The 139,427-nt window shown below is 35.1% G+C and overlaps 19 protein-coding genes, 1 long non-coding RNA gene and 1 other non-coding gene across 24 annotated transcripts in view; 4 read left to right on the top strand and 17 right to left on the bottom strand.

The window, feature by feature from the left end:
- LOC113734310 (long-chain-alcohol oxidase FAO1-like) overlaps positions 1–422 on the bottom strand; it is a 4,434-nt gene extending 4,012 nt beyond the window's left edge. Inside the window, exon 1 of the mRNA XM_027260801.2 lies at positions 51–422. Coding sequence (XP_027116602.1) covers positions 51–281 — 231 coding nt within the window. The 5' untranslated portion in view covers positions 282–422. The remainder of the gene's footprint in view (positions 1–50) is intronic.
- A 7,237-nt stretch (positions 423–7,659) lies between these two features.
- Positions 7,660–12,162, bottom strand: LOC113734309 (KIN14B-interacting protein At4g14310-like). The gene is made up of 3 exons (XM_027260799.2): positions 10,064–12,162; positions 8,770–9,383; positions 7,660–8,413 (listed from the first exon to the last, which is right to left on the bottom strand). The coding sequence occupies exons 1-3, from the start codon at positions 11,915–11,917 to the stop codon at positions 7,879–7,881; spliced, it is 3,003 nt and encodes a 1,000-aa protein (XP_027116600.1). The 5' UTR covers positions 11,918–12,162; the 3' UTR covers positions 7,660–7,878.
- A 9,925-nt stretch (positions 12,163–22,087) lies between these two features.
- LOC113735395 (cytochrome P450 81Q32-like) lies at positions 22,088–22,835 on the bottom strand. The gene is made up of 2 exons (XM_027262406.2): positions 22,676–22,835; positions 22,088–22,407 (listed from the first exon to the last, which is right to left on the bottom strand). Exons 1-2 carry the CDS (start codon positions 22,833–22,835, stop codon positions 22,088–22,090), a joined length of 480 nt encoding a protein of 159 aa, XP_027118207.2.
- Positions 22,836–23,660: 825 nt separating this feature from the next.
- Positions 23,661–27,570, top strand: LOC113734308 (plastid-lipid-associated protein 6, chloroplastic). The gene is made up of 4 exons (XM_027260798.2): positions 23,661–24,129; positions 26,324–26,560; positions 26,881–27,007; positions 27,111–27,570. Exons 1-4 carry the CDS (start codon positions 23,836–23,838, stop codon positions 27,323–27,325), a joined length of 873 nt encoding a protein of 290 aa, XP_027116599.1. The 5' UTR covers positions 23,661–23,835; the 3' UTR covers positions 27,326–27,570.
- A 220-nt stretch (positions 27,571–27,790) lies between these two features.
- Positions 27,791–33,528, top strand: LOC113734307 (kinesin-like protein KIN-10A). Its single transcript, XM_027260797.2, has 6 exons — positions 27,791–29,604; positions 30,232–30,387; positions 30,474–30,581; positions 30,676–30,786; positions 30,885–32,468; positions 33,063–33,528. The coding sequence occupies exons 1-6, from the start codon at positions 28,912–28,914 to the stop codon at positions 33,333–33,335; spliced, it is 2,925 nt and encodes a 974-aa protein (XP_027116598.1). The 5' UTR covers positions 27,791–28,911; the 3' UTR covers positions 33,336–33,528.
- A 683-nt stretch (positions 33,529–34,211) lies between these two features.
- On the top strand, positions 34,212–37,417 carry LOC113734525 (polyubiquitin). 2 transcript variants are annotated; one of them, XM_027261110.2, is made up of 3 exons: positions 34,212–34,543; positions 35,669–36,340; positions 37,123–37,417. In XM_027261110.2, exons 1-3 carry the CDS (start codon positions 34,493–34,495, stop codon positions 37,171–37,173), a joined length of 774 nt encoding a protein of 257 aa, XP_027116911.1. In that variant the 5' UTR covers positions 34,212–34,492; the 3' UTR covers positions 37,174–37,417. The 2 variants fall into 2 exon arrangements, with proteins under 2 accessions (XP_027116911.1, XP_027116910.1); XM_027261109.2 differs by having other exon boundaries at positions 34,216–34,543; positions 35,669–37,417.
- An 8,378-nt stretch (positions 37,418–45,795) lies between these two features.
- Positions 45,796–48,650, bottom strand: LOC113735394 (putative disease resistance protein At1g50180). Its single transcript, XM_027262404.2, has 5 exons — positions 48,374–48,650; positions 47,364–47,540; positions 46,773–47,280; positions 46,516–46,664; positions 45,796–46,367 (listed from the first exon to the last, which is right to left on the bottom strand). Exons 1-5 carry the CDS (start codon positions 48,648–48,650, stop codon positions 45,796–45,798), a joined length of 1,683 nt encoding a protein of 560 aa, XP_027118205.2.
- Positions 48,651–48,657: 7 nt separating this feature from the next.
- LOC140038177 (putative disease resistance protein At1g50180) lies at positions 48,658–49,149 on the bottom strand. Its single transcript, XM_072083276.1, has one exon. The coding sequence runs from the start codon at positions 49,147–49,149 to the stop codon at positions 48,658–48,660; it is 492 nt and encodes a 163-aa protein (XP_071939377.1).
- An 8,570-nt stretch (positions 49,150–57,719) lies between these two features.
- On the bottom strand, positions 57,720–58,954 carry LOC113735393 (putative disease resistance protein At1g58400). The gene is made up of 3 exons (XM_027262403.1): positions 58,584–58,954; positions 58,190–58,437; positions 57,720–58,078 (listed from the first exon to the last, which is right to left on the bottom strand). Exons 1-3 carry the CDS (start codon positions 58,952–58,954, stop codon positions 57,720–57,722), a joined length of 978 nt encoding a protein of 325 aa, XP_027118204.1.
- Positions 58,955–61,526: 2,572 nt separating this feature from the next.
- On the bottom strand, positions 61,527–62,531 carry LOC113735392 (putative disease resistance protein At1g50180). The gene is made up of 2 exons (XM_027262402.1): positions 62,150–62,531; positions 61,527–62,026 (listed from the first exon to the last, which is right to left on the bottom strand). Exons 1-2 carry the CDS (start codon positions 62,529–62,531, stop codon positions 61,527–61,529), a joined length of 882 nt encoding a protein of 293 aa, XP_027118203.1.
- A 2,167-nt stretch (positions 62,532–64,698) lies between these two features.
- Positions 64,699–67,917, bottom strand: LOC113735390 (glycolipid transfer protein 1-like). The gene is made up of 5 exons (XM_027262401.1): positions 67,800–67,917; positions 67,361–67,416; positions 66,550–66,680; positions 65,847–66,114; positions 64,699–64,734 (listed from the first exon to the last, which is right to left on the bottom strand). Exons 1-5 carry the CDS (start codon positions 67,915–67,917, stop codon positions 64,699–64,701), a joined length of 609 nt encoding a protein of 202 aa, XP_027118202.1.
- Positions 67,918–69,051: 1,134 nt separating this feature from the next.
- LOC113734918 (uncharacterized) lies at positions 69,052–70,457 on the bottom strand. Its single transcript, XM_027261687.2, has 2 exons — positions 70,158–70,457; positions 69,052–69,442 (listed from the first exon to the last, which is right to left on the bottom strand). Exons 1-2 carry the CDS (start codon positions 70,296–70,298, stop codon positions 69,218–69,220), a joined length of 366 nt encoding a protein of 121 aa, XP_027117488.1. The 5' UTR covers positions 70,299–70,457; the 3' UTR covers positions 69,052–69,217.
- An 845-nt stretch (positions 70,458–71,302) lies between these two features.
- Positions 71,303–71,374, bottom strand: TRNAQ-UUG (transfer RNA glutamine (anticodon UUG)). Its single transcript has one exon. It is a non-coding gene; the product is annotated as a tRNA-Gln (tRNA).
- Positions 71,375–72,392: 1,018 nt separating this feature from the next.
- LOC140037590 (uncharacterized) lies at positions 72,393–78,135 on the bottom strand. 2 transcript variants are annotated; one of them, XM_072081998.1, is made up of 5 exons: positions 78,008–78,135; positions 77,733–77,862; positions 74,238–76,173; positions 72,995–73,950; positions 72,393–72,908 (listed from the first exon to the last, which is right to left on the bottom strand). In XM_072081998.1, exons 1-4 carry the CDS (start codon positions 78,060–78,062, stop codon positions 73,624–73,626), a joined length of 2,448 nt encoding a protein of 815 aa, XP_071938099.1. In that variant the 5' UTR covers positions 78,063–78,135; the 3' UTR covers positions 72,393–72,908; positions 72,995–73,623. The 2 variants fall into 2 exon arrangements, with proteins under 2 accessions (XP_071938099.1, XP_071938100.1); XM_072081999.1 differs by lacking the exon at positions 78,008–78,135 and having other exon boundaries at positions 74,238–76,189; positions 77,733–77,863.
- A 3,397-nt stretch (positions 78,136–81,532) lies between these two features.
- On the top strand, positions 81,533–83,895 carry LOC140038023 (putative protein phosphatase 2C-like protein 44). The gene is made up of 5 exons (XM_072083212.1): positions 81,533–81,613; positions 82,009–82,311; positions 82,656–82,948; positions 83,286–83,385; positions 83,526–83,895. Exons 1-5 carry the CDS (start codon positions 81,581–81,583, stop codon positions 83,661–83,663), a joined length of 867 nt encoding a protein of 288 aa, XP_071939313.1. The 5' UTR covers positions 81,533–81,580; the 3' UTR covers positions 83,664–83,895.
- Positions 83,896–87,706: 3,811 nt separating this feature from the next.
- LOC113734305 (COP1-interacting protein 7) lies at positions 87,707–96,851 on the bottom strand. Of its 2 annotated transcripts, XM_027260794.2 has the most exons (15): positions 96,759–96,812; positions 96,525–96,627; positions 96,284–96,416; positions 95,105–95,284; positions 93,974–94,094; positions 93,860–93,899; positions 93,570–93,622; positions 93,442–93,497; positions 92,871–93,023; positions 92,467–92,684; positions 90,564–92,182; positions 89,222–90,151; positions 88,377–88,767; positions 88,050–88,115; positions 87,707–87,958 (listed from the first exon to the last, which is right to left on the bottom strand). In XM_027260794.2, exons 3-15 carry the CDS (start codon positions 96,340–96,342, stop codon positions 87,891–87,893), a joined length of 3,954 nt encoding a protein of 1,317 aa, XP_027116595.2. In that variant the 5' UTR covers positions 96,343–96,416; positions 96,525–96,627; positions 96,759–96,812; the 3' UTR covers positions 87,707–87,890. The 2 variants fall into 2 exon arrangements, with proteins under 2 accessions (XP_027116595.2, XP_027116594.2); XM_027260793.2 differs by having other exon boundaries at positions 96,525–96,851.
- An 8,619-nt stretch (positions 96,852–105,470) lies between these two features.
- On the bottom strand, positions 105,471–112,850 carry LOC113734304 (casein kinase 1-like protein 11). The gene is made up of 13 exons (XM_027260792.2): positions 112,277–112,850; positions 112,139–112,179; positions 111,617–111,686; positions 111,368–111,516; positions 111,198–111,293; positions 108,936–109,006; positions 108,662–108,723; positions 108,494–108,557; positions 108,318–108,402; positions 107,908–108,034; positions 107,703–107,786; positions 106,150–106,271; positions 105,471–106,063 (listed from the first exon to the last, which is right to left on the bottom strand). The coding sequence occupies exons 1-13, from the start codon at positions 112,350–112,352 to the stop codon at positions 105,782–105,784; spliced, it is 1,329 nt and encodes a 442-aa protein (XP_027116593.2). The 5' UTR covers positions 112,353–112,850; the 3' UTR covers positions 105,471–105,781.
- A 2,304-nt stretch (positions 112,851–115,154) lies between these two features.
- LOC140037589 (putative pentatricopeptide repeat-containing protein At3g23330) lies at positions 115,155–120,278 on the bottom strand. The gene is made up of 3 exons (XM_072081997.1): positions 117,197–120,278; positions 115,942–116,188; positions 115,155–115,787 (listed from the first exon to the last, which is right to left on the bottom strand). The coding sequence occupies exon 1, from the start codon at positions 119,989–119,991 to the stop codon at positions 117,775–117,777; it is 2,217 nt and encodes a 738-aa protein (XP_071938098.1). The 5' UTR covers positions 119,992–120,278; the 3' UTR covers positions 115,155–115,787; positions 115,942–116,188; positions 117,197–117,774.
- Positions 120,279–120,901: 623 nt separating this feature from the next.
- LOC140037587 (uncharacterized protein At4g14342) lies at positions 120,902–122,579 on the bottom strand. Its single transcript, XM_072081996.1, has 4 exons — positions 122,450–122,579; positions 122,132–122,217; positions 121,924–122,047; positions 120,902–121,159 (listed from the first exon to the last, which is right to left on the bottom strand). The coding sequence occupies exons 1-4, from the start codon at positions 122,453–122,455 to the stop codon at positions 121,112–121,114; spliced, it is 264 nt and encodes an 87-aa protein (XP_071938097.1). The 5' UTR covers positions 122,456–122,579; the 3' UTR covers positions 120,902–121,111.
- Positions 122,580–123,437: 858 nt separating this feature from the next.
- Positions 123,438–131,670, bottom strand: LOC140037586 (uncharacterized). Its single transcript, XM_072081995.1, has 13 exons — positions 131,292–131,670; positions 129,136–129,310; positions 128,195–128,278; positions 127,863–128,104; positions 127,537–127,756; positions 126,811–126,890; positions 126,634–126,718; positions 126,398–126,529; positions 126,195–126,308; positions 126,039–126,086; positions 125,216–125,300; positions 124,959–125,015; positions 123,438–123,780 (listed from the first exon to the last, which is right to left on the bottom strand). Exons 1-13 carry the CDS (start codon positions 131,507–131,509, stop codon positions 123,683–123,685), a joined length of 1,638 nt encoding a protein of 545 aa, XP_071938096.1. The 5' UTR covers positions 131,510–131,670; the 3' UTR covers positions 123,438–123,682.
- A 613-nt stretch (positions 131,671–132,283) lies between these two features.
- Positions 132,284–132,746, bottom strand: LOC140037588 (uncharacterized). Its single transcript, XR_011841481.1, has 3 exons — positions 132,608–132,746; positions 132,434–132,522; positions 132,284–132,345 (listed from the first exon to the last, which is right to left on the bottom strand). It is a non-coding gene; the product is annotated as an uncharacterized lncRNA (long non-coding RNA).
- Between the last annotated feature and the right edge of the window lie 6,681 nt (positions 132,747–139,427).

Genomic DNA, 139,427 nt, shown 5'->3' with positions numbered 1-139,427 from the left:
TGTTGTCACTGTGTTTTTCTGCGTAATATGCTCTGGCAATTCTTTATTACCTCATCAGGGATTGGGTACTGAGCGCCTGAAGATTTGTAAAAAGACTGAATAGCTTCTTTAGTTTTGCCATCTTTCCCAACGATATCTGGAGAATTATTCAACGGCAAAGGTGGTATAAAGGCCTCACAGATACCAGTTAAAGCCTCCAATTCTGATGAAGAAAAACCATGGCTGTATTTTGTTTCTCTTCTCCCTCCCCTCAGCGAAGGATGGCACTGATCGTTTTCCATCTCTTCCTTTTCCCTCTTTTCCCTGCTTTCCGGGACAAAGAAACAGAAGAGCAAAAGCGATGCAAGGAGCTAAAAAAAAAAAACAGCTTGTTCAATATGTAAAACGGGCTTAACGTTAGACAAGATATTGATGAAATTTTTACTATTGCTTTGGGGGCTGAAGATACGGACCAATGAATTGCAGCTCTCCCTATTTATAGCCTCCCTAAGGACTCTGAACCATGAACCCAAGTCGGTGACTATAACTATACCCCGGCTGTCACAGGAGCAGTTTTCTATTTGGTAAAATATACTTTTTTCCTTGGAAAAAAAATGTATCAGGTTTGCTGATATATCAAAATTACACCCTTTTAGGCTATCTATTGCATTTAATACTTGTTTCTTTGAGCTATTCTATCCAGTCAATTAACTTTCCCTCGAAAGGCAAAACAAAACTGAATAGGAAAAGGAGTTTTGTAACGGATTCTAGTTGAGTACTTATTAAAATTAGTACTTTATAAACACGACTAAATTATATCTAACTTATCATATAAATGTATATATTAATAAATATTTTCCTCTCTTACCTTCACAAAATTTTTTGATTTAATTCTAGTTTTCTAAAAAAACAAATTAACAATTGAATACAATCTTAGCTAGTATCAAGCCGGCCATTGTTTGATAGACCCCAGAAAAAGTCTCAAATTGGTTAACATATCAAAATTATCCCGTTATGCTATATCCATTGTAGTTCGTATTTATTTCTCAGAACAACTCTATCCAATCAATTTACACTAGACTTGTATGCATGTCACTATGAAATCAGATGCATCACAATATTTTTTATCCTTTTTTAGAGAAAAAAAAAAAGCAATTTTAAATGCGATGAGTGATGACTGGACCAAATAGTAGCTACCATATAAATGCAATGATCCCATTTGGTTTACAAAATGAGTCTCTCAAGTCTCAAATTGTGTGGTCTATGGACACATACGTGTCCATACGTATGCATTGTTTGTTTCATGCATGCTTTGCCCCCACTTATCTTCCTAGAGATCCCCACTTGATTTATTAGTGGATGTACATTCATTCTAAAAAATCTAAAATCTGAAATTGGAATCTATTAAGTTATTGAATTTTTAAGTATTAAATCTGGCATATTTGACCATATATCATATTAAGTGATAAGTGAATATATAGCTTATCATCTATTTTTTTTAGAGTAAGTTTTGCCTAGAAAATTCAGTGTCATTTAATTAATTCAAATGTTCAATTTTTAATCATCAAACACGTATGAATATGTTAAAATCTGAATTTATTAAATTTAAATACTGGATTAAATTATTAAACAGGGCGTTGTATATCAAAAGTCTCAAATTTGCTATATATCAAAAGAGTTTTTCTGATAGGCATGTGATAATATACCCAAATCATGATCAACCTAATAATATATGAGTGCACGCACCAATTATATTACACCATTTTGTATACTTTTTCTAATTAATCTTACGTTTTTTCAAAATAACCACACCTGAACATTATATTGATGAATGTTAAGTCTGTCGACCGAGTACTCGTTAGACAGACCCATAACAAAATTATCCGTTATCCTATACATTGGATTTAGTATTTGTTTGTTTGTAAGTGTTCTCTTAAATCAATTTACTCGAGAGTCTAGACTTGTACGTTCACCATTGTAAATCAATGGAATTAGACACCAATAATGGTTCTACCCAGTGTATTTTGGATAAACTAGTAGGACTAATCAACAAGACTATCTATCGTGGGATGTTTAATCAATAAGACTGTCATGGGATGTTTAATCACTTTTTTGTGGTCGAGGGCCATGTTTCGTCTAGCTGGTGGGACTAAGCTTTCGGGTGCTAAATGTAACTTTATTATATGATTAACGCGCACTAATTTTGATGTGATTTTCTTGATCATCTTTTTCTAAGCACATGGGTTTCTACTTTCTTCTTTAATCTTCTATTCGTCTCTTGAAAACCATCAAACAAGAAACGTGGTTTGGAATTAATTTTATGTGGTCATGTTTAGTTGAGACTTCCATTGCAAATCAGGGTTTGCCCGCTTGCTCAAGTAATTAATTAAACTGATGCCAAAGGAAAGAAAATCGTGTCATGTATTTATTTCTTGAGACACTGGTTATGTGTTGTTTTCATGATAACAATTAATGACTAACCTTCCAAACCGTTACACTAATTCTGATTACTTAAAATCTGGGCTCCGGATTATCCGAATGTGTCCAGGTGTGATTCTGGGAAAACCATAAATGTTGTGTTGAAATGCCAAATTTTAAGGGTTTGGTTGAGTTTGTTGATTGGAACTGTTTGTTGACGTCCAATTCAGGGAAGTGGCTGATTTACCTTTTTATTCTAAAGATTCATATCCACCAATAATTAATGACCTCGCTTTGCATTAATTTTACTTTTTTTTTGATAAAAAGCAAATTTCATTAACCAATTGTTGAAAATCATCCATTTTAATAGTTGTTCTAATGGGACGTATTGAATCCGAGATCTCTTAATTACAGTCCCCCCTTCATTATCACCCAACCCAATATTCTCCCTCCTAATGGCAGGTTAAACATGTGTTAGAAAGAACGTACAAATCTACAATTTAACAGATACAATAGATCTGAAAATTTTTCGAACAGAAATACAAGAAATTTTCGAATGTGGACTGATTTAATCACCGTCTTAGTAGATGGATCTGGTTCCATGTATGTTACAAGCGTGGAGCTAGATTCATTTATTCGTGTCCTACTGAAGAACTGAATTTAATTTCTTGATTTTCTTCGTTTTTGGTTTACTAATTAAATTAGTCTAACTATTCAATGGATCTAAGGTGGGAAAGCACGGGCAAATATCTTCCTACGGCCTACCAACAATAATTTCTCATCAATATCGTAAAGAGACACTGAGGTAGCACCACCAACTAACACGACTACTAATGTTAAACAAACAAAAAAAAAAAAAAATCATTGCTCAACTTGAAATAATTAATGGCCTTTTAACGAATGACATCTAACTAGATTGTTATCTTTTATTCTTTCAAGTCGCAACCAATAATAGTAGCAATTCAATTTGAATAGGACAAATTTGACATTGAACCATCAATCAGAAACAAAACCGTTTCTTGAATTAATTTTTCATTCTAAAATGTTTGTTTGAAAACCTCATTCTTTGCAAATATATTATTTTTTTGTCGCATCATAAATACGTTCTTCAATCGCCGTTACCGACCACCTTCTTTTATCGCACCTATACTAAACCATAACAAGTGCTGCAGTGTGATTCTAAAAAAGAATTTTCAAATGCTCTTGTGTTCCAATACTCTCTTATGGAGACAATTTGCTTTAGACTAATTTTGATCTTTCCTCATAAACCCTCATTTGAAAGCCACAAGGAACGATAACAAGAAAAACTCGATCTAATTTCCTCAATATTCAACTGTGATTTAGGAAGGATTGAATTGGGAGGAATATTGAATCCAAGACCTCCCACTTTAAAAATAAAAAAATAAAAAACAAAAACTGTGATTCCTGATCATGGATTTAAATGCCAACTAATTGCATCAAATTGTCATGCAGCAAAATCATTTTTCTTTTGGGCAAAGGGGGAGAAATTGTGGAGGTCAAACCAGTTGGCTTACATAAGAGTTCCAACGATTTTCTACTCAGATTTCGGCATCAAATGAATCCCATGAGTCAACTGGGAAAAGAACAAAAAGTCACAATCTCCTTACCGTTTTACATTTTTTTCGTGTTAGGGAAGGTTAAGTCAAACATGTACCAACATTTTTAATGTTTGCAAGTTGCCAAATGATGATGTCTTACAACATACCATTAAAAAAAAATAAAAAATAAAAAAATTGCACCATTTGATGAATTGAAAAACCCAATAGGCTAGAGAGTGCGTCATCCAATTTTTTTATTTTTTGAATAACTTACCAAGAATGAGTTTATCATAGGTAAAAAGTCTTCTTTTTTTTTTTTTTTGGCTGATTTAGACTAGGGACTAATTTGTGATTGGATTTTGGAGAATATCCCACCGACAGGCTTTAATTTGGGGAGTTTATAGTTTGTAAATGTTACTTTCTTGTGACCTGGAAACATCACCATAACCAGCCTCTAAATCAGAGAGAAATTAATATGAAGTATGAAGTGATGCCATTCTCAAGGTTGAGATTGCAGTTCCTAAAAATGTTGATGGACTTTTATGCAATGCTCAACACAATCAAAAAATCCAGTCAAGTCCTTGAATTTTGTTAAATTAATCAATACGGACATATATAAGGTTTTACTTCTTTTTTTTTTTTTTTGCAGGCAATGATAATAATTTACCCTGCTCCTGCTCCTACACTAAGGGTGCGTTTGATAAAACTGAAATCTGAAATTTAAAATTTAAAAACTAAAGTTGAATTTTGTTAAATTAATCAAGCGGTCCGGTGAGGTTAACTAAAAAAACTATTATTTATAAAGTTTTACTCTTTTCCGCAATAATGTATAATACTCCTACGCTAACTTAAACTATTGGAGAGGAGGAGCGTAAAGGAACTCTACTTTTAATCCCAACCAACATAGAAGGTTTTAATTAATTTCGAACCCAGCTCTTTTTATCATACTTCAAAACATACCAGAGAAGTTTCAGAGAACGCCTCTGTGTCAAAGGGACGAACCAACAGCGTGCCATGATTTCTTTTTGAATTCAGCACACACATATATATATATGGGTTTTATTGTGTTACATTACAGTCCATTTGGGATTGCGATACTTTTATTAAAAAAAACAAAATGTACTTTTAAGCACTAAAAATACTACTAAAGTGTTTGATAACTAATTTTCTGTAACTTCAGAAATCCAATTTTTGATAACTTAAAATCACTCGTATCAGAAGTAATTTGATACACTTCAACTCCAATCAGAGGCCTACATCCTAGCACAGCTGTTGATATTTTCCAGATGGGAGTTTGGATAAGGATGGCGATTGATTGATAAGGCACATAGGTTTAAGCCCACAAGGTCACATGCATCAAGGACAATTATGGATTGTAATCACAGAGCTCTAACTCAGTGGTCATCACCGTTCTTGGTGGGGCGCGAGTTCAGGGTTCAACCCGTGTCTTCTATTAAATTGTCACTTTAGATGGTAGTTTTAATTGATTTTCTTCGATGGAGTATCTATTCACATCGAGTCCTCTCTTCTTTTTCTTAAATTATGATAGATTAGGTTATAGAAATTCTATCGTTGCGACAGAAACAAACAAAAAAAGGGCAATTATGTCATGTGAAAGGACTACTTTCCTACAAACAAACAAAGCGAGCATCATTAAGTCTAATTATCTCAGCCAATAGATTTTGGAAATGAAAACCACTGTAGGATCTAAGTTTGTTCATTACATAAATTTTTCGCTATCTAAATTCATGCACTTTTTACAGTTGGGAGTGTTGAGACTTTAAATCATAGTATAAATTAGACGGCTACACTGATTACTGCCGAAGACAAATTACACGTATAAATTAATGCTTTTTACATTATGGATCTGAAATTTTTCTTACATGTACAGGTATGGTTTGTGACACATTATTATGTCTGTTCATATTTGACCTTTAATCTTTAAAGGATTATTGAAAACCGACACATAATGGAAGATTAGGGTGGGGAAAGACAAGCAGTTTGATTGAGTCACGAAACCCATAGCAAAAGGCAGAAAGAAGTGTTATCATACATGATCTTCTTGTGAGCGTTGTGACACCCAACTAATTCGTGTGGTTCTCAGTCTTTCTTTTTTCACTTTATGGTTTCTTGGTCCACTTTAAAGCCTTTATATATATATATATTTGTCATAATACCTTTGTGTTTTTTTGGGTAAAAAACAAAAAAACTCCGTGATAAACCTAATATACAGAAAAGTCCCTTATGATTTCAAAACGTATAATATGACATCTCATATTTTTAACTAAATTATAAAGGTGATGGAATCCGTTAAACTTAACGAAAATGACTTATTAGAATCTAAAAAAAATTATACTTAATTTTTTACAAATATACATATTCTACCCCTTAACAAATAAAGAATAAAACAAATGATTTTGTTGAGTTGTCTTTTATTTAATTATATCAGGGCATGTTTGTCATTTCATTCATTTCCGTTAAATTTAACAGATTCCGTCACCTTTATAATTTAATTCAAAATATGAGATGTCGTGTTGTACGTTTTTAAATCACGGGAGATTTTTCTGTGTATTAGGTTTATCACAGAATTTTTTTTGCTTTTTACCTTTCTTTCTATTGATATAAATGTGCCTTCACATAGCATTTACAAAAAGAAGCAACTGCTCCATTAAGCCTGTGCCTCTCTTTTACAAATCAAATCACGGGGGAATCTAATTCCCATTTCCCACTTCACATCTGAAATCAGTTCCCACTTCACATCTGAAATTAATTTAGTAGCAAATCTTGCTGAACAGTAGTGACTCTCTTTTGGAGCTTCTACTAACAAAAGTAAAAGTAAGGTACGGCTCCGAAAAGATTCTTTTAGTTGTCCAATTACAAGCCATTCAACCCGTCTCTTAGTACTTTACAGTTAGGTAGAATGTTGATAGATGCCCAATTTTTCTCTAAAGCAAAAAATTAAAGTGCAAAGCTATCAAAAGCAATTGGTGCAGCCCATGTTGCTGTCCATTCTCCACCTGTATGGCTGTATCCCAAAACTCCTGCTTTGTTCCTGAGCTTACACGAATGGCAACAAATCGTTTGTCCTTATGGGTGCACAGCACAGTAAAGCTATACAACATCTCAAAGCAAAACCTAACGGAGAGTCAGTTGGCATGCTGGAGCTAGCAATTATCGATGGTTCACTGCTGGAGGCTGTGAAAAGAAGACTGATTTTATGAAAGGAAAATAACTTCACAACGATGGATAAGGAAGTTATTTTCCTCCGCTCGGTATAACTTATTTTCTGTCAGAAATTATTTTTCCAAATTAATTGACAGCTAACAACGAAAAATGTGAAAAATGTTTTCCGGAAAACATTTTCCGCCCAAGCAAACAGACCCTAAGTGCAATTGCTTCGCAATAGTGATCAAGCAATTGCCTTGTAACATCTCAAGGAAGTCTGAATTAATGAGAGACTTCATCTCTGATCTATGAAAAACAAGTGCATTTGGTTTGTGATCACCAGATCACTCAAAGCTAACGAAGAGCAGTACTATTAGAGCTCCAAAACAACTCGAGCAAAGCGTGCCTACTTGGAGCTTCATGCTAGAGCTAGTTCTATATTTCACAAACAAGAGAAACATCTGCTGTCAATTGAGTGTGCTCATGGCTCGTGTCAAAGGGCACAGCTTCAGATAAAGAAGGCCGAGAGGAGACCTCATGCTTTGCAACAATTTGAACAAGCCTCTATAAATTTTCAGAATAATTTATATGCTACCGAGTTGCAGTAACATTATAGTACAACATTATCTCACAGAAACTAACACAAAACTTAAACAGCAAGATTCTAGTAGTAGATTACAAAGCAGACATATATAACCTGTAAGGGGTACCATCAGGTATTGAGTTAAGGGATAAGTCTTTGGAGGAACTATGATGGCTATGATAAATACCTCCAAAGAGCCGGGCGATCTCTAGATACAAGGAGAACACGAGAAGCTAGGTAGTCAAAAGAAGGCGAATACAAGTCATCTGGTCCAATCACCTCTCTGACATTCCACATGTCTTTACCAGAATCAGGATCAAGCGACTGCAATACATCATCTTTCAGGGCATCAAATACAAAGAGGCCTTGTCCGTTAACTCCTATGACGAGTTCAGAATTTCCCCAAACTTGAGTAATAGCTGTGAAATGGGAGTGAGCATTTGATTCTGGTACAACATAGGTGCTATAAAGCCTCTGCTTGCGCAAGGAAAATTGTTGGATTTGAGAGCAATACTGCTTTCTTCCTGCTGACCTTAAATTAGTGCAGCCCATAAATACAGAATCACCACGTGAGAAAGTTGACTGCACATCAACACCAACTTTAGGAATCTTAAGGCCTATTCCAGATGGTTGGCGAAAATCTAATACATTGATGAAATCTGAGGTGCAGAACACACCATCATTGCCTTCAGCCTCAGAGGAGCTCACTCTGCACATGAAGAATACATACATTAGCAAATATACATAAAGAATGTTTTCTTGACCATCGCCAAGTGTCTTAAAATACTAAGTTGCTAAAATATCTGCCTCTTTAAAATGCCGTGACACCAAAAACTAGGATGCTTGCTGGAAAGGAAAATATGAATTGCCAAGGAACTGTAAGAAGTACTGATTCAAACAATACTATGAGATAAACTAACTGAAGACACCATGAGCTTCAACTTGCAGCTGACAAGCTTTTGCAAGAATGTATCAACAAGTGACTCCATGGGCGGGAATCAAATGTTTAAAAGAACATAAAGTACTCAAAATGCATTGAACTGGATGAAGTAAGTTAAACTGTACCTCTGTCGAACTCCTCCGCCCAATTCAGCATCCGTATTGTTCACGTGAAGAGCATCAATTTTCCGGTTGGAAGACGAAATAGATGACAATGCTTGAGGATGAAGGGAGCTGACATCCCAAAGGGAAATAGCTTCTGATTCAGCAATGACTACCTTTCCTCTATTTCTCCACTGCAAAGGGCTAGAGTAATCCATTCCCAGCACAGGTTTCTGCAGCTCCCATTTCATTATGTGCTCTCCATCACGAACGTCATAAACTCGTACCATCCTCTGAGAACTAGCTGCAGAAACAATAAGCGGTCCACAGGGTCTATACCACCACTGTTGGTTCTCTGGAGCAATACTTGTTGACAACACATTTCTTCTGAAAATTGTGTTATTAGGAAGGGGAGCAAGGGCTGTTCTAGCAGTAGAAAGTCCAGTTTCAGCATGAAAAGCTCGTACTTCTTTGGTATAAAAATCCCACGAGCAAAAACCTGAGACCACAGAATTCCCAGCAGATGCAGCAACAACATATCGTCCAGAACAACCATCTGCACTAGGAGCACGGATTAACCAACAATCTCTCCACATATTTGGAGAAACTCCATGAGGGGGCTTGTAAGTAGCCTTTCCCTGCAAAAAGAGAAAGCATAATCTCAAAGTATACCCCTAGGTGTCGCAGTATTACCACTTACACGGTCCCCTAGGTATTGCAATATTAACGCTTACACAGTTGCTGTGTCTTAGCTGCATAAACATGAAAAACACAAAAAAACCATTGAACATAACATTTCAGAAGCCACATGAAATGTATTTCCAGCAAAATAAATGAGGAAAGCCGGAGTATTCTCAGGCCGGATTGATGCCTATGTGACCTAAAATATAATAAGATGATTACAGAAAACTATAATCCTAAAGCACAATGGTAAGATAGATGGATGGCTACAATTACTCAGAGTTAATCGATGTAAGCCTTCATTCACTCTAGCCCTTCCAATCCCCCAAAATGTTGAATACCTTGCATGCCTAATTGGCTCTTTACATTTAATCAAAATTTTCATAAAAATCTAATCTTCAGTGCAGTAAAAACATAGCCATATACACAAACACAAGCAACATTTATCCTTCTTCCTCCTATTTCAGATTGTAAATTATGACTTTCAAGGTAGACGTGTCAGGTAGTCAACAATGAGTTCCACTAAATAGCAAACATTGACGTGTAAACATATTTATGCAGGAAAAGAAATATGCAAAAGAAAGGGAATAAATTAGGCATTTATAATGAAGTTCCAAATTGAAATTGACATCCATACCTCACTATTAATTATGTCATAGAAGGAACACGAACCATCATCATGAGCAAGAAGAACTGATTCTCCCTCTGACACAAACCAACCTCCTGTTGTCATCTTCTGTCCAATTTGATTCAACTCATACAAAGAACTATCTTCTGCCTCTTCTTCAATAATCATTCTCGACATGTTTTCTTGGTCGTCAAACTCTTCAAGCTTTTCATCTGCTAGCAGTGTAAGATCAAATGAACCTTTTCCATTCAGAGAGTCTGAGAGACGATTATTCTCTCTGGAAGTTACAGCTCCATCCGTCTCTTGGACTTCACTAATCTCCGGACCAAAAGTCCCAACTCTTATTGTATCCTCACACCTCCCCTGACTGAGAGAAGCCAAGAACTCCATAGCAATAGGATTCTCATCAACAGGACTTATTGACTTCTCTACTTTCAATTCACCATCTGTCACTACAACTTCAATCTTGTGACTTTCAGCACTTTCAGAGGCTGATTTCTGCGATGTCCTATCTCTAAGTAACTTATGATGTGGAAACAATCTTGCTTCTAATTCATTTGCATTCAACGCCTTAACCAAACTCTTTCCTTCATCCACTTTGTTCACTTGCATCTTCTCCGATGCTTTAACTTTCTCAACATCAATCTCAGAACTTGCTACCACATTAGCCTTCAGATCATCATCGTTGTTGCCAACACTACCCATTGCCTTCTCAATCCCTGTAATCTTTTCCTGGATATCAGACAAAATCATCTTTGAATTATCGGGATTGTTCAAATCCAGCATCTCCTTTGTCCTCTTGATATCTGAGGCAATCCTCCTCACCTTCCCTTCCAAAAAAGCAAGCTTTTCATGAAGTTTACTTGGATACTTAACATTGGCACTTGAACCACTGACCCCATTTCCATTTCCATCTTTAATCTTCAAAACACCACCCGATCTGTTCATCATTTTTGACTCCTTAGTTTTTGATTCCTTGGAATTAATTTCACTAACGTCTTTTTCCTTCAATGTCCCAGACAATCCAGCTGCTTTATTCCCCATTATGGAGCCCCTCAATTCACCGCCATCTCTTTCTTTAGGAATCATCAAACTCAATTCACCACCATCTCTTTCTTCATGCTTCATCAAACTTGAAGATTTTGATTCTTTTTTACTAAATTCAACACCATTTCCCAAACAAGATTCCACCTTTTCATCCTTAATATTCTCAATTTTCACGTTCCTACTCAAATTCAGCTTTTCATCAGAATCATCCAACTTGAATTTTACCGAGTTTGAGCTCAAATTAACCTCTTTTTCATCATAAACTTCACCACTTTTTATTAAATTCTCTGCACCCCCCTTCAGAAGCTCACTTTTTTCACCCACTTTCTCATTCAAACACTTAAAGCTCCCTCTTTTTTTCTCCACAGACGAATTCCTAGATTTCCCAGAACTCAATAAACCTCTATTAAACTCGGAAGGGCTAGAACTCCTACCTCTCTGCACCGACACCTGCACCGGCGCCGATGAAGTCGACCATCGAGGACGTCCTTCAACCTCGTTATTGGCAAACCCATGAAAGCCATTACCCACTCCATTTGCGGCAGATATTTTATCCATCCTAGGCATGGCTTTCATGATTGGTTTCTGGGATTGCACCATCGCCGCCCGGCCCCTAGATGTAGGCCTTGAGTTCTCCTTTCCGGCGGGCCTCTTGAGACTCTCTTTACTGCCGCAGCCACGGCTGAAAAGAGGTTTTTCGGATTGTGGGGTGAGGGATTTTGGGTGTTTCAATGTGGTGGTGGCGGCGTTGGCAGTGATCTTCGCTCCGCCGCCGCCGCGTTCCTTAAGCCGGCGAACTGATGACATGGTAGACATAAATATGATTTTGTCTGCCAAAAGTTGTTGGAATGTTGGATTTGAGGTGTGATTTTAGGGTGAGGAAAATGAGGTTTTTGTGAGCTTTTCTTTGGTGTTTTTAAGGTACGAATTAAGGTTAAGGATAGCGAGTAGACGATGAAATGTTGGTGACGAGGGAAAAGCCCAGATTTTTGTGATTTTGAATTTTGAAACTTGCCGGGTCCATATGGCAGCTTTGCCGTCTCCATTTTAGGGTTAATTTCAGAAACCTCCCCTGAGGTTTCCCCTAATCACACTTAGCACCCCTTAACTTTGAGAAATCACACTTACCACCCTTGGCAGAATGAAGTGACATGCTGTACCAATCAGTAGAGGAGAAATTACAATGCTACCCCCTATTATTAAGTAATTCTTGTGCAGGAAAATGCTGCAAAAATTTAAAAAATTGAGGCTATATTAATTGAAAATTGAAAGAACAACATTGCTCTCATTTTTGGCGCACAATTTGAGCGCCATTTTTGTTATCTTGTAAAGTCAATATAATGGAGTAATAGGTGTACATTAGCTTCTTCGCACTATCATTAATTCCAGGACCATGTACAGGGCAATGTGCCTGTGATAGTTTCAGGTCAGGGGAGTAATATAAGTCGTGCACAACAAAATGCTACTTTGAATGCCCAAGTTAATTTGCAAGCTAGCACAAATGCTGCTTAAAAAAAAAAAAGTAAGCATTATCATGCCAAAGATTCATGATCAAATTGATCCCAAACAAGTGCTTTTTTTGCTGAACAATAAACCAACATAATATTGATTAAGTTGTAATTTTTTGATGTAGAAAGGGAGGCCTTCAAAGAGAACCAGAGATGTTGTGAACAATAATGTCACCCATGATGAAGTTGTAACTCCAACATAGGGATAGCAAAACCCCTTTGGACCACCTATACAAGCTACTCAAAATGATGGTTCTCAACCTAGAACTTCTATTAGCATCAATACTTCTGCAACAAAGACTTCTCACAGTGTATCAGGGCATTTCCAAGTGGTTTTAACGATGCTAAAGGCTCCCTGCAATCCTTACTCTTGGTTTTTGAAGTAGTACAAGTACTCTTTATTATCAAAATGCATGGTAGAAGACTTATTGTATTTTTGGTGTATTTCATCTGGTGGAATATGCATTGCCATATACTAATCTTATAATATATAGCAACGCATTGATGTACTAGTTGCTTAGAAAGACATGTTGATGCATTAGTTGTACGAACAGATATGAATAGTGGCATATTTTTTGGAATCTTAGTTTGGCTTAGACTTAGCTAAACATGTGACCGTGGGAAGTACATATCTGATTGGATTGTCACAAGTACCATACAAAACAGGCTCAATTTCCTCAACTTTCTACTTTGAATTGCCTATGATTATGAAGGCTAAAACAATTGGTAATCAATTACAGCATTGCATGTTGTACTTGGACTTCATCAAATTGATTTTGTAATCTGAATAAAAATGTAGATAGCAATCAGTGTTAGATTGATGCACCAGTTGCTGCAATTTGCCCAAAGAAAATCGATGGCGAATGATGTTATCTTGTTTCCAATCTGCTTAATACAGCTTAAGCACCAAATAGGTGGGAATGGTTTTGCCCAATGGTCCTCTATAGTATCAATGTTAAGAAGCTTCTTGTGCTCATTACACTTACACCCCTTTAGCTTCTAAAATAATATCACAACATAGTTTTGTTTTTATTTTCATCTTGTAAATTCAAAACTCATCTTCCAATAGGACAAAAATGGAATAGAAAAATAGTCTCTCTCCTATTAACAATTTTTAAATACAATTCTTACACAAAAGGGCTGACAATGTGATAAAAGTTGTCATTTTAAGGGTGGTAAGTGTGATTTCTGAAAGTTGGGGGGTGTTAGATGTGATTAGGAAAAACCTCAGGGGAGGTTTCTGAAATTAAACCCCGATTTTAAGGCAATTGTTGTTTGTTTAGATTTTACCAAAAGATCATGGAAAGTGATTATAGAGAATAATTAGAATCTATACAACTTACCTGTTGATCGATTATAAATTTTAATTTTTTTATTAAAAAAATCTATAATCTGAATATAAAAATAAATGTGAATATTATAAAATTTAATTGTCTAAAATTAAAATCTACAATCAGTTAAAACACTAAATTAAAAATAAGTGCTGAGTTGTATTGAATATTGGTAATTTCTATTACATGATTACGTGTGTTTGGACAATAAATTGTAATAAAAAAATTTTAGAATATTATTGTATTCCTTTTTTAGTAGTGTAATGTATATGAGATAAAGAGATAATTAAAAAAATAAAAAATATATTTATAATGATCCAAGATAGAAATTTTCTCCAAATAATCACTTATCCAAATGAGTGTATTTAGATAAAGTGTTTGTTTGCAAAGAAAGAATAAATAAATTTGATTACATCATAAGAAAAAAGAAATTTGATTACATCATAAACACATTTTATTAATATTTTTTATTTTCACAATCACCATATTATCTTATATATATCGCATCACAAAAAGGCACTAATAGTACAATGGTGTTCCAAAAAAAATTTCAAAATTATCTCCTACAAAACACTAAAAATACATGAACTCTTAGAATATAAAAGTGAAAAAACAAATGGTTAAATGATTGAAACGTGTTCTTGATAAATTAAATTGTATGCATATTTGTTTATGAGAATGTTAAATGAATTTTTCTATAAAAAGGATAATTTTATTCCAATATCTAAGCTCATGGCAAAAAGTATATCAAACATGACAAAGATACATAAATTTGATAATAATCTAATACAACAAATCGAAAAAATAATAAACTTGATCATAACATTGAAATTTTAAAAAAATCTTCTATCAGATGAATATCACTATTGCCCCATAAATATATATGCATATGTTCTAATAAATCAAGATTTTGCTTCTAAGATCTATCAAATCTCAAATCTAGAAAATGAAACAGATCGACAACAAAATATTCTTACAAGGATATCTTAGAAGAGTAAAATTCCCACTAAAAAAATTAGGTGACTACCCTTTGGGTATTCAAAAAAATTTTCCTAGGTCCATTGTGGCATGTGGGCATGACGAGTATAGATTAAGGCTCCATTTGATAACACTGAATCTGAATTCTGAATACTGAAATAATTAATTTGCTGAATTTTAAGCACTGAAAAATAGATATATAAATGTCTGAATCTTAATTCTGAATCTATTTATACTGTTTGATAAATATTCATAACTTAATGCTTAATAAGCTAAATTGTACAATTTTGCCCTTCTATCTTTTAATCCAAAAAGGAAATAGAACCTATGATTTAATTAACTTAAAATTGTTAGGTATGAAATGACAATGATTGTGAAGAGCAATGCATACAATGACAATGTTTCTTTGTGTGGGAAAAGGGTATGGTTTCATCATTTTGAGAATGGGAAAACGAGCTTTTAATATTCCAAAAGCACGTTCAATTACATTTCTCAATCATGCATGTGATTGGTTAAAGCGTTCTCCTTTTGATCTTGGACGAGAAACATTTCAAAAATCAGACAACCAATATCTAATATTTCGATATGGTGTCATAAAGCCACGTGTGTGTGGATAAGCTGCATCACATAAATAATATTTATCTGCACAAAAAATATATATATCAAAATATAAATGTTTGTGGATGAAAGTTACTGCAAAAAAATACTATTGTTAAAAAAATTTTTGAATAGAGAATATCAGGTTATTTGTTTAATTAAATAAAGATTTTGAATAGGGAATATTAGGTTGTTTAATTAGATAAGGATTTTGAATGTAATTAATAAATAGGGATATATTTGGTAGATAAGATAAAGTAGTTGAAGTAAATCTTTTGATTCTTATCAAATTACGCATTCAGCTACGATTCTTGTGCTGAAAAAAATACATACAAATTCAGCACCACTTAATAAGTTCAGCAGGTGAATTTTTATTTATCAAACACTTACAACATCTGAATATCTGAATGAATTCAGTTTCAGCACTTTTTTATGTTATCAAACAGGCACTAAGTCACCAACTCCAAACCATAGTTATTAAAATCAACCCGGTCATCAACCCAGCATGAGGATCGAGTTGGCAGGTTAGTAGTTCAATCGCAATTCACTGGTTAAACCGTTGGGTCACACTATATAATAAAAAATATATTTTATAATTAAATAAACATATAAATTATAGTAAAAGTAGTTCAAAACGTCCCTCACATTTTATGAAATGATTTTTTTGTTTCTTACTTTTAAAAGTGTAATCTTACGTTTCTTAGAAATTCACATTAATCAAATTTAGTCCATACCTAGATTTCTGACTAGTTTTTGGCAGGAATTCACTGTGTGTATTGCACGTAATCATTTTTAAGGCAAAATTATCAAATTAGATTTAACATAATTCGATCCATAGTTCCTCATATTTTATAAAATGAATCTTTTCATCCCTTACATTTCAAAAATGAATTTTTTCATCATTCGTTGATCATGTCTACGAATAGTTTTTTTAAACTCACACACACACATACACATATATATATATATATATTTGATTTCACTTGAATAGTACCAATAGCATTTAATATATCTTTATTTGATTTCGTCCGAATGTATATACACGGGTTAAAAAAATTATTAGTTTTTTCACTCATGTTCATTTCTTTTTACTCAAAAATTGAAAACAAAGAAAATATTTAATTCTAAACATTATCGAGTGTTTATATCAAATTAAATTTGGACAGAAAAATAAACAAAGGAAAAGTATGAAAAAAAGAAGTAAGTGATTGGCACTTTAAATTTTAATTAATCACAAGGCAAGTAGTTCAACTGTTGGTCTTAAAATTGGTAAATAGAAATTTCAAATTTAAACTACAATTTGTTAGTATGACTATAGAATACAATGCCTTGTTTGGCAGACAAATTTTTTATCAAGTTTGTCTACTACAAGTTTTTTAAAAACTTTAACTACAGTAACATTAAAAAACTTCTCAAAGTTTTTAAACTATACACTTCAAAATATTCAAAAAAAACATACTTCAAAATTTTTTTTTAAAAACTTCTACAGTAAAGTTTTAGACAAACACCCAAAAAATCACTTGTCAAATGCTGCCCAAGTAAGTGCCCATTAATTAGATGGTCTTATTATACAACTTAATAAATGAATTATTATCAAAAGAACAAAGACCACAAATATTGAATAGGTTCACATAGTAAAATCAAATAGATATATACGTATGGTTTAAAACAAAATTATTGGTTTTAAACCCATGTATATATATATTGAATAACATGTGTACAATTGTAATTAATTTATTTAAAAAAATCAAATAAAGATATATTATATGCTATTCATACTGTTCAAGTGAGCTCAAATAGATATGTATATAGATTTAAAAAATATATATTCAAACATATGGTTAATCTAAGATGAAAATTTTCATTTTGTGAAATGTGAAAAATGAAAAAATTTATTTTGTGAAATGTAATGGACAAAACAATTCATTTTGTGAAATGTGATGGACTATGGATCTAATTATGTAAAAATTGATTTGACAATTTTGCTCCTCAAAAAATGATTACATGCAAGGCAAGTGGTAAATTTCGACTAAAAATTAGTCAAAAACCTAGATAGGGATAAAATTTGATCAATGTGAATTTGTAAAGGATGTAAAATTACACTTTTAAAAGTGAGGGATGAAAAAAGTCATTTTACAAAATATGAGAAATGTTTTGAACGATTTTTCCTAAATTATAATATAAGTATAAAAATTTTTAAACCTTAACAGGTCGTAACTTGTTCATAGTTCATACACACAAGCCATATCTAAACATGGTTCTCAATTCATAAATTCATGTTGATATTACACATAAATATAAATGATAAATTTAAGTGTCAAACCACCAAACATAAGTCACAAACAGCCAAAAGAGGAAAATTGGAAGAATAAAGCAAATAGAGGAAGAGAATTCTATTCTTGAATTTTGATTTTGTGCTGCGAAAGTGAGAAAGAAGAATTAAGTTAAATCCCTAATTGTTAGCATGATGCAAAGAAAGACGAAAATGCACGAATTAGTATTCCTGATCAAATGAAAATTTGGGTAACAAAGTCATTCCATAATAATTTCCAAAACCCATCGAGTTTATCAATAATCGTCCGAGTGTCTCGGTTCTTTAGTCAAACTATCTGAGTTGAACGATCATCAGTGAATTCCATACAACTTCGATTTAATTAGTAACCCAACCCTATTTCAAGGCCGGTTCATCAAGTTGATCGATTGAACCGTCGGACTGTATTAGGTTTAATAACAATATTCTGAACATCAATATTTGACCGATTTTTTCCCTTTTCTTATTTTATACAAATGATGATATTCTAAGGAATTCGCCATGTATACTTTTAGAAAGTAATAGTGCTAACAAAGTTTCAAAACTTTTGGATCATCAGTGCCATTTGGGATTAGATTACACAATAATCAAATGAAACTGCCCAATTCATACAAGTGCTTAATTACCTCATCCAAACCAAATAATTACATGTTAGCCGACCAAAAGTTCCTCAACAATATCAACCAAATTCTCCAATTATCACAATGGCCACCGCTTATGATTCTTGTTTGAATTGCTATTTTTTGAAGTTTTTGTAGATAAACATACGATAACAATTTAATGTATATAAGGTAAAAAGATAATTAAAAAAATATGCATGTTAAAAATTTGGGCAAATTGTAATTTTGGTCCCCAATCTATAGTGTATGCGCGGAATTATCCCCAATCTATTTCGAAAATAATTTGAAAAAATGGCCAATTTAGTCCCTATACTTTTTTTTACTGTCAATTTAGTCCTTACATAATTTTTTTGGCCAATTTAATCCCTATACTTATTTATCGGTTCCAATTGAGGAACTCCGCGGCGGCGCCACCTTGTAATTCCAATCAAACGTCTAATTGAACACTTAAGCAAGGGTATTTCGGGTACTTCACTATTGGGGCTCCTTTTCAAAAGTAAAAATCAAAACCAAAAGTGACCGGCACGCTTTTATCACCGCTGAGAAAATTCACCTGAAACCTCAACTTTTTCTTGCAAAAATCGACTGAAATCGACTGAAATCTTGTAAGAAATTTAGTCCTTTACAGGCACCTTATTAAAACAAATTCAGACAGCTTTCTTATCCCCAAATTTTATCCATCCTAAATAGCCTTGAAAAAGTTCTTGGGTTTCCTTAGCAAATCATTGGAAACCTGATAAAATACAATTCCATTGACCCAGATGTAAGTAAACAAGAATGCCAAGATCACGTACCATATGTAGCTGATAAAATCCAAACAAAGTACATCAATGCCATGGTGTCGCGTCAGCCTAATTCAAGACCCCTTAGCAAGAAGTGTAAATCAACAACAGCATTTGAATCCTTGGTGGAATCATTAGCATCAGGATGTAACGAGGTGCTTTCTTGAGGGATTTCTAATGGCTCTGAAGGGGTTATAAAGGCAACCACACCAGACTGTACTGCGAAAGAGGCACCATTGTCCACAATGGGGTCGGGCGAAAAACCCCAGACTGGGGTTGAAATTGGAGAGAATCACAAAGGTTCCATTGGGTTGGAATTTAGTGGTGGGGTTGAAGAGGGAGCGGGCTTAATTGAAATCACCCAAGAAGAAATTTTTATCAAAGGTTTCGATGCTAGAGAGATGAAGAAAGGCGTGACGGCAGCGGCGGTAGATATGGTAAGAGTGGCGATGGTGGTGGTATTGTTGGTTGCCAAATAGGTTGAGACGGGAGATGAGGGACTTGAGAGAAGGGTTGCCGTCGACGGAAGAGATGAGGTAGTGGGCCCTCTTCTCGACGTTGAAACAGAAGGCAAAAACAAGAGAGATGAGGAAGATAAAGGTGAAGGGATGTGAAATGAAGAATCGGCTGGTTTTCTTGAAGATTTGGACTACTAATTGATTGCTGATCGGGGAAGGAAGCCACCATTTAGGACCACATCTGTCGAAGAAGCGCTTCCTGAAGGATCTGAAAAGAGGATAAGAAGCAGGGGCATTGTTTATGGAGGTTGGGTGCAATTGCTGGCTATCTTGAGCCATCCATTAGTGGGACCAAAATTGATTTGGAGAAATGGTCAATTTAGTCCCTATACTTTTTTTTACCGTCAATTTAGTTCTTACATAATTTTTTTGGCCAATTTAATCCCTATACTTATTTATCGGTTCCAATTGAGAAACTCCGCGGCGGCGCCACCACATAATTTTCATTATGCTCCTAATCGAGAAACCCAAAATGGGTATTTTAGGAACTTCAATGCAGGGCCGTAACCAGTCAACGCTGGGACCGTTGAAAGAGGAGTAATTTTTTTTTCCAATCCAAATTCACACTAATTATTGCCGGATATTCCTTGTTTTGCCGAATATTCCTATCGGCTGAGCTTGATTTCGGAGTCATTGGAAAGCCAATCAGTGAAGCTTTACTTTTCTGATTCACTGAGCAAGGGTATTTCGGGTACTTCACTACTGGGGCTCCTTTTCAAAAGTAAAAATCAAAACCAAAAGTGACCGGCACGCTTTTATCACCGCTGAGAAAATCCACCTGAAACCTCAACTTTTTCTTGCAAAAATCGACTGAAATCTTGTAAGAAATTTAGTCCTTTACAGGCACCTTATTAAAACAAATCCAGACAGCCTTCTTATCCCCAAATTTTATCCATCCCAAATAGCCTTGAAAAAGTTCTTGGATTTCCTTAGCAAATCATTGGAAACCTGATAAAATACAATTCCATTGACCCAGATGTAAGTAAACAAGAATGCCAAGATCACGTACCATATGCAGCTGATAAAATCCAAACAAAGTACATCAATGCCATGGTGTCGCGTCAGCCTAATTCAAGACCCCTTAGCAAGAACTGTAAATCAACAACAACATTTGAATCCTTGGTGGAATCATTAGCATCAGGATGTAACGAGGTGCTTTCTTGAGGGATTTCTAATGGCTCTGAAGGGGTTATAAAGGCAACCACACCAGACCGTACTGCGAAAGAGGCACCATTGTCCACAATGGGGTCGGGCGAAAAACCCCAGACTGGGGTTGAAATTGGAGAGAATCACAAAGGTTCCATTGGGTTGGAATTTAGTGGTGGGGTTGAAGAGGGAGCGGGCTTAATTGAAATCACCCAAGAAGAAGTTTTTATCAAAGGTTTCGATGCTAGAGAGATGAAGAAAGGCGTGACGGCGGCGGCGGTAGATATGGTAAGAGTGGCGGTGGTGGTGGTATTGTTGGTTGCCAAATAGGTTTAGACGGGAGATGAGGGACTTGAGAGAAGGGTCGCCGTCGACGGAAGAGATGAGGTAGTGGGCCCCCTTCTCGATGTTGAAACAGAAGGCAAAAACAAGAGAGATGAGGAAGATAAAGGTGAAGGGATGTGAAATGAAGAATCGGCTGATTTTCTTGAAGATTTGGACTACTAATTGATTGCTGATCGGGAAGGAAGCCACCATTTAGGACCACATCTGTCGAAGAGGCGCTTCCTGAAGGATTTGAAAAGAGGATAAGAAGCAGGGGCATTGTTTATGGAGGTTGGGTGCAACTGCTGGCTATCTTGAGCCATCCATCAGTGGGATGCTTTGTGAATCAGAAAAGTAAAGCTTCACTGATTGGCTTTCCAATGACTCTGAAATCAGGCTCAGCCGATAGGAATATCCGGCAAAATAAGGAATATCCGGCAATAATTAGTGTGAATTTGGATTGGAAAAAAAAATTACTCCTCTTTCAACGGTCCCAGCGTTGACTGGTTACGGCCCTGCATTGAAGCTCCTAAAATACCCATTTTGGGTTTCTCGATTAGGAGCATAATGAAAATTATGTGGTGGCGCCGCCGCGGAGTTCCTCAATTGGAACCGATAAATAAGTATATGGATTAAATTGGCCAAAAAAGTATAGGGACTAAATTGGCCATTTTTCCAATCTATTCAATTTTGCGCTAAAGTGGACAATTGATGGAATCTCTTCAATTTCAATCGGAACTAAATCACGTGAGATCCCGTGCCGGCACCTAAAACCCCTTTTTCAATCTTTTAATTTCTAAAACACATTTTTTTCTAGTGGCTTGACTTTTGGCATGGATACTCCTGTCCCTTCAGCTAGATCAATCTCCTCCTAACCGATTCTTTTCCAATCAAAACTCTGAATTAGAGATTTCAAGGCCAAACCCACCACCCGCTGTGCTAGGCCAGAACCAGGGCAAGATCTCCTTCCCATCCCAAATGGAATCAGCTTTGATAGCTGAACCTGCAAGCCTTCGAATCTCTCTGGCTTGAAGTGTATTGGATCATCCCAAACGTTTGGGTCCCTATGAACTGCCCATGCATTAACTAGCAAAATTGTGCCTCGCGGAATATTGTATCCCCCAATTTCACAATCATCGGATGACTCATGTGGCACTAGCATTGATGCTGCTGGGTACAACCGAAATGTTTCTGAAATAATGTTATGAAGATAAGAAAGATTTGATAGATCATGTTCGTTGAGCAATCGATCAGTCCCTTCTTAAGCATCCAATTCAGCTCGAGCTTTCTCTAGCACCTCGGGATGGTTGAGCAAAAGAGACGAGGCCCATTCTATAGTCATCGATGAAGTGTCTGTTTCAGCCGTAAGCATGACCTACCAATAATACACTAGTGGTTCAATTGAATGCTTATTCCAGTTCAACGGTGAAGAATGGCTTATAGGGAAGAATATACTTACCAGTATAATCCCTTTGATGATTTGGTCTGTATAATCCCTTTGATTTCCAATTGTTATCATCCGCTCTTCTCTCTCGGCTGCTTGCTTGCTTGCTTATGAAGTAGTACTGCTGCTGCTGCTCCTGTTGTTTGTGCAGGAGAGTTGAACTGGGTCCAAGCATGACCTACCAATAATATACTAGTGGTTCAATTGAATGTTTATTCCAGTTCAACGGTGAAAAATGACTAATAGGGAAAGAATATACTTACCAATATAATCCCTTTGATGATTTGGTCTGTGTAATCCCTTTGATTTCCAATTGTTATCATTCACTCTTCTCTCTCGACTGCTTGCTTGCTTGCTTATGAAGTAGTACTGCTGCTGCTACTGCTACTCCTGTTGTTTGTGCAGGAAAATTGAACTGGATTCGTCTCTGGCGTTGATTGCAGATTATCTCCATTACTAATGAAGGCAAGAATGAGACTTGGACTTAGAGGCCAAGCTGAGCTTCTTACTCGTGGCCAATAAGAGGCGTAATTTGGATTGTGAGATTACCTCTTTCATCTCTTTGTTTAATAAGCCAAAAGACAAGAGAAAGCTGAAAATATTAAAAAACGTGTTTTAGAAATTAAAAAATTGAAAAAGAGGTTTTAGGTGCCGGCACGTAATCTCATGTGACTTAGTTCCAATTGAAATTGAAGAGATTTCGTCAATTTTCCACTTTAGCGCAAAATTGAATAAATTGGGGATCAAAATTGATTTTCGAAATAGATTGGGAATAATTCCGCACATACACTATAGATTGGGGACCAAAATTACAATTCTCCCTAAAAATTTTCCTTAAAAACTAGCGATCCAAACGTGCAGAGCTATGAACCTCCCCTAGGGAAAAATGATAAAAAAGAAAAAGAAAAGAACAAAAACAATATGACAAAGCATCTTGGATTTCTTGATTATTGTTGTTTGCTCCTCAGGCCCCAACGTTAATTTAGAACCACAGGCCGCCACAGTAGACCATCACCTGGAACAGAGGGACTTGACATGGGGACCAAGAATTTTCAAGTACAATCTACACGTATGCCTCCAGCCAATCAAAACATACCAGACTCATTTCTTGCACTGGCTAGATAATCCAGCCACCTTCTCAGTTCGAACAATCAAAAGTGCCACAAGAAACTGCCATGGCATCTCTATTTCACCCTCCAATTAAGCCATTATTGTACCATCATCATTCTACATCATCATCATCATCACTACCATCCATAACCCCTTCACCAAAATCATCTTCTAACACAAATAGTTACCTGCCAAGAGCCCGGAATTTGTTCTGCTCTGCTGAGTTCAGAAAAAGAAAATCTTGCATCAAAAGAGGCTGCATTTGCAGGTCAGCCCTTGATGAAGCCTCAGTGAAATACTCTTCAGAAGCTGAGCAATCAAAAGCTGAGCTTGTTAGCTCTTTAAAGCTTAAGTTATTGGTATCCGTTCGTCTCTTTATTCTTTCTGTCTTTTTATTTCGTTTGCTTTTTTGGAAGACTTGTATAGCTGATTTTTTATATGTTTTTTCTTTATTTTTCCTGTTTGGTTTGATGGTGTCTGGAGTGATAATTGTATAATTTCTCTAGTGGGATGCTGAATTATTGCTCCTTAATTGGGAAGTATCAGTCATCGCTGAAGAACGTGTTTGCTTCAATGACAAAAACAGCGTATGGCCCAATTAGATGCAACGGGGAAATTGTTGGTTAATCAACTCAATTGGATGCATCTTTTAATCTACTTTTTGAGGTCTCTGAAGAATTTAGTGATTCTATACTTCAATTAGTTACATTTAACCTGATTTTGAATTGTGAAGCTGGCTAAACTGCCTTGTTGCTTTTGAATCAATACCATAGAATCTTGCGATGTATCAATTTTTGTATGAACTTTTTTTGTAGCTTCATCCCCAGTATGCCTAAGTAGTTAAGTAGTTCCAGAAATTTCTGAGAAGTTAGTATGTCAATGCATTTTTATCTGAATTGGCCAATGTCAATAGTCACTTCTTTAGAACAGAAACATGGATTTGAATGCTTTGAATAGGCTCAACAATAGGTTAGGTTCTCCAAGTTTCTGGCATTAGCCTATTTTTAGTGTACAGATGCTTTTTCAATTAGGATAGCAAAATCAGGAAAATAGTGAAAACTTTGGTACATAAGATATGGACATGGACATCTGTTTGGTAATCCAAAAGATAGCAGAGAAGCACAAAAGCTTGATTTGCTGTAAAGAAAGTATTGGACTCTAGGGTGAGGCTTAAGTTGCCAACCACAGAATCTGGGAATGCTTTAGAGGCTCCTAGTATAGAGAAGTAACACAAAAGATTAAAGGTTATATGTGATTATTGCAGTTGCAGTTAAATAGGACAGTGTTATTCATCCAGAGATTGTAGAATCAAGAAGCTTGCAGTTACTACCACAAATCAGGACACTGTTTTAGACTCTTCTAGTGGAAGATTGGAGGATGTATTTGTTGCAATGCAATCACTTTGGACTTGAATCAGTGTCTACATTGCCATGGTTTTCAACTTGGCCCATGCCTGTCAGCTGCATGCCTTGAGTAACAACTAAAATTGCATGAAGATCAGTCAGAGAAGACATTGTAAATGAGTGCATTAACAATCACAAGAATTACTAGATAATGGATTGGACAAATCAAAAAGTTCCTCAGCTATGTCTTTTTGGCCGGGAAAAGGATTCTATCATTGTTTAATTTGGAATCTGATGTTTAGTGTTGCATATTAGTTGAAAGCACAAGGACATCGAGGCTCCTGCTATGACAATCCTGGAGATTAAGCCTAGGACACAAACCTTATTGCCTATCTGTCAAACCCTCAAGTCATCTGTAAAAGTGAAATCACTTTCATTTCTTTTCATGTTGTGTTGAATTCATTTCATTACGTGTTATTTATTTCTGTTGAAGTAAGCAAGGATGGTCACCTCCAATTCTGAACTGCTAATTTGATCTTAGTGTGTTGTCATAGCTTCTTCCACTCAAAGACCCTGTTCTGATTCCATGGATCTTGCATGCCTCTGGTTATGAACAAAATGTGCTCTCCTCCTTCATTTGATTACTAGTGAGAAGACAAGAGAACATACTACGTTCTTGTTCCTAGTGCCTTTAATCTTTTTCCTTTTCATTTCCTTGCTACTTTCCTTCATTGTTTGTTTTGATTTTTTCCTTGGATTTTTGTTTCTAATTTTTAGTTGCTCTGAGTATGTTAGTAAGGATGAATACTGTTGTATAACATCTAAATCAATAAAGTGGTCTGGAATACATGCCCAAAGGTTTAGAGGTTGAGTCTCTGGTTGGTTGGCTCCCATCTCAAGTTAGGCATGCTTAACAGCCCACTTCCTCAGGAAGAGTTTTTGGGGGGGGGGGGGAGGAGAAAGAGTTCCATTTATATCATAATGGATTTCAATTATCATTAATCTGTACAAGACAGTACCAGCTTTCCTTTTTGACTCTTTAAGTTAAAAGTACGTGGTCCTGGTACAAGGTGCTTGTTGACAGCAGAGCTATATTTGCAACTGTGAATTCCAATCTGTTATGACAACAATCAAATTTCTTCCTTTGCAATCTGATGTGTGAAATATGATGTTTTGGTATTTATGAGGCTTCAACAAACCTAAATTGCAGAGTGCAGTTTCTGGGCTAAATAGAGGGCTTGCTGCTACTGAAGATGATCGACAGAAAGCAGATGCTGCTGCCAAGGATCTTGAATCTGTTGCTGGCCCTGTCGATCTCTTGGTTGACATTGATAAACTGCAGGGAAGGTGGAAATTGATCTATAGCAGTGCTTTTTCTTCTCGCACTCTTGGTGGAAGCCGTCCTGGACCCCCTACTGGAAGGCTTCTTCCTATAACTCTTGGCCAGGTGAGACGTACTTGCTTAAGAAATCTCCTCAAGTGCTGTCGTTTGACTACAGCATGAGATCATACACAAGAATGGATACTTTGACAATGTTTTTTAGATTTTAATGGCAAAAACAGCGGAATTCTGCTTAATGCTGAAGTGAACGAAAGCCTTAAAAGAGGGTTGCTCCCAGGATATCATGGTGTCCATATCTTCCCTCTCCAGATTGTTGAAACTGTGATTTAGTTTATGGATTGCCCACTTGTTTGTTAGACAAAAACTGCATAATGTAATATCGTGCTTTATTATCTCATCACTGATGGCATAAAGTTTTCTGTTAGGTATTTCAACGGATTGATGTCTTCAGCAAAGACTTTGATAACATAGTTGACCTTGAATTAGGTGCTCCATGGCCTCTTCCACCTGTCGAACTGACTGCTACTTTAGCCCACAAATTCGAAATTATAGGTTGGTGCTTACAATTAAACTTTCTACGTCAGTCTGATTTCAGTGTTTCACCATCTGCATCAGTTTACCACTATCATCATAACCTGCTTGTTGGCACATGTAGGTACTTGCAACATCAAGATAACATTTGAAAAAACTACCGTCAAGACTGCTGGAAACTTATCTCAGTTACCGTCGCTGGAGGTACCACGGATACCAGATTTTTTAAGGCCACCTTCTAACCGTGGAACTGGTGAATTTGAAGTTACCTATCTCGACTCTGATACACGAATCACAAGGGGAGACAGGGAAGAGCTAAGGGTTTTTGTCATCTCATAATTTTCAATGATGAGCTCTATCATACCTGCAGTGACTGATGCATCTCTATCATACTTTCAGAGGCAAGTAGATCTACTGTAACTGCAGAAACACGTAAAAACAGGCCCTTCTGCATATGTATGCGCCCACAGACTTGCACTGGAAAACCTCAATGACTAATTTGTCACAATTAATTGTATAGAGATTCATAGATTTGTTTTTGAAGTGCATCAAGAAAGCCATGAAACTATATGTTCCGAGTGGTATCTATAGCCCCTTAAATGGAACTAACTTTGGCTCAAACCTGGAGTTCTGATGCCAGAAATATATTCAATGAACCTCTTATTTATCTGGGCTGGTGCTCATTGGTCATACAAAAGGTTGAGAAGAAAAAAAAATGTTAGAAGGGGAAACTCAATCAATCAAATTTTAAGCTTCATTTTATCTCATGCATTACCAATAACACCCTGTGACTGAAAAAGGTGCTATTGGTTCTTGTCCCCCTTCCCACAAAGAAAACAAAAGTCAATAGAAATCTTGAGATATGACAAAGCACATTAACTCCTTTTCCCTTTTGGATGAACAAAAGGGCATTGAAAGAGAATCAATTAGTCTTTATGTTTTATCCAAAATGTGAAGACAAACAAGTCTACTTTTGGCATATAAATCACAAATAAGGCATGAATTCTCCATTTAGCACTTTCCTCTGGCTGATCCTTCTACAGTTCAGTTTTTGTGCCCAATTCATAGCTTAACATACAATGATTTGTTATTCGCTAATTGTTTCAACAAATGTTATATATTATCTTTAATTTCGATATTGACTGATCAAATGGACACAAACTTCCTCTGAATAATTGTGTGAAGTATGGAAAGAAATTAACTTAAACTAGTATACATTTTTTGAGGACACTCTTTTATGATAACTATTTTAGACTTACTTTACCACAAAACAAAACACGAAATAAGAAGAAACTATATGGTAAGGTATGAAATGCGAATTTCAAAAAAAAAAAAACTAAAAATATTTGGGCTATTTTACAGTCATTTTAAGTATGAATCACAAGCTTTATTTCCTTTTTTATCAAAAGAACTTATTGGCTCTTAGAATTTCATAATAAGACTTGCTGATAAATTTTTTGAAATGAATTCCCGGAAGAAATTGTTTGTAAACGAAAATGATGGTTGGGGTGGTAAAATTTCATAGGCCCAACCCAGCTTCCATTAAACCCAAAGCATGAGTCATGAGTATTGAGTAGGCGTCGCAGCTATACACTTAGCCGTTGGAGAGTAACGGCTACTTTAATTCAATTTCAATAAAATTTTAATTTTTAAACTTCAGAAAACATCCCAAAAAAAAAAATCCTTCTCATTTCTCAATCAAACTCCTCTTCTTTCCTTTGATTCTTTCCATTCTTAGCTCTCCAAAAATTACTCAATTCTGAATCTCCTTCAACATTTAAATCCCATCTTTTCCCTGTTATCTCACACACAGACACACACTAACTCATAAAGAAATCTGTCATCAGAATCTTGAAACCCACAAGAAATCCCAATAAAAGAGTAAATATTCCCATCTTTCCTCCTGATTTCTTGTGCTAAATGCCATGGCACCTACACCATCATCAAAGCCCCATTCAATGATGCAGACCCCTTCATCAAAATCAAATCCAGCCCATAATCAAACGAGAACCCCACAATCAAAACAGCGTTTAAACTTCAACGTTTCTAAGCCGTCTCCGAACCACAATTCGTCAGCAATGGCAAAGGAGAGCAACAACCCACCAGCAGAGCATCCAGTGGAAGTAATAGGCCGAATTCGTGACTACCCGGATCAGAAAAAGAATCCCGCTTCATCCTCAGCCTTGCAGATCAATCCTGACAAACAATCTTTAAGGGTTAAGACTGAAATTGGGTACAGGGATTTTAGTTTGGATGGGGTTTCACTGTCTGAAGAAGAGGATCTTGATGCATTTTACAAGAAATTCGTTGAGTCACGGATTAATGGGGTGAAATTAGGAGATAAATGCACTATTATGATGTACGGGCCAACTGGTGCTGGTAAAAGTCACACCATGTTTGGGTGTGGAAAGCAGCCAGGGATTGTGTACAAATCATTGAAAGATATATTAGGGGAAGGTGAAGAAGTGGGTGAAGAAAATGGTGAGAAGTTGGGGCCTGCTACTTTTGTTCAAGTGACTGTATTGGAGATATACAATGAGGAGATTTATGATTTGCTGTCTACTAATAATGGTGGAGGATTCAATCTTGGTTGGGCTAAAGGAGGAAGTGCTTCTAAGGTGAAAACTTCCTCTTTTGTTGAACTGTTATTGTTGTTATATAAAACTGGAAACTTTTGGCTAACCAATGATTACTTAAGTTTGTTATGGAATGCATGAGTTTTGATAGTGTTTAGTGGGAGCATCATCGTCATGTATTTTCTTGAACTTGATAGTCTTAGAATATACTTCGTTTGTTCTTTGCAGGTTTTTAATGATGTATTTTAGGCATATAATTGTGGAGATTAATTTGTTAGGCACATGGAAAAATGCGTCTATTTCTTCTTTAGTGATAAAACTAACCTTCCTCATGAAGAAGATGCACCTTCTCACCTTCAAGTAGATAGGGGTTTGGAACTTTGCTTGTTGCATTTGTAGAATCAGTATTGTCGATTCTAGTTTTTTTTGTTGTTATCCATGGGCTCGTCCCGCATCAACCTAGAATGTAGCTGAAAACAGTGTTTTAGCTAGGACCTTGTGCAGTGCCAGACCATGGAGAAGTTGGATTGTAAGTACTACAGTTACAGAAAATGGCTATTAAACATTGGCTTGTTTGTGAGGCGGACATTGATATTGTATTGCTTTATTTCCTTGTTATGTTGGGCTTGGGCACATCAGGATGCTCTATTCTTGGTCTTTATTGCGTAGGTGAGGCTGGAAGTAATGGGAAAGAAGGCTAAAAATGCGAGCTTTATTGCTGGTCATGAAGCTACAAAGATATCAAGGGAGATACAAAAGGTGGAAAAGCGTAGGATTGTCAAAAGCACACTCTGTAACGAGAGAAGTTCTCGGAGCCACTGCATGGTATCATTTAGCTTATAATTTGATTGCTTGCCTGTTAACTTGGTCGCTCCATTGCTAACACAATCCCACTTTATTCATGTTTGCAGATAATTCTTGATGTCCCTACAGTTGGAGGACGGCTAATGCTTGTAGACATGGCAGGTTCTGAAAATATTGAACAAGCTGGTCAAAATGGATTGGAAGCTAAATTGCAGGTATTGAATTGCTATGGATAGTAGCTTTTGTGGTGCAATTAAGTTATGATCATGTTCTTCTTGTAACCATGATCATGCTCTCTCTGAAATTCAGACAGCAAAAATTAACCAAGGGAACACAGCACTGAAGCGTGTGGTTGAGTCCATTGCAAATGGTGATTCCCATGTACCTTTCAGAGACAGCAAGTTAACAATGCTCCTTCAGGTACATTTCTTTTGTGGTCTGGTGGATCTTTCATCATGACAACTTGCTAGCTCAATGTTTAATGACTTTTGTGAAATAATTCCAATCATTTTGTCTAGGATTCTTTTGAGGATGACAAGTCCAAAATTCTGATGATACTCTGTGCCAGCCCTGATCCTAAGGAGCTGCACAAAACCATATCCACTCTAGAATATGGTGCTAAAGCTAAGTGCATAGTTCGTGGTCCTCATACTCCAATTAAGGAAAGAGGTGCAGAAGATTCTTCATCAGCTGTCATTTTGGGGTCAAGGATTGCAGCCATGGACCAGTTTATTTACAAGCTACAGATGGAGAACAAGCTGAGAGAAAAAGAGCGTAACGATGCCCAAAAAGAACTTATGAAGAAGGAAGAAGAAATTGCTGCCCTCAGGGCTAAAGTTTCCCTTGCAGAAGGAAAAGGACATGATACAATGGAGGAGGAGATCAATCTAAAGGCAAATCAGCAGGTTCAGAAACTGAAAAGTGAATTGGAGAAGAGGATACAGGAATGTGAAAAAATGGCAGATGAGTTAATTGAAATGGAAAGGAGGAAGATGGAAAATGTGGTACTTCAATTTCAACAAGAGTCTGAAATGCTTCGACAGCGTTTGAGAGAACTTGAATCTGAGCTGTACAAATCACGGGTTGGAGGTGGATCCCTGGACATGGATGGAAGCAACTTTGTTAGGAAGCTGCTGGATACCTATTCTGAAGATTCAGGGATGGTGAAATCAATGGATTTGGACAAATCATATGACTTGGATGCTGGAAAGCAAGATGTGGTGGTTTTTAAAGCAGGAAACAGTGAAACCAAAAGTTATTTGGATTTTGACAGTAGAAAGAACTCAAGAGATGACAAAGATTATGATCTTCTCGTTCGGAGCTTTTCCAGCAAGGGATGTCTGAGCACTGTATTTGAGGCGGATGAAGAAGAAGGTAGTGGGGATGACAAAGAGAAGTTCTCAGATGAAGAAGTTCGGAAAGAGGTAATAGAGGAAAAGGTGGTCTGTTCGAGCACACTGGCTGCCAAGGCTCCATCTATTCCTGTTTCTTCACCTGAAGTTTCATCTCAGAATCAAGAGAAAGTAGAGAACTTCAGAGAGACATTAGTGGATAAACTTTTGCAAGCAGAATCACCCAGTGAACCTGAAAGTGCTCAAGATACAGCCTCTTCCAGGCTAATGAGGATACAAAACATATTCACCCTTTGTGGGAATCACAGAGAGCTCTCTCAGCACATCAGAACTCCTATGCCTGGCCGAAAGAGGTCCGAGAATATTGACCCCATGGCATCACCAGTGAGGACAACTGAAGAGGGGTCGGATGCAAAGTCAATTAGTGATGTTAAACAGCTTCAGAAAAGCCTCTCCAAGGATCTTTTGGTGTCAGACATCCCTGAAAATTTTCAGACACCGATGGGAAACAAGAAGATGGCACCTAGTTCTTTTGAGAGTACCTTAGCCTCAAAGGAGAACTGCAATCCTATTGATGAAAAAATTGGAGACCTTGATGTTTATGTGAAATGGGAGGCATCAATGGAGAACCCTGGGAAGTTCATCACTACACTAAAGGTTGTCAAAGATTCAACTCTCGCTGATCTGCGGAAGTTGATAGAAATTCATCTTGGTGGAGATAATCAAGCATTTACTTTCCTTGTGCTTGGGGTATGTCTGCAACCCATGATCTTCTTCTATACAGTAATTTATATGTTATTGAATAGGTCACCAGGTAAAATTAGTCATAAACTGCAGCAGGAAAAAAATCTGATACTTTTCGGACATCATACCATGCATATTGAGTTGTCATGTCATACATGTCTCCAGTTATTTCCATCGAACAGGAGATTTGGCTGCTTTCAAAAATTCCTCCTCTGCCGTTGTTTTCCTCTTGAAGAGAAATGCATCTTTTGCCTGAGCTTAATTGCCCTTTCTACTTTCTTCCAAACAGATTTTCAGTACATTTTGAAACTACAACCACGGAAAGTTGCTTCTTTCAGCGTATCCATAAGTGCATTTCCTTGTTTTGCTTCCACATGTCTTATGTTCTCAGCAAACACAAAGCCCTGAAATTAGTTATTGGAAGAAGAATTTCTATAGCGTAAAGCAACGTAAGGATTATTAGTACAAGAACCCAGTAACCACCTCGACTTTACATCATACCCTTCCGTGCAGACAATGTGTATTTGCCACCATTTATTGATGCTTTACATCCTAGGCTTCAGTTGTCGAGAGGCTGACAGAATATTACTCTCTGAACAGGATCCTTCTGGTGCTCCAGTGCCAAGAGAAACGGAGGCAACAATGCAGGCATCGAAGCTACCAATTTGCAACAACCAGCTTCCGGGCCGCCTAGCTTGTTTGCGCCCACTAAAAGGAACCCGGAACACCCCTCACCATCTTCCTTTGAGTCCACTGGAAAACAAACTGCCATTGACTCCAATTTCAAATGTTACAAAGCACTGTGATTATCCCTCTCCAGAATTACCTACACACCTGGATTCAACCCCTTTTGTGACTCTGCGTAGATACTAGGTTCGAGGATTAGTTGTTTGATTTTGCAGGTTGTGATTGTGTATCAGTAGTAGTATGAAGTGTGTATTCTTTCTGATCACGAAACAGCCTCTTTTGAGTACATATGCATATGTACTCCTGGTATCTGTAAGGTTTTTTGTGGTTTGAATTGTTGATATCGTTACTTTTCTGTGGGAGATTGTGGTTTGATTCATCGCTGATACATTCATCAGGTGAAATCTGCGCTAAAAGAAAAGCATACAATATGCTGAGTTTGATCGTACAAGCAATTCTCCCAAGAAGCTCTCTACCTCCATCTATCAATGGAATTAAAGAAAAAAATATGTGTTTTAGGCCTACAATTTTTAAAAATTTTATTTTTGTCCTGCTAATTTATCAATAAAAATGTTTTGCCACTGACCACAGTAAACTGTACATTTAAGGTATTGGATTGTTAAAGATTTTGTGAGGACCATATAATTGGAAGAAAAGAAAGTCACTAGAATTTCATACCAATGAGTAATTTAATGACAAATTTTAAAAACAAAATGATGGACAAGTTAAGGGAGTTTAGTTTAATTGTGAGTTTTCTATACTCAAGAAAATAAAAATTAAAAAAAATGAGTTGTAGAGCAATTATATGATTCTTTACATCGTCCCTCTTTATTTTTTGATTAATTATGTGCTAGCTATTTTCCTTAGTACATTATTATTGTTACATGCCGTAGAGCAACAATAGCTGTAATATATTTCTGCTTCCACTTGAATTTTTTTTTTTTTTTTTTTTGGATCCACATCCCATAGCGAGAAAGCTTTTTTTTTTTCCATCAAAATTTTACTGGTTGCCTTTCTTGCAAAAGAAAAGGGCGTAAGAATCTTGATTGGTGGACTAAATTCTTTTGGGCAATTAAAATTCAAAATCCTTTACAGCGCAAACAGAAAGCTGATGAGTTCTAAACACAACCCCGCAACACCCCCACCACAAAAACAACCAGTCAAATGCTGAAGACTTCTCCTATAAGCAAACCAGTACAGTTTAGTAATTAAAGCAGTCTACAGAATTTGATCCATTTTAGGCTTTTTCCCACTTCCTCTTAGCTTCAGAAAACTCCTCCTTTCATCTCTTTCTCCAATTGATTGCAATTCTACCATTGGGCTGCAAAGAAAATCCTCCATCTATGGAAGCAAGTCAATCATCACAACACAACGACGGAGATGAAGAAGAAGAGGTTAAAGTTGCAATCTTTCTGCTCTTCTTTTGATAATACGGCACCTTTTTTTACCTCTGCTTATAGGCCTGTACATAAGTATGACCTTGATCATGGTACCATGTTTGTTGTCTGTTAGTATTTGTAAGGAAATGTGGAAAAACAGAAAGAAATACTTAATCCCATTGTGGTAAATGGCTTTTTACATCATGGGTAATCTCAAGTTTGTAGCTTTGTATGTTTGTAGAACCTTGATCATGGCGCTACTTTTTTTTTTTTTTCTGGTTCTTTTCCTTTTCTGGTTTTTATTTGCACAATATAAAGGAAGTGAAAACGCATTATTGTAGAAGGCTTTTTATATTGTTGATTTTCTCAAGTTGGTTGCTCTTTTCCTTCTGATTTTGAAATAAGCACGTAACTCTTTGTTCCTTTGGCTTCTATAAACTAAGCATTGCATGTTTTGGGTTTTAATAATGAAGAGTTGTCAAACTTATTTCTACTTTCTGGGAGCACAGTGGAGTGTTTTTTTTTTGAAAAAGACTAAAATAAGTGCGTATTGGCTAAATTAAAATTTAAAACAAAAGAAACGACCAAAAAAGAAATTTTTGGGGGGGGGGGGGGGGTTTCTTTGTGGACTTTGTAACATAATCAATTTTTTTTTTGGTGTTAGACATGGAATTTGAGGCCATCAAGTTTTGGGTTGCTTTGTAAAAGTATTAATTTTTGAATTGAAAAAGTGGCTTCTAAGGCATGGAAACTGTGCAACATTGAGGTTCTAGGCAATCGTACTTGTGTTACTATGTTAGTCTACTTCTCATTGAAATACACATTTTTTTACAACTGTTGTGACTTGCATTGAATTGTGGATGGAATCTTTTTAATGTTTCTCTAGCTGGTTAAGAAGCAAATGTATGCAGTAACTTAAAAATTGAAAAGTCAGGCTATTGTGGAATCAAGCAAAGGAAAATTTTCTGAAAGGACCTAATTAGTTTGCTTTCTAGTAGCAAGCATAGAAGAATTTCTTTCATCCACCATAATCTACTGCAATGTGAATTCCAGTGCTTATTTTGTCACTTTGCCAATGAAACTTCAATTCACCAAATACTTCTCTGACCTATCTTTGTTTGTTCTCTCTCTATCTCGCAGATGAACGTATACCTGAAGGTCATCAAAACTGTTGCTGTGACTGTAAAGAAATCAGCGACTGTCAGAAGTGTCAAAGAAAAGTTGAATGACAAGGAAGGCATATCCGAATGTCTTCAGCAGGTTTTCTACAATGGCGAAAGGCTTCGGGATGACCAAAAGCTACTCAGTAGCAACATTCAGCAAAATTCCACTCTCCAGCTCTTTGTCCAGAATTTTATGCCAATAAGACTGTTCATTAAAGTGCCATCTGGTCAGAAAATTATTGAGGTTGAAGCTAGGACTTGTGATACCATCCAGAGTATCAAATCTTTGATAGCAGCCAAAGAAGGGATCAATTCACAAGACTTCAATCTGATTTATGCAGGAAAGCTGCTTGACGATGAGAAGACTTTAGGCTTTCTTGATATTCAAAAGGAGTCTACCATTTATATGGTGATTACTCCAAGGGATCTGTTTCCAGTCTCTCTTAAAATGCCAACTGGAGAAGTCGTGAAGTTAGAAGTTAAAGGGCTGTACACTGTTCATGATGTCAAAATTATAGCTGAGAGTTTAGTTGGTTTCCCCCTAAATGATCTAACTTATCATGGAGAGGAGCTTGAGAATCCAAAGACCCTATCTTCTTTGGGCATTACAGCAGAATCTGTGTTAGAGATGTCACCTCAACGTATTCAGGTATTTATCAAGAACTGTTGTGGCAAAACAATGACAATTGATGTATGCCTTGAGGATTTAGTGAAAAAGGTCAAGGCCAAGATTTTTCATAAACTACGATTGCCGGCTGATGTTCAAAGTCTAGTGTTTGAGGGAAAATCTCTAAATAATAGTCGGACTTTGGCTAGTTACAACATCCAAAAGCACTCCACCATTCAGTTGGCTCTCTGCCCACCATCAGTACAGCCTGACTACGCACCATCATTACAGCGCCAGTTCAAATTATCAGATATTGGAATTTCTTCACGAGACTTGCCAAGTTCCATGACTATTTCTCAACTGAAAAATATGATCCAGATTAAAACTAGTCTGCCTGTGAAGTCATTATCCATTGCTGGAGACATGTTGCTAGATAAACTATCTATTGCCAATTATGGTATCAATAAAAGGACAGTAGTAGTTGTTGGGTGGGATGCACTTTGAGAGTTCAGTTGCAGTTGTGTCTTCCTTTGTTTTCATGTCAGAAATCCTAGTTGATGAGTGACAAAGAAAACATGTCTTGTGCAAGGTTACTGTCTTAATCTTCATTTCTTTCCAATATGGGCAGTTCCTCCTCTGAAGCCTGTCCAGCATTGGAGTTTTGTCATTAGTTAGTGTAAAATGACCCAGATTAGCCATTTGTGAGGAGGTTTAGAAAATGTGATATGGGCATATGTCACTTTCCAACTTCAAAATATTCAGCACAGATGGGTATCCGATTTGATTTTCCCACTTTATGTTTTTCCTCATCTTGTTCTCTGCAGGAAAATCACCAAGTTGTGAATTTTGCTTCTTCGTGGATCCCAGCTACATGAATCACTCTGCAATCGCGAGACTGTTATCTCAGCTATGTGAATCTTAGTTTGGCAGTCTCGAAGTAGTTATGTGTATGTATGTCCATGTGAATTACCTCTGGACAAGAATAGTTAAAACTATGTTCTTAGCACGTCTCCTTGCGAAGTTACTTAAAATGGTTGACAAGAGAGACCAGTATCTGTAGCTTTTTCTGCTTGGTGATCCTTCTTTAATGCTCTTTCAATGTCTTGATTTTTCTTGAAATCTGTCTGCAGTTTTCATTGTGTGTATATATGCTTGTTATGAATTAACATAGATACTCTGCATATTTGTGATGAATTTCTTTTCCTTGCCTAGATTAGGGAGAAACAAATACGAAGGATGGCATGCAAAAGAATGGCGGAGCGCTTTTTTTTTTTTGACCTTCATCGGGCTAACTCTTCCAGATATAATACGCTAAGCACTGAATTACAGAGAAATTGAAGACCACAGCAGTACTATTAGACAGAATAAATAAACATATGTCTTGAGCATGTCCTAGAAAATGGAATTTCTTCCTAGTTTCTTCATAGAACACAGCACTAACATTTGACAGAATCAAGTTGAAACATCCGCTGGGCTCTTCTTTTCAACTTTAAGGAAATCAAAATTGTCATCATCCAAGAGGGCATGTTGATGTAGGAGCGGGCATATTCTTCTTGGAAATCTTGCCGATCGCCAGTGCTAACAGGCTATTAATCGTTTACAGACTGGGACCAAAGGAAAAGAAAGGAAAAAAAAGAGAGAAGGAAGCAGCCGAAAAAGAGAATGTCACACATTGGAAAACGACTGCGGCAGTTTCCAAGTTGATGAAGAAAATCTTTTACGCATTATTCATGTTCAAACATAAATATAAAGCAGACTATGTATTAATGAAAAGCACGAAACCAAGAAGAGAAAACCTAAAGAAATGGCACCATTTCTCAGAGTTTATTGCAACATGGCCCTTCAAGAACTGTTCGTATGCCATGTGCCCGCAAACTTTCTGTTTGAATTGCTATTTTTAGAAATTTTTGTAGAAAAACGGTAGTGATTTGATATATATATAAGGTAAAAAGGTAATTAAAAAATGTGTTTACAAAAAACGTAAAAATCTTTTTACAAAAAATTACAATCCAAACAAATTGTTTAAATTAAAGAACGATAGAATCTACAAGATCCAACTTAACTGATAGGGACATTAATCAGATAAGATTTAAAAGTCCATAATTTGACCCTAAAGCCTTCCTCCTTCCGCCCTCGGACTCTAAAAAAAAAAAAAAAGGATAGAAGCCCTTGATAGAATGACACCCAATTGCTATCACAATGACAACAAAAGGAAACGAAAAAAATTAGTCCATAGCATAACTGTATTGAACAATTGCTGGGAATTGCACATGGTGTAGAAACTAATTTGCAAATGCAATAGTGTAATACAATGGACACTAAATTAAAGAGAAATTGAAGTATTAATGAAATTTGAACATGAGCTTCATATTAGAATTTTAACATCGGGTCTGTGGACATAATAATTAATTTGTCCTCAATTGTAAGCTTTAATTCAAGCATGAACAGTTTAACTTTGATGTTCAACAGCATGAGGTCGATGATCAAACAGTCATGCTGGTTAGAAACTAGCTGGTCAGAAATATTAGGGAAGGCGGCCAGTTGACTTTGGTATCCAGCAACACATAAAGAAAAATGCCAATAAGTACTTATTCGAGAAGCCGGAATGCAGATAAGAACCACCTCACACTACCAAATTGCAGAGATAGTTGAAAACAAAAGAGAAAGACTTGCAGCTGACCTGATTTTTGGTGAGTCTTATTGACGAGAAATTGTAGCTACATGGTGGATATGGAAAAAAAAATCTACAGCGTCTTAGTTCCCTCAATAAAATCATTTCAACAGCGATAATTTCCTGTAGTGTTGAGATGAATCTCAATCCATTTATCTCCTAACTTTTGACAGTTTGTGACCTCAAGTTTCAAAGGATTGCTCATAGCTTCGTGGTCAATCCTCCACTTCTCTAAGTTGTGCAGTCCATTGAGCTCAAGTAAAATAAAAGCTCTAGAATTTCAATATCTTAGCTTCTTCAAAATTGACCCATGGTTTCGAACAATAATTGGTTTAAGAAGCGAAAAAGTACCTAATTTGCTTTAAGATAATGTTAACAATTGACAATGAAGCGTAGTCTAGTTGGTAAGGTGAAATTGAGAGGTCACAAATTTGGGTTATGAAGGGGCAAGTGGAAACCACTATTGATAACACATGAACGAAGATGTTAACTTGAGATACTAGTAGATAAGAGCGCGCACGCACACATATATATAAAGGAATTTGGGACAGAATTGCATTCTTCACTAAATGATCTTGCACAACGATTTGTAGAGAAGCAGAATTTGTACTTACTAGTCTTGGATTCTTGACAACTGATGTGCTCAACTCATGATAATCTGTTGGGAAACAGGAAGTTTGGAATTCACAACTATAATCTGTTGTGAAATAGAAGGTTTGGGGTGTGAATTTGCAAGGCTTAAACAGGATTCTGCTTAGAAGATGGACAACATATAAATGAAGAAACTCTTTGTACAGCCTAGCTTAGGATGTAGACTCAACCCCAGACCGTGAATGTAATCTAAGCATAAATTTAGTAGAAGAAAGTAGTTGTGATACAAGGGGAGAATTTGCTTTTCCTCAGTAAGGGAAAGACACGTTGATTTTCTTCAAAAGAAGTACATGAATTATAATACTTAATTAGCTTGATTCCACAAAAAATATAAACTTAAAAACAGAAACAAAGGATTGTTTAGGGTAAAATACATAAAACCCACATATAACCTCCCTATACTTTGGACTTCTTTGGAACTTGGATGAAAAGCATCCAAACTAACAGAGTTTGTGATACACGCGTGTATTAAGTGAGTTTCAACTGACGTTGTCAAGGACAATTCAGTATTTTGTAGTTTTTTGTCATTTCCTTTTTTATTTCCTTTCCTTTTTTTGGTTTATTTTCCTTCTCCATTTCTTCCCTGCTCACTACCAAACTGGTCAATAACACCAAAATGGTTAGCGACACCGGTGAATACCAATCATCATCAGTACCACCACCGATCACCTGTAGCTCCACCATCGTCACCAATCACCAGCAACTCTACCACCAATCATCACTAATTTCAACGCTCAATGATCCCAAAATAACACCAAAAAATTTTCAATTAGATAGAGCGCAAAATAACAACAAAAATTCTCAATCTAATAGTCTCAAAATATTAACAAAAAATTCTCAATCAATGATCTCAACCTAACACCAAAAGCCTTCAACATATCAATCACATAGTGGCTCTGCTATCAACTTCAAATTAATCCCAAATTCAATAGAAACATGAATAGCAAAATTAGATCTGACGATGGCCATTTGTCAGTGGTGTCAGTTGAAGGACGGATGGAAGGAAAGGAAAAGGGAAGCAAAAAAAGAAAAATCAACTGGCGGGCAAGGAGGAGAAATCAAGGTTCACTGCCTTCATGTAATTGGAGAGTGAAGACCCTCTTAGCTTGCTTGGATACTGAGAGACAGAGCCTTCTAATCAACTGCGATGGGGCCAAGACCTTCGAACGATTGGTGATAAAGATACAAATGAAAGAGTTGGTTTTGTTGCCTAAGAAACTAATGATTCAGAGGAGAAAGAGTCTAAGGAATCCAAGTCTCCAAAAAAAGTTGCTGCTTAGATTTGGGTTCTTAATTTTACAGAAGAACACATGAAAAAGTCATGTGTCTAGATCGGCAGTGATAGAGATGCTGTTGAAAATGAAGATGGCGAGATGGTGATAGCGAGATGATGGCAACAATGAAAGGGTGGTGTTGGCTGGATTGATGGGGCAAGAAAAAGAAAGGAAAATCAAAGGGGAAAGGAAAAACAGAAAAATGTTCTGGAAAAAAGGAAGAAATAAAAGCCCAGAACATTCTGACATTTCCTTGAAGAAGATGATACTTCTTATAAAATTTCAAATGAGCCCCTTAATTCTACCTTTGTTTCAAATGTAGGAATAAAGTTTTTAAAACTTTAATTGAGCCCTAAGTTAACCTTTGATTTAGTTTGGAAATAGGGTTAATATAGGAAATTTACATCTTTCCGTCAATTTGGATGATTTATGTCCATTATCCAAAGAAGTCCAAAGTATAGGGAGGTTATGTGTTGGTTTTTAATAATAAGGAAGTTTTATGTAAAATAGGTAAACCACAGGGGGGTTTTATGTATTTTACCTGATTATTTATTAATCCAGCTTTTAAAAATTAAATTCTGTGGCCCCCTTTTTTTTTTTTTTTGGTAGTTAAAGATTGACGATATGTACCAAACTTCACCATGCAACCAAAGCATTAAATTTGTTTGGAAGTTGATATAGTTTACTGTAAGAGAAGACGTTTTGCTTTTTCTTTCTTCTTCTTTTTTTTTTAACGTAAATGTAGTGAAAAAATGAACTTGTGCCTCGCATTTCTAAGTAGTAAGATGGCGCAGTTAAAAGAAATATTGAAGCAAAAGGCAAGCATCTGCTTAACAGCTAGAAGTGCAAGTCGGTGTGTGAAATGACTAACCTATCGTTGGTATAAAGAGGATCACACTTTATAGCCTTCCAACTCCATTTAGACAAGGCAAGGAGTTGCCAAATCTCAAGCTAATATGTGGGTAAATTTTGAATGGAATTTGCTTCTTCCTTCCTTGGTCTCCCAACTTAAATTTTGCCTTGGAAAAAATATTAATTTCTCTAAATATTTTTAGAATATTATTAAATTTGTTGATATTCAAAATTTAGTTTCCTTTTAAATGCTTTATATTATATATTATCTTCTTAGAATTTCGTGTATTATCTCCAAGGATATCCCACTATTAAACATGTATTATGATTAACATTTGTAATTTATTGGCTATTTCATTTGGTAAAGTCAAATTTGCAGTATGTTCATATTGATAGATACTTTTCCTTATGTAGGGTGATAAGAAAGAGAATATTGAATCGTAGGTTACAATGCAAATTTAACATACTAATGCATATTTTAATTCAATACTCGGTACATGATTTTCGCACTATATTTTGTGGATTTGATTTTATGGGTGTTTTCTTAAAATTATCTTTGTAACGAAAAATTTGTTGTTAGACAACTTTGGCTTATTATATTTTGGATTAAATTGCTAGCGGATATTGAGGGATTAAGCCAAAGAAATGGAAACAAAATTAATTCGCAATTCATTATTTTCAAAATTATACTCATTAAAAAATTTTTTTAATTTACTGCCACTATTTCGTCCAATGTGTTTATAGTTTATAGTTGCAGCTTTCACTTGGCAATTCCAATGTGTAAAAGCGATCAATGATGGTTAGGATCATAAAGCATGTTGAATTATGAACTACAGGGCTGATCGATGAACAAAATGTTCTGGGCATACCATAAAGCAGATGTAGGTTAATTACCCGAAATTTAGGAACTTCTATCTATCCTGCAAATAAATTTTCTTTGAGAAAAGGGCGAGAATGGACATAGGTAAATGAGCGAAATCACTGGACATCATATGATTTGATTGAACAATTGCCGGAAATTGTACAGTCTCGAAACTTTTTACAACAGCAATGGGCACCAACTGAAAATGAAATATAAGCCAAAAGCAAATTTGTATGATGTTACAATTTTAACAACTAGTACATGGAAATGGTAATTATTTTACACTATTACATTGTAAGCACGAATTATCTAACTCTGATGTTCAACAGCATGAGATGGATAGCCAAGCAGTCGCATGAGTACCATGCATAATGTATAACCAGCAAGGAAAAGTATAAGCAGAAGGAAAAGAATTCACAGATGCTTGCTTGTTAGAAATTCTGAAGGAAACCAATTGGGTATCCTGCAATTCATAAAGGAAAATGCCAATTAATATTCATTCACTTACCTAGAATGCACATAAATAAAATCACCCGGTGCTAACAAATTCACAAATAAAGCATATATTCGTTACCTTGTACTTGGATGGTCATTAGCATGCCTGCAGCATCTTCTGCAGACCAGAAAAAATTACACGAAGAGTAAATTAAAGAAACAATAGAAGTTACGAGTCCGAATAATACAGAAAAAATATGATCATCTGACAATGATCCTATCTGCAAATTAAGCTGTAATAGTTTAAACAAAACCGGATGATCTACTGAATATCATATTTATGCAACCTAATCATTATCATTACTATATAAAAAGTATGAATGTTGGTATTAAGGAGTGCAAGTGTAAGCACTTTTTTATCTTAAATTTTGTTATTTCTAAATTACCCTCATGTCTTTTAATTAGAATTATTTCATTTTAAGTAGCACTAATTAAAAGAAATAAAACACTCCAATTGATTACATTTTAATGGTATTGGTAATTATAATTAAAAATTCCTCATTAAAAACTATTTATCTACCATTGGACTCCATCTCCTATTATTATACGTATCAAAATTTCTTAATTGAAGCATGAAAAATTTTTCATTAGTCATTAGTTGAGATTGTTAAAAAAAATCAATTTCAAAAAATAGATATTCTCTAGAAAATGGAGAAGCATACAATAAAAAGTATGAATGTTGGTATTAGGGAGTGCAAGTGTAAGCACTTTTTTATCTTAGCTTTTGTTATTCCTAAATTACCCTCATGTCTTTTAACTAGAATTATTGCATTTTAAGTGGCACTAATTAAAATAAATAAAACACTCCAATTGATTACATTTTAATGGTATTGGTAATTATAATTAAAAATTCCTCATAAAAAACTATTTACCTACCCTTGGGCTCCATCTCCTATTATTATACGTATCAAAATTTCTTAAATGAAGCATGAAAAGTTTCTCATTAGTCATTAGTTGAGATTGTTAAAAAAAAATCAATATCAAAAAATAGATATTCTCTAGAAAATGGAGAAACATACAATGATAAGAAAAACCCTTATTCATCTGTATATCTTCACACAAATATCACGAGTAAATTTTACAATTATACATTTTTACCAGTATGAAGAATTTTTCATGTTGCACCCTATACAATTTCACTATACAAAAAATGATGATACCGTTATAACTAAAATAGCAGTATTAAACTAGAAAATGAAAATCTAAAACAGCACCATACAAATCACTATTATCATTAATAGCAACCGATCAAAACAAGAAAAACTAAAATAAGATTGAAAACTATTTATAAAATGACATAAAGTAAATAGCAAATGAATTAAAAAGTTAGAATACAATTCAAATAATACCAAAGACAACATCTAAATCATTGATATCCAAGGGAAGACAAACATTGTTATTGACAATAATATAGTAATACTTCATTTGTATTGGTTTGAACAAACCAAATCCATCCATCAAATCAGAAACCATCTCCAATGATAAAATAAGAATTATAATAAGAGTAAATATAAAATGAAGAATGATAAAATGAAAATGATATCCAAATTGTTTTTGGTGGTATCCAAAATACCCTTATTTTTCTAATGATTACATATATTTATTGTATTGCAATATTAGTGAATAATAGAAGCGGTTTTGAAATGAAAAGCTTTAAAATTAAGTAAATTTCATTTATGATGACAATTGTAATTAAACAGATTTAATGCATTCCAATAATTGATAATAATGATAGCAGTTATGGATTCAAAGTTGGCAATTAAAAACTAAAACACTGCAATATACAAAAAACTAATGTTAAAATTATTAATTAGCCACAATTCTCATTCCAATTTCATGATCATAAAAAAAACTAATATTAAAACCAAAAATATTGTGCTCACATGAAAAAAGTAGACTTGTTGCTCTTGCTTTGCATTGGATTGTGCTAAAAACATGAATAAAAGAAAAGGAAAATAGAAAAACTCCAACTATCTCTATCTATAAAATTTCAATTGTTAGGATGTACAAGTCAAAAAAATTTTTCGTGATGGATCATTTATACTCCATTATTGACAAAATTAGAATTAACATAATACAAAGAATTCAAATTACATTTATGTTTATTTTTCTAACTTAACTATATTCTTCGTTTATAAAAAATTGTGATGATTGTAGTTTATATGTAATAGAGTTATGAATATACAATAATTTTGGTAAAACATGATATTATCAATATTTGATATGTTAGAGTTCAAGCTATAAATCAAAAAGTGTTTGGTTCATGATTTCAAATTTAATCTTAAGGGATATGTCAACTATATTGAAATGTTTTCTGTCTCTTTTTATTTAATAAAATTTTTAAAAGTAACTAGCTTAAAAAGATAAATAATATAACAATACTATATTATGATGTTGATGATCAAAATTTCATAAAAAATTTTAGTATTTGAAAATAATATATTCTAAGATATTATAATCACGTGCAAAGCATATGAACTATTACTAGTGTTGACAAATGTATCAATCCTGGAGAGGAAAGTTGTGAGTAAAACCATGTATATGTACAGATAGTCATGCTGCGAAGACACCAAAAGACAACCCAAAAAAAAAAGGAGAAATGCAGCTGACCTGATGTTTGGTTATTCTTATCCAAGATGGATTTTTTCCAAACGGGAGACAATGTCATAATCTACTCCTGTTTGACCATCAACTATAGCAATTTTTCTATAAATTCAGCAGGCATGTCAACGGTACTAAGTTCCTTGACTGTTGAGATGAATCTCAATCCAATTGGAGTCATATGCAACGTTTTACAATTCCTAATCTCAAGTTCCATAAGATTGCACATAGCTCCTTCATCAATCCTCCACTTCTCTAAATTGTGCAGTCCTTTGAGGGAAAGGTTAGTGAGACTAGGAAACCTCATGTTGTGGCAAACCATTTCTTTGCCCATAAAGGAATTCATCAGCAGTTGAAGTTTTCTTAAGTTGGGGAGCTTCCCCAAAATTTCCATGGGGTCTTCTATGATCTCAGATCCAGACAGTGCCAAACGTCTCAGACTCGAAGCCAAATTTATTTCGTATCTAGGTAATTTGTTGCCTAGGCTCCCTTCAATCATCAACTCCATAAGGTGGTGACAGTTGAAAACCTTCCTTACAAGATTAGAGTTGGTCCCACTTTCATTTTCAGTAAAATTACAGTTGTATATAGTAAGCAACACATGCCCTATGTTGGGCGAATTGACCTCGATGCAATTGAGGATTAAGGAAAGGCTCTCATTGCCTTAAATTGTTGCAGAAAACTGTTGAATATTACTTAGTTCAACAAGATCTACAACTTCCATTGTTTTGTGTCGAATCAGTTATTACCTCCAGCTGAACTAATCCACATAATCTAAATTTTTCTTGATCAACCATTTTCACACTATTACCAGGAAAGAGGAGATGCCTCAATCTTTTTGCTTTCCACACTACATCTAGTTTTGGTATTTTAGTAGGATTCGTCCAGACAGACCCTTCAAAATTTAGGCTCTGTAAAAAGGGTAAGTTTAGTACTTGTAATGGCAACTCATCCTTACAACTGTTGAAACATATAGACCTTAGGTGAATCAACTTTCCTACAAATTCTATTGACTTCTTGTTCACAAAAGTGTACCAGTCAAAGCCTAGAATTCGAAGACATTTAAACCTGTTGAATATTTCAGAGGATGTCCATGCCATATCTACTGAAAAATTTTCATCTTGACTCATATCGGTAAAAGTAATGGAACGTAGTCGTGGTGAGAGTCGTTCTGTAATTTTTCCTATAGCGTCACCTTTAAAGTTTCCATCTGTATGGATAGCCAGTCTATATGTGTTGAAAGTGGTAATGTCATCCATAATAACAGAAAAACGTTCTAACACCGGTTGCCTTCCACCCTGAAAATCCACAACCTTGACATAGTTTTCTTCTGAGCACTTCATTAAGCATAGTTCTCTCATAAGGTCATGAAGATAGCAATGCTTGTACTTCAATAATCCTGGTGCAGCAAACTCATCGAGTTCAACAATAACCATGGACCTACTTACCAACTCAGTCAAATATTGTTCTACAACTACCCTTGCAGTCTCTTCTCTTCCAAATTGTTTCTTCGGCAAAATTATTCCTTTAGCCAACCATGTGAAATAAATGTCAACTGCATCTATCTTTAGATCCTCTGGGAAATGGCCAAAGGAAAGAAAACATTGCTTTAAGTGGTATGGTAAGACATCATAACTCAAAGTCAAATGTCGTTATTACCATCAGAGCCTTCTTTTCCCAAATAAGAGTCAATGTCTTTATTCACTACTGTCCATTCATCTAAATATGCCTTTTTGCTCAAGATCCCCCCAATGACTAATATTGCTAATAGTAGATAGCCGCACTTCTGCACCATTTCCCTTCCTATCTTCTCTCTTTCAACTTCAGTTCTAGAATCTGCATAATTTAGTTGCATAGTCAAATCTTTTAGTGATGCACAATTAAATGATTTTTTGCTTTAGTACACAAAACATCACTTCTCCTCAGTTACAATCCATATAATGGAATATGCACAGTCTACATTTTAAATGTCTTTTCACTTGTTCAGACTTCTAATACAATAACTAAAAGCTAACAAAACCCAAAAATTTTAAGTTGAAGAATTTGTTAATCTTCAAAAACTAAATCCACGATGAAATATTTTTACCATTTAATTTGTCTGCTACGAAGTGATGAAAAAACTGTAAAAACCAAAATAATGCTAAAATAGAAGGGATATGCCTTTTGTTTTGTATAAGTTTTTACACATCAACTTGCATATCAATCATGATATGACTTACACATACTATTGAGCTTCACTAAGAACATTAACTTGTATTATAAAGTAACTGAATAGAAAAATTGTATTATTTTAGAGCAGTGAATCTTCTTGTACCTAATAATCTGCATTTTTTGAATAGATGTTATAATTCCAAATGTGAAGTACAATAATCTGAATCTTTGGATAAGCATACAATATTCATTTCAAGCTGAAAAGAGGACAAATCTTATGTTTTCATTTGGTTTACGTGATGTTAATCTACAGGCTATTGGCAACATGCCTCAGTTAGATTAATGAAATTGTTACCATAAGTCGAAGTATGCTGCAAAAGCTTTCAACGTTATATGGTAAAACAAAGATTATGTTTCAAATGCAAGTTAAATGAATGTTTTTACCATTTAGAGAGATGTCAAATAAAATGTGGCGAGGACACACTTTTGGCAAAACAAACAAGCAAAAATATGCTAACCTTGAGGGTTCACATCGTCAAATATCAAGGCCTTCTTCCGAAGTAGCTCCCAAGCTTCGTTGCTATTCAAAACACTGAGTTCGTGAACCCGTCCAACTTGAGCTACTTCAAGGTTACGAGTTGTAAGCAAAATCTTACTCCGAGATTCCTTGATCAATGGGAAGGCTGGTTTGAGGCAATTCCAATTAATTGTATTCCAAATGTCATCCAGAACAACCAAGCATTTCTTCTCCTTTTGTTCTTTATACAGCTCCACCATCAATTCCCCATCAACCATGGTATAGCTATTGCAAGTTTTCCTCCAAAACTTTTCTAACTTGGCATTGCTGAGTTATACACACCCACGCAAAGGCATCAAATTGGCGCCGAATCCCATCATGGTTGTAAATTTTTCTTGCAACAGTGGTCTTCCCAGAACCCCCTATGCCCCAGATCGAAACAACTCTATGGTGCGTATGCTCATCCACTATGAGGTATTTCAATTTCTCAATATCATCATTCATCCCTACAAATGTTTTTTCAACCTGGTGAGCATAGGTCATTTGTAGCCATTGCTCTTTTTCATGAGTTGCAACATTACTAGAGCTTTTTCCTTGACTGACTGCTTTTATACCATAAGTTTGCATACTTGATGCCATACCAGCTATTTCAGCTTTGATATTTCCAATCTTAGTACCAATTTTCTGCAATGCTCTTGTTTCTGTCAACATGCAAGCAAATCTTTTGCAAGCTTTTTTTGAATCCCCTTCCTCTTCTGGATGAAACTTCAACAACATATGTCTCAATCACATCCTCAGCTCTATAAGCAAGACTTCTAATTTCTCGTATCCAATTTCGCACAGCTTGTTCTTTGTGTTGCCTTGCCTCAGCATCTTGAAGAAAACATTGCATCCTCCTGAACTCTATGCAAACTTCATTGATTTGATCACTTTCTCCAGATAACAGCTTTGCTTATTCTTTTAACAAAGCCCAGAGACTTTCTATGGCAATAGAAATAATAGATTTGGCCATGTTATTGCTAGCAGATAGTATTTGCACTGCCCAGACTTCTCTAGAAATTCTACAAATTCATAAATTTTTCTGTGTAAAAAGATCACGTGAAATCAAAATATCCTTTTTCCTTGGAATCAATATGCATGCATAAGATTGAAGTTCACAGACTACTTGTACTTCTGTAGTTGTGCAATCATGAATAACTGGTGTTGGGCCAAGGCACAGAGCTTAGCCTCAGGAATTTTCATCTTTTCGTGTATATTGGATACAATGAACACTATCAAATCAAGGAAGATTAAGAAAAACTACTACAAAAAAAAATTTGACATGGTAATTAACAAAGTAAATAAAGCAATTTAATCAAAGTATCTAGCACAAGCGAGCATACCTATTATCATACATATGAGGATTGTTTGCATTTTGTCACTTAAGATTCAACTGGTTCACAGGAGCATTTTGACAAGTTGGGCCACACAGTAAATGGAGGAGGATAGTAAATGGATGGAAAAGTAAGAGTTGGAGGTGTAAGAAAAGAAGAGATGCGGATCAATTGGAGAAGATAAGAACCTTTTTTCGAATGGAAAAGTAAAGGAAGACCAGATATTTTTATATGGGGATTGGTTTTAGGCTTAATTACAAAGTACCCCCCGTAATTATGAATCAATAGCAAATTTCTCCCTATATTTACAAAATCAATAACTTTGACCCTTATTTACAAAATCAATAAAAAAATATTTGCTTTTAATACTATAAATCAATAATTAGAGCAACATCACTTTTTTTAAATACTTACCTAGTATTTATGTTAACATAGGTTTTATCCAATTTAATTTGGTAGTTGTATTGGTTATAGTATTTTTTATTTTCAGTAATTTTTTTAAAAAGCTTTATATGCTCTAAATTGCGTACCACCCGATATTTAATTGATATGCAGCAACAGATGTAGAACAACCGCGACTGTGATGTGATTGCGACCAATGATGGCGAACCATAGTCATAACTAAGGCATTAAATTTCTTTGGATGTTGATATAGTTTACAGAAAGAAAAAAATTTTTGCTTTTTCCTTTTGTTTTCCTTAAATGTAAATGTAGCTAGAAAAGCAACTTGTGCCTTGAATAGTTGCATTTCGAAGTTGTAATATGGCAGGTAAAAGAAATATTGAGGCAAAAGACAAGCATCTGCTTAGCAGGCAGAAGTACAAGTAGCGTGTGAAATGAGTATACTCGAGGAACAAGACGAAGAGCAAGAATCCTACCAATGATAAATTATATATTAACCCAAAAATACAAGCTTCAGAAGGTTGGAATTGTCTAAACAAGAAACCATATGAAGTACCATGAGAAGGACAGAAGACAGGAAAAAAGTAAGAAAAGTGTAGACATGAGAACGAAGCAAGAGAATTAAGGCTGCATTGCCATCAGAGAAGGAAAGAAAGGAAAAAATAAGAAGAGTGTAGACATGATAATGAAGCAAGAAAAATAAAGCTGCATTGCCATCAGAGAAGCAAATCATATGATGATGATAGGTTCCGATTTTACAAAGATTTCATACTGTCCAATCATGATGAAATTTGATATGTTTCAAATTTTTGTCATAAAGAAACTCGCATGCACCGATTTTAGAAAGGTAAAAGTGAGTTCAGATCAATTTCAGAGATTAAAAAGGAGCAAGGGAGACTTGTGCAGAATCACAAGTACCCTTTTGGACTTCATTTTAGCTTAGGTAGATACATCTGTATTTTGATATGATCTTAAGGATGATTACATACATCCTTGAGCATGGCAAAGTACCTATTGTTGGTATAAAGAGGATCACACTTTTACAGCCTTCTAACTCCCTTTACACAAGGCAAGGAGTTGCCAAATCTCAAACTAATATGTGGGTATATCTCGAATGGAATTTGCTTCTTCCTTTCTTGGTTCCCCAACTTAAATTTTGCCTTGAAAAAAATATTAATTTCTCTAAATATTTTAGAATAATGTTAAATTTGTTGATATTCAAAATTTAGTTTCCTTTTAAATGCTTTATATTATATATTATTTTCTTAAAATTTTGTGTATTATCTCCAAAGATATCCCACTATTAAACATGTATTATGATTAACATTTGTAATTAATTGGCTATTTCATTTGGTAAAGTAAAATTTTGCAATATGTTCATATTGATAGATTCCTTTCCTTATATAGGGTGATAAGAAAAAGAATATAGAACTGGAAGTTACAATGCAAATTTAATATACTAACACACATTTTAATTCAATACTCGGTACATGATTTTCGTACTATGTTTTGTGGATTTTCGTACTATCGTAACGAAGAACTTGTTGTTAGAAAATTTTGACTTATCATATTTTGGATTAAATTGCTAATAGATATTGAGTCATTAAGCCAAAGAAAGGAAAAAAATTAATTCGCAATTCATTATTTTCAAAATTACACATTAAAAAATATTGTACTGCCACTATTTCATCCGCGATGTACGAGTCCTGGCTCCGCCACTAGGATTATGTTTATACTTACAGCTTTCACTTGGCAATTCCAATTTGTAAACTTTTCAGTCGCAGCTAGTAAAGTATTAATTTCAAAGCAAAGGGTTCCAGAAGATTGAAAGTTCTCTTTACCAGAAACCTATGTATCTCTCTAAGAATTGGTGAAAAAGTTGCGCAAAAATTTTTCATATCATTGTAGATGTTCTCTGAGTTTCCTAGCACCTCCATGAACTTTTTCCTATCTGGAACAAGCTTCAGAGCTACCGTAAAACTTGAACTAGCCAGCTAGCCATGCCATTTTTTCAAGGTCTTGCTGTAGGAATCATTGCAAGCTTGTGCAGTTGACCAATCTTGATGCTGTGCTAGATTTTGAAAGAGCTCTACTATGAAATCCATTGCTCTGTAACAGAATAAAAATTGCTACATATTAAAACAGACATTGACAAGAATGAAATAAATGGTAACACAATTGCAGAAGCGGCAGATGCAGGTTTCTTTGAAGACTTACGAACCATAATCGATGCTGAGATTGATTACAACCATGTGGTTCATTCTTTCTTCTACTTAGTTTGAAAAAAAGCTATAGAAAGAGATATGGATGCCTAACACTTTGCTCTTTCTACTCTCCTCCTGTTACTCAAAACAACTAATATGCTCGACCTGCTTTTTCCATTTAATCCAAAAGTTGTTTTTTTAATTATAAGTGAGACAAGACTGCTTGTCCCTAATCCTTCATTATTAGTTGCAACAGTTGTCTAGAATTTGTTAAATGGCTTTGCAAGTTCGGAACAGAATGCAATATGTATATAATAAGCGTCTGGAAATACTAGCAAGAACCTTGTCAACCAAAGAAGGCCATTGGTACAACTGGATGAAGCCTTGGCAGATTTTGTTTCAACTTCTGATTATACTATGCTGTACAAGTAGTTGTATCTAGATGTATTGGAAGAATATTTTGATTGCAACCTCTGCAAGTAAAATAGGAAAGCATGTTCAAGTTTTCGAAAGACAAGCACGATCAGAGAAGTGAACCAATTAAATATATCAGATGATTCGTGTATGGTAGAGGAACAGAAATGTAGCCTTATTTGGTGATGTGCATATATGTTTACACTAGTCCCTGGATCTATGTAACCATTAGGTCCATTTTAGATCCCATGGAGACAATCAACTTCCAAATTGTGAACTTTCCAATATTCTGACCAGAAATTCCCTGTTAGACTATGCTGCATTCTTGGTATGCCATAGCTTTGAATCTCATGTCATTATGCTCTATCACATCCTAGCAAAGTGCATTCCTCATCAGCATTTACTAATTGTTGTTGCATGATATGAGATAAAATAATAGCGATCCTTTGTATTCAATAGAAACAATTCATCTCAAGCATGTTCGGCATTAACTAAATTAACCAAAAAGGATGTCTTACCAATATATTACCGCTGATATCATATTTCACCATAGTCATTGTAGCATCAGAAATGAAAAGCCGTAGGGGATGAAATCGAGTCATGGTATAGAAGATATTGCCATAAAAAAAAAAGAAAGGAAAGAGCATTCAGATTTGAGATGAACATTAAACAAAAGGGCAGAGTTTAGGAAGCTGAATTGGAGAGACATGAGACAATGATTGACTTCTATGTCAATCCTATCTGCTAAAAGGGCTCTTCTGTGTCATTAATCCCATTTATGGAAGAAAAATTGTATTGGACTAACAGAAAATCCAGGCAGATAAAAAAGAAATTGAATGCTACAATTTCTGATCCTGCAACTATTTTAGAAAATTCAAACCAAGATCCAAAATCTCAAAAAAGAGAAGTTGCATTTGTGAGGTCAGAAACCCTACTTGACGAGTGACATAGAGAACATGTCTTGTGCAAGGTTACTCTCTTCATCTTCATTTCTTTCCAATATGGGCAGTTCCTCCTCTTAAGCCTGTCTAGCGTTGGAGTTTAGTCATTAGCTAGTGTAAAATGACCCAGATTAGCCATTTGTGAGGAGGTTTAGAAAATGTGATATGGGCATATGTCACTTTCCAACTTCAAAATATTCAGCACAGATAGGTATCCGATTCGATTTTTTCACTTTATGTTTTTTCTCATCTTGTTCTCTGCAGGAAAATCACCGAGTTATGAATTTTGCTTCTTCATGGATCTCAGCTACATGAATCACTGTGCAATCATGAGATTGTTATCTCAGCTATGTGAATCTTATAGTTTGGTAGTATCGATGTAGTTATGTGAATTACCTATGGACAAGAATAGGTAAAACTATGTTCTTAGCATGTCTCCTTATGGAGTTGCTGAAAGAGGTTGACAAGAGAGACCAGTATCTGTAGCTTTTTCAGCTTGGTGATCCTTCTTTAATGTTCTTTCAATGTCTTGATTTTTCTTGAAATCTGCCTGTAGTTTTCATTATGTGTATATATGCTTGTTATGAATTAACATAGATACTCTGTATATTTGTGATGAATCTCTTTTCCTTGCCTAGATTAGGGAGAAAGAGATACGAAGGATGGCATGCAAAAGAATGGCCGACCATTTTTTTTCCCTCTTCATTAGGCTTTATACATCGAATCGAAACTGTTAGTTATGAGATTAACGTGCATGCTATAATTTGTAGAATTTTATAAAAAGACCACCCTCAAAGAGAACTGACGAATAGCTCAATCGAATTCACTGATCATTGTCAAAAAGTTGGTAAACTCTTGCATATATAATAGGTTAAGCACTAAATTACAAAGAAATTGAAGACCACATAAGTAATATTTGACAGAAGAAATAAACATATGTGTTGAGCATGTCCTAGAAAGTAGAACTTCTTCTCAGTTTTTTCATAGAACACAGCAGTAACATTTGACAGAATCAAGTTGAAACATCTGCTGGGCTCTTCTTTTCAACTTTAAGGAAATCAAGTTTGTCATCATCCAAGAGGGCATGTTGAACTTGTTGATGCCAACTACATCATACTTGTAGAAGCGGGCATATTTTTCTTGAAATCTTGCCGATCGCCAATGCTAACAGGCTATTAATCCTTTACAGACTGGAACCAAAGGAAAAGAAAGGAAAAAAAAGAAAAAGAAGGAAGCAGCCGAAAAAGAGAATGTCACACATTGAAAAAAGACTGCAGCAGTTTCCAAGTTGATGAAGAAAATCTTTTACCCATTATTTATGTTCAAACATAAATATAAAGCAGACTATGTACTAATGAAAAGCACGAAACCAAGTAGAGAAAACCTAAACAAATGGCACCATTTCTCAGAGTTTATTACAACATGGCCCTTCAAGAACTGTTTGTATGCCATGTGCCCGCAAACTTTCTGTTTGAATTGCTATTTTTAGAAATTTTTGTAGAAAAACGGTAGTGATTTGATATATATATATATAAGATAAAAAGATAATTGAAAAATATATTTACGAAAAATGTAAAAATATTTTTTACAAAAAATTACAATCCAAACAAATTGTTTAAATTAAAGGACGATAGAATCTACAAGATCCAACTTAACTGGTAGGAACATTAATCAGATAAGAGTTAAAAGTCCTTAATTTGACTCTAAAGCCTTCCTCCTTCCACCCTTGGACTTTCAAAAAAAAAAAAGGATAGAGGCCCTTGTTGATAGAATAACGCCCAATTGCTATCACAATGACAATAAAAGGAAATGAAAAAAAGAAAAAAAAGATAGAGGCCCCTGTTGATAGAATGATGCCCAATTGCTATCACAATGACAATAAAAGGAAATGAAAAAAATTAGTCCATGGCATAACAATATTAAACAATTGCTGAAAATTTGCATATGGTGTAGAAACTAATTTGCAAATGCAATAGTGTAATACAATGGACACTAAATTAAAGAGAAATTGAAGTGTTAATGAAATTTGTACATGAGCTTCATATTACAATTTTAACATCGAGTCTGTGGACATAATAATTAATTTGTCCTCAATTGTAAGCTTTAATTCAAGCATGAACAGTTTAACTTTGATGTTCAACAGCATGAGGTCGATGATCAAACAGTCATGCTGGTTAGAAACTAGGTGGTCAGAAATATTAGGGAAAACAGCCAGTTGAGTTTGGTATCCTGCAACACATAAAGAAAAATGCCAATAAGTACTTATTCGAGAAGCCAGAATGCAGATAAGAACCACCTCACACTACCAAATTGCAGAGATAGTTGAAAACAAAAGAGAAAGACTTGCAGCTGACCTGATTTTTGGTGAGTCTTATTGAAGAGAAATTGTAGCTACATGGTGGACATGGAAAAAAAAATCTACAACGTCTTAGTTCTCTCAATAAAATCATTTGACATGTCAACAGTGATAATTTCCTGTGGTGTTGAGATAAATCTCAATCCATTTATCTCTCAACTTTTGACAGTCTGTGATCTCAAGTTTCGAAAGATTGCACATAGCTTTGTGGTCAATCCTTCACTTTTCGAAGTTGTGCAGTCCACTGAGCTCAAGTAAAATAAAAGCTCTAGAATTTCAATATCATTGCTTGTTCAAAATTGACCCATGTTTTTGAACAATAATTGGTTTAAGAAATGAAAAAGCACCTAATTTGCTTTAAGATAATGTTTACGATTGACAATGAACCGCGGTCTTGTTGATAAGATGAAATTGAGAGGCCACAAATTTGAGTTATGAGGGGGCAAGTGGAAACCACTATTGATAACACACGAACGAAGATGTTAACTTGGGATACTAGTAGATATGAGTGAGCGCGCAATGGGCACCAACCATTTGCTTGAAGAGCCAGACAATGTGCCTACAAATAAATTTTGTTTGAGAAAAAGGCGAGAATGGACCTAGGTAAATGAACGAAATCATTGGATAGCATATGATTTTATCAAACAATTGTTGGAAATTGTACAGTCACAAAACTTTTTACAACAGCAATGGGCACCAACTGAAAGTGAAATTTAAGCGAAAAACAAATTTATATGATATTACAATTTGAACAACCGGTACATGGATATGGTAATTATTTTACACTATTACATTGTAAGCTTTAATACAAGCACGAATTATCTAACGCTGATGTTCAACAGCATGAGATGGATAGCCAAGCAGTCGCACGAGTACTATGCATAATGTATTACCAGCAATGAAAAGTATAAGCGGAAGGAAAAGAATCCATAGATCTTGCTTGTTAGAAATTTTGAAGGAAACCTATTGGGTATCCTGCAATTCATAAAGGAAAATGCCAATTAGTAATCATTCACTTAGCTAGATTGCACATAAATAAAACCACCCGGCGCTAATAAATTCACAAATAAAGTATATATTTGTTACCTTGTACTTAGATGGTCGTTAGCATGCCTGCAGCATCTTCTGCAGCTCAGAAAAAATTACACGAAGAGTAAATTAAAGAAACAATAGAAGTTACAAGTCCAAATAATATAGAAAAATGTGATCATCTGATAATGATCCTATCTGCAAATTAAGTTATAATAGTTTAAACAAAACTGGATGGCCTACAGAGTATCATATTTATGCAACCTAATGTTGACAAATGTATCAATCCTGTAGAGAAAAGTTGTGAGTAAAACAATGTATATGTACAGACAGTCACGTATTCGGAGATAGCAAAAGACAACCCAAAAAAAGGGGAGAAATGCAGCTGACCAAATGTTTGGTTATTCTTATCCAAGATAGATTTATTCCAAATGGGAGACAATGTCATAATCTACTCCTGCTTGACCATCAACTGTTGCAATTCTTCAATAAATTCAGTAGACATGTCAACGGTCCTAAGTTCCTTGAGTGTGGAGATGAATCTCAATCCAATTGGAATCATATGCAACTTTTTACAGTTCCTGATCTCAAGTTTCATAAGAATGTGCATAGCTCCTTCATCAATCCTTCACTTCTCTAAACTGTGCAGTCCTTTGAGGGAAAGATCAGTGAGACTAAGAAACCCCATGTTGTGGCAATCCATTTCTTTGCCCATAAAGGAATTCATCAGCAGTTGAAGTTCTCTTAAATTGGGGAGATTCTCCAAAATTTTCATGGGGTCTTCTACTATTTCAGATCCATATAGTGCCAAATGTCTCAAACTCGAAGCAAAATTTGTTTCGTACCTGGGTAATTTGTTGCCTAGGCTCCTTTCAATCGCCAAGCCAATAAGGTGGCGACGGTTGAAAACCTTCCTTACAAGATTAGAGTTGGTCCCGCTTTCATTTTCAGTAAAATTACAGTTACAGATACCAAGCACCACATGCCCTATGTTGGGTCAATTGACCTCAATGCAGTTGAGGATTAAAGAAAGGCTCTCATTGTCATAAATTGTTGTAGAAAACCATTGAATATTACTTAGTTCAAGAAGATCTGCACCTTCCATTGTACTGGTGTCAAAATCAATTATTTCCTCCAGCTGAACTAATCCACATAATCTAAATTTTCCTTGATCAACCATTTTCGCACCATTATTAGGAAAGAAGAGATGCCTCAATCTTTTGGCTTTCCACGCTATATCTAGCTTTGGTATTTTTGTAGGATTCGTCCAAACAGACCCTTGAAGATTTAGGCTCTGTAAAAATGGCAAGTTAAGTACTTGTAATGGCAACTTATCCATCTTACAACTGTTGAAACGTATAAACCTTAGGTGAATCAACTTTCCTATAAATTCTATTGACTTCTTGTTCACAAAAGTGTATTAGTCAAAGGATAGAATTCGAAGATATTTAAACCTGTTGAATATTTCAGAGGATGTCCATGCCATATCTACCGAACAATTTTCACCTTGACTCGTATCGATAAAAGTAATGGACGTAGTCGTGGTGAGAGTCGTTCTGTAATTTTTCCTATAACGTCACCTTTAAAGTTTCCATCTGTATGGATAGCCAGTCTATATGTGTTGGTAGTGGTGATGTCATCCATAATGACAGGACAACGTTCTAACACCGGTTGCCTTCCACCTTGAAAGTCCACAACCTTGACATAATCTTCTTCTGAGCAGTTCATTAAGTATAGTTCTCTCATAAGGTCATGAAGAAGGCAATGCTCGTACTTCAATCCGAGTATGGCAGACTTGTTGAGTTCAACATTAACCATGGACCTACTAGCCAACTCGGTCAAATATTGTTCTGCAACTACCATTACAGTCTCTTTTTTTTTCTAAATGTTTATTCAGCAAAATTATTCCTTCAGCCAACCAAGTGAAATACCAGACACTTGTACCTATTTTTAGATCCTCTGAGAAATGGCCCAAGGAAAGAAAGCATTGCTTAAAGTGGTATGGTAGGACATCATAACTCAAAGTCAAAAGTTGCATTATTCCTCTATTACCATCAGAGCCTTCTCTTCCCAAATAAGAGTCAATGTCTTTATTCACCACTGTCCATTCATCTAAATTCCAACTGCTGATATTGCTAATGGTAGATAGCTGCACTTGTGCACCATTTCCCTTCCTATCTTCTCTTTTTCAACTTCAGTTCTAGAATCTGCATAGTCAAATCTTTTAGTGATACACAATTAAACATTATTTTGCTTTAGTATACAGAGCATCACTTCTCCTCAGTTGTAAAACCATATAATGAAATATGGATAGTCTACATTTTATCTGTCTTTTCACTTGTTCTAACTTCTAATACAATAATCAAAAGCTAACAAAACCCAAAAATTTTAAGTTGATGAATTTGTCAATCTTCAAAAACTAAATCCACGATGAAATAGTTTTACCATTTAATTTATCTGCTACTAAAGTGATGAAGAAACTGCACAAATCAAAATATTGCTAAAATAGAAGGGATATACCCATTGTTTCATATAAGTTTTTACACATTAACTTGCGTATCAATTACGATATGACTTGTACATCCTGTTGAGCTTCACTAAGAACATTAATTTGTATTATGAAGTAACTGAATTGAAGAATTGTATTCTTTTAGAGTAGTGAATCTTCTTATACCTAGGGGTGGGCAAAAAATTCGATCCGATTCGAAACCCGACCAATTGATCCGAAAAATAGGATATCCGATCCGATTTTTCTTGGCGGGGCAGATGCGGCTCGGATACCCGCAAAAATGGATACGGATACGGATCAGCAAAATAAAAACTCGCGGGTACCCGACCCGCAAGATATATTATATAAATATTAAAAAAATAAGGGTTCATTATATAATTTTATAATTTGTAATCCTAAGTGTAAGTAAAGTAGTTCACAACCTCATATTTTAATCTCATATGATCCGCCTCTCTTCATCTTGTCTAAAAAAAGTGAATATTCTTGGTGAAACCTGAACCAAATAAATAAAATAAAAAATAATTTGTGAAACTGTATCATAAAAATTGTTCATCTCTTTCATCCTTTTTCATTTTTATTCTACTTCCATCGATCTTTTCTGCAAAATTTTGATCAATTCAATCAAATATTTGTGTTTGACCAATTTTCTGTTAGCTAGATAATTAAAACATTTGTGTCTTTCATTTGTTTATTTATTTTATTACAATTGTGTCTCTTAAATTTGTTTCCGTTATTTTAGTGTAAGAAATTTATTTTTCTTTTTCATCACCTTTAATGCAACAAGATCTATTCCAAAGATGTAAGAAAGTTGGGGAAAATTTTCAAGATTACTTTGGTTATACTTTTTTTAAAAATTATTAGCTCTGTTCAATTCTTTTCCGGACTTGATTCCACAATCGACTCATTTTGGATGCAATCTTGTACCATAATATCCTTAAGGAAGTTGGAAAAGTTGTCATATGCTTATTATTCTTGTGTTTGTTATGTTGTAAAAGGATGAAATGCATGAGAATGATGATGTATTCAAAATTATCATAAAACTTTGTTTTATCCTTGTGTTTGTTATACTTGAAAAAGTTATCATATACTTATTATCCTTGTGTTTGTTATGTTATAGACGGATGAAATGCGTGAGAACGGTGATGTACTCAAAATTATTATAAAATTTCGTTTTATCTATTAGATATTATAATTCTAATATGTACTAAGTTTATGAAATTGGTTTGATTATTGGATGAAATGTGTGAGAATGGTGATGCATGGATTTTGATTATAATATATCTACCAATGTTAATTGGAAAGCATAGTTTTTTTTATTGAAAAACATGTTGATATTAAGTGAAAAATATTTTTTTATTGAAAAATAGTTTTTTTTAGGGGCGGGTACCCTATAACCCGCTCATTTTTTTCAGGTACTCGAAAATATTAGGAGCGGGGTAGGGTCACAAAATGACTGATCCGATATTTTAGGGTTGGATCAGTCATATCTTGTTAGCGACGGGTACCCGACCCGTGCCCACCCCTACTTGTACCTAATAATCTGCATTTTTTGAATAGATGTTATGATTCCAAATGTGAAGTATAATAATCTGAATCTTTGGATAAGCATACAATATTCATTACAAGCTAAAAAGAGGACAAATCTTATGTTTGCATTTGGTTTCCACGATATTAATCTATAGGCTATTAGCAAACATGCCTCAGTTAGATTAATGAAATTGTTACCATAAGTCAAAGTATGCTGCAAAAGCTTTCAGCGTTATATGGCAAAGCAAAGTTTATGTTTCAAATGCAAATTAAATGAATGTTTTTACCATTCAGAGAGATGTAAAATAGAATGTGGTGAGGACACATTTTTGGCAAGGCAAACAAGCAAAAAATATACTTAGCTTAAGGGTTCACATCGTCAAATATCAAGGCCTTCTTCTAAAGTAGCTTCCAAGCTTCGTTGCTGTTCAAAAAACTGAGTTCGTGAACCTGTCCAACTTGAGCTACTTCTAGGTTACGATTTGTAACCAAAATCTTACTCCGAGATTCCTTGATCAATAGGAAGGCTAGTTTGAGGCATTTCCAATCAATTGCACTCCAAATGTCATCCAGAACAACCAAGCATTTCTTCTTCTTTTGTTCTTTATACAACTCCTCCATCAATTCCTTGTCAGCCATGGCATTGACATTTTTCTTCTTTTCTGGATCTAAGTACAACTGTTGCAAGATTTCCTCCAAAACTTTTCTAACTTGGCCTTGCTGAGTTATACACACCCAAGCAAAGGCCTCAAATTGGCGTCGAATCCCAACATGGTTGTAGATTTTTCTTGCAACTGTGGTCTTCCCAGAACCTCCCATGCCCCAGATCGAAACAACTTTATGGTGCGTATGCTCATCCACGACAAGGTATTTCAATTTCTCAATATCATTATTCATCCCTACAAATGTTTCTTCAACCTAGTGAGCATAGGTCATTTGTAGCCATCGCTCTTTTTCATGAGTTGCAGCATTACTAGAGCTTTCTCCCTGAATGACTGCTTTTATACCATAAGTTTACATACTTGATGCCACACCAGCTATTTCAGCTTTGATATTTCCAATCTCAGCACCAATTTTCTGCAATGCTCTTGCTTCTGTCAATATGCAAGCAAATCTTTTGCAAGCTTTTTTGAATCCCCTTCTTCTTCTAGATGAAACTTCAACAGCATATGTCTCAATGACATCCTTAGCTCTATAAGCAAGACTTCTGATTTCTCGTATCGAATTTTGTACAGCTTGTTCTTTGTGTTGTCTTGCCTCAGCATTTTGAAGAAAACATTGCATCCTCCTAAACTCTATGCAAACTTCATTGATTCGATCACTTACTCCAGACAACAGCTTTGCTTCTTCTTTTAACAAAGCCCAAAGAGTTTCTACGGCAATAGAAACAATAGATTCGGCCATATTATTGCTAGCAGATAGTATTTGCACCGCCTGGACTTCTCTAAAAATTCTACAAATCCATAAATTTTTCTGCGTAAAATGATCACGTGACATCAGAATTTCCTTTTTCCTTGGAATCAATATGCATGTGTAAGATTGAATTTCATAGACTACTTGTACTTCTGTAGTTGTGCAATCTTGAATAACTGGTATTGGGCTGAGGCACAGAGCTTAGCCTCAGGAATTTTCATCTTTTCGTGTATATTGGATACAATGAACACTAACAAATCAAGGTACATTAAGAAAAACTACTACAAAAAAATTGATATGGTAATTAACAGAGTAAATAAAGCAATTTAATCAAAGTATCTAGCACAAGCGAGCATATCTGTTATCATACCTATGAGGATTGTTTGCATTTTGTCACTTAAGATTCAACTGGTTCACTGGAGCATTTTGACAAGTTGGGCCACACACTAAAACAAATGTCTTATTTCATTTCAATCGGTGTACAACCGAGCCTAAAATTTTCAACTCCTTCATTCATTAATTCAGCTAACATAGACTCAGATAACTAGAATTATATATAGGTTGGAGAAAAGAATAAACTAAAGCAAAGATCAAGAAAATTTTTCTCCATTACGAGAAGTTACTTGCGAATAGTTGAGGCTCAAAAGTCTGCATATCTATATGGTATCTATGTATCTTTTGTGTCTATCTATACTCCGTAGAAAATTAAGAGAAATTTTGAAGTAAAAGCCCAACTTGGATTCCGTTTTTTCATTCCCAAACAACATTATCTTGTTTGTAAATTTTAAAAAACTAATCTTTATGGTTTAGGTGTATTGATAGTCATAGCATGTAACAAGTCTGAACACATCTTGACGCTATAATATTTTGTATCATGTTGATGCTCGAAATTTATCATCACAATACGAGCTACAAAATTAAAAATAAAGCTCTAGAATTTCGATATGATAGCTTCTTCAGAATTGACCCATGTTTTCCAACAATAATTGGTTTAAGAAATGAAAAAGCACCTAATTGCTTTACGACACCATTAACAATTGACAATGAAGCATAGTCTGGTTGATAAGCTGAACTCGAGAGGTCATCAAGAGGTAAACAGAAACCACTATTGATAATGCATAAATTAAGATGTTATCTTCGGATACTAGTAGACAGGAGCATATCTAAAGGAACTTGAGACAGGATTTCATTCTTCACCAGATGATCCTGCACGAGGATTTGTAGAGAAACAGAATTTATACTTACTAGTCTTGGATTCTCGACAGGTGATGATGTGCCCAACTCCTGATAATTTGTTGGGAAATAGGAAATTTGGAATTCACAATTAAGGTGTGGGGTGTGAATTTGCAAGACTCAAACAGGATGTTGCTTAGAAGATGGACAAAGTATAAGTGAAGAAACTTTCTTTCTGCTACATCCTTTATACAGCCTAGCTTAGGATGTAGACTCAACCCCAAACCGTGAATGTAATCTAAGCATAAATTCAGAAGAAGGAAGTAGTCGTGATACAAGGGGAGAATTTGCTTTTCCTCAGTAAGAGAAAGACTTAAATTCTTCATCAAGGCCCAAATTTTTTATGCAGTTAAAAATTGAGGATATGATACCAAACTTCACGTCATAACCAAGGCATTGAATTTCTTTGGATGTTGATAAAGTTTATAGAAAGAGAAGAGATTTTATTTTTTCCTTTTTTTTTCTTTAAACGTAAATGTAGCTAGAAAATGAACTTGTGCCTTGAATAGTTGCATTTCGAAGTTGTAATATGGCAGGTAAAAGAAATATTGAAGCAAAAGGCAAGCATCTGCTTAGCAGGCAGAAGTACAAGTAGCGTGTGAAATGAGTATACTCGAGGAACAAGATAAAGAGCAAGATTCCTGCCAATGATAAATTATATATTAACCCAGAAATACAAGCTTCAGAGGTTGGAATTGTCTAAACAAGAAACCATAAGAAGTACCATTAGAAGGATAGAAGACAGGAATAAAGTAAGAAAAGTGTAGACATGAGAACGAAGCAAGAGAATGAAGGCTGCATTGCCATCCGAGAAGGAAAGAGAGGGAAAAAAATAAGAAGAGTGTAGACATGATAATGAAGCAAGAAAAATAAAGCTGCATTGCCATCAGAGAAGCACATCATATCATGAGGATAGGTTCCGATTTTACAAAGATTTCATACTATCCAATCCAACGCTTGCCTGCAAAACAAAGAACATGCATCAAATGAAATTTGATATTTTTCAATTTTTTGTCATAAAGAAACTCACATACACTGATCATGGAAACGCAAAAATGAGTTCAGATCAATTTCAAAGATTAAAAAGGAGCAGGGAAGACTTGTGCAGAATCACAAGTACCCCCTTTTGACTCCATTTTAGCTTAGGTAGATATGTGTGTATTTTGAATATATGATCCTAAGGATGATTACATCCTTGAGCATGGCAAAGTTCCTATCGTTGGTATAAAGATGATGACACTTTACAACCTTCTAACTCCATTTAGACAAGGCAAGGAGTTGCCAAAGCTCAAACTAATATGTGGGTAAATCTTGAATGGAATTTACTTCTTCCTTCCTTGGTTCCCCAACTTAAATTTTGCCTTGAAAAAAATATTAATTTCTCTAAATATTTTTAGAATATTATTAAATTTGTTGATATTCAAATTTTAGTTTCCTTTTAAATGCTTTATATTAGATATTATCTTCTGGGAATTTTGTGTATTATCTCCAAAGATATCCCACTATTAAACATGTATTGTGATTAACATTTGTAACTAATTGGCTATTTCATTTGGTAAATTAAAATTTGCAATATGTTCAAATTGATAGATTCTTTCCCTTATGTAGGGTGACAAGAAAGAGAATATAGAATCGTAAGTTACAATGCAAATTTAATATACTAATGCATATTTTAATTCAATATTGAGTACATGATTTTCGTACTATGTTTTGTGGACTTGATTTTATGGCTGTTTTTTTAAAATTGTCATCGTAATGAAGAACTTGTTGTTAGACAATTTTGGCTTATTATATTTTGGATTAAATTGCTAGTGGATATTGAGTGATTAAGCCAAAGAAACAGGAAAAAAAAATTAATTCGCAATTCATTATTTTCAAAATTGCACTCATTAAAAAAAATTTTAATTTACTGCCACTATTTCATCCGCAACGTAACAGCCCTCGCTCTGCCAGTAGGATTATGTTTATAGTTACGGCTTTCACTTGGCAATTCCAATGTGTAAAATTTTCAGTCGTATCTAGTAAAGTAGTAATTCAAAGCAAAGGGTTCCAGAAGATTGAAGGTTCTCTTACCAAAAACTTGTGGATCTCTCTAAGAATTGGTGAAAAAGTTGTGCAAAATTTTTCCATATCACCGTAGATGTTCTCTGAGTTTCCTAGCACCTCCATGAACTTTTTCCTATCTGGAACAAGCTTCAGAGCTACCGTAAAACTTGAACTAGCCAGCCAGCCATGCCATTTTTTCAAGGTCTTGCTGTAGGAATCATTGCAAGCTTGTGCAGTTGACCAATCTTGATTCTGTGCTAGATTTTGAAAGAGCTCCACTAAGAAATCCATGGCTCTGCAACAGTATAAAAATTCCTACATATTAAAACAGACATCGACAAGAATGAAATAAATGGTAACACAATTGCAGCAGTGGCAGATGCAGGTTTCTTTGAAGGGTTACGAACCATAATCGATGCTGAGATTGATTACAACCATGTGGTTCATTCTTTCTTCTACTTAGTTTGAAAAAAGCTACAGAAAGAAATATGGATGCCTAAAACTCTGTTCCTTCTACTCTCCTCCTGTTACTCAAAGCAACTAATATGCTCGATCTGCCTTTTCCATTTAATCCAAAAATTGGTTTTTAACTATAAGTGAGACAAGACTGCTTGTCCCTAATCCTTCATTATTAGCTGCAGCAGTTGTCTAGAATTTGTTAAATGGCTTTGCAAGTTCGGAACAGAATGCAATATGTATATAATAAGCGTCTGGAAATACTAGCAAGAACCTTGTCAACCAAAGAAGGCCATTGGTACAGCTGGATGAAGCCTTGGCAGATTTTGTTTCAACTTCTGATTGTACTATGCTGTACAAGTAGTTGTATCTAGATGTATTGGAAGAATATTTTGATTCCAACCTCTGCAAGTAAAATAGCATATAAGAAATCAAGTTCAAGTTTTTGAAAGACAAGCACGATCAGAGAAATGAACCAATTTAATGTATCGGATGATTCGTGTATAGTAGGGGAACAGAAGTGTAGCCTTATCTGGCGATGTGCATATATGTTTACGCTAGTCCCTGGATCTATGTAACCATTAGGTCCATTTTAGATCCCATGGAGACAATCAACTTCCAATCTGTGAACCTTCCAATATTCTGACCAAAAACTCCCTCTTAGACTATGCTGCATTCTTGGTTAAGCTTACTGCTTCTTTAAACATGAACAACTTTCTAAATGTAAGGGCAAGCCAAGTTTGTCCTCTGTTCATAGTTTGTATCTGACAGCTAGTACAAATTTGTTAAATTGAACAGTTCAGGGATGATTTCTTAGGGCTCTGACTATTGGCCATGGAAGGCCCTATACCAACTGGCAAACAAGCCTGACTTATGACTGCTCTCATAATACTTCACCCTAGAATGCCATTCTCATGTCATTATGCTTTATCATCATCCTAGCAAAGTGCATTCATCATCAGCATTTACTCAATTTTTTGTTGCATGATATGAGATAAAATAATATCGATCCTCTGTATTCGACAGAAACAATTCATCTCAAGCATGTTCGGCATTAATTAAATTAACCAAAGATGATGTCTTACCGATATATTACCGCTGACATCAGATTTCACCACAGTCATTGCAGCTCCAAATTTATCTGGCATCAGAAATGAAAAGCCGTAGGGGATGAAACCGAATCGTGATACAGAAGATATTGCAATAAAAGAGAAAGGAAAGAGCATTCAGAGTTGAGATGAACATGAAACAAAAGGGCAGAGTTTAGGAAGCTGAATTGGGCAGACATGAGGCAATGATTGAATTCTACGTCAATCCTATCTGTTAAAAGGGCTCTTCTGTGTCATTAAGCCCATTTATGGAAGAAAAATTGTATTGGACTAACAGACAATCAAGGCAGATAAAAAAGAAATTTAAAGCTACAATTTTTGATGCCGCAACTATTTGAGAAATTTCAAACCAAGAGAAACTTGAATCCAAATTCTCAAAAAAGAGAAAAAAAAAAAATCAGCTGTGAAGATGAACCTAAAATAGGCAAAATGAGTCTGCAGACGTCCAAGAAAGGCTTGGTAAGCAATTCCCCTTGTTCAGACTTCAAATGGTTCATTTGTTCCAGAGCTGGGGTAAATGGAGTTCCATCCATTTTCTCAATATTCTGCACATCACATTCAGAAAATTCATATAAAAACAATATAAACATGCAAAATCATAACTGCGTGAAGATAAAGAAATGGCATAAACCACATGACAAGTTCAAATGTCCATGAATGACACACAGAATGGACAAAGAAATGTAAAACCCTATCATGATTTGCTCGTAAAATGAAGACAGGAATATGTCTCTGAAAAAAAGGGGTTTCAAGCTTTCGAATACATGTATAAATGCAGAAAATTGACCATAATTATAAAGAAACGAAGATGAAGAAATGCAATCTTATAGTTATAATTTGAAGAAGGTAATCTTATGAACCACTAAGAAAACAGGATTCAAGGTTTCAAATACATATGTGAATGCAGAAAAATTACCATAATTATAAAGAAACGAAGATGAACAAATGCAATCTTACAATTATAGTTTGAAGATGGCAAAGATGAGGAACCTGAAATTAATGGGATTTCTTGAGAGAATTTGATTATATCTTTTAAAGAATCTGTACTGTGTATATTGAACATCATTTATATGTGTACAAAGCTCATGACAATTGTTAATTCGGAACTAATTAATTGTTTTTTGAAAAAATTGAACGCAAAAAAAAAAAAAATTTAATGAGTGGTTGTCACGTTAACTGTTTTTCAAAATACCCGCGGATTCAGTGGTCTAATAGAATAGAATGAAGAATATGTTTCCGTGTGAGCGCCCGCACAGGTTTATATACATCCCATTTCATGATTTCATTTTTTAACCTCACTTGATCCACTACTATTTCATCTCCATTTGGAGGAAACTAGGAGGATACTAAGCACAAAGACTCTCTCACGCCATGGCGGCTTTTTGTGTCTCTGTTCTTTTTTTGTTCTATTTCTTGAAGAAAAGAAAGGGACTTTTAAATAGATAATTGAGACAAATACCATTGGATTTTGGTGTGACTAGGTGCGATTATTGTATACTTTCAAAATTTGACGTACACTTAGATTGAAGGTTATACTCCTACTTTAAGTTTGTATATATATAAACAAAAGTTAAACAATAAAGTTATACGAGCGTGAACCAAATATTATAAAACATTCACCAAGCGTACAGAGCAATTAGTTAAGTTGCTAGGAATAGCCCTTGAGGTGTCTAAACATGCCAGAAGTTGTAAAACTGAAAATAATTCAGATAATTTTTGGAATTTCTTGCCCATCAAGAGAGGTTCATTTTATTTCGACATCTGGATATGAGATTTTTGGCCATTGGATTTGATCTCAGTCACAGAACAAAACTGCCTGGTGTATTACATTTTTCAGAAGGCTTTGGGAGGGTATTTGACTGCATTCTTCACAATCTTCTTGGTGGCAGCATCACCTAGATCAATGCCACAGATATCAGCCAACCTGATCAGGTACAGCAGCACATCAGACAACTCTTCTCCCAGATGCTCTTTATCAGATTCTTCCCAATTTGGCAAGCCCTTGCCAACCTCGCCTCTCCATTGGAATATCTCTGATAGCTCTCCTACTTCACCAACCTGCAAAAGACAAAGGGTTATTCAGGGGAATCTAGCACTTGTGCCACAGACAAGTTGAGCCATCTGCATTGATTCAGCACAAATTGTAAGCTACTTTTGATGAAGGTGTTTCCCCAAGATGCTGGAATAAATGAGAAGCATCTTGTATGAATCAAGATTTGTGGTTATTGGCTCATACACGTCTTAAAAGTTCCTGTTCGGATCTTCCTTTTCTTCTGAAGGAATGATGCTGTCAAAATTTGAACTTCGACTTTCTGCACTATGTTAACAAAGATCTAAGAAGTAAAAATTAGGCTGAGCCAATATACCCATCCAGCCAAAATTGTGGCTCTTTCCCAGGCAGAAGCACCAAACTCAGACAATCTTATGCTTGGTTCTCCAAAATGACTAGGTATAATTGTTAACTTCTGAGAATGCAATATGTGATGAGCAAAAGGAAAAGGATTTGACTCAATCAGTTAACAACAGTTAGAACTACTTAAGTTGTCCATAACCACCTAAAATCCAATTATTCAGGTTTGCCTAGATGAAATTGATCATTCTTTGTGAATGATGGATTCCGAATTGCTGCTTCTGAGATTAGAATTGAGAAACAAAATCAAGCCAAACATTAAAAATTGAAGTACCAAATGGTTCACAACATGCCAAAATATCACCATTTAAAGTACTCAAGAAAGGCAACTACTATCATTGAGCTTAAAGAAAGTAGAATTACCATGGCAAGAAGTAAATTCCTGGGACTGTGGTACCTTTCCCAGTCTCTAGCCTGGGCAAATTCTTCAAGCTTCTTGGACAAGTCCTTCAGACTAATGTCCATTTCTTTCTGTTCCACTACTTTTTCGTCTTCTCCTCCCATTCCTCAACCAGTTCCTCAAAGCCTGCTCCGCAGTGGAAGAAGGATGCGCTCTCCCGTATATAAAAGCAAGAAAGTTGTTCAAAGTGGGCTTAAAAAGTTCTTTCAGCTATCTTTTGCTCGAAATGTTACTTTAATTTTTGCACATGAGATTCTCACACCATGGAACCCATGCAAAATGGCCATTTTACCTAGCTTATAAGGCCAACAACAGAATATTCTATTTCTTTTCAGGATCCATCTAATCAAGATTTCTTTTCTATTTTAGACTGAGAATAGAATAGATGCGTGGAGCAGCACTGTTTACATTGAACGGGGTCAACCGTGTTTTCTTGCCATTCCTTGTTATTCGCTAGCAGTACCTGTCTAATAGGTGAATTGGTCGGTTCTTTAATTCCTTTTGTCCATGTTCTTCTTACCATGCATCTTTTGCCGAAGTTATTTTATGATGATGGACCAAAGGGATTGGGTTCCCTGCAATTGTAAGTGTTGCACTATGAATTGTCCTTATATATATATATATATATGTGTGTGTGTGTATTTTGTGTACGTAGACACACATATTATTATGCGATTTACAGTTATAGAAGTTTTAGATTTTAAAAAGAAGTGGATCACTTTAGAGTTTAGATATCATTTCAATCTAACTAATAGTAATAGCTAAAATTCGTAACTTGAAGTTGTAAAAAATTAATTGTACTTATAAATATTATCAACAAGTAAAAATTTTTCAAGATAGTATGGACTTATCTTTCAAGAAGTTGAATTGTGTAAATTAAGATAGTAAACGAATACGTAATTGTATTTATGTTATGTAGTTTTTTTAATTATTGAGTTATCTTGTGATGAAAAGAGAATATGTGATTTATGCAATTCATTTTCAGGTTTCAACTAAGAAATGCTATTTCGGGACAAGAATTGGCAAAAAGGGAAAACAGAAAAAAGGAAAAAAAATCATTTTCAAATTTCAACCAAGAAGTGCTAGTTCCATAAAAGAAAAAGTCAGAAGGTCCCACCGGGAGTCGAACCCAGGTCGCTGGATTCAAAGTCCAGAGTGCTAACCACTACACCATGGAACCTAAGCAGTCAACCTGTTTGTGTCACAGTTTCCAAGAATCGCTTTTATAATAAAGATTACGTACGCAAATTGGATTACTACCATTTGGATTGTGGAAAAAAAATTTTATGGTTTCCCTAAACACAGTTCTCAATTTTTTTTTTACCTAACATATATCAAATCGTTACAATACATTTTTCTACAAAAACTTCTAAAAATAGCAATCCAAATGAAGCTTCTACAGGGATATTGAATTTGTAAAATATACTTAGAAATCTTATTAAATATTTACAATTAAGAGTAGGATAAGTTAAAACACTCATTTCTTTTATGGATAAGTTAAAATACTCCTAAAGTAAAAGATTCACATCTAATCACCAACTGAATGCTAGTCTTCTGTTCTTTTTATAACCATCTGACTCTTTCTTAGCTTATCACAAGGAATTTTTTTTTCTCAAAAACTAGGCAGGGGCCAAGAGATAGAGGAATCTATATGCCTGATATTTAGGAATATTCACTTATGTTTAGCAAACACTTCTTCAATTTTGGAAATCTGCAAGTTGTGAAGGAAAGAAAGATTCTTCATTATCACGGATTAGAACAGAACTTTTGCTAATTCTCTGGTGTAACGCCCAATAAATACATTATCATATTTGGTAATGGGAATACCTTTTGTAGAATCTTATCTAAGCCTTTTCAGACATTCTCCTTATCATTGATCCCCAAAAGGGAATTGTCAATTTCTTGAGGCCCCTTTCGGCTATTCCAAGCATAAAGCTCAAAAATTTTCTTTAATCTGGATTAGTCAAGAGAACATTTGCACCGTCATTACTAATTTAATGCATATTATACACACAGAATCTGCAAAACTTCATATTTAACGAAAATTTGAAGGTCATTTTGTTTTTAAATACTTCATCCCATCAAAAGTGGGAGAGAGCACCAAACAGTAGAGAAACAATTAATATCAGTGTATTTTTCCCCCTCATCCAACTTTAGCTAGCCTAATTGACCATTTTCTGGCTATAGAGGATCCCAAATTCCCAATTACAAATGTGCAACTCAATTTCAAAAGAGATGTATACCAAATCAAAGCATGATATCTAAATCGTATGCGCTAAATAACACTAAAAAGATTGCCACAGAAAAGCTCTAATTACGGTTGAGACATTGTAGGAGTGGTGGTAATATCATGTTCTTGATAACCCTGTACTACAAAATTTTACCTGCATCTAAACTGTACTACGGAAATTCAGTTGCTCATCAGTTACTCTTGATCCCAAAAAGTTTTAACTTGTCGAGAACGTGAACATCTTTAAAATCAAGAACCCAGTAAGGATACTCTTAATCATCCATCTCAATAGAAGTCTGCAAGATCAGTAAGCCCAACTTTATGTACTACATTCTCCCCCAGTTCTTGCAGCAGCTTTTGCACCAGAGTCTTTACATGCTTTCTTTCCTCCGGATGGCTCCATAGAATTTGAAGGATATCCGGAGGGAAGACACTTGCAGGCTGAGCTAGCAATGTTTGACCACCTATTGCAACTGCATTAAGTCTTAGGTATCCAAAAGAAGGATAATGATTAGGCAACATGCGTGTCACTTGAATACAAATAATAACTTTATATGCATATAAAATCACCTGTTTAGGATCTTTAACATATTTGGCCACTCTGCAAGCTTGAAGTGTATATCCATGATGCCTGGGCTTCTCATACGGACAAACCTGGTTTTCCCGAGAGAATTGCACACTTGAATAATCTTGCTTCCTTTTACACTCTGGTTGTACAAAACTCTTACAACCGTCGTTCTTGGTGCATCAATTCGAGAAATTTGTAATCGCTTCCCCAGTACATCAAGAGAATGTTTTGCAAGAGCTATTTCTTTGCCATCTTCTGTCTGGAAAATTACAATTCAAGTGTGTATGATCAGATGATAATGGAAGATCAAATCAAGAGCCAATTTGACATACATAGCAGTTTGTCTCCAAATTCATATTTAAGTTATAAAATTGCATCTCAGAGAGATGAATGATTTGTAGTCTCTGCAATTAGATAGTAGTCAAAAGCAATTTCTACCATGACATTCCTATGAAACCTTTCAAGGATGCACGTTTATAACTACGTTAACATACACTCAAATGTAGAGAGAGAGAGAGATGCAGCAGACTTTGCCAAGCTCTATCTCTATTATTATGGTGCAGTATTGTAAACATAACAGATTCAATTAGATGAATAGCTATTTATCAGATGCTATATGCCCAATGACAAACTACAAGTGGACAGGAATACTCGCCTCAAATTCCACAAAAGCTACAGAATCAAGTGCACCTAAGAAGAAGCCAGTAACTTTGCTCCCACAGGATGTCAGAGCTGCAATTACATCATCTGAGCTAATATCGCAGGTCAACTGTGTTATCTTAACAGTCCTCGTTGGATTCTTCACCAAGCCTGCAGGGACATCTGGGTCACCAATCAAACTAGGGATGGAGGTTCTGTATGATTTGTCTTCCACAGAAGCAGCAGCTTCCACAGTGACATTCCGATTTGTCACCATTATGTCAGTTTCTTCAAGAGCATTTCGCAACCCTTCTCTTGTCTGTTGTGATAAGGAAATTGGTAATTAATAGCAAGGCAATGACAGGACTAAAGCTGTTTTTTCACATCCCCCTATTGCAGGTATAAGGACTCATAAATGGCGATTCACCAAAAAACAAATTGTTCCCATGCTCAGTGGAATAAGTAATTTACCACCAATGCAGCTAATCTCTTCAGAAACATTCTATTTCATTTTGCTATGAATTCTTCTAGGCATTTATCCATATTGCACCCACCTTTTGAACTAATGCAGATGAAAAAAAATTACTAAAGGAAATGACCACTCACCTTAAAATAGATGGTAGCAGACCTATAGAAATCCTCTTCAGAGGACCAAATTTCAACCTTCAAGATATCACCACAATGCTGGAAGGCCTTAACTATATTATTCTCTTGCACATCTGTTGACAGGAACTTCACTACTGCCTTGTTTTGACCTAGCTCTTCCATTACCAAGAATTTATTCTGTATTTCCTTTAACTCCTTTTTGTCCATCAGAACAGCAAATTGTGTATGTCCTCTTTGCTTGCTGCAACCTGTACTATTTCCTGCATCATCCTGAGTCCTTGAACCTACAGGTAGTACCATAAGTGGGTCGTCATTCTTGCTTGTTCTATGATCAGCATTGTCATTCTTGCTTGTTCTATGATCAGCATGGCAATCTGATGACATCTTTCTTTCTTTCTTGTCACAATTGTTGAAACTAGCCAGTGACTGAAACCCCAATTGGCTCTTCTGACTATTTTCATCTGTCTTACAAGAAGAAACATTATCCTTTTGTCTTAAAATGGATGGCTCTCCTGCAAGCCCCTTGATCCTCTCAACTAATTCCTTTATCTCAGATCTTGTGGTATCATTCTTCCGTGCAGGCACTTCTAAGTGCTCAAAGAGAGTGCGCATAGAAATATCTTTCTTTTTGTTGGTAATGAACTCTGATACTCGGTTATTCACTCTTTTCATGCCTCCAAAACCCATAAAGTTCCCAGAACCAGTGAACGATTCAGCCATATTGGGAATAACAGTTTGTGTCACGCTGGATCCAATCATTTCCCCTTCAGGTCTTTGATTTTCAGATCCACCAGAAACCAACTTATTTGTACGAAAATCCCGGCATTTATTAATGGATTTGCTTGGCAGTAGAATATCAGAAGAGAACAGACTCTCAAGCTGTGAATTGCTATCTTTTGTATGACTAAGAAGTATGCTAGAGAGTGATGCCTGAGGACTCTCAACTTGGGAATTGCTATCTTTTCCATGACTAAGAAGTATGCTAGAGAGTGATGCCTTAGATTCCAATTTTGCATTCTTGGCATCAACTTGTGAATTGCTATCTTTTCCATGACTAAGAAGTGTGCTAGAGAGTGATGCCTTAGATTCCAATTTTCCATTCTTGGCATCAGCAACTGGTGCATCAACTTTAAACTTCTTAAAGATATCTGCTAGGCTGCTGACCTTCTGTGAATTATCAGGTAAAGTAGACTTCGGACTGATTTTAACACTCGAATTTGGAGATGGGACACAACTCATTGTTTTATTCTCTTGCCACTTGTGACAGCCAGTCGAATTCATTTTATCATGTTCAAAGTGAGACAACTTCTCAGAACTTGAAACATGACCATTATCTGAAGTTTCAGACATGTTTGAGACTGATTCTTTAGATTGTATGCATAGGCTATCCAACTCAAGCTGTGAATTATCTGTAACAGCATTCGGTTGAACCATGCTCTCAGAATTGTATTTCATACTTAAGTGAACGTCAACTTTTTCTGATGCATCTGTCTGACTTGCATGAATGTCTAATCCAGAATTTGTACACTGAACAGTAGATGTTGTTTGAAGCTCACATGAACCAGAAGTTTTATGCATATTAGTAGCATCTGAGGCTGTTGGGTCAACTATCAAAGCAGAAGAAGCATCCACTGCTGCCGCTGTTGTAGAATGTCCAAAACTTACATCTTTATCCTGAGCTTGTAGCACCTGGTCTGTGTTGACTACAGAGCCAGAATGGTCATGAACTAGAGAATGATAGGTCACGAATGCAGAAGATGCAGTCTCTTCTGCAGTAGCTGAAGCATCAATAACGTAGTGATTATCCGATACAGGAGTTCTGAGTATCTTTTCTTTTATGTTGCAAAGAATTGCTTTCACAGTGTACCATGATCCACCCACCTCATTTTGAATATGGCTTGCCGTGGGAAAGACTCCTTGATTTGTTTCCATGTACCTACAAGTTCGAAGTACTGGAGTTCAGAAAACAAAAGAAATTAATATGAAAGGCTGCTACTGTTGTAGAGAATAGAACAAATAAAAAGGAAAGAGAAAGCTACAAGCTGTATAGAGAGAAATGCACGACCCGAACCCGCACATCCAACCCAGAACAGAAAAAGAAAATAGAAGAATTGCAAAAGAGAAAAATAAATTTCCTTATCCTGATGCACATCCCTGAATAAGTTTTACAAGCTGAACCAACTTCAATGGAAATATTACAAACAAATTACACTTGAACAATTATTTATTCAGTTGTTCCCAGAGGAAAACTACAATAACGTCAACCTATCTAATTCAACAAAGGCAATTATAATTCCACAAAGGTTCAATTAATGGTCAGATTCCAGTAGGATCATTTAAGGGCTTTAAACACGTTACCCATTTACATGATCAACTACTGGAAAGAGCTTAATCTGGGGGAAAAAAAAAGGAATAAATTGACACAACCGTGCTGTGCCCATACTTGAATTTCTTATATCCTGTGAACAACAATATATTTGTAAAAGTAAATGGAGGAGATGTCAATCCAAGTATAACAAGGTCTATAATATAACAACGCCCTAGAACCTACTTCAGAAGATTGTGTATCCAGTACATTTTCTCATCGTTGCATGTGCACACAACTATACATTTAAGCCATGATGAAAGGAAACCTGAAGGAGTGGAGACATAGCTAAGAGAAGGGGAGAGATGAGGCAAAACCAGACTTTCATTGATCTTCAGATATGGAAGGTAAATACACCTCGAGGGTATTTACTAGGGCCAAGCAATTAGAATCAGACAACTAATATAAGAACTCCACATTGAACTGAATAAATCACAGGAGGAAATGCCCTGTTGCTGCTCAAGTTCAAATCCATTTTAGTACATCTCACCCTTAGGAATATGTGAGAGTTTGACGTCCATTCTATATCAACATCGAAACATAAGAAACTGCTACCTCCACCTCTGTTATCCATGTCCTTGGCTAAAACTAGGGATAAGGCTACATTTGCACAATAGAGTCCCTCGGAGTACAGAAGCAATTTCCAAAAGAAACAAATCACGCAATTCCAGAAAAGACCATGTACATAAATCCTCCGTGGCTAAATCATCATTCTATCGCAATTTCTCCAACTTACACTTCAATGGTTATCACGCTTAGCCACCGATTTTGAAGTTTGCTAAAACACGACAGTGTTCACCATCAATTAATGTTATTCTTCCTAGCCCCATCCCAAACATCAGTAGCCTCAACGAAATAATAGCAATAAGTGTTCTCCTTTCCATCATTGATATTCTAGCACTTTTCAATTGGTAGGAAAGACTTATAATCGTTAAAGTCTATCGACATGGAGAAATCAGAAAAGCATAATTATGTTCTCACATATGCATAAACATTTCCTCACAAGTACCACAATTTCAGTCCAATTAGCACAAGTGAGAAGAAGTAAAAGAACAAGAAATTATCCCTTCATTGTTTTCAGCCAAGATGAAATATGAACAGTTGAATGGTACTAAACAAGAACACTTTACCTCTTTACAAAAGACTCTGCAGCCACAGCCCTTTCTTCCCTTGGCATAAACGTTTTCTTCAATTTTGATGACTTCCCAACCTCAATATCAGAAGATTGGGAAGAGAACCATCTTATGGGTTTTGGAAATCCTGCAATATTTTCAAGAATCCCATTAAAATGGTGAAATAAAAAGAGACAAAAAAAAATATAATCTTGGCAGCATTATTAGGTGGAAATGGAGGGAAAATACAAATAAAGAAGACATTTTTCCAGATGGGTTTTCGTTTTGGATACCGTATCTGTCAATTTTTAAGACTGATTTCGGTCGAAGAAGATGAGAGAGCGCCATTGTTTTGCTCTCTGTTCAGTGGAACCAAAGAGGGTTTTAGTTGGGTTTTAGAGGAAATTAGAAGAACAAATAATAAAAAAAAAAATTGTTCATTTTAATCCTTTTTCCCCCTCATTTTGCGAAAAGAACCGAAGTCAATTCGGCGATTCCTGGCAATAAGAATTTAAAACAATAATCATTTAAACAAAAAAAAAAAAAAAACAGAAGTCGATTTCTTCGCAAAAATGAAAAATTAAAGTTTTCATTAGGTCTAAAAACAAACGTTAATATTAGTATTGAAGTTAATATATAATCAATCATCACAGGTGGATTTAGTATAGGCAATACAAGCTAATGAGTCTGTTAAACTTCTCAATTTGCCAATCAAGTAACCTGCAATATTTTGTTTTAGTTATTCTATTTTTTAATGAGTAGCCAATCAACACTCTATAGTACACCTAAATCACATTTAACCTATAATATAAATTCACACACTAATAATTATTGGATAAATCATTTATACACTGACAGTGTGTACACTTGCAGGTCTACATGCATGCCACATATACAAAATTTGATGTTTAAATTCAAATTTAGATGATGTGACGTTCATCTAATTCCGTTAGTGTAAAAAAGATTAATCCATAATTATTACCCTATATGTATATTTCAAAATATGAACACTCGGTAGACTCTTAATTATTATGGGCTTCTTAAAATTCTAGAATTTTTAATTAACCACACCGTTAAAAGTTGTCATTAGCTAATGGTATAAATGCAAACAGAAAATAAAGTGATGGCCAGATTTAAGTGTGTGGAATTTTAAGTAAGCAGGAGGTCCTTTAGCTGTCATTCTTTAAAGTTCAATACATTAGGTCATATGCAATGTATTCTTCGACTGTCAAGAAACACCCAAAGAAGCTAATTATTCAATGAACAAAAAAATTTTTTTTTTTTTGCTAATTACGTAATTGGCAATTTAATGTAAAGTGTGTAAATAATCTTTTAGCTGTAGGTATAGAGGGGAATTAACTGCAAGCGAAAGCACCCAATGCTGGTACAAGTTATTAAAATACAAGGCCTTGGTATTTTTTTTAGTATAACATTCTTTTTTGGGTGGTGAAAAAATGGACCTTGGTATTGTATAAGTGAAATGAGGCCACCTTTGACTCCTATAGAATCTTAAGGTTAATTCTTTTTTTCATTTATTCTCAACTTTCTAGAAGTCTTATTGAGAGCTTATTTTTCTAAAAAGGAGAATTTTCTCTCCAAAATTTATACAGGCTAACAGAATGAAGCCATGACATTTTCAGGCTTGTAAAACCAAGTCATGACCTTTGAGTCACTTTCTCATAGACTATCTTCATATGTACTATTGAAAACAAAAAAATTTGGTCTATGCGAACTTTTTCATAGTCTTCATGCTCACTATTTGTGTCAATACAAATTGGTTTGATTGGTAAGAACGGATCACTTCCTCACAAAAGATTATGTGCGCCCTATAATCCGTGGTGATGATTGTAAACGAATCCATCCAGACATTTTTGTTTTACCAAAAAATATATATATATATATATTGCTCAGTAGTCATTAGTGGCACACTCGCTTGTATCGTAGTGATAATTGAGTCGAGTCGAGCTCGAATGGTGCACTACTCGAGTTCAAGTTCGTCGAGATCTTGAGTTAAACTCGAGTTCGATTTTATTTTGCATTATTCAAGCTCATGCTTATGGAGTCCAATCGAGCCTAATCAAGATTAAAAAATATAAATTTATATTTTATATAATTTTAAACAAGAGACAAAATAGACATTTCATACTATAAATAAAAAAAATTAAAAAAAAACATATATATGTGAAACTCGATTGAGCTCGACAAGCTTTCGACCTTTATATATTAAACTCGAATTCGACTCGTCAAGTAGTTTGAGCTGCTCAAACTCCAGTTCGAATTCGATTAATACGAATTTGAGTTCGAGTTCTGACCGAACAATCTTGCGAGCTATTTGATTAAACTTGACTCGTTTGCACCTTTAATCTGGGTATTTGGAAGTACACATCTGAAGATGTATTTTTTTTCCAAACCATTTTTTCTTTCTTGTTTTTGGCTAACCGTTTTGTTTCTTGTTTAAGAATCTACTCATCCCCTCAAAAGGATGAAAATTAATCTGGACCTCTATAGTACTGGGCTTGGTAAAGAACTCGAGTCATTAATAGGAGTCATCAAAGGCCTATCTGCTTCTTGCTGACAGTTTTTACTAATTATTACTAGTATTAAGTACAAAACTTGCACAGCATGCATGATTAATGCAAATTTCTACTCATATTGACTTACCAAGATTGTTAGCTGTGCATTTATATCAGAAACTCCAATTCGACAGCATTAGATGTGTATCTATTAATTCCAGGCTAAATCCACACCCCTCTGTACTAAATTCACATCTTATGCACTTATTGGACAAACATAGCCTTAGCTTTTAAGTTTTAAGTTAATTTGATGCTGTTTTATAATTTTAAGAAGCATATATTTATATAGAAAAAAGAGGAAAAACAAATGTTTAAAACTCTGTGAGAATATTAATTTGTAGTTTAAAATTTAATCTAGCTATCAAAATTACTTTCAATTACTACTAATGATATAAATAGCAATGTCTACATATTTCAATTCCATAAAGTCAAAATCTAAGCAATTTTCAAGGTGGAATATGCATTCATATTGACTTCATACTGATATTTACCATTCGGTTATATGTAAGTGTTTCAAAAAGTTTAACAAAATAAAGGTGGTAAATCATATATAATAGGAAAGAGAAGCGAAATTAAAGCAACTTTAGAGAAAGATAAATTTTGAAACGAAATAAACAAGAAAAAAAATTTTGTATAAAACTTACATAAAGATCAGTGTGTGAATTTTTTTCCTTTAGAAAACATATTATTACAAAAAAAAATTTATTTAATAAATGCTAAGGGCATCAATGTCTAACAAATGCATAGGGTGTGGATTTAGTCCTTCCCTTCAAAGTTTTCTCAGAAAAAAATATTTGATAAAAATAGAAGAATTTTTTTAACTGGTGCCTATTTTTAATAACTTAGTATACCTAAATTAAATTAAATTTACCATATGAATACATATATCCACATTTATTGTTCCCTTTGTATTTAGACATTTTTCCAAATCGATTTCATCTTTACAAATAATCATCCACCACCCCATGGCACCCCTCCAAGACTAAAATGGCAACTAACCATTGAGTCCAGTAGTGCATTAAATTTGTCTACTGATATCAAATCTCATAAAATGCTTACATTAAAAGTTCCTCCTTAAATTTTTATCTCTAAAACCATAATCAAGCTAATCAGCACTGGCTGTAGCTGGCAGTCCTATACAATAGTAATACTGCTTCATTTCCCAGGGACCCGCGTTTCTTTACCAGCCTTTTGAAATTTTTACTGTTTTATCTTCTTATTATCATCATCTTATTCATTCAAAATTGGAGTTCTTCAGAACTTTCCGTTACCATTTACACTCACAACAGAAACATGGGGCTGTTAGATCTTCATCTCAAGCTCAAGGTAACCATCCCTCTTATTTATGCTCCCAGAACTGTGTGAACAAAATTCTGAGTTCTTGATTTCTCCAAATTCTTGATCAATGGATTCTTGGGAGAGTAACAACTCCTCTTTTGATGGTGTAACATCCATCCAAACAAAAAAAAACAATTTTTTTTTCCAAACCATAACTGGTAACGTCCATCAATTGGAATAGCTCAATTGAAGTAAAAACCAATTCCTTTTAGTGATCATCTTCCACCATTTACTCATACATTTGTATACAGATTGATTCATTACCCAATGGTTCTTGGTTTGTGTAATGCTAGTACAGGAAATGGCTGCTTCAATGTGTATTGCATACATGGAAAATTATTATTGTTACTTTGTGTGGCATATTAATTCCTGAATTTGGACAGACATTTAGGCTGAGGAGACTTCTAATGGGAGGTGAGGGAGATGACAAAGGAAAGACAGCAAGCGGAGGAAAAAGGCCCTCATGGATGATGCCTGCAGTATCACATGGATATCATGTAGCGGAAGATCGGTCATTTGTTGCAGCACTGAGTAGAGGTTTGGAGTTGGAACCTGACAAAGTTGTTGTACAAAGAGAAGAGATTCAAGAGAATGAATTGTGGTTCTTTGGAGTTTTTGATGCACGAATTGGTGACGGAGTCAGCAAGTACATTCAGGCACATTTGTTTGACAAGAAGGTGAAGGAGGTAAACTATGGTAGTAATTATTTTTCGAAATTTTTGTTGATTTTTTGCATGTGTAGTTTTCTTGTGAGGAAATGAGGGAAATGAAGTTGTATTTTACCTCTTCCCTTAAGAGGATGAAGAAAAAAAACAAAGGAAAAAAAAGGGGATTGTGAATTCATAATCCATCCAGTCTAAGTTCAATAATCACAAGTTTATCATCCAACAAGTAAGACCCTTAATTGTGAAAAGAATGGGTTTTGATTGAAGTACAAATTGATTGAAAAAAAAGAACATTTTATCGGTTAGTTGTCAGTTTGTTATTTTACTTTGAATCAAATTTTACATTAGAAATCTATTTGCTGCAGTCCCACATGAGGAAGAAGACAGAGGACGCCATAAAAAGGGCTCATTTGAATGTTAGAGCAAAGATCAGAGAAGCAGAGAAGGTAGAGGATGCATGGAAAGTGAGTTCAGCAACGGCAATTGTAATCAATGGGGAAAAGCTTGTCATAGCTAACATGGGGGAGTATAAAGCAGTTTTGTGTAGAGATGGCAAGGCTTATCAAATCAACAGAGAAAAACAAGGAGGGATTAGAAGACGTTGGTCGCGAAAATTTATCCCAGGCATGAATCTTCAGTTGAGAAATTTACTTTCTTTGCTGGACAAGTAGTGCTGTCAATTTTGCACCTAGACAGCAGCTGATCTAGGCTACCATCACCATGCTGCTCTAGTTTTAACTGTCAAAGCTATCATCATATATAACTACGATTGATCGAGAAATGAGGAATTGCAAATCACAAATGTGGCATGCTTTCAATAAGATTTTAGTTTGATGTCCTGTCTTTACCAACACACTTAATCCAGCTTATATTGTGTTTTACCAAATCATATGCTCTGGGATCAAATTAGGCATAGGCTGACATATTCCAATCACTTCAGGTGCTATTCACAGGGTTAAAGCGCGATTAATAGGCCGAGTTTCTGGCAATGCAAGAGCAAATAAATCTTATAAATGCTCAGAACTCGTGGTGGTATCTGAAAGAGTAGAGTCTGATATGGAATTTCTAATCTTGTCGAGCATCGGCATATGGGAGGTAATTAGAAAGCTAATTCACTACATTGAGATAACTTTTGGATAGAACTTGTTCCTGAGCTAACTGCTTTCTTTTGTTTTTCTCCCCATGTTTTCAGTAGAATTATTGATGATATCATTCTTTCTACCATCCGTGAACAGGTGATGAAGCATCAGGAGGCGGTTAACCTTATCAGGCATATAGAAGACCCACAGGAAGCTGCTGATTGCTTAGCAAAAGAGGCTGTAACAAGAATGAGCAGAAGCAACATTTCTTGCTTGATCATTCGTTTCGATTGACAGTGCTGCTCTTCTATAACAGAAACACCATTTCCATCATGACAGACAGCAGATAATCCGAAATTGGAGAACTGATTCGTAACTTCCGAGTAGTCATAATACTTCTGTTTCATGTACTCGTTGAGGCAAACTGTAAAGATGATTGAAGTGCCAAACAACTTTTTGCAGCAGACAGACATTCTCAACAGCTCCTGATGGATTAATTAAATAGGCCAAGATTCAGACTTTCAAATCTTTTCCTTAGTTCCTTGCTTTTGGTTTGATTCTGAAGAAAAATTTTAGACCAACTACAAAGATGACTGCATTTTTGTTGTCCTGGTACAGCTGCAGCTGCCCATCTTAAGTATGTAACTGAGATACAAACATTAAACTTTCCTTGATAAGATAATTCAATAGGTTGCATCAGCGGGATTAGAGGCAAGGACCTCATGTTAATTAATGTAAAATGAAAGACTGAAATCAACGTTTTTAAAGCCATTTTGAAGGTTAATAATTTATTGTAATCCATGATAGTACGAGAAAACGTATAACCCTTAATCACATGAAAGCTTTGCCAACGGATGACAAGATTGGTATAACATTCCCAGAGCAAAAAAAAAAAAAAAAAAAAAGATTGCAGTACTACTTTTTGATTGAAAAATTGCCCTCGAAAAAATAAGCATATAAGAAACAATTAAACTGATTTAACTAATTCTTTATCTTGATTCCGAATTCAAATTGATTAGAGGTTTGAACAAAATTAACCTATCTACAAGGCGACTTTAATGTTAAGAGTACTTGTTTTTAACCTTATAATGTTAAGAGTAAAATCAGCCGCGTCCAACTCCCATTGGAGACTAGGAGTTACAACTTACAAACTTAAACTTCCAAAAAGACAGAAAAAACCCAAACGGTATAAAAAATTTAAAAACTAGAAACACTTCCACCTACAAATCTACCAAGTCCAAATAACAATTCAAGATTCTGATATGGATAAATGTAGTCACTAAAATTTGAGCTATAAATAATTAGGCATATTTTTCTTCGTTCATCTCATCACAAATCTGGTTGTTAGAAAACCATTTTGAAACATGGCTTCTTTTCATGCGCATGCAATCTTCATTAGTGCAATCCTTCTTATTCTACAGCCTTGGTGTGCTGCAAGAAACATATTTTCACCAATCTTTGGTATGTTAGAGATGAACCCTTTAGCATATTTGTCATATATTTTGAACGATATCAAGCATCTACATTTCTGTTGGTGTTTCTTGATTTTATACTTGTACAGATGCTCTATGCGATAAGATGGAATGTGGAAAGGGTACTTGCAAACGTTCACAAAACAGCACTCTTGGTTTTGTATGTGAATGTGATGATGGTTGGAAGCAAGCTAGTCTACCTCTATTTCATGTTGATGATCTCGAGTTTCTGCCTTGTGTGGTTCCCAACTGTGAGTTTCCGTCCAATCTTTTTTTTTTTTTTGGTTCAAAAAAAAGCAAATTTAAGGCATTTTAAGCTTGCTTATTTATTCACAAGATATATGGTAAAGGGCTTCATAAACTAAAATAATTAAGCTTGAGGGATTGGCTGAATAGATTTGTTAAATTCAGTGGCATGCAAAAAATAAAAATGCAAACGAAAATAAATGGTGACAAGAAAATGCAGCTTAACTTGGTAAAATGCTTACTATACTTGATTTTTTTTTGCTTTTTTAACTCATTCTGATATGGATTTTCTCTTCTTTTTTTTTCACTAGGTACCCTGAACTCCACCTGTTTAGAATCACAATTTCCTCTTCCTCCACAAACAGAGAAGCCCTCTACATCAGCCTTCGACCGTAATTGCAATTTCAACTTTCCCTCTTTTTTTTTATTTTTTTAGCAACACTTTCTATTGCCTTGCTAAATTAGTGGTTGGATTATTATTCACAAGTTAAATTACCTTCTTGTTGTGGGGGGCTTTCTTTTAGCGTGCCATTGGATTGATTGTGGAGGCGGGACATGCAATAGGACCTCTTTCTTCAAGTATAGCTGTGAATGTGAAGAGGGTTACTACAATCTACACAACCACACTGGACTTCCCTGCTATAATGACTGTAAGAATATACTCCAAAGTCCAAAATGCTCTTAATAATACATATCTATACTCAAGACAGTGGATGTTCTGACTCTTTTTTGGGAGAAACTTTTGGGTTGTCAACGATTGTAATTTTGTTTAGGTGCACTAGGAAATAACTGTTCGAAGCTTGGAAATGAGTTGCCAAATTCCTCCCAGCAGAGTTCAGCTGCCACATGTAGAGTCAAAGGTGAGACTATTTGTGGTTAAAAGATTATTTGGAGTACTTACACCATAGGAGAAGAAATTCAAATATAAAATTTTTTAACCCTTTTAAGTATCATTTGATTCATGCAACGTTTCCATTTGCCCCTCACAGGAGATGCTAAGTGGTTGATTCTCAGTACGCTATTTTCTGTTCTTGGAATAGTTGGGGTAGTCATATGATTATGACAACAATCGAATAGCTAAGATTTTATGTACTATATAGCCTTCTAGAGGATGGGATGATTTTTGTTCAGTCTTTTGTTGCGGTCATTTCCATGTACTTCAGTTTCAAGTAGCATCTTTAGGAAGCTGCATAAACTTCAGTTTCTTTTAGTCTTTTGTTGTTGAATATGTTTTCTGCTCTTTAAAAAGATTTATTGCTTAAGGTGCAGCATGCAAAGTACAGAGTTCTCAAAAATAGAGATCTCAATTCATCTAGAGGTTTGGGTTCCCATGTATATTGGTATCAAAGGAAATGACATGCATCTCGCATCTAGTGTCTTGCAACCCAAAAAAAAAAAAAAAAAAATCCTCGATCTCACTTCCTATCATACCTTTCATTATATTATAATTTGTCCTTCACAAACATTCTATTTTAATTCCTTTTTTGGTTTCCACAAGTTCTAATAACTAATAGCAGGGCATTCTTGACCTTGAGTTTTAATAACTAATAGCATGATAAAAATACAAAATATAATAAGTTAAAACAACACTATATAATTAAAAAAAAACAAAAATTCATTAAACATTCTATTTGATTCTCACATTTTGCCTTTTTCAGTCGTTTTATTTTATTTTTTACCCTAGTATTAGTCATTGAAATTAAAAAAAGGAAGGATTAAAATAAGATATTTGTGAGGGATCAATGACAATATAATTAAAAGTAGAACACGAACAAGAAATGAGACAGGCCATCCTTTGTGATTCAGGGATTAAACAGGTAATACCATATCTAACATATCATTTTTCCCCTTTCAATTTACACCCAATAGCAGTCCTCCATTATCATAACTAGCTATTGAGGCACACTCAATACGTGTGCAACTTGTCAAAAAATATTTTTAATTGAAAGAATCACAAAATAGTACAAGTGAATATAACTATTTTTTATAATATGTAATAAAAAGTGTACCATACAAAAACATGTATAATTGGAAGTAAAAAAGCCGCTAGTAAGGGAGAACGTGAGAATTGAAGGGATGTAATTTTGGTTGACTAGGATTTGTGTGCCAATTGATAATAGAAATAACAATTAATGGATAATAGAGATAAGAGTCAATGAATAATAGAAATAAAAGTAAATTTAAAAACAAACAAAGTTCACACACCAGGTTAACACCTACACAGGCACCGTTAAGCCCACATCGGAAAGTTCTCTCATGAAATAAACCATGTACTGGAAATTACAACAAAAAGGACTCGGGATCTTTTTTATAGATACTTCTCACGTAATATCTTAAATGCTATGCTTAATGAATCCTCAACCACAGTGAACAAAATTCCATTGGCTAATAGAATGGCTGCTCAACTAAAAGCCTTTGTAATCAGCCATTTCATTATACGCATAATAAGACGCAGACGTCAAAAATTAGTTCCACTTGATATTACGCGGAAAATGTATCCACTTTGTCATCTAAAAATCCACGAGGTTAAGAACTTAGGCACAGCGCAATAGATAGAGAGAAGGAAGGGGCAATTAAAGGAGGGTTGTGCATTTGGAGTTCCTGTTTAACACAATGAAGTGCAAATGAATCTCAAACAATTCACTTACGAAAAAGATGAGAGTAAAGTTGCAATGCAATCAACCATCTGGATGTTCAAGTTAAGGCCTGAGAATGTACAAGGATCCATTTATACAACAAAACTTCTTGAAGGAAAGAGCCGATGACACAACTAAACTGAAAGCAACGATGTTGAGACTCCTCTTCATGTTGTCAACTTCTTTTCACCTGTCTTGCTACGAAATGACGACAACAAAGAGAGATGGCGAGAAGCTGCAGCGAAGAAAGATTGTCAAATACACATTCCACGATCTCCAAAGATGTAAACAACAAAAGGATTTTGGTAAGTTGTAAGTGGACTTACATTTCTGGGAAGCATTGCCCGATGTAGGAGTTTCGTCTTCCGAAATTAGATTCTTTAACGTATGAACTGCAATAAACACGTATGTTAAATGTGGTCAGTTAGCAGATTAATTTAAGTCAGACTGACTTAACCATGATTATGTGATTTTCCACAACAGAAGGAGATGCACATACTAATACTTCTGGACTCATCTGCTAAAGACTGATGCAAGGACCAGATGTTCCTTAGAATATTGTAGTTGTCATTGTTAAATGGACATCCTAGTCAAGAGTCTCAAAATTTTCGAGACACAAATCGACTGTATAAAAGGTAAGAACCATGCAATACCTTCACCAGACCCAGTGCATGAAGCATTATTGTGTGGCTTAAAACCATTGCTAGTCGCTTTATCTAATTCGAGGCTTTGATCGCCTGCAGCTGTACTATGGCTCTTCTTTCCAAACTTCAAAAGCTTTCTAAGCCCTTTTGGTGACTCTTTTACTTGAACTCTTGCTAAAGCTTCTGGAATGGTCTCAATTTGTAGTGATTTTTCATTAACCACATAAGCTTTAGCAGCTGTAGTTGTTCCTGAGCTTGTCGGGACTGCTTTACCATAATCAGAATTTCGAGTACAAGGGTCTTCCAAAGAGGAGATTCGAGCAAAAGGGGCATGGTAAGGTTTTTCAGCAGCACTAACTTCCAAACTTTTGGATGATTCCCCCACACGACTGGTGTTCACCTGATTATCGCACAAAAAAAGAAACAAAAATTCATACAGCCCACATATTATATGGCAGGTGTAAAAGCGTCTAGAGAAAATCGGTAACTCTAAATGCAACAAATAATAACTGAAATCATTAGTAAACAGTTTCAACCTTCTGTAGTTTACTTTCTAGAACTATATTATCAAATCGTAACTGTAAAGAACCCATAATAGACATCGAAAACTTCCTGACTCTATCAAACCCATGTTATGTTGGGATAATAAATAAAAATTTTCCGCAAAAAAAGAAATGCATCAGTTATGTACGTGTTGCATACTTTTGCAATTACAGTTTTTTGATCATTGCTTTTTTTTTTCTTTTTTCCCCTTTCCCGTACCAGATTATATTAACTGATTAAGATCCTCAACCACTTCAACTGTGCATCGTCAAAATACAAATATAAACAGAGTTCTGGTTTTGAAATACTACCTCATTAGAATTGGATTGCCTTTGCAGTGGGCCAGGTATGAGAGCTTCATCAACCATGTTGCTGGGGGATGGTGGTGCACGTATTGCAGCATAATTGGATACTCTTTCAGATTGATCCAGCATGCCAGGACTTTCAAACTGAGAAATCTCAATTTTTGCTCCAGAATCATTTAGAACAGGAAGAGAAGGCTTGTCATTTTCAAGAACAACATTTTTCTCGACAATTGGGTAATCATCTGCTTCTGTATGCTGAGATAATGTGACATTGCTCACAAAAAACTCAGAACTTCCAGAAGTTGCTGAAGGCTTGGCCTCATCCATGTTCCTTGTTTCCTTAGGAAGTAGCAACTTCTTGTTGACAACATTGGACGGCTTCAGCTTAAGTTCAGGAAGAGTTGCAGCCTTTCTTTTGTCAAGGTTCATAATAGCAGACATTTTTGTGCTGTCAGGCTCATCAGATAATTTCAGCTTTGATACTCTCTCAGCACTTTGTACCTTTGTTGAAGTTAAAGAATGGTTGCCAACAGTTTTTGGCTCCGATAATCTTCTAATCCGGGCCATGGAAGTCTTTGATTCAGGAGTAACCCCACTGCTATCTTTCTTTGGGTCAGACAATGATGAGGCTGATCTTGTCAATCTATTTCCAGGAAAGAGACCGCCTTCACTTAGTTTACTGGATTTGGAGGCTTTACGAGAATCATTGGATGCAAGAGACGTTCTGACTTTTGATCTCTGCAAAGGTGATGATGACCCAGGCTCTGAATCACTGAACTTGGATCCTCTATGGGAGATAGGAGAAAGTTTGGTTGGCAGTTTTCTTATTTGCAGTGATGGTGCTGTTGAACCAGCAGAGGTAGAGCCGCATCTTGCAGCAATCCTTTTCTGCCTATCCAACTTTAAAGCTTCAAGCCGCTTTAAGTCTGCCTCCTCCTGTCAAGATACATATGTTAAACTCTAATAAAACAAAAGTCTGCAAAGCTATTAAATGTATTGTAGAAAAAAAAAAGGAGAGTAGCATAAGCTTTCAGGTACAGGCAAACAGAAAAAGTCACTGATACATGAACTTAACCAGCCACTTGGAGAGTACATGGTCTTCATAGTAGAAACTGTGTTTCAAACACAGAGCAAGAATTTTATCTGCCACATTGCCATTTTCATAAGACAATTGTAAAATTAATCTTTAGATACATCGCTACTCTCCAGTTGTTTTGTTAACTTCCTTAAAATACTGCAAGTGCAAACTTGAATAGATGGCTCAAAAAGATCAGTAACAACTATTTACACCTATCTCGACCTTGCATTTGATACTTAACAGTATCTTGTCAATAAGAATCAATTGTACCTTCTCTTTCTTCATTTTCTGGATATCAGCCTTGAAGGCTCGTATCCTCTCAGCACGTGCCCGTGCATCCTCTAAAGGACTTGTCTTTGATGCTTTTCCTTTTCTTATAGGTCCTCCAGTCCTTTCCTTATCTAAAGTTCCTGAAGTACCTTTAGAACTCCGGGTTTTCTCTGATTTTTTAGTATTTGCCTTGACCTTATTCAAAGCTGCCTTTGCACCTTTATTCAGTGTAGCAGTACCTTCCTTGGAGACCTGCATTTCATAATCCAAAGCAGGATCATATCCAACAGACCTTTTCTCTGTGCCACGTTCTGGTATCAGGCTCATGTCATCTGGCTCATAGCTCACTGTTTTCTTAATACCACTAGAAAGGTTCTCAGAATTTTGATAAGAAGATGGAAGCTCAGAATCCATATCAATAGCAGTTCTTCCCTCTGGTACAGCTTGATTTAATGCCATTGACCTGAATGGTACTATGAAAGACTCATCTCTGATACCACAGGATGACTCTCCATGCAACTCACTGTTCACATGTTCAAATTCATTAACTGCTAATGGATCTGAAGAATTGTGTAGTTCTGAAAGCTTTTCTCTTCTGCCAACCATAAAATCATCATTTGAAGTCCTAGAGATGAACCTTCTTCCTTTTGTCTCTGCATATTGCATATCCATTGGATCATCGAGTCCCCTTGCATCGTTATATCCTCTTCTGGAAAGCACACCTTCATCATTTGATCCTCTGCCAATGCGAGGTCTATATCCATTACCTTCATGGACTGAAGTCATTCTCCTATCTAGTATTTCATTTGAATCTCTCCCAACAAGACCCGAAGGATCATCAATAACAGTATTCTGTCGTCTTCGTGCCTTGCCAACATTTTCCATTGCAAACATGCCTTCATTGGAAGTATGATTTTCTTCATCAGCACCTTTCAACAGAAAATTTTGAAATGCTGCCCAGTGTCCACCATCAGTATCCTTTTCAAATATACTCTCTTCTTTATTGTCAATTGGTTCAGCTTTTGACTTGGAATGATCCCCTTTTCTTTTTGATGACCTTGAAGTTTTGGTACAATATGCACCAATATTGTCAGCCTGATAATCTTCATCATCTATACCACTTTCAGAATCAGCTTCTGATTCTGAACCATCGCCGGTAGAGTTCATTGCTTCAGAGGTTATGTAATTAATGTTTCGGATGACAACAACACCTGACTGCTTTTTACCAGATCGTCCATCTTTCTTCCGTGATTGAAGATGCTGTGAACCTTCCTTATCCAAGTCTCCACCCTCCTGCAACCTTGATTTGGTGTCCATGTCCGAAATTTCAGATTCATAATTGTCATCTCTATCATCCATAGACTGCCTTTTCTGTCTAGTCTTAGGACTAGCACTGACTCGAGTATCCTCCATGGGTGGATAAGGTGGCTGGTAAAAAGGAACACCACCTGGAAAAGCCTGATAATAGGGCATCCCCTGCACAGGATATGGTGGAAACATTGGCATGGAACCATTTGCAGAATGCATAGGCCAAGGTGGATACATTGGATGCGGAAATTGGCCTTGAAAATAATCTTGTTGACTGAATGAAGGCTGGTGATTCATTGGAGGTCTTTCACCTAGGGACCAAATAAACGTGAATGTCATTTAATTGTGAACGAAAAATAGAACTACTTTGAATTCGGCAACAACTTCGAGGCGAAAGCAGTAAATAACATCCCAATTGAGTTAAAAAAGGGTGCAAACTAATGAAATACAAAGAAAAAAAAAAGATTTTTTTGCTGCTAGATAATTCACAGACAATTGCCATTTGGTTTAACAGTTAAAATACCAAACAGAATCACAGCAACAGGTAAAAGAGCAAGATGACACATCTAGATAGGGACCAAGATTGAACATTTACCCGAATTGATATCTACACCCGATTTCTCATTATTTTCGGAAGCTGACTCATTATTGAAGTCATTCTGTTTGTTACCCATACTGGAAAGCACAATACCAGAGGCATTCATGGCAGAAAAGTCCGATCGGCCAGACAATGCTTCAGTTGCTTCAATTTCTACCCACTGCCCAGTCTCATGTTTTTTCTTCCACAGATTAATGAATTTTGAGGACGCATCCCTGGCACAAAATTAGCATAATACCAGAATAATCAACTCTAAAGATCAGATGCTGCTGAAATTTAATAATTGGGAACATAGCCCTTTGACTGTTAATGTCCTATTAATGATATGCCATAACTAAAAAACCAGAAGAATGATAATGCAGAAGGTGAGGGAACAGAAAGAATGAGAAAATATGGCTTACTTTAATCGTGAAGCACCAAAGCATTCAGCAAATGATGCAAGTGGTGCCATGTCATCAACATCAAAACCAGCAGCCACCGCACGAGCAAAAGCCATACCCTGTTCTTTGCGCAGCACTTGTTTGCGTGTCTCTAGGACTTTCAGAAGCTGGACTCTGTTGAACAAGAAAATTGACTACAGTAAGACTAAAGCACATAATAGATCTTTCATCCCCAGCACGTTATTCTGACAGATATGCAAAAATATGATTAAATATTGAAAACAAAGCTCAACTCTGTGAAGAGATTAACTTAAAAATCAATAGATCCATCCAAAGAAATTTATAGCCTTTCTTTTAATGTCAGAAAGCCACACACTTATTTCAGGACTTTAATTAGCAGTATATGTTCCACAGCCTGACAAAATTTCTCTTTACTTCCAAATAATCACATACCAGAATAATGCAGCATAGGTACTGGATTAAGTTCAATCTAACCTGATCGAGAAGTCCCACGACTAATATTTGCACAACATGTAAACATTATTTGATATATACTTATGCAATTCAGTCATGTAATTTTCAGTAGACTTACTTTGAATTTCCATCCTGCGTGTATTCACCGCTTGTTTGAGCTTGAGTTGTCTCAGGCTGAAACACAATGGTTATGATTTAGAGATACAACATATGGAGGATTTGGTGCAAGTGGCAAATGACAAGTACCTTGTATAAGACAATTGCTTTCTCATCATTTAGGTCTGGACTGCTTTTGGAACCTGTCAAAATTTGAGACATGCAAATCAATGCCTTGTCCTATCAACTATTAGTCAATGGTACAAGACCAAAATCACTATAAAAAAGGACAAGAAAGAAACCAAAAATATGAATTCAGAACCACTGATGCAAACTGCTTACAAAACCAAATGATCCAAGATGCAAAGAAAAGGCAAAACAGGAAATGGACTATCAATTACATACAACACATGGAATATGTAATTGTCCTCAGGCAATACCTTCATTAGCTTTTAAAAGCTTCACTTCGTGGTCTTCAACCTACAAAACACACAACAACATGAATAAACTAATTGATGGCCAGAAGACAGGACATTCTAATTGAAGATGCTTACCATTTTCTGCCCTGCATCATTGCTTCCTTGGAGGGTGATTGCTTCCTCAATCTCTAAGATCTCAGACTCTACAGTATGCACCCTTTCCAAGATCTCAGGAGTGCTCACAAAACGAACAAACCTATTTTAAAGCAACAAATATCATTTCCACTAAGTTACATGCGCCCAGTATGTGATTGATATTAGTACTGTTGCAGTAGTAAGAGAGACATTAACAGAGATGCTGTTTTCCTTGCTAGTCTCAGTACATTAACAACCATCTATGCTAGTATTGTCAATTTTCAACTAAGCAGGGTTGATTTCTCTTTGGATTTCATCAGAATGAGAATTTGAATAACTGAAAACTGAAGATTGAGGTTAGATCCACGAGTATATACAGCTTCATCAGCATTAAAATTATTTACACAAGCAAGTAGCTAATACAGAATGCAGATAACACCATACCAAGAGGAATGGCTTTATCTTGTTAGGTAACATGAAATCACTTCTGGAAAAAAAAAAATTCTTACAACTCAAACATAAAGACATCTTAGCTCTGCAGTACTAAAACAAAAAATGGAAATCTTGGATCCTTCCAAGCAACAAGGCCCAATAATGACACAACTTCGTGCCCTGTGAAGAGATAATAATATCATTCAATTTTACTTAATGATCCTATTCATATGCAAGGATCAGGACATAAGCTAGCATCAAAGATAATGGCCTAACAGGTTTGGTAATTTGTTGGGTTACAATAAAACTGATAAAAGCTTGCAGTAAATTTATTTGCCACATCAAACTTCTTTTTCCACACCAAATATTTTGCAGAAGCAGAGAAAGCATCAGTCAAAAACAGTTTCTTTAGTAACTGAAAGCACTAGCCTGAATAAAGTTCACCCCAATCGGATAAAAGACCTATACAATCATTTTATCCCTACCCAAATTCTAATCTCATAAGTAACATTTGTATCATCAATTGCAAGTTAGTTGTATCATGACACAATATTCATTCACAGCCAAAAGGCACCAGGACAGGAAGAGTAGTTCAAGCGAAAAGACAAAAAGTACAAATCATGTTAGTAGACATCACTGTTATGCCAGCAATTTGTAAAATAGAAAACTCCCTAGATATTATCAGATACTAATATAAACCTTTCCACTGTTCCCTTGGTAAACCATGATGCATCAGTTTGCGGCTCTGGTTCAAGCACAATAGAATAACCACCCTTCTCAATCTGATCTCGTGCAGTCTTCAAGTGGGCAAGAAACGGATTTAATAAACCTGAAGCAATTTTCTCCTTCTTTCCATTTGCAATAATGAACAAATCACACCTGATAAAGCAGTTAATTGCATCAGAAACTGTCAAAAGTCACAATGGAACTACCTCATGTCTTTACTGCAACAAGTTATCAGTATTGAAAAGTACATGACAGCAAAATACAAATAAAAGTAGGCACAATAGAAATTATAGGAGCAATAACATAGCATTGACTAATGAATAGGAGCCTTGCAGCAGCCCGAAAAATGCAGCAGAACAAGAAACTACAAACCAGCTTACACTGTTTGCTTTTGTTCTTCGTTCTCTTTACTAATTAAAAATCTTTACTAATTAAAAATCGTTAAGATTCCTGCTCTCTAGTTGTAAAAGAACAAAAGGTAAATGAAATAATGTCCTCGAAGTGAATGAGTCACAAATTTAGCTAGACAGCAATATTGACTCTGATTGACCAACCAGAAAAAGTCAGGTGCAACCTCTCCTGAGAGGTAGCTTTGTCTCATCTCAATATGGACGCCGCAGGGAATTAATAAAGCTGTTACATTTTCGTTTCACCAATAGTTTACAAACCAAATTAAGAACTTTTCTCAATCAAAATCACCAGAAATACTTAATATCATTCTTTTTTCTTTTATTTTACAAGCATTTTCATTCACATGAATCAAAAGATGAAGAAAAGACTTAAAAGTTCAAGGAATTATGCATTTTTCATAATGCAATAATATCGGTAAAAAAACCAAATTAATCGGACCAAATTTTAAAAGCTTTACACAAAGGAGGGGTCAAAAAAACACACTGTTGAGGCATATACTATATATTGGGCAAAAAATAACTCAAATTTGAGGAATCCTTAGCCTGTACGTATTCATTTAGTCCTGGAAAATCATGGCAAATACATGCCGAAATTTTCCAAACAATAACAGACCAAAAAAGTTAATAACTCATCAGCAAAAATTCTTTATTCCACGTCATCCAATCAAATACCCATCAAAAGGAAATAAGCTCATGCAAATAAAAATTGCGAAACTTCTGACCAAAAAGCAAAAACCTTCACCTAGTTCGAGTAGGAGTGAGGTGAAATACAGCCGAGTCAAGCCTAGTAGTCGACTTCATCTCTTCGCCGTTCTTCACTTCAATCCGAACCGATCAGCTGAGCTGAATTTGAGCAGAGATCTCCGAAAATGAGCCTGAAAATCTTCAATTTGTTAATTCACAAATAATTCCATCATCGCAATTGCCTCCATTCATCATTCTTCATCACTCTTCAAACCATAAAAGAATAGTTGAATAAATACCTTTAAAAAGCTTGGCTTCCAATCAATGCTGCTCATTCATCCACATTCATTCTCTCCGTGTAGAGAGAGAAAGTGACTGTATCACCTCGGAGTGGGTGTGCATCTGCATACAAGGAGAGAAATAGCGAGCGAGTGTGTATCCCTGTCTCTCTCTCTCAGCTGAATATGTGAGCATATGTGTAGGTAGAGAGAGAAAGAGATAGTGTGTGAGTGCGTGAGAGAGAAAGTGGTCACTTTTACTCAGAAAGCCGACCGGAGAGGATGGTGAAAGGTGGAAGGAAAAAAAAAATCTCAGGAGTAGGAATTAGACGTTGAAAACCCGCCAGAGGTAAAAATGGAAAAAGGTAGGGGTAATTTTGGTAATTCAAGAAGCGAAGGGACGAAAGAGTGAGAGGATGAGAAGGAGAAGGGACAAATGGGCGGGAATAATTCAAGTAAAATGACGCTAATAACCTTAGGGCTGTTGAGAGGAGGAGAATAGCGAATGGGGGGTGGCATCGGAGCCAGTTGTACGCTGGCTGTGTGCATTATTAGTCAATTATTTATAATTTATTGTGATAAATGGAGTTGACTAAAGTAACTAAAATAATTTAATTATTTTTGGTTTTTACTTCAAATTTTATGAATTTTTCAACAAAAATTCCTGGCAAGAAAATGTTCGATTTGAAGTAATTTTGAGATTTTTACGTAATATGAGTTAGTTAACGGGCATGCATGCAGGCATGTCCAATGACTTCATTATGTCTCATAAAGTATTTTAGTTTATTGTCATATTTTTATTTGTTGTTATGTAATGGTGAAGCATTTGACTATCAATAATGTTTAATATTATCCAACAAAAAATTAAAAAAGAAAGGCATTAGGAAAGGCCGTGTTACAAAATAAAATCTATATAAGTTTTTTTTTTAATCAAATTAGTCGAGACACCTTGAATTATGAAAAAATTTTATAATATTAATGGCTACCATGCAGCTCGGGGCAAATGTTTGTTTGGATTGTGTTTTATTTGGAATATTTTTACTGTAGCACTTTTTGTGATGTGATGTGTGTGAGATAAAAAGGTAATTGGGAAGATAAAAAGGTGTATTAAAAATTGTAATGATGATGTAAGCAGATAAAATTGGAAAAATAAAATACAATCCAAACAAACCAATATAATTTAGTCTTTTTTTTTTTTGAAAAAAAATTTGGAAGGGGATTGTCTCCTAACTCAATGCAGAGATTTAAAAAGTGGTATTTCTACAAATGAATTTGAGTACAGTCAAAATAATTAATTTGAATTTAAACTTGACTTATGAGTTCTTATAAAAAATTGACGAAATAAAATGAAAAATATTCCAATTTTAGTATCTACATGATTTTACAATAGAAGATGAGAAAGGGCACGTGAGAGCAAGAACAACCTTCCTTTAGAAAAAAGTCACAAAAATAAAAATGACAAGAATGCAGGAAAATTTTAAAAATAAAAAAAAAAGGTGATGGAGCTTAAGCCCTGGATTAAAATAATTGCCCACTTTTAGGAGACAGGAAACTCATCAAGCAATCACGCCAATTATGGTAATCAACTAAGCAACATTGGATGCTAAACAAAGGTATAAGATACCCCCGACAACAATGGAGAAATCAATATACAATATACAATAAACAAAGGCTGTTTAATTATTCTCGTGATTCCTCCCATAGCTTGACTCTTGATACCAATTACCATGTTTCATTTCATTCCCCAAACATCAAAATCATGAATAGTGATATGGATTCATCTCAATCGAACTTTCAAGGGATAATGACCGTAAGGCATTTACTTGGCTAAAATTAGATCGGAAATGTGATTATATAACTCTTCCTTTTTATTATGAATTTAAGTTGAAAAAGAAATTTCAACGACATAATAGATCAGCAGATTATTATATTTAAATTTACAAAAAAAAAAAAGTACGAATAGATGGGCACCAAGCAGAACAAAATTCCAATTTTCTATATGGGAAACAAACAGCATATTTATTATTGTAGACCTACCTATCACATAGGATACTTTATACCGTTGGAAGGGCCTGCATGTTCGTAATATATATATATATATATATATATATGTGTGTGTGTGTGTGTGTGTGTGTGCAGTGGTGTAGCCACAAAAAATTTTCAGTGGGAGCAAAAGCAACTATAAAATTTTTTACTTACTCTTTTTTTTTTGTTTTTTAAGGAAAAAAATATTCATCAACAAGTACAAATTATGCATATATTTTATGAAAAATATCAAAAAACAAACTCAAAATTATTAATATAATAATAATTTTATTTCAAAAGCAAACTAAACCATTTACAATTGCTCGTAACGAGTTTTCATATTTTGATAACAGTTTATAACCTTTTCATTTTGAACTTCACGAAGTATATTTTTCTCAAGATAAGTAACTAAACAATTATTCATCTAAGTGTCTTCCATTTTATTTTGTAACCGATTCTTCACTATATTCATTATTGAAAAAACCCTTTCTAAGGTAGTTGTAACAACAGGTAAAATCAAAGACAACTTTAAAAGCATATAAACCAATAGATACACAAAACTCCAGGGGGCACACTTAAAATTATATCAAATTTTTATAGGTATTATAGAAATTTAAGGGGGACGGTGGGGGCCTATAAACCAATAGATACACAAAAATTCCAGAGGGCACAGTTGTAATTACATCAAATTTTTATAGGTATCATAGAAATTTAAGGGCCCCAGTGTAAATCCGCCACTGTATTTGTGTATATATATATTGTATTTGGACATGGGGATTTTTTTTTTGGGCTTTGAGGAGTTTTCTTGTTTTGTAACAACACCAAAATAGGAATTTTGGCACCCTTTGGAGTTTTGAGGAATTTCATTTTTCTTTTCTCAAGACCAAAGCCAAATAAATTTACTCAGATAACATGAAGGGCATTTATATACTTCGACCATAACTGTGGAGCATGTTGAGATTATTTATTATTAATGTTTTTTAGCATTAGTTTGCTGAATGTTAGAAGATTGATTTGTTATAATTGTAAGGAGTAATACTCCTTATTAATGTAATTACTATTATTCATTTGTTGGAGACTTGGCATACATCCTCCTCCTAATTTTAAGTTTGTTAATAAAACATAAGGCTGCAAAAAAGGGGCATTTATGCAAATCTGTTCACCAATTTTACTATCATAATATCTTTGAGAGTTTCTGATCTCTAACTGTGGTAAAAAGGAAATATATATATATATATATATATATATATATATATATATATGAAACAAGATGATGTTTTATATATTTTTATTTGCACGCTAAAAGAAAGATTGAGATTATAATTTCGATGGTTGAAAAAGATAAGTCAAACTAAGGGATGATGATATTCAAATATTCTTTAAGTAAATCTTTGTTATTATTTATTTATTTATGTTCAATTCCTTTTGCCTTCATTATAAACAAAAAAAAAAATTAAGTTAATTCTTTTTTTTAATGAACTAAAATAGAAGTATTTCCTTCAAGTAATCAAGCAATCAGCTGTATTAGTCAAACAAAATCTCAAAATTCTCTTCTATCTATAAGTAAATTTCTGTCAATACTTGGCCCGAATTTTGATCAGCAACCAATAGGTTCTACAAATCCATTTCAACAACCCTTTTCCTCCAATAATTGAGTGCAGGTTCGATGTAATAGCTCGCCCACCGCTCCCTTTTCATTAATAGCATGAATCATTATGTAATGTTTATCTCTAAGAAGAATCATTATGGTATACTTTTGGTTTTAATTATCATAAACTTTCCACAAGAAACTACCAACCATTCAAGAGAAAATCATGACATGGGCCATAATTCTTTCTTTTTTATGTGTGAAATACAGCATAGCTACAACTTTTATTAGTAAAAGTCATTTTATTGTGAGAAAATATATTTAGTCGAAACAAAAAAAAAAGAAAAAAAAGTAGTTTGTCTTAGTACTTGAGTTAGTAAAAATGATACAAAAACCTTTCCATGTTATTCCCATCTAATAAAATTGCTAAGTTTAGGCTTGCAATTGTTCTAAAATTTAGTATCGGAGAAACGGTCAGATCTCAAGAAAATTGTTTTAAAATAATCAAGATTAAATTAATGAATATTAATTTTCATGACCCTAACTACATTTTTGTTATTTTTCAATTATCTTGATTACAATTACAATTATTATAGCTTTATTTTGGCAAGTGAGAAATTAATTTTCTTTTTCATCTTCTTTGGCAGAAAATCCAATATTTAGCTAGAGATTACTAACAGGAATTTATCCTTCTTCAAGTTCTATAATTTTATTTTTTTTTTGGGTTTTTTTTTTGTTTTGGAGGGGGGGGGGGGGGGGTGGTGGGGTTGACAGAGACAGAGTTGTATTTCTTTCTTTCTTTCTTTCTGTCTTTGTATTTGCGGGAGAGGGTTTTAACTTTTAAATAAAGGATTGAAGAATATTCTTATGCTCCAACAAGAAGAAAATAAAGAGAAGGTCCAGTGGAGGGACATCCCGGGACTTGGACTTGGTTTGGTAAATAAGACAGAAACTGCTATTTTCTTGACATGTCATGTGAATGGGCAGTGGCTGGTGAACGCTGATATTTTATTTGCTACAGCGGAAATCAATATATCTTTGTTAATGCTTTCTTGTCTTTGTTGCAGCCACTTTTTCGTTTGGAGAATGACTTGCCTTGCCACGCCATTATGCCGTCTAGTAAATTATTGTTATTGGTAATTTAAAACTGCATGATTTTAAACGTTTTTCATCCTGCCAAAGATTTCAGGGACCTGCAAAAAACAAGATTGAACTTGCCACTGGCTGAGGAACACCAGACTAATGGGGAAAAAAGAATGGGAATAGAGAATTCCCTTAGCATCATCAAGAATGAGAATGGAAAAGTATTGCATACGTTGTTGTAACTGGATCCATGCAGAACATGAAGACTGAAAACTAGAAAGAAAAGGGAAGATAGATATAAAAAAAGGACCAGAAGATACAAATAAACAAATAAAATAGCTCCAGCAACTTGAACTCGAGTTCGAATTCGATCAATGCAAGTTTCAGTTTGAGTTTTGACGACCGAGCAAACTCGTAAATTATTCGATTGAACTCGACTTGTTTAATTACGCCGTAGTTATAACTAGATCCATGCAGTTTGCAGTTTGGGGAGTTACACATGTACTTGCAATTTACAATTGAGCAGAATAGGAAGACTGAAAACTAGAAAGAAAGGAAAAAGATGGATCAAAAAGGAACAGAAAATACAAATAAACAAATAAACCAACGCGCTTCTTTATTCCCTTGCACCGACGACGCTGTATTGTCTCTTCCTGATTTCCTCCATCCTTCTTGGTTGGCGTGGTTTCTCAGCCAACTAACTTCAATTAGATATTTGCACTACATTTTAGCTAAAAAGGGGGCGAAAGGAAACTCATTTTCGCTAATGAATGTGTGACAAGTGCGCTTTATTAAAAAAGAAAATAGTGTTGCTCAACAATGCCAGTGAGATATTAATAGCCCATAAATATTCTTTTGTTATCTTATCTATTCACAATCTAGTTATATAGTCATAGACTTTGTTAGGTCTGGTCCCAGGAAATTGACGAACAAGAATAATAGAGTTCTTGACAACTCAATAATAACAATAACAGAACAAATAAATCAAACAGAGAGACACGAAATTTACGTGGTTCGGTCCAATTGACCTACGTCCACGGGCGAAGGGGTAGCAGATTTACTATAATAGAAAGAGAGTACAAAAGAGAGAGTGCAAAACCTTAGAAAATAATTTCCAGGTCCAAAAGACACCTAAACTAAAAATACAAAAGAATCTAAATAGCACTAAATGCTTAATGACCCAAAGACCCATGGCTTGCTCTTTTTGTTTGATGCCAAGCCAAAACCTCTCTTAAACTGGGGGCGTGAGCCCTCTAAAAACTCTCCTGGACTGATGCACATGGCACTTGGGCTGGTGCCCATGACACTTGAGTTGGTGCCCTTAGCACAATTAAACTCACTTAAGTGCACTATATTTATAACTACCGCAAGGAAAGCTCTCTTTGTTAAACTTTCGATGTGAGATACAAAGACACACTCAACAAATTTTCACCTTGGCATGTATCTAACATCGGCAAATAATAGACGAATAGCAAACAAGCTCCACCTTCTCCATAAAAGTCCCAACGGATCTCAACGAATCACAAAAGTTCCAACGAACCACAACAAGCCACCAACGAATCAGAATGCAAAAGGCTCAACAGGTCCCAACAGGCCAAATTTCATAAAAGGTTCAATAGATCCCAACGGGTTAAAAGTCACGAACATAGTAATCTTGCTCCACCATCTTCTCCAAACCCTTGACGAGTTCCAACGGGCCAAATAACTCTTCTTCAACACCCAACAGAACTCCAACGAAAATTTGTTTTTCTTCACTCTCTGTAGCACCCAAAACTTGTTATTGTCATCAAGAACCCAAAATCTAACCATGACCCAAAACCTGAAGCTAAATCTGGAACCTGAAGCTCTGATACCAGTTTGTTAGATCTGATCCCAGAAAATTGACCAACGAGAATAATAGGATTCTTGCCAATTCAATAATGACAATAACAGAACAAATAAATCAAACAGAGAGACACGAAATTTACATGGTTCAATCCAATTAACCTACGTCCACGGACGAAAAGGTAGCAGATTTACCATAATAGAAAGAGAGTACAAAACCTTAGGAAAAAATTCCTAGGTCCAAAAGGCACCTAAACTGAAAACACAAAAGAATTTAAATAACACTAAATGCTTAATGACCCAAAGGCCCATGACTTGCTCTTTTGGTTTGATGCCAAGTCAAAACCTCTCTTAAACTGGGGCATGAACCCCCTAAAATCTCTTTTGAACTGGTGCACATGGCACTTGGGCTGATGCCCTTAGCACAATTAAACTCACTTAAGTGCACTATATTTATAACTACTGCAAGGAGAGCTTTCTTTGTTAAACTTCCGATGTGGGATACAAAGACACACTCAACAGACTTAATCATTTTTGGGAATTTCTTACCAAAAAAATCATTTTTGAAAAAAAAAAAAGGATTAATCTTTCCTATATTGATAGTGTATATACTGTCAGCGTTGGATAAATGATAACTATGTAAAATTTGAATTGAAATTTAACTTTTACACATATATTATAAATCAAACGGTGATAGTGTATACGCACTGTTAGTATATATAAGATTTATTCGAAAGAAAAATGTACGACAATTGCATCAACCCTGCATCTTATTACAAAAGAATCCATCAGTAAATAACTTCTATAGAGCACTCAATGTCAAAAGATGAAATCATGCTGTAAAATACCGTGAAAATTAGATATAGCTTAACAGTTAAAAGTGTTGATATTCTTCTTTTAAAACAAATGTTCAGTCCTTCCAAATTTTGGTAATTCGTGTCTTTGGCATTATGATGCCTGCACTTGTGACTTTCCATAAGAGAAAGAATTATTTGCACTAATCTTAATATATATAATTATTCATAACCAAGAATAATCAATGATGCAGGGTAAACTTTTATCTGTAAAATTTATACCAAGCTTTTCTACCTTGTAATATGCTAAGTCCTGTTGATGAACAGGTGTTTGTACTTTTAGTGGTTGTTGCATTACTAATTTTTTGAGTAATTTTTTAGTTGTCTATTGAGTGGAAGTTATTTATTATTTATAATGTGAGAAATGATTGTAGTTGATTTTTTCTACCATACTAGGATGCCTGAGAAAGTTAAAAGTTGACCCTAAAAAATATATATGGAGTCACCATCTTTGAACAATTGTGCTACATAAAACTTATAATCCGATGCTTTTGCAATAAGCATTTGGATGGCCTCTAAATTATTCATTGACCATATTGAGTCTCTATTTCTTTGAGCCTGTTACATGAAACTTCTTTTTTTTTTAAAAAAAAAAAAAAAGTAAAGAAAGAAAAGCATGCTACATGAACCCGTTTGGATTGCTATTTTTTGTAAGTTTTATAGAAAAATATACCGTAGTGATAAAAAATATATGCTTATACTACTACTTGAAGTGAAGACAAAGTCTTCAGTTTATTTCGATTGAATCATAAGATTTCTCAGGGACATAATGAATCCTGTGAAAGAAAGAAACAAGCATGCCATATGCAGAGTCTTGAAGAACTTGCATATCACAAATCATTATAGGAAAACATGTGGATGTTATAGAATTGCTCGTAAGAATTCACTTGCACGTGATGGTCTCAATATTTTTTATGTCTGGAGACCTCTGACTGAATACTGGACTGACTTGAAACTGGTGGGATCCTTGGGGCATAGATCCCCCAGGACTCCTTCACTTTTCCCTTTGTTTTCAGAATTATAGAGGTACTAAGGGAAGACATTTGCAGAGAGTGTCAGCAGTAGGATTGCAAATGAAGGGAAGACATTTGCAGAGAGTGTCAGCAGTAGGATTGCAAATGAAGGGAAGACATTTGCAGAGAGTGTCAGCAGTAGGATTGCAAATGAACCGAGCCGCTCGCGAGTCATTCGAGTTGAGCTCGAACTCAAAATATTAAATTCGTTCGCGAGTTCAGGTGTATATATATATATATATATATATATATATATATATTTTAATATTTTATTATTTATTAAGAAAAAATATTATTTTATTTATTTTTTAAAAAATAAAATAATTATTTTTATTTTTATTTTAAACTCGAGCCCAAGCTCGAATGTTAAATTATCAGCTCATCGAGTTCGAGTTCAATAAAATTAAATCAAAACTCAGATCGATTAAACCAAAACTCGACTCGACTCGGCTCGATTCATTTGCAGCCTTAGTTAGCAGCAAGAACTTAGCCTTGCAAAAACATCCACCCTAGTCAAGAATTTTCTTCCAGAAACAAAAGAAATCCCAGTACAACCACACGTAAAAATGCACCGGGTATGTAGCAGAAGACCAAGTCATAAGTATATACCTTTCAACGACAACAGTCGCAAAAAATGTGTATTATCATTCAAGTCTCAGAATTAACAAGGTACTAATCTCTTTCTTTAACACGTTTACATGGCTTCAAAAGCAAAAGCAGGCCGTGGTAGAGCAGAATACAGGTTAAGCGATCTGGGGTAGTGGGATGAAAGAAGTCCGCGATTGGCTAGGAACAGAGTCCAGCCATTGCAGTTTTAAGATATTGAACAACCATGCTGAACCACGGAAGGAAATGAAACTGTGTCATACAGAAAATTATCTTTAGATATTCTCATTTCCTTTTGCCTGAGCCAATTGTCAGCAGCTCAAAGCTACGGAGAGTATCATCACGACCACCTCTCAAGGCTGCAACTCGAGTGAAAGATGATGACTTGGACTCAAATCCAGGTTGCAGTCTTTGGGTTGTAGATAGGCGACCTGTGCCCGAGGATCCCAGCCGGCCAGGACGATTTTCATTAGGTTCACTAGACGAGTTTGGTCTGCTGCTTGAGGCTACAGCCCTCTTTGAAGTGCTACCAGTTCGAGCTACACGCCCTCTTTCAGAATCTGTCAGCTGATCCACAAGGAAAAGGAGAGATTAATGGACACACAAGTACATGGAGTATTATGAAGCAAAGAAGCAGTGGCAATTCCACTCACCACCTCCTTGGACGATGGCACGTCCTCAGAAGCTCTGTGCCTCAGGGGATCCCCATGCAAGCCAGCACCAGAACTATTCCTTCTGCCAAATGACTCGTATTTATCCCGAACCTCCTGTCTCACTAGATATGACACATTACAAGAAGTATTAAATGACTAGCCTCAATGCAACTCATTCAAAATCAACCCCAAGAGTTATAATCATAATGAAACACATTTCCTTTGCTCTATCATCAGTTTTCATTTATTTTCTTTCACAAAAATATACATTTTACCCCATCTCCATGTGGCAAAAGGCAGGAAAGGACTCATCACCTTTCACAGAATGCGCTTAAACACAATTAATACACCTTGCACCCAAAGTTACAATTCCAGAAGTGTTTTGACACAGAAACTGCGAATGTTTTCACCTTTGCAGCAACTTTTTTGAAAATCCACGGCTTGATAATTTTCCATTGTTCCATTCACTATCCACATATATGAACAAATACCCATAACAGCTAACCACAAGCAAGCCAAATTCAACTATAGACCTAATCTAGTGGGTACTAACACAAGACTGAGGAACAAGATGAAGAAAAACTGAGAGAGCAGAATTCAATTTTCTGATGTAATTCCAGCAAAATGTAATAAAAAAAACCTGGACTAATTCGTATACCTATTTAAGAAATCAAACCCTTTTTTAAGAAGTTGCAGTTCACATAACATTGCCCAATTTAGAATGTGATTTTAAGCTGGTCAACAATAAAAACTAAATTTGCTAAATTGACTAATCGGGCAAAGTGTAACCTTTTATTCCAATTATCTTTAAAGATAAGCAGTTCAAATGAAGTAAACTTCAAAGTTGTGTTTTGAAACTATTCATGAATACAAAATATAGGAGCATCATCTCTAACTGGACCTATTAGCTAAGAAATATTTTACAGCAGATATGTCATAACCAGATGAAACCAGAGACACTCTAATCTTGAGCACTATGGGTGAATTTAAAAAAGGCTAACAACAGGGGTGAGAAAGAAGCATCTCCTTCGCCTGCAGCAGCCTCCAAATTCCCACATGCCCACCTGTCCTTCATCCCACCAGATGAATAGGAAATTGTCCTATAGAAAATTTTCCTCTGACGACAACCATATTGATGGCTAATGGAACATTTTCTCGGTTCACTATTCTAACTTTTCCTTCTGGATTCTGTGTCTGACTGTCTCTCTCTAAACAAATTTTTCACATGCCTTTCGTTTTATACAATTTTTACCCTTTACCCTTCTTTTAGTGATGTATCTGGATGAGTAGACATTTTCTATTCCCCTTCCTGTTTTATGAAGGTAGGATGGGGATGGAGGTTGAAAATTTTTTTGGATAAATACTGAACTGTTGAGAAGGGAATACAAAAATGAAGAACAGCTGAAAGTAAAGGAACATTAGATTAAACTACAAATAGGTTTTACAGGAACCCATATTGGAATCTTTGATTGCAGAGAATGTATCTTACATGACCATGTCAAAACTAAGATTTCAAAAACCAAAAAATCAAGTGTTTTTAAGCCTAAACAGACCTGGGTTCTTTACTGCTCTTGAACTAGAGGCAATCTGTGGGTACTTCAACACGGTCCAGTCAAAAACATAGTCAAACTGATAACCTGCAACAGACACCACTACATCAATATTCAAAACACGACCCAGAATGAGATTCAGATCAACTTTGACAAGATTTTCTATACATATTGGCAATATATTTTTGGGATTAATGAAACATCTCACCTTCTCGAATAAATAGGTCCCGGAAAAGTCTTTTCAGGTATGAATAATCTGGTTTGTCATCAAACCGCAGCGATCGACAGTAATGGAAGTATGATATGAATTCAGATGGATGAGATTTGCAGAGCACCTACCCATAGCAAAATAGCAATTCAAATTACACTATACAAAATAGTGTGTGTCGGCATACACATGCACGAACACGTGAACAGGTATTGAATGACTGTGTATGTGTATGTATGTGCTTCTGCTTTAGGTGTTGTATGGTGTGTGATGTCCAGACTAAACAATTAGCCAAGAGAGCCTCACCATGAGCATTCAAAAGAGATTGAAAAATAAATTTCCCTTTTACCCAAAAAAAAGTCTAATGATGTGACAACATCACGGCTGAACAAGAAGAAATTTTTTAGTACCTCAATTGGTGTAAGCATCTTTTTTTCGCTAATTTTGTCATATTTCTGCTTCTTAGTTCCAGCTTTCAACCCCTGCCAGGGAAGGCTAGAATAAAAGATAAAAAACAATCAGATTCATGAATATTGGTCGATGCAAAGATAAAGGAAAGATGTGGAGTAAGGAACTTTCACTCAACCTTCCCCTGAGGAAATACATAAGCACATAGCCAAGAGACTCCAAATCATCCCTTCTACTCTGCTCTGCAAGGGAGCAATAGAATCTCGATGTGACGCATCTAAGAATACACAAGGAAAGGATCCAAGAATATGAACTTAAAAATTAACCCGCATACTGGTTCACTTACCAACTCCAATATGGGTGTTAACACTCGCATAACGAGCTGTGCCAGTAAGATTTTTGTTTTCCCTGTAAAAAAGAAAAAGAAAGGTTGAGAAAAGTCATATAGAATAGCACATTTATGTAAATACAGAAGAGTCATCTCATTCAGATTCAGATTCAAAATGTCATCTCACAGACACGAAAATGCAGATTCATAGAAGGATAAGGTAATTGGGAAAAAAAAAAAACAGATACAATTTTTAGACCTAAACGACGCGCATGTATGATCATTCCAATACCTGTATGGTATGTGTTTATGTGTTTGAAGATCTCTATACTTTTTGGCAAGACCATAGTCAATGATGTAGACCTGTTGTACAACAAAATGAAGAAAACTGAGATACAACTGCACAAAGGAATGTAGGAAACACGAGCATGGGAAGCAGGAAACATGAGCAATTGAGCCTGCATGTCTACAAGCACAACAATTTCTAAAGATACAGCATCACCTCATCTAACAAGTACAAGTTTGTAGTCATGCATATGATATTCGTGTTTGTACACTCATTTACCATTATTCTTGTCAGATTTGATAATCAGAGCACCAAAAAATATATATAAAAGCTCCAAACTTATTAGAATTGAAGTTGATAAGATCAATGCATAATGCAATAATACAAGCCAGAAGCTCAACCTAAATTGTTACAGTTAACCATTCACAACTTTAAATGAGAATGATAGGCAGCCAAACAGTATTTAAAAAAAGGGAAATGGCAAAAGGCGGAAACAGAAGGCCTCAAATTTCTAAGAAGCACAAGGAGTCCTAATACATCATAAATAAAAATGTTATTATTGTATGGATTCGCCAACTATCCAACCCCCTCCGCATTTAAAACTGATACAGGACTGTCTGGTCATACTTATCCCGGATAATCTCTTGATGAGACCCTGATGCTTGTAGAAGTCACCACCTGCTTCCAAGGAGGAAGCAGTAATGTTAAGAGCAACCCACCTGCTTCCAAGGAGGAAAGCTCCATGATGAAGGAAAAAACATCTAAAAAATGAATGTATGAGCAACTAATTCTTCTATTACCTTTTCCTTTTGCATTTAATATTCTTCTTCTTTCTTTCACTGTGATTTTGGAAGGCGTAGAAAATTGTTCAGTTTTCTTATAATGCTACCTCTGCAAGCACTACATCAAGATGTCATGAAAAATCGAAAAAAGATGTAGGATCATATCCCACTTCATGCATGACAGAAGACATTTGACCACAAGGTTGATCCCACTCTCCCCTCAAAAGGGGAAAAACAATATATAATAAAACAAATTCCAGATACTACAGCTAAGCTAAGGCCTTTGTTTTCTTCCAGAAGTGAAAGCTTAAAGAGCTTGCACTACTACAGTATCTGTCAATGCAAATGGACAATTGTAGAAACAGATGACAACATGAGATAACCATAGTTTATGGTCATGGTATTTTGTTCCATTAGTTGAACAGCCAAAACCAAATACATGGAAAAGGAACTTATATTTGGTACTTGGTGGGAAGCTTACACAACATTTCAGCATGTTTAAAAAGCTAGCATGCTTCTGTATTTCAGTATTGTCCAATCTATTTGACTCCAATTGTGTGATTATTGTATCTAATGTTTGGATTGTTTTGGCAACTTCGAGGGTCAAGAGGAAAAGTCAAGATCCACATGGTCAAATTTACACAAATTAATAAGGGCATAAAATCCAAACACAACCTAAGGGAAGTGCTTGGAGTATGTATAAAAAAATTGTAGCGAAAGACAACCAAATATCAACTTGCTATATTCGGTCTATGGTATCAGAACAATTTAAGTACATAACAGAGGAGAAATCATTTTGCTGTTTAAGTACATAACAGAGGAGAAATCATTTTGCTTACTGAAGTGGTCCATGTAATACAGAAAATGTCAATCTTAGAGTCAAAGCACAAACAAGCATGCATGAATTTTACATTACACCATTGACAGGAAACGAAAATACATAAAACATGGAAAGCTGAATTCAAGGAACAGAAAAACTAATCTTTAGCGCTAGGATACACGGAAGCCTTCATTTTTAAGACCACAGAAGAAACTATTAACCGTGCCTCTGGAATTCTCTTTCATTATTCTGATGGTCCAGCATCCAAAAATAATATGCACTTTAAATGTTTCACTTGACTCAAAAGTTTAGCAATAATATAAATGGCCATTCCACTGTAATTTGCATCACTTTCACTACCTCCAGAACAGTTTTACAGGCAGTAGATACCAGCCTAATCCTTCAAAAAGATCACAGTCAATAATACATTTTTTTGTGTTTGCCAACACACTTCCCAAATTTTGAGCCCCCAGAGGAAATGACAACAGAAATCCTAGACCTCAGTATCTCCAAAAGTAAGACATGACCTCATTTGCTTAACTCCAGATCAGCCTCTAATGTGACAAAGAAATACACAAGGAATGACGAAACACATGAATGAAGTCCATGAAAGCAATAAACTCACACAAACAAAACACAGAAACTAGTGGTTGAAAATGGTCTAACCTGATTTGCTTTGCGCCCTAAACCCATTAAGAAGTTGTCAGGCTTGATATCACGGTGAAGAAAACCTCTAGAATGCATGTATTCAACTCTATTAATCTGCGTAAACAAGATATCATAAGTAGAGTAGCTACAAGTGAAACAAAACTTTCCTGACAAAGTAAGTCACTCACTAGCTGATCTGCAAGCATTAAAACGGTTTTCAATGTGAACTTTCGATTGCAGTAGTTAAATAAGTCCTCTAAGCTTGGGCCAAGAAGGTCGATGACCATGGCACTGTATTCTCCTTCAACGCCAAACCATTTCAGATGGGGAACCCCAGCTTCATGCACAAAAAGGAAAAATTGGCAAAAAGCTTTATCTTTACCATATAAGCACTTAAGGGAAAGGAAAATAGCAGGGGGAAACAATTCAATACTCACTTCCTCCCTGAAGAAGCATATACAACTTTGATTCATAGTGAAGTTGAGGATGCTTAGTTTTAAGTGGTTCCTGGAAAAAATTCAACAAGCTTTCTAGGATAAGCACATGCTGCTACATTTCAACAGTAGTAAATTCAGTCAATTGGAATGATGATACCAATAGTTAACAAACAGCTCAAACTCAACTCTCTAATGATTTATTTAGGCCACATCAGGCAACTAAAACTCCTAATTTACATGCTAAGAAAAGAATCGTCAATGACAAGTCCATTTGAAAAATCGAACTTAAAATCCAACCTACTAAGCCCAAAATCCTGTAACTCCATAGGTCATAAGGCATATCTGTACAAAAACATATCAAAAAGCTCAAAAACCAACTAGACCGGCGAACTAAAACTAATCAGAGAGATCAGCAATTCATTTTATTCACTGCCGAAGACTCATCATCAGAAATATAAACCAAAAAGAATTAAGCGCAGCATAAATTAAATGTAAATATTAAAACAACGGTTTAGTACTCACAAGTTTTACACCAACTTCTTCTCCAGTTTGTACGTTTACTCCTGAAATACGAATAAACCCCATGAACGCATAAAAATACCATGGCAACATAAACTAGAAAAATTTATTCAGATAGAAAAGCATAGGAGCTAAAATTACCCAAATATAGCTCCCCAAATGATCCACTGCCAATCTTCCTGCCAAGCTTAAACTTTCCACCAATCACATGATCCATAACTAAACCTTCTAAGAAAAACTACCCTTCAGAGCCAATATTAAGGGGTAAAAATGAGGTCAAAAAAATAAGGAACCCAAAAAATTTTCCTTCTTGATTTCAAGCTGAACCCAATACAACATTCCACATATTAACCATCAAAACTTCCTTCGATCGATCGTCCAAAGCTCCAATATTTAGACAATCTTCAGATCCACCATCAAAAGAAAAGAGAGAAAAAACCATCCAAAAATCCCACCTCAAAAAAAATTCCTCAGCAGACAAACAAATTAACCAAAAACCAAACAAGTCCCAAAATCAAGTCTTGATATATGAGCTTGGGAATTCAAGAATTTATGTACTCTTTCACATAAATTCTGAAAAAGATGTTTTTTTTTTTCAATAAATTAACGAATTAAAATTGACCCTTTTAAAATCTACATCTTGGGATGCAGGGAAAAGAAAAAGGGAAGAAAGAAGGTACATTAAATAGAAATCCAGTTTGGTTTTGCATCCAACAAGGGAAACAAGTGAACAATTAAACGCATATATACATTTGAGTGAAAATAGAAGGTGAGGAAAATGAGAAGAAGGTCTAATTCTGGAGGGAGGAATCTAAGGAAAACGAAATCCACGGGGAGAAAATAGATTCTGAGAGGGATCTGTGTAAGAAGGAAAGGGAAAGAGATTGAGACAAAAGAGATGAGGAGTAGAAATGTGGATTGTGATGGTCTGTAAAACCATATGGAAATAAGAATAAAGAGCTGTTGGGATATTACTGGCTTTTTTATTTGTTTAATTGTAAACTATTCAAATGACTAAAAGAATTAGCTCTAATTTTTTTTCTAAATAGAGAAATATATAGTCAAATTAATAAATATTTTTTCTTACGTAATCCAACTAATCTCTTTCCATTGTTGTATAAATCAGAGTACTCTTGCACATTAAAGCTTGTTACCTTCCAACATGGATAAATGGTTGAGCTTTTTGTTTACTTCTAATTGAATTAATTATTTATTTGTTTTGACTCTTCGATAATCTACACCCTTCTTTAATATCTTAGTTATTTTCTTAATTGTGATACAAAAATATAGTATCTAATAATGAATTTGTAAAAGTTTTGAAAATTTAAATAGCCAACAGGAAATGTTTGTTGAATTCAATTATAGTATTTTAGAAAATTTAGCTCAATTTCACTCTTGAGATAATTTTTCTTTATGTAATGATGAAGCAATTAGTCATTTTTAGAGATTTTCAGTGCTTCTTGGATTATAACTAAAGAATTGGATTAAAGGATAAACAGAGGTTTTTTTTTTATCATAGTGACAAGAATGAGTATTATACTATAATGACATTATTAAAATTTAATTGTTTCTCTAAGCATCTAGCATTAGTGGCGGCAGTAAATAAAGGACAGGAATTAGGTTAAAGAGTTAGGGGAGAGATTAAATGGACAGCAGTTTCCTCCTCCTTTATTTCTTTTGGGTAGAAGTAGAACAATCATTTGTTACTTTGTCAAATGTTTTGGTTCCAATTCAATACTTCATATTTAATGCTGTCATGCAGTTAATATCACTGTGCCTATAATATAGTCTTTCTTTCTTTTTTTTTTTTCTAGAATTTGTTGAATGGAAAGATGATGAAGGTCTTTTCTTATTTTTTAGTTGTTTTCACTGTTAAGATTATGATTAACCTGTATTACTGTACTTAACCTTTTCTCTTTCATGATCACCAACATTTTCGCTTTCATGTTAATGATACTTAACGCACATGTAAGAGAGAACTTTCATCTCTTCTTTAATTAGTTTTGCAAGGAAAACTAAAATGTCTGTTTGGATTGCTATATTTTGATATTTTTGTTAAAAAAATAAATATATACTGTAACGATTTGACGTTTTTGAGATAAAAAGGCGATTAAAAATGTATTAATAACAAGTTAAGAATAATCCAAATCTACATGATTTCGTAAAGATTACGGATAACCACTCTGACTTTTAAAAGACTTTAAATTGCAAATTTTTGAGATTTGACCTTTCTTCAAGCTTCCCTTTCCTACTCCATCTTCCAAGTCACTTCACAAGCCCAAAAGCTTTGGAACTAATGGAATTTATCTTTGATTTTTCTAATGCAATTGTGCATGTGGCTAATGTGCTTCTCTTTGTCCTCATTATATTTTCATTAAACTACAATTGAAATGAAAAAAAAAAAAAAAAAGAGGATCATAATCCCATCTCCTGATGAGCCAATGATGCTCTGTTAGGCAATAAGATCCATTAAATTGAACACTACTACACTGTTTTTTGTCTGGTGAAGAGATCATCAAACCTTTAGAACATGACATAGCTTGTGGACCAAGTCCACTCAACAATTGTCTTCATTTCTCAGTTTGGCAAGAAAACAATAAAACTAAAGACATAAAACTGAAGATGATCACTGACTTGCCAGGAGCCAACTTTTGTCTCACCTTCCACAGCCAGCCTAACCTTCTTAGAGGAGGGAGACCACTGGCTAGACTTCAAGATGTTGGTGAGACGTTGAAGATTACAATGTAGAATGAAACCTTTTTTTTTTTTTCCACTGCTATATTTTCTTTTTCTGCCCTTTTCCTCTTAATCTAGGCTGAGAATTAACTCATCTCTGAAATACCTTTTGGTGACTTTAACTTTGTCCATATCTGAGATGTTGCTTTCACATGCCACCAAACAGGAAAAAAGAAAAGCAGGTGACCTCGAGAATAATCAGCTCATTTCGTGATTCAAGCTTAACGTAGTCAATTAGATCCCTTTGTGCAGAATAACTGTTCTTCTGGTTCGCTTTGGAATATCCACTAAAATAGGACACAACATTGACGCTAAAGAGGTGCATCTAACATCTGTGTCTGCTTAGCCCCTTGTCTTCTTTACTTTCCTCTTTGTGCGGGACCTCTTATTATGAAGACCAAAGCTAGAAATATAAGGTTATGGTCAATGGAAACTGAAGCAAGATCCACCTAAAATGGAGAAAATTTTGAACACCTGTCTTGTGCTCGAAGAATATAGCTAGCTTGATGGATTCACTGCATATGCTTGCATTGTAAACAGGGCAGAAATCCATCATGACCTAGCTTAAACTCGGAGCAACTACACGAGAACATCATTCGTCACTTTCCCCATGTATTGACATGACAAAGTTGAAAGTCCTTTATCCATCATAAAGTCTACACATACTGAGCATAAACATATATAACTACATATATCCAGCTACAATGCTAGTAGATCGAAACTTCAATTACATTCGCCTTGCAGATTTGTAGCAGACCGACTTCTTCTTCTTTTTTTTATCTGTTTTTCTGAACATTTTACGACGGTTCTTCTCCAAGAATTTCGTTGTTGGTTTTGCTTGAAAGTCATCCTGCTGGCTGTTTAAAATGATCAGCGAGTCGGACAATATAAACGTCTCGAGTGCAATGGTAATTCACTGTACAATGGACAACAGCAGAGATTAACAGTATGAGAGCAATTATTATGGAAATGAAACAGAATAATGCTTAATTTGGAAACACAAAAAAAGCAGTTGAAGGAGAAAATTTGGCTCTCCAATATGTGAACAAAAGTTATATGAAACCATATACCAATTCTGAACGCCTTCCAGGAGAGTTTGAGACTGGTAGAGTTGTTACAATCATCCCCACATAAGCAATCCAATCCACAGTAGAACGTGCTTTTCTGGCTTCATGAGTATGACACCACATACCAGCTTCGAACATCTTCACCAGAATATTCACTAGACGACCATAACAATGGGATCTCATGCAGGACCGCTAGTCATCAATTCATTTACCCACTTCACCTGCTAGAAATTCTTTCTACTGATTCAATCTGGAGCAAAACTTTCAGTAATCACAACCAGTGAAAAAGAAAATCAACAAACGCTGAATGAAATTCTTGTCCAAATGAAAGTTAATTAACAACGCACAAGATACATTAAGCATTATGCGAACTGGCAAAGAAATTAAGAAAATATCTGAACTAAACCAAATATTGAAAACCTGAGTGAACCCATATTATAAAGCCAATCAAGCTCACTCTGTTATCCGATCAATTTCATTTAACGAATCCAATTCTCAGAGTGAAAGTCTAAAGCTTCATATATCCAGTTAGTAGCATTTTCTAGCTGGATCCTTTTCAAATTCCTAGATTAGAGAGTTGAATCTTCTGTCTTATTAAAGCAACACATAGGTAAATTTTACTCTTTCCACTGAATTTTCCAGTAAGTGGAAATGACAGTCCCATAAACTGAAATGTCAGTGGAACAAAGAGTTGACATAAACAAGGCGGGACTTGCATCTCAGAAGTCTGACCTCCGCATAATTTATCAACAATCCACAGATGATGTTCAATTATACCCTTAAACTCTTCAAAAAGACTGTGATAACATAATATGCAGTAATTAAAACTGACAAAGCCTTCTTTCATGAGAACCCAGTGCATATCAATCCCATGTAACACTTAAAAACTACTATCTATTTCAATGGTAAAAAAAAAAAGGTAATTTCTAAAACCTACCATTGGTGTAAGTTATGAATAATATTCATCGTTAGTTTACACAAATAAATTACACAGCCAGAAAGTGAGGAGCTTTCAACATGATTACCATCAGGATGATCCATCAGTCATATATAAAATATTATCCTTTTCCACAACATACACGCAACAAAGACTTCCCGCCAATTGAGGTAGAAGATAAAAAAACAGTCATAACAATCTAAGCTCAAATTGTACAAATAATCAAAATTCAAGTCATAGATAGCACAAATACATTCAGCTTCAGACAAATGTTTACTAGTGCTATATAAGACCATGTATGCCAGATATAAATGGCCTTACCTCTTCTCATAGTGAAAGCTTTTCCCTTCACCTTGCATATACATCCTAGTAGCTAAAAATCCATTAATGAGCAATACTGATATCGTACCAAAAATGTTCCTCCAGAATATGATATGAAGAAGTTTCTCCAATAATTGCTATCAGAAGACTTCTGTTTGATGAGTAAATAAAATTAGGTATGAGCAGGCATGTTGATTGACTCCCTTCCCACTTACCAGGGTTTGAGATTGGATATATATACATAACACCTTCTAGTAGCCACCAAAGCAATAAAAGGGTTTGTCAAAAGCTTGGGCAAACTAGAAATCTCTGCTCTGTCTTAGCTATAGATTTACTTGAATGCAAAAGATAAAGGTGCCCTGACCTTCACCACTAAAAGCATTCAACCTCATCTAAGAGACTATAGGGTCATAAAATCTCCGCGGTAACCAGAAAGGATGCACTCCACCTTTAGATAGTGGTTAATTACACATAAGCACCATCTATCACCCAAGGATGCTCCAGATTTGACCCTCAACTGACAATATAACAAACGCAAACTTCTGGTATCTACATGATTGATGCCATCACACGGTTTCTCACCAATAATCTCCACATGAACAATTACCATCCTTGAAATGATGAAAACGAATGTTGTCTCTGACAATAATCTCCCTACCCATAGTCTTTGATATGAACTTTATTGCTGTATGGCAGTCCACACATACACGAAGATTCTTTGTCACACGAATGGTTGTCCCAGCAGGAGAGCTAATAATACCAAATGCTATTGCTAGCCTTTCACTATGAGTGCTCACAGCATACCTCTTTTGCTCTTCATCAACATCATGTGGAATCTCACTTGTGTCAGGCACATAACCTTCGTTCTCTATTCGCTCTAAAATATCTTGCAGAGCCTCATCTATCTGACCATAAAATGGGTGAGATTTATCTCCTGCCACAAAAGCATGTACTTTGTTCTTAACTTCAATCCAGCTGCAAGCTGGTTTCTTCTTCATGCCTTTTCGTCTCATGGTGATTCTTATTTTTTGTGCCTCTTTCCAACTCCCAGCAGCACCATACATATTTAACAAGAGAGCATAAGCACCTGTGTACTCAGGATCAATCTTAAATATTTCTTTAGCCACCTTATCAGCCATTTCAAAATTTCTGTGAACTCGGCAAGCAGACAATAGTGCAGACCAAACACTCCCTGTTGGTTTTATATGCATGCTAGAGATGAAGTCATAAGCTTCCTGTAGTCTTCCTGCTCGACCAAGAAGATCAGCAAGCGCAGCATAATGTTCCAGTCCAGGAGCAATCCCATGATTTTGAGTCATAGTGCTGAAATATTTCCAAGCTTCATTGACCAATCCAGCATGGCTACAAGCAGTCAAAACAGCAACAAAGACCACAGAATTAGACTGCACTCCTGCCATCTGCATTTCCTCAAACAATGAGATGGCATCATAATGCCCATGCATTGCATACCCCATAATCATGTCTGTCCAGGAAACTGAATCTTGTATTTCCATGTTATCAAAAATCCACCGAGCATTTTTTATGTTCCCACATTTAGCATACATGTCGACCAGTGAGCTAGCTACATATAAATTCTCATCATTCCCTGTCCTAATTATGTATGCATGAAGCTGCTTCCCCAAAGTTAGGGTTGTCAAATGAGCACAAGCTGGCATTATTATCGAAAATGAATGTCCCAGAGGCTCAATATCAGCCCTTAACATCTGCCTGAACAATTCCAAGCCTTCATCAAACCTACCATTTTGTACACATGCTGCTATAATTGAGTTCCAAGAAACAGCATCACACTGAGGTAACAAACTAAACAATTTATATGAATCCTCCACCCTGGTACAATTTGCATACATATCAATCAAACTGCTCCCAATGAAACCATCTCCATCGAACCCATGTCTAATTGCAAAGCCATGGATCTCCTTTCCCTTCTTGAGATCAACATTCTTAGAAAAGATAGGAAGCACAGTAGACAAAGTAAATGAATCAGGCTTCAAGTCAGAATTTCCCATTTCTCTTAACATTCCTAAAGCTTCCTTATAGCGCCCACCATGAACATTTCCCTGAATAATCGTATTCCATGAAACAACATCTCTTATTGGCATCGTTTGGAAAACTTTCCTTACTGTATCCATTCCTAAAGCTTCCATCTCTATAGGCTTTTCAGTCATATCTTTCAACCCAACTCCACTTATTAAATGTACATTAACCTCATCTGGATGATTAATTGCCATCCAACTATTCCTAAAGCTACCAACCTGCTTCTTTCTTTCAGGAAATTCATCAAACGGCTGTTGGGCCTTTGGAAGCTGCAACTTGGCATACATATTCATCAATGCATTCCCAGTATAAAGATCACAATCCAAGCCAAGCCTCATAACACAGCCATGAACACTCTCACCAAGCCTTAGATCCCTCAATTGCACACAAGATTTTAACACAGAAGGGAACACATTTCTATCTGGGATTCTTCCGACAGACCTCATTTCATTAAAAGAAGTTAAGGAGTTCAAGAAAAGCCCGCTTGAAGCATAGCATTTAATGATGGATTTCCAGGCCTTTGTGGGCTGTGGTGAATCAATAGTGTTGAAAAGAGTTAAAGAATCTTGTAAAAGGTTAAAGTTGGAGTAAATGGAGATGATCTTAGAGTTGAGAATTGCTGATACTGGCGCCATTGTTCTGATGAGTCGTGCATGGAGTTCTTTTGCTTGGTGCTTTGTCTTGATTACTGATTCCTGTTCGAGGAAAGCCCTCAGAGATTTTTGATAGCAAGTACTCATGGGATTTTGCTGGAATATTTGTGAAATATTGGACTAATAAAGATTCAACTTTTATGCTCGTTTTAACATTTATTACACGATTCACAGATTGAAGATTTGATTTTAAGTACGTACGCGGCTTTCTGCTCTGTGTTCATCAACACTGAACCGCCTAAGCTGGAGCTTCATTGGAGAGTAGGACGGGAGCGAGTCTATGCTCCTCCCCAGCAGGCTTTCTGTTTCCGAGTATGCCCTCATGGGCTTCCTAAGAACCTTCAAGGACAGTCATCCACACACGAGACACGATTGTTAATGAATTCGTTAATTATTGTAAGCCGTCTGCAAGTAAATTTCTTCATGCTTTTATAAAGAAATTATATTTCCAAAACCATCCCCAATTCCAACTTGGTTTTTACCCAAAAAAAAAAAAAAAAAAGAGTTGAATGGAAATGGAAATTGGAATGCAAAACTCCCAAGAAGTGATTTTTCCCGATCATATGTGCCAGAATGTTTATCGTGCGTCAAGTAATTATCCCCACTAATTATGCCCTGGTTCTCCAACGTTCAACTATCAAAAAGGATCCCACAATCTCAAAAAAGAATAAACACATACAAACAGGTGCATTTGTTCCCAACTCAATGTCTCCATGTGACATTGATGGAGGTAAAAACACTAAAACCTGAAAGCTTTTCTTCCATTTCATGTTCTTCCTTCTTACTGATCATCCAAAACTCGGATTAGGTGGTTCAGATCCCTAAATTAGGTATCCATAAGTATCCAGATGACAATGACCTCCCTAACTCCAAAGTCGAATTAATCAAGGCATAAATTTCTCCTGCTGTATCAGGTGGCTGCCTGGAACAAAATCTAGCATACATGAAAGATAAAACCCAAAAGACTCAAACACAGCCATTGGAAACCAGAAGGCAATTGGAGAACAAAGTATCCCATCAAATTATAATGGTTACATTAAGAGTAACATCCATGAAAATTCAAGACACACATCATGATACATGTGCCCTTGTAAGTGACAGAAATCACATTCCTAAAGCTGTACCAAGTACATCATAAACATAAGATAGTATATCTCAGCTTCCAAACATGCAGCAGGACAATCATAAAATCTGAACTTTGCAATCTTCAATCATCTTCTCTCTCAGGTGGAAGACCGCAGGGCAAAAGCATTTTCTGCAACATTCAGGGAAGCAAATCCAAATGTACTCTTAGTTTTAGTGAAGGAAGTACAATCAGAGTAATAGAGAACAATTAAATTTTTTCATACACGAAAACTGACAAGTAAAAAACAAAATTCTCCAAGATAAGGTAACCTTAAATCCTTCAAAGAGGCAATCCTGCATCTCCAGCATTTCCTTAATATAACAATTGGACCATATTCACAATATTCTAATTACCTATGATTCAGCTTGATATAGGATAAAGGAAACGGATAGGCACATAAAAAACTCAAAAGAAATCATCAACTTGATGCTACCACTACATCTTTCATTCATCATTTTAAAGCAGCTGGCTTGTTTTTTATTTTCGTCATTCTTTTCATCTTTTATACTAAACACCAGGTTGTATTATCAAACTTGCACAACTACCCACAAGTACCTCATATTTTTAAGTACAAAACATGAGAAAAAGTTGATGTTTGGAACAAGAAGGGACACTTGACTACTAGCTAAAAACAGGTAAAGCAACCCAACAGAGAAAAGCACCGTCCTCCTTGCTTAGAAAGGGCAACATGACTGGCCTAATTAATCATGAAGCAACATATTACGTACTAAAACGACAGGGAACAAAAGAAAAGAAAGAACCGCAAACCTCTAAAGTGGGCAAAAATAAAATGTTAGAATGACAAAGCAGCATACGGAACAAGACAACACCAAGTGATCCAGAGAAAAAGAAATAGAGCAAGAATCGATCTTTCTGAAATTGCAGAGCTTTACCTGCATGAAATTATAGCGTTCTCTACCAACTGACTCGTTCTCTGCAATTGCAAAATAAGCTAGCATTGGGTAGTGCCCAATATACGATGCATAACTATCCCGCTGAATGTTCACTGCCCACTCACTATAAAGTTCCAAAATTTAAAACCAAATCCAAAAATCATAAGGTATATCCAGTCACAAAAAAGGGAGAGAATTGCAAACTTACAATCTGTTCAAGTCGGCGTGGCCAGTGCCCACATACTTAGCTTGCAAATGCTCTAACTGTGAGTTTATATTAAACCTGTCGCTCGCCTGCACCCATAAGAGAACAAAAATCATTAAATTGAATGCAATTGGAAAATATTGGAAGATCAGGGTTTTAAGGAAAGGGTTTGGAGGAAAGGAATTAGGGTTATTAAAATCCGATTTTCCATAATTATTCATGAAAATAAGCTGACGCAGAAGACGGAATGGATTTTGGAATCGAATCTAACGGTAATTTTGTTGTATCGAAAATTTATCTATAAATTTAAGGGTTTTTTACCTGCATGATTTGGGGGTTTTGGAGAGCCAAAAGAGATGAAAGAGAGAAAAAGACGGGGAAGAACGGAGATTTTAGTAGATTACTAGCATGGCATTGACCAAAGTGCTGCTTGGGCCTTGGGCCGGGTTTACACTAGTTTTTGAGAATTTTTTTCTTTTCTTCAACTCTCTTTATTAGCCAAAAATTAGAGATTTTTTGTTCAATTTTCACTAGATTTTAGTGCTCGTCCCACTATTTTTTGGTCGTCAACGTGAATGTTTACAAGTTGTTAATGTGAATATCGTCACGTTAAAATTAAGTCTTAATTATAACAATATCTCAACAAAATTTGATTAGCAAAGAGTAAAGAATTTGATCAGTTCGAGTATCATATTGTAATAATTAATCTATCATAAAAACATTGAAATTGTGAAGAAAATATACTGCATTTGTTCGAAAAGTTCAATTTTTCAGGATTGTATTCAACTCTAAACCAATTCTTGATTGACCCTTGCTTCAACATCTACCAATTCTTGAATTGATGAGCTAGGCAGCAATAAGACAATGGAAGAACAAAGAACATGAAGCTCTTCCATAGTGCAGGGAAGGAAGAAAAGGGTAAATATGACTTAGAATAGGATAAATCTTCCAAATCTTGAGCCTTCACAGACATTTGTCACCATTCATAATTTATCCTGTGGAGTAGAACACGGTACATCTGCAGATTTTTGTCCATGGTTGCAGACGAAGGAAAGCTACATAGCCATTAATTGAACAGAAACCTGTGATGAATTGTTTTCGCCGGTATGAACCAATCAGAAAAGAGAAAGCTAGAGTCAGAGAACAATCAGATATAAGAGCCCAAAATTCAAAGCTTTGTAAACTTAAAGATTGGTATTGCTATGACTAAAGCTGTATCAAGAAAGGTAATTACAAGAACAAGCTATTGTATCAGTTCTCTACAGTTTTGACACCAGAAAAAAACCAGAAGACTTGCACGTTTTGCAACTATCCAAAAAGAATTGAATATATATATATACTTTCTGGAGATAATTTACACAGATCACGATCAAAGCCGAGCCAATCCAAATGCAAACTGTAACAAACGCCAAAACGCCTTCATCATGCATACTTACACTTTGGGTGTACAAAAACGAAAACAGCTGTAACAGAAGCTATTCGGTCATAATTAACTTAATCCTGTCCAGTTCATTTGCTAGAGTCATCTGAAGTTATGCACAGATTAGTCATTTTTCATGGTTCCCCCCGTTTCGAAACTTCTAATTGCCGAGGTAATAGATTCAGAAAGCTTCCTTGAGCAGACTGATTTGAAGAAGCATCTGATTCCTCATCTGCGAAATGAAACATAAGGAGATCAGAAAACTCTGAATTTGGCATTTCCATGTATCTTTTACCAATCACATCACATAGCCACAGCAATTCTAGGGTGGAGTCAAGCCGTAAAACTGTGAAATGCACAAAACAAAAGAACATCAAGTAACAAGTAGACCTATATGAACATGCAATTATGGGATGGATGAAGTCAGCCCCTCTATGACACAGCACAAGATCCATTTTGAGTCATCACCAACACGCTCAAACACGAATTTCTAAAGTTTGAATTGAGCAGTGAGGTTAAGTAATTTTTTCACCACCTCTTTTGGGACGGGAATGCTGTCCAAGGGTAATGGAAGATGACCGTGGGTGAAGTCAGTAGAATACCTTTTCATCTAGTAAAGTTGGAGATGCCTAACAGACAAGACATTGCAAAAGAAACAACAACAGAATCAAACAAGAAGAGTTTCCTAATTACCTTAAGCTGGTCACTTAATTTGTAATGGTATCGAACCTTTTAGATATATAAATTGCAACAGAAAGATGGGACTCGAACAGTATCATGAAAACATACAAGGAAAGGAGAAAATTTCAACGAGCATGTCTCATTTTGTAGACACAAGTGGTACATGTTACTTGGATATTCACTTTTGGTACGAAAGCAACTTCCTTTCCGTAGCTACAATCAAAAGAAACAGCCTGCCAACAATAAAATGCGAAATGACAAGGAAAAGAGGAAACGTGAAAGACTTCAGGCAACAAACAAGTACATTCATCATTATATTTCATATGCTCCCCAGCCAAGATACAGCTTCTCTTTCCAGAAGGAAACATAAACACACACAGCACTCTTTCCGGAAAGTATTACTCTTTGGTCTTTAACCTTGTCCATTTAAGCAAGCAACCATCTATAACTTGACTTTTGCCATTTACATGCAAAAACCATCATTAGTTCAAAATCAAAACAGCATCCAAGGAACACCTGCAACAAAGTGTATCTGAAACTGGGAGGACGCAACAATTACTACACATTTTTCTCTCTTCATACTTATAATTAGCACAAGGAGCATGTCTTCCTATTCTGGTAACAGTCACATGGCATAATAAACAACCAGAAACAGTTGTATCAATGTAAAGAGACACTTATAAACAAATTACAAACAGACGAACAGACAAGGGGTATAAAGAAACATACTGAAGAGGGATTTGACAGTGGGTCTCTTAGGCTTAGTGCTCTTCTTCTTCAGTTCAGCTGAAAAAGGAAAATCATTTCAGAAACCTATCAGAACCATTAAAATTGAGTACGCCACATTAGAAAAATTTCCCCCCAGTAAATATCACATGAAGCTAAAGATAAGCATCAAGCACAAATTTCTGTTATGTTTTTGCCACATTTTATTAGAAAACTAAAGGAACCCATGAAACTGGAATATAAATGGAGAAGCTTGATACCAATTCCAGGAACTTCATGATCGTTGACAATTTCGAAGTTTTTGTATGTGTAACCCATAAAGTTGACATCCTTTGATGAGAGCATCTGCAACAATAAAAGGAACAATGAAATGGTACACAAGCATGAACACTTTCCTTGCAATATCACACGTAAGCAAGCATTATTATATAATAAAAAACAAGCATAATTTAAGAAATAGAAGTATCTAGACGTCCAAAATTTTCCAATTATGTTACTGCCACCTTAGGAGCACTTTAAGTAGAGGAGTTGCCATCATGCTTTCTTAGTCACAGGCTTTGGCCAGTGACTTCTTCTTTCCTTTTTCTTTTTCTTTCTTATTTATTTATTTTTTTATTATTTCACTAACAATGCAACTAACAGTCTGTTTTGATAAAACAAAGTTTCTGATATTCACTAACAATAATGTAATTTACTAAAAATCAAAATTTCAGTAAGAGTTTGAATGTTAAATTCATGGAAGATTGAATGTATTAGCCTAGATTTAATTCTTTAATCTGTTGACCCTACAAATTCTCTACAACCCAAACTTGCGAATGGGATACAGTTGTATTCACAGCAAGCTAATAACATACTACGTGCGACCAACATCACAACTAAAACCACTTGCACAAAGGCTTCAACTATTTTACCAGAAGCTGCGACAAACTTTTCTCACTTATCAGTAGACAGCAAACATGAACATGGACCACCACATAAAATAACAGAGCACCATGTGAAAGAGAAACAATAGTAACCACCAACTAAAAGAAATGCTGTGCTTCATTAGTTTAACATGTGTATAAAGGAGCGTCATAAACCAACCTTCCTCCATGGACCAGATTTGGCTGATGTAGCAACTTGACTATCACCCTACAACAATGTAAATTGATCATGAGAAAAATAATAATGTTAGAGTAGGACTGGCTGAGATTAGAGTAACCATAGCTTGAACATGTTTAAAAGGAAAGTCTAGTGCACCTCTTCAAACTTCTCGAAATTTTGGGTATCCAACTCATCGTTAACTTCTGGAATAAATGCTGCTTTCATTTGGTACAACTTGTCCCACTCAATACCTCGGAACCATGGGTGAGCCTGAATATATTGCACCAGGAATTTCTCACTCTGCAATTCTTTTATCAAAATTAGATTTCAACTTTCAGATTAGATAGATGAAAAAGAACCTTTATTTCATCAGCGCCTTTCGTTCCAAGCCTTTGTTCCACATTGCATAATAGCTTACAGATAAGATCTTTCGCTTCCGGGGATAGTTTTACCTCTTCAGGAAATTTTAGATACGTTCTCCAGTTGACTATCTGCAACAAACAGAAAAAAAAAATTACTTGGCCATGTCCAAGAAGCAACAAGTAGAAACATAATTGATGAGGAACTGTAATCAAACAGGGAAAAACATTATTACCTTCCTACAAGTAGACATAGGTTCATCCGAATAGAAAGGGGGAAAACCAACAAGCATCTCATACATAATAGCACCAAGAGACCACCTATAAAAAAACAAAACAGAGTCCAGATAATTTTGCTTAACATAAATCTTCTTGTTGTTGTAGGAGGCGAATGAATGCCACAATATACATACCAGTCACATTCCATTCCATAGCCCTTCTTCAACAACACTTCTGGAGCAATATAATCAGGCGTACCAACAGTTGAGTAGGCCTGCATATTCAAAATATAGAAAGAAAAAAGAAATGTCAACATATGCTTCTTCCACAAAGTCTTCATAATTCAAGAGTCTGAAAACATCATCTCCTAAACAGATCTGCTAAAAGAAGAGGAAAGGACCTAGACAATTTAGCATGTTCCCAAAACTTGCAAGCTGGATATTCAAAAGGATACCAGAAATTCAAGTTCCAGCAATAGAGCCAACCGATAAGAGCGTGACATACATATATGAAAACTTAGAAGGTAAATACCTTATTAAGGTAACATGCAATGTTAATCCACTCACAAAAAAGAGAAGAAGACAGGTCATCATGTACAGGAAATGTCGAAGTATGTGTTGATTCTGAGACATAATCAAATGACTTTAGGCAGGAAAGACAATGAAATAAGGGCACGTTGTAGAACAATCTCGTTACAATAACTCCAGATCTGAAACCAGATTATACTGCAGCCATTTGAGAAACAAATAGAATACACAGAGGCATGGATACAAAGAGCAATAAAAGGGCAAGAGAAAAATAAAACACTGGCAGATGAAGACAACCTCTCTATCTACCTGACTATATAGCACTTTTCCTTGTTACTTTTTCTAATTTGAAGTCATTTATGCCATGCAACATTATTCACAGCAGGAACTTACAAGCATCCTCCTGTTCCTTTGCCAATGCAACAGCTGCTCTTGCTGAGTTCGCTTTGGTGCTGCTGGTCGCCCATCACTTTGCAAAGCACCACTGTAATTATTCCCAACTGAAAAATCCTTCTCCTGAAGGTTACTACAGTCTAACGGCTTACATAGCCCAAAATCAGACAATTTCATATGCCCATTACGATCTAGGAGCAAGTTATCAGGCTTGATATCTCTGTTAAATGTCAATGAAAAAAAAAACAAATTGATATAGAACATTTACTCTCAAGTTCGAAAATAAAAATAAACCCAAAAGCAATTGTCAGAATAACTTAACTGACCTATGAATATAATTGTGTTTGTGGATGGATTCAATTGCAAGGACTGTTTCCCCAACATAAAACCTGGCCTCATCTTCAGTCAGCGTATCCTTTCTCATAAGCAAAGTCATCATATCTCCACCAGGTAAATATTCCATAATAAGATAAAGATACTCTTCATCTTGGAAAGAACAATAAAGTTTGACGATGCAATTGCTGTCAACTTCAGCCAGAAGATTTCTTTCTGCTTTCACATGTTCAACCTGTACAAGAATATATTTCGAAAGATTAAGGAGAAAAGTGCAACAAGAAACAATCCTTAAGAAAAGCTCAATAAGAAAATAATCCTCTACCTGGCCTCTACGAAGCATTTCCGACTTCTTTAGTTTTTTCATAGCATATACATTGCCTGTGGTCTTTTCCCTGCAGATCCTAACCTGCAATACAAAACAAATAATAAATAAAGGAGAAGCATATATCAATCCCTGTAATAAAAACATTGTTAATCTGTAATATCACTATCTCCAGCAGAGCTCATCTTATTCTTGTGGATAAAAGAGAGAAAAAAGGATAAATAAGAACAGTAGTTAACAATTTGCACGAGGAGACTTTCGCCAAACAAAAGAGAAAGTTACCCACCCAGAACCACATGTCATAGACAGGATTGAAGGAGGCATATCCTATCAACAGTGGACTGAGTTATGTCACCACCCATTTCATCCTATACTCACTTGAAAACGCAATGACTAGGCTTAAAATTTCATAACAAAAATATAAGAACTCGCCTCTTTCACCATTTCTACTATTCACAAACTTCCCCCACTTAGACAATCATATTTATGCACCAAAATTCTAGTGTTATAAATTTTGAGGAAACAAATTCAAAAAAATGAAAAAGAAAAAGAAAAAGTGCATCCCATTTTCAAAACCTCTTCTGTTGACATAAAACAAACACGCTACTATAGTGCCAAGAGTTAATGTTCCCTTGCCAACCTAAGACAAGTTTTCTCGCTTTTATTTATCATAAAGGAATATTTTCATTCCTTCTTTACTCTTGATAGTTACAGAACTTTCTTTTCTAGTATTTTATGTGTCACAACAATTAGGAATAGGGAATCTATATAAAAGAAAAGTCTAACAGTTGGAATAGTGTTCCAATGAAAAGAGAAAGGTAATATGTTAAAAAAGAAAAAAAAAAGGTAATTTGAATGTTTTCTGGCCTGAATAAATTTGATGGATTTTTGCAACAGATTTTTCCACATGTGCTCAAACACCCCCACAAAAAGAGTCATACCTCCCCAAAAGCACCCTTCCCTATCATCGTCAATGGCTCAAAATCATCAGAACCCATTTTGTGCCTCTGAAGGCGCATATATTCTGTCTCCTTTTTCTCCAGGTACTTTAATAGGTTACTTTGTTCTTCCTCAGTGACGTCAGCATCAGCCAATTTCCTTTCAAGGACATGACGTCTGCAAGCACAAAGAAAGACATTAATATTCTCTGTAATGCTCTACTCAAAATAATTAAAAACCCTTGTTTCTGAGCAAGAAAAGGAAAGAATGTCACAAGAATACAAGCAAGATAAGAACAAGGCCGTGCCAGAAAAATATATTGATCAAGCAGCACTTTGTTTAGTCAAAAGAAAGAGAAGCAAAGTCTGCATTCTTAATGGTCAGGACAAATAGTTTAACTCTTCATACTGAAAAGACTTGATACCTTTTGTCGTAGCATGACATATTCACTAAAAACAACCTTCCTTCAAATCGAACATCTGGATCACTTTTAATGCATGCAACTTTTTGTTGCTAGTGCAGAAGTTCACCTTGTTCACAGGCAGCATTTGTCATAAAGGGAAAGGTACCAAAAGAATGGATGGTGGATAGTTTCGAATAACTGTGTCGAGTAGACTGCTAGAGTTTACTTGCTTTCTAAGGCCAAATTCTCTGGCATTTCAAAAGTTGTCAGAATGGCCAATTTTAAATTCACAGGAAATCTGGAGGTTAGTTTTGTGCAGACTAAGGAGAACTGATCGTCATTAGACACGCTCTGACAAAAAGGAGCCCATGGACATATCACATAAAAATCCACATTTAAAAATCTAGAATGAGCAACTAAACATGAGATTCGCTTTTGTTCCCTCTTCTGTTTATAAAATCTTCGAGGAATTACTAAACTATAGAAACAATTTGCATTTCTCATTAATAAAATATGATATGTTCTTGCCATAATAGAGACATTTGTGTTCCATTTTCTCATAGGAAGACATTTATTTGTAATTCATTTCTGCATATGGACAATCTACAATTGGTTTTTCATGGCCATCCTAGTTATTTTGCCCTGTAAGTGTATCTTTCTGGAGATTACTGATAATATTTCACATACAAAGCAACATATAAGTGACTGACAATTGCTCTTCTATTTGTGCAGATAAGTTACTGTTAATGTCCACCATGGATTCTGTTCTTGTATGTAATGAAAGCAGATTAAGCACTTCAACAGAGTTGGAGTCCCATTTGTCTTCATATCCAAAGACGAGATATGAGATTGGTTAACATGGATATGAGCAATTCATGTTAAGACAAATGGATATTTAACTGCAAAAGAAAGAGCTTAACAAATCGATATTGGTACCTACAATCATATAGGTACCTGCAAAAGAAAGAGCTTAACATGGATATGAGATTGGTTACATGTCAAATGTTGACGCACAAAAGCTGGGACTCTTTGACCAGCAATTTGATTGTCAGGTTCCAAAGTGGAATGCTAAAGCATAAAAATCAGAGAAGCCTCTACCAAAGATAGAGCTGGAGCAACTTTTCTACAACACCCCTAGCCGATATTTTTTGAAAAATCTTTCATGTTTCTAAATAAGCCCAGCGGAGATTTATTACCCAAAGCATGCCATCAGCTGAGATAATCCTTAACAACTCCCTGAAGTCTATTACAACTAGTCCAAGGAGCATACTACAACACATGTGCGTGTGGGTCAAAGAAAGATAAATGACTACTGTTCATCTAACACCAAAGTACAGCCTCAGCACTAACAGGTCGCTACCAAAATTTGCAGCAATACATCTTGAGCAGCCGAGATATTGTCCTTCCAGATGATCCACTACACCCTGGGAGTGATCATGTAAAACAACAAGCATGTCTTCCTACAAAATTGTGTGCAAATGTAATGCAACTGAAGATCCCTTTTCTTACCAAGGACACCACGAAAATCATCTTAAGAATTGCTCATTAGGATCCCCTTATTGGTTAACAACGGGATTACAACCACTGTTGTTTTAAATTTGAAGCCTTTGAATGAAAACAGCATTATAATCCTATTTAGTCTCCTGTTGCAACTAAAATGAACGTATTAAGTAGAAGACATTGAAAATATATTTTGTCCAACACTCACTACAGAAATCACACCAATTGCAATCAAATAGAAAATAAAGGTCATACCTCTCCCTCCGCTCCTGAAGATTCTTCATCTGCTCCTTGTAATGCTTCTCTATATACTGCTTAGCAGCTGCAGCCTTCTGCTTGGTAGCATTTGAGGGCGCCTCCTCACTTGCAACCAGTTTTGATCCTTCTTTCCCATTAACTGTTTCCTTCCTCTTTGCTGGCTTTGGCTTATCCTTTGATCGGGATTTTCCAAACCATCGCCTCAGAGCCTCCATCTGCTTGACAAGTCCGTTATGCCACTTCTGATCAGAATCGCACCAAAACCTAAAATGCTACAAGTCCACAATCTCAACTATTCCCCTTCTATCCACAACCATCCAGCACATCAACTCTGAAAGTAATCTTCAGCAACCATAAAGAATCTGATCAACATACTCTGCATAAGACACAAAAATAAGAGAAAATGAATAGGACAATCTCTTCAACAGGGAACAAAAATTTTACTAGTTGTTAGAACTAGACCCATCTGGACTTCAGCCTTGCGGTATCTACTTTATTTCTTCTTTTTCCCTTTTCACTATTATAGCTATAGTATCTGGAAATAAAGATTACTCTATTAGCATTTATTCCAAATTGCAAAAGTTCACGACTTTTTTTAAATACAAGATTTGTTTTCCAATTAAAGCAAACCAAATTGGCTGATCACCTTGACCATAATAACTAAAAGCAAATGAAGTTTAAAAAACAAAATATCCTTCCAAATTTGCTGCTTGCTCACTTCACACATCACGGACTAAAAGAATTTACATACACAGATACTAAAGCAACTAAATTTGCCGAATGTTGCAAAAATTAAAATTCTAATACACTCTCTAAACTCTCCTAATAGAGACCCGAAATCTCTTTTTTTTTCTCCCAAAAAACAAAAAGGAACGACTGAAAACAGCACATTGACTCCTCAAAAGCTACAGTCAAAATTGAAGAACTAAAAAACACACAATATTGACCACAATTCAGGATAAAAGTCAGAGCCAAGATTCAAACTCTACCATAATTCGATTAAACACCTGATCCAAAAAGACAGCCAAGATGCACTTTACACAACCTTGAGCTAAAAAAAAGTCACCAGAAAAATAAATAAACAAACAGAAGAACCCAAGGAGCAAAATTCCAGAAAAATCAAAAGACCCAGAATTCACCTTCAAGAACCCAGCAAGAATTTTGAATTGGATTGATTTTAGCCTTCCACTGCTATTTTTTCAGTGTGGAGGGTGTCTTTTTGGAGAGACTAAGAAGTAGGAGTAAAGTAAGATTAGCATAAGAGTATATCTTAAATAAAAAAAAATGAAAAAAAGGAAAAAGAAAAAACCCACCCCTAAAAAAAGAGAAAGAAAAAGGAGAGAAAAGCAGCAAAAAGATGGTTTCAGTTTAGGTAGGGAAGAAGACTAGTGATTTTTGTAGCTGTTGTTGGTGAAGCAATAGTAATGAGTGATGACCGCTTTGAGTCTGTGCTGTGTTGTGGTGGCATCATTCAATCACCAACGAAAGGGAAAAAAACACACACACAACACATACCAGAAACAACAAATACAACACACAGTTCAGCTTTCCTTCAAGAGATAGAAGAGAAAAAAAAGAAAAAGGAGGGACTTTTGTTTTTCTTTTCTTTTTCCTTTCCTTTCCTTTCTTTCTTGAGTAGTAGTAATAAACTTCTTTGATTTGATTAGTTGCCTTTTTTAAAATTAACAAAATTGTGAGGTTTTAAGTATTTTGTAACAAAATTTTCTTTTCTTTCTTTTTTTGTTATTAGGGACAGAGATGTCTGGGATCAGAGTTCTAAGACAGTTGGAGCAAGGTGGATCCCATTGTGAATTTGACCAAGCATTCCATTAAAGAATACTTAATTTGGTTTCTGGTTAATATATTAAATGAGATTACCGAAATTGATAAATGTAGCATGTATAGAAGTGATCCGGGTTCTTTTTTTTTCAAATTAAACTCAAATATTTTATTTAAAAAATTTAGGAAAAATCGGATACTCTAACATCATCAAAAAAATAGCGTAATCATAGCCGTCTTTTGCATTATATTATGATATCTATATAGGGTACTTAGGTAAGAAAGTAAAATGAAAACTGGTTATTAAAATAGAAGGGTCAATATATAGAGTCGATATATATAATATTAACATAGCTTATTCTTACCACTACTAGGAGGGGAATGTCCGTACATCGCGCGGATGTTTGATGTCTGTGGTTAAAAAAGATTTTATGATAGTTCAAGTGAATATCAAAAAATTCACGCACATTGAATAACACAATGAAGTAATAAAATATCTAATGTATACTGGGAGATGGAGAAGGAAATCACGCATGCTATCTTGTTCAGTTCATATATTTTGAAACAAACACTTGTATATGAGCTTTTCATTAACAAGACTAAACGAACTTTAAACAGCTATCCAACTAATTCAGATAATAGCAATAAACAAATCGATTATCCACGTAAAGATGCATCTACACAACATTCTTATTGATGAAAGTAGCCAACTATGATGGAGGCTTTTTTATCATAGTAGCCAACATTCTTTTTGATCAAAGTAGCCAACATTCTTGTTGATCGAAACCTTCCAACAAAACCACACCATTTTAATTATATAGAACAACTAACTTTGTGGAGAAACAATAATATCAACATTAAACTGTGCTAACAGAGTATCCAATTTTGAAATGAAAACATTTAGCTAACAATAGAAATTGCGATTTTACAAAGCAAATCATACCATTAAAAAAAAGAATGAAACCTCGCCTCAAATTCGACAACCAAGAATAACTTCACCAGAGAACCATATTGAAATTCAGAGTACAACGGCAATATAAATAAGTATTTAGCGGAAGACGAAAGGGACATAAAGAAGAATGTGAATGGACAGACATTTGAAAAATTGAAGTTGAAACTAATGTTCAATTATAAATCCCTTAATAAACTACATTGTGCTTACTTTAATTGAGATGAAAATGACGTCTGAAGTTATAATAGCAAAGTAATAGTAATAATTGATACAAACCAAAATGAATGTCTCTACAAGGACATTTAAGTAATTACACCAATAAAGAAGCTATTATGGGTTGTATCCATTATAGAAAAGATGATCAAATAATCTCACATTCCCAAACTAGCCAAACATTTGAATAAATCATCACTGCATCTTTTACAATACAAGGACATTTCAATAAACACAATAATACACGTACTATCTAAAGTAATACCCAATATTATAACTACACTCAAACAACCTCACAATCCCAAAATACCCCTACTCTTGCGGTTGAAATTCAAAGCCATTCTTTGACCCAAACTCATTCTTATATAGTATAAGGATATCCAAGTATTTTATGCCTAACTACTTCCAATTATGAAGGCGCTAATGACTTCTTTTATTAATGCATTTGAATAATTGCAACGAATTTCTAGAAATTAATTAGAGAATTTTAAAATGGAATTGGATTGTTCAAGTTAATAGGCAATGATTTTTTCTTGCTAATGAAATGATAGTTTGTTTTGTCAATAGATTTTGCATTGAAAATAAGATAACATGGTAGTATGATGAAAATGGTCAGCGACGTTATCTAGAATTTTATAAGACTAGAAGAATACATGGTGAATAAGACTTTAGTATTTTCTACTAATGTGGGCCCGGTTTTGCAAGTGAGTTTTTTGAATGTTTATCTAAAATTTTACTGTAACTTGCTGTAGAAGTTTTTTAAAAAATTTTTGAAGTGTGTAAATTTTTGAATATTTTAAAAAATATAGTTTAAAAATTTTAAGAAATTTTTTGAAATTACTGTAATTATAAAATTTTTAAAAAACTTATAACAGATAAACTTGACAAAAAACTTGCATGTCAAACAAGGCCGTGTTCTCAACCCAAGTCATTTGTTCCGGTTGTTTTTTGAAAGCGTGGAGTTTTTGACGTGTAATCATTTAGATTACAAAAAAGCTCGAGTCATCAGATGTAAAAGCAAGCATTTGACTCCAATTTCTTGGCAAACATATATAAATACTAATTTAAAATGAGAAAAAAAGGATCCACTATTGGTACTCCATGCTTTTCTAAATTCACACAAAGATAAAGTATAATTATTGTATCTCTAGAAGTGTTTAGTATAACTATTTTGGTTAAATTAAAACTGAAATAATTTTTATAAAAGATGAATAATCTGTCTCAACTTAAGAGTGCAATTATAATTATCCTAAAATGATTGCTTACTCGTCAATGTGTGTATATAGATATAGATGAATCATCAATGACAATATCTCTCGTATTTTTATTAAAACATTCCGTGTTGTTTATTGTTGTTCATTTGATAAAACGTTTCATTTGTAATCAACAGATCACGAGTTCGAATAATTAATGAAGATACACGGAGAATCACTCTTGATTCTCTTTAAATGTAAATTAAAAAAGAAGAAGAAGAATAAAAAAAAATGCCCGTCCTCTTTTCATTTTACTTGTAATTTCTTGAACACGGTTGGTCGTAAATTCAATTAATAATGGTAGTATTTTCGTCTAACTACATGATCAAAAAATTCCAAAAAGAGCGTCATTAACAAGTAAAAGAATGCCATTAATGCTTCCCCCGGTTTCTTAATTACCAATTTCAGGCAGCTGTTGATTTTGGAAATATCAGGTGCTTAAGAAAAATCTGAAACGTCAAATTGTCGAATTAAGTTAGCAAATGTTTTGCGGAACCAAACGTTAATAGACAATGGACCCATAAAGTCAGCACCAAACCTAACGCCGCCGGATGGATGGTTTCATTGAGTCTCTCGCGCGAAGTTTGGGAAATCGCGATCATATCGAATGTCTCAATGCAGCGTGGTCTTCCAAGATTTGCATCCTTTTCTTTAGCTTTTGACTTTTCCTTCTTTAATTTCTTTTCATACAACTGGTCTTTTGTTTTTGTTTTTCTTCTTTTTTTTTTGTTTTCTTCTTCTTTTTCATCCCAAAAGGCAAGAAGTTTTGGGTTGGGAGAATGGTGTTCGGATAGTAAATTGTCTGAGATAATTTTGTAAAAAAAACACTTTTTTTATGTGATTATGTGAGATGATTGAAAAATATATTAATGATATAAATAAATTAGTAGTGTGTGTAAATAACGTGTAATCCAAACAATTATAACTTATCATAGATTGGATCAACTTATTTTCCAAATTGATTCATCCGTAAATGAATTGTCATGCAAGTCGCTAGTGGCCAACTCAAAGCCAGCTACGTTGGCTACCGATTCAAACATTTTATCCTGTTAGAAATTGTAATATTGCATTTATACTCGCTTTGACATTTGAGGTCTTAGACCAACTCTCATAGGCTAGTTGTTCATTTGTAGAGAGTTTTACTTTACATGGCTTTTTCTGTACTTTTGGTGGACTGTTGCACGCATATGCGCAAGGCTTAGGTTATGTTCTGAAATTCAAGAACGGTGGGAGAAATTGTGCCTAAGGTTCTGAAAAAAAGAACATACTGCATTTTGTCCTGAGTTTCTAATTAAGAAAAAAATATTCAATTAAATGCTTCACAAGTTTGTCCGTGTACCGTAATCAGCTCTAATGTCTCTACAAGACGAGTTTAAACCAAAAACTTTAGCATTTTGGATTGCATTTTTCGTGATTTTTCATGAAAAAATTACTGTAGCGATTTGATGTATGCGAGTGAAAAAGGTAATAGGGAAATGTGATCACGGAAAATAACATAATTTTCCGACGAAAAACTGCAATCCAAACAAGGCCTTAAGTTGTAAATTACACAGTTATCCAACTAAGGTTTAAAGAGATATGATGTACCATAAAATTTATTGATTCTAATTCTCAAGAATATTATTGATTCTTACATATAGATACTAAGACATGAACAAACACTGGAAACTCTGCATTGTTCATTCTTCAAAGCCCAAATCACGATGAGTTATTGAAATGAAATCAAACTTCACTAGGTAACGTATATGTACAGTGCAGAGACAAAATATTACTGTTAGTTTATCAACAAGAGTAAATCTTATATACATGACAGTATGTATACTGTTACTATTAAATTCATGACATATATATAAAAATTGAATTTCAAATTCAAATTTTATATAGTTAGTATTTATTTAATATTGACAGTGTGTACGCTGTTGGTGTAAAAAAAAAATAATTAATACCAGTAAATAATTTAGAAAGGTGCGAAAAGTCTCAGTAACTTATTTTTATCTAGAAAGTCAAAGGTGACGTTTATCTAAATTAGAAGCACAGATCCAAATGAGGGGTATTCTTTTATAGATTCTAGATATCGAAAAGATGCAATATCTCCTTCATCAGAATTTAGGCATAGCAAAGCAAACTTCCTTCAAAATGACTGAGAATAATGACTGCTAAAATAGATTGATTTCTTTTGGGTGTCGAAACCTATAAAGAATGAGGTAAAAAACGACTTATTATGCTCTAAATGAGATCCATTTTTGCATGTGTAACTTACTGTATATTCTCTTAAGACGAATAGGACTCTTAACTTTTGTATTCCATTCTGTCTATTTGCTATCTGTGGGTTTTGAATCTTACTCCATGAGCTCTTTATTTGGAGCCACTGAGGAATAAGAAAATACAATCCAAACATATCAAAGAAACACAGACTACCACTGTTTTGGAGTGCATGGGATGCAAATCGAGGTGGATATTCTGGTTTTATAATTGCCAATAGAAAAATGCAATGTCTGGCTATCAGTTATTGTCAGAAATGCCTTAACTTCATCCACAGAGACAAGCCCCTTATTGCATATGAAATCGAATATTGTGCTGTTCCACCAACATAAATGGCAGCACTTATTAAATGGTACGAAGCCTAGCTTCTTGATCGTGCAGCTTCCATGTCTTGATTCTTGATGGTGGCGTGAGATTTAGAAAGAAAAGAAAAAAAAAAGAAGTAATGTGCTTAAAGTGTAAAATGACTTAAAATCTCTATCAAACAAATGATTTCATCATGAGCATGATACTTGTTATGTAGGATTTTTTTTTTTCTTGAATGGAAAAGATATTTGCGTAGACAAGTTATGACAATCTCACATAAGTTTTACTGCTTACATTATAAATATATTTTTTAATAATATTTTTATCTCACATACATCATATAAAAAAAAAAGTGTAACAGTATCTTTTTTTTAAAAAAAAAAAATTATCCCAAATAATCTCCAATCCAAATACTAATTTAATGGTCAATTACAAGTACACAACAACTCTAATTACCTTAGAAGACCGGTGATGCAAATCATGGTGGTCTTTGAAAGTCTTGCCGTGTTAATTAATTCAGTGCCCGGTTCGAACCTTGAAGGTGAAAGAAAAGGATGCGCCACCTGATCTTGTGTTTCCTTTGAGTCTAGGTTGTTTACATAAATTCCCTTGAAGAAAAGATAGTCAGTGCTTAACAGCCCTGTGACTGTGAGTAAGTGATTGGTTCCAATTGAATACATGGAACATCAATTCTTGCCAACCCTTTAAGCACCTTTTTATGGATACTTAAAAGAAACTTAGGTCTGTTTGGATTGTGAATTATTAGAGATATTTTTACTGTAGCACTTTTTGTGATGTGATGTATGTGAGATAAAAAGGTAATTGAGAAGGTAAAAAGGTGTATTGGAAATTGTAATGATGATGTAAGCAAATAAATTTTGAGAAATAAAGCCCAATCCAAACAAAGCTTATAGTTCAAGATTGACTTTAATAGTCATTCCAAGTAAAATTTACTCTGGATTTTTCGTTACAATTGTCTACGCATATTAATATTGTGAAGGAAAGAGCTATTTATAAATTCATTAGCATGCATATTACTCCCTCCGTCCCACTTTGATAGTCTTTTTTTCCTTTTTCGTCTGTTCCAAATTATAGTCCACTTTCCCATTAAAAAATGTAGTAATCTTTCAAATTGTCTAAAATACCCTTATTAAATATCTTGTTATTAATACATTGTTATTAAATACTAACCCACTACATTGAATACATTGAACTTTTCCAATACTAATCCATTAGCTGTAACTGATATTAATTGGCACTCTTCGTGATTAGCATAAGGGTATTTTAAGAAATTATTAATCTAAATTTATGTTTCCAACCAAATTAATTACACTTTTTTAATCTGTGTGAAAAAAAAAATCAAGACTA

This window comes from Coffea arabica, chromosome 3c (assembly GCF_036785885.1).
Source record: "Coffea arabica cultivar ET-39 chromosome 3c, Coffea Arabica ET-39 HiFi, whole genome shotgun sequence".
In the NCBI taxonomy this organism is placed as follows: Eukaryota; Viridiplantae; Streptophyta; class Magnoliopsida; order Gentianales; family Rubiaceae; genus Coffea; species Coffea arabica.
The sequence above is the reverse complement of the archived record's forward strand: the minus strand, read 5'-3'. Positions and strand labels throughout refer to the sequence as shown.

Excerpts from the sequence above, each read along its gene's own strand:
- LOC113734309 (XM_027260799.2), bottom strand. The coding sequence starts at position 11,917 with ATGTCTACCATGTCATCAGTTCGCCGGCTTAAGGAACGCGGCGGCGGC. Across the intron at positions 9,384-10,063 it reads ATGACATAATTAATAGTGAG|GGAAAGGCTACTTACAAGCC; the intron begins GTATGGATGTCA and ends CTCTTTTTGCAG. Across the intron at positions 8,414-8,769 it reads GGCGGAGGAGTTCGACAGAG|AGTGAGCTCCTCTGAGGCTG; the intron begins GTACAGTTTAAC and ends CTTCATGTGCAG.
- LOC113735395 (XM_027262406.2), bottom strand. The coding sequence starts at position 22,835 with ATGCTTGGACCCAGTTCAACTCTCCTGCACAAACAACAGGAGCAGCAG. Across the intron at positions 22,408-22,675 it reads TCATCAAAGGGATTATACTG|AAACATTTCGGTTGTACCCA; the intron begins GTAAGTATATTC and ends ACATTATTTCAG.
- LOC113734308 (XM_027260798.2), top strand. The coding sequence starts at position 23,836 with ATGGCATCTCTATTTCACCCTCCAATTAAGCCATTATTGTACCATCAT. Across the intron at positions 24,130-26,323 it reads CTTTAAAGCTTAAGTTATTG|AGTGCAGTTTCTGGGCTAAA; the intron begins GTATCCGTTCGT and ends CCTAAATTGCAG. Across the intron at positions 27,008-27,110 it reads CCACAAATTCGAAATTATAG|GTACTTGCAACATCAAGATA; the intron begins GTTGGTGCTTAC and ends TGGCACATGTAG.
- LOC113734307 (XM_027260797.2), top strand. The coding sequence starts at position 28,912 with ATGGCACCTACACCATCATCAAAGCCCCATTCAATGATGCAGACCCCT. Across the intron at positions 30,582-30,675 it reads GATTGGAAGCTAAATTGCAG|ACAGCAAAAATTAACCAAGG; the intron begins GTATTGAATTGC and ends TCTGAAATTCAG. Across the intron at positions 32,469-33,062 it reads TTACTTTCCTTGTGCTTGGG|GATCCTTCTGGTGCTCCAGT; the intron begins GTATGTCTGCAA and ends CTCTCTGAACAG.
- LOC113734525 (XM_027261109.2), top strand. The coding sequence starts at position 34,493 with ATGGAAGCAAGTCAATCATCACAACACAACGACGGAGATGAAGAAGAA. Across the intron at positions 34,544-35,668 it reads ACGGAGATGAAGAAGAAGAG|ATGAACGTATACCTGAAGGT; the intron begins GTTAAAGTTGCA and ends TCTATCTCGCAG.
- LOC113735394 (XM_027262404.2), bottom strand. The coding sequence starts at position 48,650 with ATGGTTGATGGGGAATTGATGGTGGAGCTGTATAAAGAACAAAAGGAG. Across the intron at positions 47,541-48,373 it reads TGACGATGTGAACCCTCAAG|ATTCTAGAACTGAAGTTGAA; the intron begins GTTAGCATATTT and ends TAAATTATGCAG. Across the intron at positions 46,368-46,515 it reads GAGGCATCTCCTCTTTCCTG|GCAATGAGAGCCTTTCCTTA; the intron begins GTAATAGTGTGA and ends CAACAATTTAAG.
- LOC140038177 (XM_072083276.1), bottom strand. The coding sequence starts at position 49,149 with ATGTTGTTGAAGTTTCATCCAGAAGAGGAAGGGGATTCAAAAAAAGCT.
- LOC113735393 (XM_027262403.1), bottom strand. The coding sequence starts at position 58,954 with ATGGTAGTTGCAGAACAATATTTGACCGAGTTGGCTAGTAGGTCCATG. Across the intron at positions 58,438-58,583 it reads GTCAAGGTGAAAATTGTTCG|TTGTAAGATGGATAAGTTGC; the intron begins GTAGATATGGCA and ends ACGTTTCAACAG. Across the intron at positions 58,079-58,189 it reads TGACACCAGTACAATGGAAG|GGCATGTGGTGCTTGGTATC; the intron begins GTGCAGATCTTC and ends GACCCAACATAG.
- LOC113735392 (XM_027262402.1), bottom strand. The coding sequence starts at position 62,531 with ATGGCCGAATCTATTGTTTCTATTGCCGTAGAAACTCTTTGGGCTTTG. Across the intron at positions 62,027-62,149 it reads AATAGCTGGTGTGGCATCAA|GGATGAATAATGATATTGAG; the intron begins GTATGTAAACTT and ends AAACATTTGTAG.
- LOC113735390 (XM_027262401.1), bottom strand. The coding sequence starts at position 67,917 with ATGGATGGAACTCCATTTACCCCAGCTCTGGAACAAATGAACCATTTG. Across the intron at positions 66,681-67,360 it reads ATGTCAGCGGTAATATATCG|AGGTTGGAATCAAAATATTC; the intron begins GTAAGACATCAT and ends TTTTACTTGCAG. Across the intron at positions 64,735-65,846 it reads GAGAGATCCACAAGTTTTTG|GCAAGCGTTGGATTGGATAG; the intron begins GTAAGAGAACCT and ends TTTGTTTTGCAG.
- LOC113734918 (XM_027261687.2), bottom strand. The coding sequence starts at position 70,298 with ATGGGAGGAGAAGACGAAAAAGTAGTGGAACAGAAAGAAATGGACATT. Across the intron at positions 69,443-70,157 it reads GGAATTTACTTCTTGCCATG|GTTGGTGAAGTAGGAGAGCT; the intron begins GTAATTCTACTT and ends TGTCTTTTGCAG.
- LOC140037590 (XM_072081998.1), bottom strand. The coding sequence starts at position 78,062 with ATGGCGCTCTCTCATCTTCTTCGACCGAAATCAGTCTTAAAAATTGAC. Across the intron at positions 77,863-78,007 it reads CTTAAAAATTGACAGATACG|GATTTCCAAAACCCATAAGA; the intron begins GTATCCAAAACG and ends AAAATATTGCAG. Across the intron at positions 76,174-77,732 it reads GCAGAGTCTTTTGTAAAGAG|GTACATGGAAACAAATCAAG; the intron begins GTAAAGTGTTCT and ends TCGAACTTGTAG.
- LOC140038023 (XM_072083212.1), top strand. The coding sequence starts at position 81,581 with ATGGGGCTGTTAGATCTTCATCTCAAGCTCAAG. Across the intron at positions 81,614-82,008 it reads ATCTTCATCTCAAGCTCAAG|ACATTTAGGCTGAGGAGACT; the intron begins GTAACCATCCCT and ends GAATTTGGACAG. Across the intron at positions 83,386-83,525 it reads CGAGCATCGGCATATGGGAG|GTGATGAAGCATCAGGAGGC; the intron begins GTAATTAGAAAG and ends ATCCGTGAACAG.
- LOC113734305 (XM_027260793.2), bottom strand. The coding sequence starts at position 96,342 with ATGAAGTCGACTACTAGGCTTGACTCGGCTGTATTTCACCTCACTCCT. Across the intron at positions 94,095-95,104 it reads ACCAAGGGAACAGTGGAAAG|GTTTGTTCGTTTTGTGAGCA; the intron begins GTTTATATTAGT and ends GCTTTAAAATAG. Across the intron at positions 93,900-93,973 it reads ATGATGCAGGGCAGAAAATG|GTTGAAGACCACGAAGTGAA; the intron begins GTAAGCATCTTC and ends TGTGTTTTGTAG.
- LOC113734304 (XM_027260792.2), bottom strand. The coding sequence starts at position 112,352 with ATGGATCATGTGATTGGTGGAAAGTTTAAGCTTGGCAGGAAGATTGGC. Across the intron at positions 107,787-107,907 it reads GGACCTATTTATTCGAGAAG|GTTATCAGTTTGACTATGTT; the intron begins GTGAGATGTTTC and ends TGTCTGTTGCAG. Across the intron at positions 106,272-107,702 it reads AAGAGCAGTAAAGAACCCAG|TGAGACAGGAGGTTCGGGAT; the intron begins GTCTGTTTAGGC and ends TGTCATATCTAG.
- LOC140037589 (XM_072081997.1), bottom strand. The coding sequence starts at position 119,991 with ATGAGTACTTGCTATCAAAAATCTCTGAGGGCTTTCCTCGAACAGGAA.
- LOC140037587 (XM_072081996.1), bottom strand. Across the intron at positions 122,048-122,131 it reads CACGCCGACTTGAACAGATT|TGAGTGGGCAGTGAACATTC; the intron begins GTAAGTTTGCAA and ends GGAACTTTATAG. Across the intron at positions 121,160-121,923 it reads AACGCTATAATTTCATGCAG|AAAATGCTTTTGCCCTGCGG; the intron begins GTAAAGCTCTGC and ends TGAATGTTGCAG.
- LOC140037586 (XM_072081995.1), bottom strand. The coding sequence starts at position 131,509 with ATGGAGGCTCTGAGGCGATGGTTTGGAAAATCCCGATCAAAGGATAAG. Across the intron at positions 126,719-126,810 it reads TATGGAATGGAATGTGACTG|GTGGTCTCTTGGTGCTATTA; the intron begins GTATGTATATTG and ends GTTTTTTTATAG. Across the intron at positions 125,301-126,038 it reads AATCTGGTCCATGGAGGAAG|ATGCTCTCATCAAAGGATGT; the intron begins GTTGGTTTATGA and ends TTATTGTTGCAG.